The sequence below is a fragment of the Papio anubis genome, chromosome 4 (assembly GCF_008728515.1).
Source record: "Papio anubis isolate 15944 chromosome 4, Panubis1.0, whole genome shotgun sequence".
Classification (NCBI taxonomy): Eukaryota; Metazoa; Chordata; class Mammalia; order Primates; family Cercopithecidae; genus Papio; species Papio anubis.
Genome location: NC_044979.1, coordinates 247,529 through 391,707, shown reverse-complemented (window position 1 = coordinate 391,707; position 144,179 = coordinate 247,529). Strand labels below are relative to the sequence as shown.

The following is a 144,179-nucleotide window of genomic DNA, read 5'->3' as shown; positions in this document are numbered from 1 at the left end:
CTCTTCTGTGGCCTGTGCAAAGCGCTGGGTCACCCTCCTTTCTCTCAGCTTAACTGCTGCCTTCCTGACAGATGGTCACATATTAACCCTTCATCAAAGTGCAGTTAAATCTGTGTCCAGGGGCATTTCCCCCTCCCCCTCCCTCCCTCAGCCCCGGCAGCCGCTGCACTCGTTACTGTCTCCATGGTTTTGCCTTTTCCACAATGTCATAGAGTTGGAATCACACAACGTGTGGCCTTTTCAGATTGGCCCCTTCACCTACTAATATACAGTTAAGGTTCCTCCAGGTCTTTTCATGGCTTAATAGCTCAGTTTTTCTTCAGCAACAAAGAATATTCCCTGGTCTGGATGCACCACAGTCCACTCACCCATTCACCACTGAGGGGCATCTCAGTTACTTCCAAGTTCGGGCAACTGTGAATGAAGCTGCTGTAAACACGCACGTGCGGACTCTTGTGGGACGTAAGGTTTCAGCTCTTTGGGTAAATACAAAGGAGTGTGACTGCTGGATGATATGGTAATAGGAGGTTAAATTTCAGGAAAAGCCGCCAAGCCATCCTCCACAGTGGCTGTAGCATTTTGCATTCCCACCGGCAGTGAATGAAAATTTCAAATGGGAGCCGGGTGGCTCGTTTGCACTTAGCACTTGGGAGGTTTGGTGACGGAAAGTGGATCATTTAGGAAACAGAGATCGAGATTATCTCGAGCAACACGGTGAACCCCGCCTCTACTAAAATGTTAGGGGTTCAGGGTCGGTGGGAAAGAGCTGTCCGTTGTGCTACTGGAGGAGTTGCAGCAGACGCGTAGTCTGGGAGTGAGCTAGTGAGATCACATTGCATTTCCAGCCTAAGTGACAGGCTTGTGACTCCGCCCCTGCAAAAAAAAAAAAAAGAAAGTTCTGCTGCTCCACATTCTGCACAGTTGTCAGTGTTCCGTGACTTTGGCCATTCTATTTATTTATTTATTTAGAGATGAGTCTCGCTTCTGTGTCTAGGCCGGAGTGCAGTGGCACGATCTCTCGCTCACTGTAACCTCCGGCCTCCCCGGGTTTACTTTATTCTTCCTGCCTCAGCCTCCGGTGCAGCTGGGACTACAGGCCCACCACCTCAGCCTCCTGCTAGTTTTTTATGTTTTTAGTAGAGACTGGTTTCACCAGGTTAGCCAGGATGGTCTCGGATCTCCTGACCTCCTGACCCGCTCCCACCTCAGCCCTCCCAAAGTGCTGAATAGGCATGAGCCACCGCGGTTCGGCCTATTTTTATTTTTGAGACAAAGTCTCTATTCTGTCACCTTAGTTGGAGTGCAGGTGCCATCTCTGCTCACTGCAACCTCCTCGGCCTCGGCCCAAGCAACTCTCCTGGGTCTCCAGCCTCCCAAGCAGAAGCACAAAAACACCGCTAATTTTTGTATTTTAGTAGAGACAGAGCCACCCATATTGCTGTGGCTGGTCTCGAACTCCTGACTTCAGGTGATCCATGGTTACCAAAGTTCTGGGATTACAGGTGTGAGCCACCGCACCTGGCTGACTTTGGCCATTCTAATAGGTGTACAGGGGCATCTCGTTGTTTTAATTTGTGTTTCCTTGAACATGCAATTTGGCGCATCTTTTCATGTGCTTGTTTGCCATCTGTAGATCTTCAGTAAGCGTCTGTTAGGGTCTTTACATGATTTTTAATAGGGTTGTTGTTTTCTTATAGTTAGGTTTTAAGAGTTCTTTATGTATTTTGGATACCAGTCCTGTATCAGATGTGTGTTCTGCAAATACTTTCTCCCTGTCATCTCATTCTCTTGATGCATTCTGGGTTTTAGTAATGAAAACTTTGTTCCTTGTTTTCTTCTTTTCTATTCAACTCTGCTTCACTCTTTTCCACCACTGCCTCTCCACCTGTTCACAACCATGTGCATCTTTCCACACTGTATCCATGTTCAGAGAATTATATACAAACGTGTATCTATGTACATATCCATAGACATATATAAAATTAAATATATGTATGTGGGGGTATTTTGTCATTTTTGCTTTATAAAGATAGAATCGCATTATAAATGCATCCTTGCATCTTATCTTTCTTCTTCAATGATGCCTCATGGAAATCCCTGCAAGTTAACTGGTATAGACCGACCTCATTTTCCTAACGGCGGCTTGAAACTCCACCGTGTGAATGCACCATCATTCACTGAATCACTTCTAGATCATGAGGCGCTGGCTTTGTTTCTGGACATTTGCTACAAATGCTGCTGAAAGAAACACCTCAGACACCTGAGCTGGCACACTGGCCCTCCTGTATCCATGGCACATATTCCCAGGAGTGCAGCTGATATGTTGAAAATGTGTGTATTCTTTTATCTTGGCAGATGTTGCCATATCACTTCAAAAAAGAGTCTAACAGTGTGTCTTACCACATGGCTCTCCCTACTTGCCAAGACCAACAGCTCTTTCTAGCCACCCTGTCTGGCTCTCTTTGCTGATAAAAAGAACTCTAAACCCTTTATGAAGCCCTCCAAGGCCCTATAATTGACATCTACCTTTACCTGTCTCTTACTTCCCATTCTATTTTCTTTTCTTTTTTTTTTTTTTTTTTTTTTTAAAATGAAGTCTGGCTCTGTGGCCCAAGCTGGAGTGCAATGGTGCTATCTCGGCTCACTGCAACCTCCGCCTCCAGCGTTCAAGTGATTCTCCTGCCTCAGCCTCCCAAGTAGCTGGAACTACAGGCGTGCACAACCACACCTGGCTAATTTTTGTATTTTTAGTAGAGATGGGGTTTCATCATGTTGGCCAGGCTGGTCTCAAACTCCTTACCTCTGGTGATTCACCCACCTCGGCCTCCCAAAGTGCTGGGATTTCAGGCGTGAGCCACCACACCCAGCCTATTTCCCACTCTTCTTTGTGAACCCTGTTCCAGCCACCTGCCAACTCTGTTCCTCAATCAGTTTCTACATATTATCGTTTCTGAGCTCACACTGCTCGGTGGGAATGTCCTGGCCCACTCCCCATTTCATGAGTTCCGTGATCCTTCAGACCCAAAGTCTCATCATCACCACCAAGTCCTGACCCGTGCTGGGACACTCTGTGCTCCAGAGTCCATCGGCCTAATCTCTGCATCATACTTGGAGATGCAGGGAGGGTGAGTGGCTGCTCAGAGTCATGGATAGGAGGTGGTGGGAAGTGGCAGAGCCCACGTGACAGTGCCTTGGATTTGGAGACAGTGTGACTGTTCTCTGCTTAGTGTGATCTGACACCAAATTCTGAGGTGAGGAAGTTTTTCTGAGGGCCCAGTGCCTGCTTTCCCTTTCTTGATTCTAATTTGTTTCTCCAGGGAGAGTCATTCCTCTAAGAAGATCCCCACTGCCTGAGGTTCATGGCTCAGGTGTCTTCCTGAGTGATCTTCTATGACCCCAGTCACCCTATTTACATTCCCCATTACCTTCCCCAGCTGGCATCTTCTATATTTCACTTATTTATCTTGACTCTTACATAACTCTAAGCACTAGAGGCAAGGCCCATGACAGCAGGATTCCATCCTCTTGGGTTACTGCTGCCTCAATAAATGTGGGATGGTTGGATGCATGCATGCATGAACGATGCACAGATGAATGGATGGATGCATGAAAGGATTGACAGATGAAAGGATGCATGGATGATAGATGGGTAAATGCATGAATGGAAGGATTCATGAATGGATGAATGGATGGGTGGCTCCATGAATGGATGAACAAATGCATGCATTATTAATGGATAGCTGGACGGATGGATGCATGCATGCGTGAATGAATGGATGGATGGATGCACGGAGGGATACATGAATGCGTGGATGAGTAGATAAGTGCATGGATGGATGGATGGATGGATGGATGGATGGATGGATGGATGAATGGGTGCATGGATGGATGGATTGGACGGACGGACGGATTTTGACGGACGGATTTATTGACGATTTGGATTTACGCATTGACGCATTTTGACGGACACGAACGCATAGACGATGGACGAGCGGGATTTGGACGGACGGACGGACGGACGGATCGACGGATGGATTGAATTGGACGGATCCGATCCGATTTGGATTCTGGACTTGAACCTGGACGGATTTGACTTGACGGACGCATCCATTTATCGACGCACAGATGATTTGACGGATAATCCGAACAGGACGAACGAATCTAATAGATGGATTTGGACGATCTGACGCACGTACGGACGGATTTGGACGATTTGGACACGAACGCATCAGACGAGTGGATTTGAGCCACGGACGGACGGATGGATTACCTTGATTTGATGGATTTGATTTGATTTGGATTTGACGTACTTTATATTTGGATTTGACGCACGAATGAGAGTGAACAGATGCATAGACGGATCGATTGAATCGATGCATGGATGACGGATGACGCAACAGATGGATGGATGATAGATGATGCATGGATGGATGGATGCATGAATTGATGGATGATGCATGGATGCATGGATGAATGGATGGATGGATGCACAGATGGATGGATGGATGCATGAATAGATGGATGACGCATAGATGGATGGATGCATGAATTGATGGATGATGTATGCATGGATGGATGGATGAGTAGGTGGATGGATGCACAGATGGACGGATGGATGGATGCATGCATGCATGAATAGATGGATGATGCATAGATGGATGGATGCACAGATGAATGGATGCATACATGGATGAATGCATGAATGGATGGATGAATGGATGCATAGATAGATGGATGGTGCATAGATGGATGGATGAATGCATGCATGGGTGCATGAATTTATGGATGGTTGGATTGATGAATGGGTGCATGGATGAATAGATGGATGGATACATGGATGGATGCATGGATAGTGTATGGATGCATAGGTGCATGGATGGATGAATGTATTGATGGATAGATGGATGAATAGATGGGTATGTGCATGAATGAATGGAAACATTGATAATGGATGGATGCATGGATAATGGGTGAATGGATGAATGAATGGATAGATGTGTACATGGATGGATGGATGGGTGCATGGATGAATGCCTGGATAATGGATGGATGCATAGATGGATGGATGAATACATGGATTTATGGATGAATAGATGGACAGATGCAAGGATAATGGATGGACTCATGAGTGGACGCATGAGTGGATTCATAAATGCATGTATGGATGAATGCATGCATGGATTAATGGATGCATTAATGGACAGATTCATGGATAATGGATGAATGCATGGAATGATGGATGGATGAATGGATGAATGAACACATGGATGGATGGATGGATAGATGAATCATACATAGGTACATGGATGCATTGATGGATGCATGCATAAATTGACGGATGGATGGATGGATGGATGGATGGATGGATAGATGCATGAATGCATGGAAGGACAGAATGGTTCTCTTTTCCTCTCCTCTATGGAAATTGATGATGTACACTTCTAATCTGCCTTGTGTACTAAAGGCAATCTCTTTCCCCAACTACAATTCCCATAACCTATTAGAATATCACTAGCAGTCAAATAATTTTGAACTGTCACCAACTTAGTTTAAGCCTAGTTAATCCACTTAGCAAAGACCATTACTCAAGTATAATTACATTTCTTCTTCTGAAATGACGCCACTAAATTCAATAAATATTTGTTAAACAAATAGCAAGATGCCATTTCTGGAAACACTGGAGCAGTTGACCAGCATACAGGAAGATAAGAAGATGTTGAGTATGACCCTGAACTCTGAACTACCTGTTTTGTATCTCTTGGAGAAAATGTGAGTGCACACAGCACGCAATTCAGGCAGAGGCTCCCCAAAGCCTGCAGGAGCTTTTCTAATTGCATGTTCATTATGAACACATAATTAAACTGGTAACATTAATTTTCAATTAGAGGAGCACATTAAAGTTTTGGTGTCTGGGCATTCATGTGGACATAATCCCTGAGTAATTAAAACACAGCCTTCATTTCAGAGGACAAAGTGCAATCTGTGACCTGCCTTGATGAAAAAAAATGGGAAAGGAAAGTCCTGAGAGTGACACTGGCTTACAGGAGAACCAACACATTTTTGTGCCTGCAAGAGATGTGTTCTGGCTTGTAGACTTTGGGAGCAGTTCCCAGTGGGGTCACCACCCCTCACAGGCTCCTGAACAAACCCATCCTCTACTTGGTACTGACCACAGTAGCTTTTGAGGCCCAGGACAAATCACACCTTTTTTTTTTTTGCCAATATCATCCTTTCTATTACATCAAGTTAAAATTGCCCTCAAGAGTTACCTTGCAGAGGAAAATGTCAGTAAAGATCCCCAGTGGCAGTCTGGAGCAGGTGTGGACAGGGAACTGCTGTTGACCACCCTTGACCAATGAGCCCCGGGCTATCCCAGTGAGAAGAGCAAAGGTGTCCACCGTTGCTAAAGTGCCATGTGGGTTTCAGTGCCACCCAGTGGAGTTAGCACCTTCTTCCTGGGAAGATCTGACCCTGCAGCTGGCTGGCCCCCAAGCTAAGGGCTGGAATCACAATCTGCTCTGAAGAGGGCACGGACCATTCATACGGCCTGGGAGCAGCATAGGCACTTAGGGACAAGCACTGAGTAAGGAGCCCAGCTTTCCCTGGAGACTAAGACCCATGTGTCAGCTATGAGCTCACTCCCTGCACCTCCTCCATCCTCTCTTGACCTATTGTTGGAGAGCAGCAGACAAGGTTCAGGAATGAGGCTATGCAGCCAAGGTGGACGAGACAGAGGAAAAGAGGGAGACAAAAGGTACTCGGACCCACACCATGTCCACTCCCTTATTTTTTGACGCTTCACACTTTAGGTTCTGGAAAGATTCACCACCCAGAGTCTTTCTCCCCATGTTATCCGAAATAAAAACTTACTGAGCAGCTCTTATGTGCCAGGCTCTGCATCAGGCACTTAGGGTATATCTGTGAACAAGCAAAACACAAAAGGACCTTCATCCTGAAGGGCCCACGTTGACCTCCAAGTATGCCCACCCCACAGAGACTCATCGATACGGTTTGGCTGTATCCCCACCCCAACCTCATCTTGAATTGTAGCTCCCATAATTCCCATGTATTGTGGGAGGGACCTGGTGGGAGATAACAGAATCATGGGGGCAGTTTCCCCCATACTGTTCTTGTGGTAGTGACTAAGTCTCATGAGATCTGATGGGTTTATAAGGGGAAACCTCTTTTACTTGGTTCCCTCATTTTCTCTCTTGTCTGCTGCCACATAAGACCTGGCTTTCACCTCCCACCATGATTGTGAGGCCTCCTCAGTCATGTGGAACTGTGAGTCCATTAAACCTCTTTTTCTTTATAAGTTACCCAGTCTTGGGTATGGCTTTATCAGCAGCATGAAAACGGACTCATACAGTAAATTGGTACCAGTGCAAGTGGGGTGCTGCTGTAAAGATACCCAAAAATGTGGTAGCAACTTTGGAACTGGGTAACAGGCAGAGGTTGGAACAGTCTGGAGAGCTCAGAAGAAGAGAGGAAAATGTAGGACAGTTTGGAACTTCCTAAAGACTTGTTGAATGGCTTTGACCAACATGCTGATAATGACATGGACAATAAAATCCAGACTGAGGTGGTCTCAGATGGAAATGAGGAATTTGTTTTGGGAACTGGAGCAAAGGTCACTCTTGTTATGTTTTAGCAAAGAGACTGGCAGCATTTTGCCCCTGCCCTAGAAATTTGTGGAACTTTGAATTTGAGAGATTATTTAGGATATCTGGTGGAAGAAATTTCTAAGTGGCAAAGCATTCAAGAGGTAACTTAGGTGCTGTTAAAGGCATTCAGTTTTATAAGGGAAGCAGAGCAAAAAAGTTCAGAAAATTTGCAGCCTGACAATGCAATAGAAACAAAAGTCCCATTTTCTGAGGAGAAATTCAAGCTGGCTGAAGAAATTTGCATAAGTAACAAGGAGCTGAATGTTAATTGCCAAGGCAATGGGGAAAATGTCTCGGGGCATGTCAGAGGCCTTCATGGCAGCCCCTCCCATCACAGATCCAGAGGCCTGGGAGGAAAAAATGATTTCATGGGTGGGGCCTAGGGTCCCTCTGCTGTGTGCAGTCTAGGGACTTAGTGCCCTGTGTCCCAGCCACTCCAGCCATGACTAAAACGGGCCAAGGTACAGCTCAGGTCATGGCTTCAGAGGGTGCAAACCCCAAGCCTTAGCAGCTTCCACTTGGTGTTGAGCCTGCAGGGGAAGAGAAGTCAAGAATTGACGTTTGGAACCTCCGCCTAGATTTCAAAGGATGTATGGAAATGCCTGGATGTCCAGGCAGAAGTTTGCTGCAGGGTCAGGGCCCTCATGGGGAACCTCTGCTAGGGCAGTGTGGAAGGGAAATGTGGGGTAGGCACCCACACACGCAGAGTCCCCACTGAGGTTCTACCTAGTGGAGCTGTGAGAAGAAGGTCACCATCCTCCAGACCCCAGGATGGTAGTCACCAACTTGCTCTGTGCACCTGGAAAAGCTGCAGACACCCAACATCAGCCTGTGAAAGCCCAGGAGGGAGACTGCACCCTGCAAAGCCACAGGAGCAGAGCTGCCCAAGACCATGGGAACCACCTCTTGCATCAGTGTGACCTGCATGTGAGACACGGAGTCAAAGAAGATCACTTTGGAGCTTTAAGATTTGACTGCCCTGCTGGATTTCGGACTTTCATGGGGCCTGTTGCTCCTTTGTTTTGGCCAATTTCTCCCATTTGCAATGGATATATTTACCCAATGCCTGTACCCCCATTGTATCTAGAAAGTAGCTAACTTGCTTTTGATTTTACAGGCTCATAGGCAGAAGGGACTTGACTTGTCTCAGATGAGACTTTGGACTGTGGACTTTTGAGTTAATGCTGAATTAAGACTTTAGGGACTGTTGGGAAGGCATGATTGGCTTTAAAATGTGAAGAGATGATATTTGGGAGGAGCCAGGGTGGAATTATATGGTTCAGCTGTGTCTCCACCAAAATCTCAGCTTGAATTTTAGCTCCCATAATTCCCATGTGTTGTGGGAAGGACCCAGTGGGAGACAACAGAATCACAGGGGTGGTTTCCCCATATTGTTCTCGTGATAGTAAGTCTCAAAGATCTGATGGTTTTATAAAGGGAAACCCCTTTCACTTGGTTCCCTCATTTTTTCTCTTGTTTGCTGCCATGTAAGATGTGCCTTTCACCTTCCACCACGATTGTGAAGCCTCCCCAGCCACGTGGAACTGTGAGTCCATTAAACCTCTTTTTCTTTATAACAAGAAAAACACCAAAACACCCAGTCTCAAGTATGTCTTTATCAGCAGCATGAAAACAGACTAATACACTCATGCTGGAGTTCACCTCTTTCCTCAGTGTGGGACACATAACTCCTAATTTTTCACTACTGTAAGCAGGGCCGCTGTCAATATCCTGGCATGGAACTTTGCATTCAGAAGCTAGCCGACATTTCTGGCAGCTGGAGAGCCAGTGAGATGGCTTCAGGCTGGCCTGGCCCCAGAGGGGTGGGCATGGCTCGGAGTTCATCACAAATGTGGCTTCCGTGTCCTTGCTGGAAAAATCAGCACATGAGACCAAAGCTCAAAACTCGCTTCTAAAACAATATTCTGTGGTCAGGACTCTGCAACGCCATTTCAAATGTATTCACAAAATCTGAAGTAGATGGTTTTGGAAAGCGTTTTGGTGAATGGTCTGTATTCAGCCTCAGATCTGCCAAATATTTCAAAGACATTCCTTGCAGAAACCCATAAGGGAGCCACTCAAGCAGGAGCGTTTACTCCCAGGCTCACTCAAAGAGAAGACTTTCCCATACGAGCCCTGGAGCCGGTCCCTTGGTTGCCCTTTGGGTCTGGGGGAAGCGAGAGGTGGTCCTGTTCCTGGAAGAGGGGGTCTCTACCCCAAGAGAGGCTTCTTGGATCTCACACAAGAGGGAATTCAAGGCCAGTCACAGAGCACAGTGAAAGAGGCACGTTTATTAGAAACGACTCTGTCACGGGGCAGAAAGCAAGCAGAGGACACACCAACTTCGTTTTCCATTTTTCTTACACAGGAGTCTCGTCTGCAAAGCTAAGCGAAAGCTGTGCATACGTGCGGCTGAGCAGAGAGCATGACAAAGTGTATCATTCTATTGATTTAAAGAAAATCATCCTTGACATTTGAGCGTGTCAGTCATCATAGCATGACTCTTACTATCTTGAAAGCATAGACCTAATTATGGGTATTGGACGTCTGGACTTTCTGTTCTTGGAGTTTGTTTTTGCAGGCGTCATCAAGCTGCTTCCTTAGCTATAAACATCTTAGGACCATGTCTTGTGCATGGCAAGGAGTGTGCCTTGTTAGTTTAAGACGGCGCTGATTTTAAAATGGTGTCACTCTGGCTCCTCCGGACTCCTACCTTGCTAACAGTCCAGTGACTGTCCATGGGGCTATTAATCAAGTCCACAGCAGGAAGAGCCTCTTTCCTGAGCCTCCCAACCCCCCAGATGACTTCTCCCCTGGACCCTCAGGTCCAGGAATCCAAACACCAGAGACGCACAGAGGCCTAGAGCTCCATGCTGTGCTGTGGCCGGCCTGGTATGACTAGCCAGGCCCATAAATACTGACGCATAATCACGAGGGTGGGAGGGCAGTGGACAGGGGGACAGACGTCACTCAGTCTACAGATGTCCCGAAAGGAGCATCAGTGCCAAACCCAAAGTCCTTACCTGAACCCAGAGTCCCAGAGTCTCCTCCCCATGACGTCTCCTGAGACTCAGGGGTGGTCCCACCCCCTCCATCTCCAGCGAACGTTCTGAAAATTCGTATCTGCCCACAGCGCTGCCCTACGTGAGTGTGTCTGGGGGCTCCCTTCCTCCACAGGACCATCCAGACACCGTGGCCTTGCCCACAGCCTCTCCCCACCTGGCCCACCTCCCCCATATCCCTGCAGACCCTCCACTGTCAATGTCTAGCCCTCCCTTCCCATGACCTCTTTGCCTGGGAGTCTCCCACACTGCCCACCCCTCATCCTGGAGACCACCAGGGGGCCCCTAGGAAGCACGTCTTGGATCCTGAGGTGACGTCACCAGCTCTGCAGTACCCCCGCAGCCTGGATCATCTTCTCCGCCAGCTCCCAGCATTCTTGCTGCGTCTGCCTCTGTTCATCGCTTCCTGTGATTACAAGTCGGTGGTGAGAAGCGCCACTGTGTGTGTGGAGATATGGGTACAGAAAAATACCAAAACATCCAGGTAGGGTACAAGGAACAGGCTCAGGGGAGAAGCCTCACTCAGAGGTGAGAAGGGTGAGGCCCAGGGTCTCACCATCACAAAGGGGTCCAGGGTTGGGCTCCAGGGACGCAGCCTGGACACCACTTACACGTGCAGATGTTGGCACCTGAGGTACCACACAGGAATACAGGTGATGCCTGGGATAACCCCTGGCTGCCTTGTGGGAAACTGAGAGAGGCCACGTAACCTGTTGCCAGTCGGCCCAAGGAGAGCTTCCAGGCTGTCTGCAGGTAGCCCTGCTCGGTGCTCCCCACGTGTTGCCCAAGGTGCCTGGTGCCGGCATGTCACCTATTCGTCTTTGCTGAGTGGGCGATCCGTGCACGGTGCGGTCAGGTGCAGTGGGGCCTGCATCTGTCAGGCGGTGGACACCAGCGGCTTCAGGCAAAGCATGTTGCTCCGAGTGGGGCTGGCGGGGGCTGCTGTCATCTGCGGACTGGGGTACAGCCCAGGCCCAGGCCCAGTCCCGCTCAAGCTGAACAGGAGCTTTGGCGGCCGGCCCCAGCCTGACCTCCGCTCCACACACAGGAGGGTTTGGCCTTCCCTGCGGGCTTCCTCCTGAGCTCTGCTGTTTTTCTGCTTTGGAGTCTTCACACTCAAGTTTGTGCTTTCCCTTACAATCAGGAGGACTCTGGAGGCCTGGCCTCAGCAAAACTTGCCTGTGGGTTTTATGAGAATTTACATAATCCTCCCTGGTGTCATCCCAGGGCGATTGCACTGATGATACAGGCTCTCTCCATGGCTTGGCATCTAGCAGCACTTAAAGAGAGCCACGAAGTTTACAGCAGGGACTGAGCAGGCGAAGTTCTGGACTGAATCACTATTTCCACTCAGGAAGAGACTCGGGAGGGACTGGTCCGCAAGGCCTCAGCCTTGGCTTCTGTTTTTCTTTTGATGAAAGAAGGCAAGGCCGAGCCACAGAGACAGCGTGAATCTTGAACCATTCATGGTGGCCAAGAAAAGTCATCATAGAATCCTCCAGTGTATAAATGATCTTGTCAAAGCCTTTCCAAGGCAAGTAAGGCTGGATGGAGTTTCTGCACCACAGTCCAAGCCTCCTCTTCCTCTGCTGCCTGGCTCTGAGGGTGGCTGCAATAAGCTGTAAGGGCACTAACGGTTTGAAAGAGATTTAAAAGTAAAAATCAGATAAACTGAGTGATTAGTTCCCAGATGTAAGCTCCCGGATGGAGAGGGTGGGAGGTAAGAGCTCCAGGGAGGCAGGAGGACGCTGGTGGCAGCGCCCTGGGTCCCTCGCTGAGAATCTCAGGGAAACGTCGGCGCTGCCCCTTGCTGCACGGAAGGAGAAGCTGCGGCCCCCGGGGACATATTCCACTCATTCCTCGGAAGGTGGACACCCCGTCTGTGGTGGTTTAGGGCCACCGGTGCCTCGGAGCCTGATTTTCCCGTGGGTTTCAGCGCAGGGCGAGCTTCCCAGCTCCATCTGTAGCTCCAGCTTTCCTGGCCAGCCCCTGTCCCGAGAGCACGTCCAAGTGTCCATCCCGCCGCGAGTGCTGCCTAATTCTTGAGTAAACAGCTGCCATTTTGATGAACATCATTTGTCCTTATTGCTGTGGGGGTTTCCTGGCTTTTAGCAAATATTTACTCAATTTATCGACTGCACAATATAACATCGCCATTTATGACACTATTATTCTGCCCTCACCAGGGGTCTGGCCTTTGAAATGTAACCTCCGTGTATCCAGAGATTTCTCACTGAGCTTTAGCATTTTACCCCCGGATAGTACTTGGCCCTGGAAACATGAAAGGCAGAGATTTGACTGCCATAAGGAGGAAAATAAATCTTTTGTCACTTTAAAAGATGAATTCAAGTTAACGGACCTAGAAACGTTGGCTGAGCCGCCAAATGGAGACATGTGTACCCATAGCCCCAGGCCACAAATAATCGCGACATCTGGCTAGCGCGCACCCAGTGCTGTAAAGAATTATTGGACCATAAAAATAAGCCTTCAGTAATGTATAAAGAACCCCCACAACTCAACAACAAAAAAACAAACAGCTCGATTCAAAAATGGTCAAAGGACTTGAATAGACAATTTCTTCAAAGACGACATACAAATGGCCAATAAACCCATGAAAAGATGCTCAACATCACAGGTCATTAGGGAAATTCAAATCAAAACCACAATGAGGTGCCACCTCCCGGCCATCAGAGTAACAAGTATCAAAAATAGAAGACAGCAAGTGCTATGGATGTGGAGAAACTGGAGGATGTGGGGACACCGAGAGCCTTTACATTGCTGGAGGGGATGTAAAACAGGGCAGCCGCTGGGGAAGACAGTTTGGCGGCTCCTCAAAACCTTAAAAATAGAACTGCCAGATGACCCAGCAATTTCACTTCTGAGTATTTCTCAAAAAGAACTGAGAGCGGGGACTTGGGCAAGTGCCTGTGCATCCGTGTTTAGGGCAGCCTTATTCACACCCACTAAACATGGTCACAACCCAAGTGTCCGTTACGGATGAATGCATAAACAAACTGTGGTCTATCCATACAGTAAAGCATTATTCAGCCTTTAAAAAAGGAAGGGAATTCTGACACATGCCACAATGCGGATAAACCCTGAGGACATTATGCTAGGTGAAATAAGCCAGACACAAAAGGCCTACGATGGTATGACTGTGCTCAGGGACCGACAGTCGTCAGATTCACAGAGACAGAAGGTAGAAGTGGATGGGGGGTGGGCAGCACTCACTTAAGGGGACAGAATTTCAGTTTGGGAAAATGAAGGAGTTCTAGGGTGGACGATGGTGATGGCCACACATCATAGTGAATGCACTTAATGCCACAGACCTATGTACTTAAAAATAGTTAAAATGACTCATTTTATGTTAAAGAGCCTTCGGTGACAGTCTTGGGTGAGCTGGTGTCATGAGCGGGAGACAGTGAGGGTGTGGACGTGTGGTTCATGGTGCAGCAGAGCCAGCCTTGGGGACCCAGGAAGCAGCACTGAATGTTGTCTCAGAAAAACTGAAACAAAGTCAGGCCTCGCCCTCCCTTAATTCTCCCCTTTCTGTCCGGACTTCACCTCCATCCTGCCTGCCTTCCTAACTTTGAAAGCTGTGGTGGGTGTGGGGAGTGGAGGAACTGGGTGCATCCCGCCTACCACCTGCTAGCCTCAGCTGGGAGCAGAGGCCTGAGGACATGCCCCAAGGGGCTAGGCGTGACCTTCTGCCTGTCATTTTTTCTTCTCTTCCTTTTTTTTTTCTAAGCTTTTCTTAAAGATCTTATCTTTTTAGAGCAGCTTTAAGTTCTCATCAAATTATAAGAAAGGTACACAGAGAGCTCCCACATACATGACCCATCAGAGCCTCTGCATTTCCAACAACCCCCAGCAGAGGGTGAATTTGCTACAGTTGATGAACCCACAGTCACACGTCATTGTCACCCAGAGCCACAGTTTTCATTAGGGCTCCATCTCAGTGTTGTACGTGACATTCTCATGGGAAATAACATGTCATTGTCAACCAGAGCCATGGTTTCCATCAGGCCTCCGTCTCAGTATTGTAGGTGACGTTCTCATGGGATCTCCGGGATGCTGGTTTTTCTGGCTGGAAACCTCTGTGGCCATAGCGCCTTTGCCGGAGTTCTTGTCCTGCATCCAGGAAGAATGAGGTATGTAGTCAAGTGAAGGGTGAAGAAGAAAAGTTGTATTTCGTGTCAGAACAGCTCAGAGGAGTGGGTGGCTCCTCTCTGTAGGCAGTTAGTCCTTCGAGTGTTCAGCTCTCAGCAGAGAGGAGGCCCTGGCGAGGGTGGCTGCTCTCTGCAGGCAGGTCATTCAGACATCTCTGCAGGTCTCTGACACTCCTCTCTGTGGGCAAGTTGTCTTGCCTTCTGCTGCTGTCAGTGGAGAGGGGACTCCTCTCTGCAGCTGGTCCTCCCATCGAGTCATCTCTCTGCTCTGTGCCCTCTCCATCTTCTGATCCTTCCCTGCCCTGCTCTGGCTGAGCCCAGGGCTTTTATGGACCTCTGAGGGGAGGAAGTGCATGCCGATTGGTCCATAAGTGGTCATGGGTGGGCCCAGAAGAGGCACCAAGAGTCCCCACTCCTGTCTGCAGGACTGGCAGCCCAGCCCCTAGCCTTCAGTCCCTCCCTGGCCGGAAGGTGGGGCCTTCCTGGGGACCTGCCCCCTTCCACCCAGGAATCAATCTGCCTCCTGCTGCCACCCATGGCCCCTGGGCTTGGCACCAACCCCAGCTCTGAGATTGGAGCAGGTGCTGGGAGTGGAGAGAGGCCAGGCAGTAGAAGACACCCCCAAGCCTGCAGGGACATGGGGGGTCCTTCATGGGGCCCCTGAGGGTGTAGGCTGCAGAGACACCTGGGTCCTGTGCCTGGGAGGGCGGCCACAGCTGTACCTGGGAGCTCCCACCAACTCAGAAGGCACAGGGGTCCCACTCGTCTTCGGCTCCTGCCTGCATTTTGGAGCAGGAGGCCCAGGTTTGCAGCCATGGGTGCCACAGCTGCAGCTGTACCTGGGAAGGCAGATCTTGAATGTTCCCAGCTCCCTCAAGTGCACAGGGAGGCTCATATCCATGCAGCTCCATAGAGCAGGAGGCCTGGGTCTGCAGCTGTGGTTTGGGCAGCTGCAGCAGCATGGGGAGCACAGAGAGCAGAAGAGGTGGGGCTCCCACTGGCTCCATGGAGTGTGTGGCCCCAGCCGCACTTCCCTGCTACAGCCAGCATGATGGCAGCAGCCACTGCCGTCAATGTAGGTTTGGTTACATGTGTAATGACACAGACACACATCCTCTATTACGGTATCATAGAGCCATTCCACCGTCCCAAAAATATCCTGTGCTACACCCATGCACCACCCTTCCTTGTGCCTCCTGTCTTCCTTCACAGTTATGTAAACCCCTGACTTTAGCCGGGAAGTGGGGATGGTTTGAGTTTTGGCTCCCGTCTCTCCAGCTGACACCACCTGTGATATAACAAAGCCTTCTTCCCTGGCAGCTCTCTTTGTCTCAGAGATTGGGGGCTTTTTGTGCAGTGGGCAACATGACCCGGACAAAACCCCTGGTGTTCGGGAACAACTTGTTGGAACTGTTGTTGGTGTTGCATTAAATCTACAGATGAATTTGTGAGAAACGGACCTCTGACGATAGTGAGTCTTCTTGACAATGAATATGGAATCTCTCTCCTTTTATTTAGTCCTTCTTTGTCTTATTTCATCAGAGTTTTGTAGTTTTCCTCATATAGCTCTTGTACATACTTTGTTAGATTTATACCTCAGTATTTCATTTTCAGAAAATGGTATTATATTTTTATTTTCAAATTCCACTTGCTCATTTCTACTATATAGGAAAGCGACTTTTACATATTAGCCTTGTACCCTACAACCTTGCTATAATTGCTTATTAGTTCCAGATCTGCTTTTCTTTCAGAGTGTATGTCTATCATGGCTCTGAGGTGTATTCTCAGCCCAACTTTACAACAAGCATCCTCAATTTCTGCCTTGGTTCTTCTGACTATGGATGAGCTTCATAAGAAATGAAACATTCACGCTGGGCAGCCTCTTCTGTTTTAAAAATATCCAACAGAGCTAAGAAGTCTACTAAGTTAACATGATTCCAAACAAAAGGCCAAAGAGGTCCTCATCCCATCCCCCGGGGAACTTAAAAATAAATTCACGGGAGGCTGAGGGAGGAGAATGGCATGAACCCGGGAGGCAGAGCTTGCAGTGAGCCGAGATCGCGCCACTGCACTCTAGCCTGGCTGACAGAGCAAGACTCCATCTCAAAAAATAAATAAATAAATAAATAATGAACAAATAAATTCAAAGTTCATCTGAAAGAATACATACATGACTGAGAAACTGTTCCAGGTTGAAAGGGGCAAAAGAGATGGTAAACTAAACGCAAGGCATGTAGATAAATAAAGACATTGAATCAATGTTAATTTCCAGATTCTGATCATTGAAAGTCAATTGCGCACATCTCTTCCCAACTACGCAGTCGGCAGCAGAACGCTGGTGGTGGGAATGTTTACACCGTGGAAATCAGCAGGTGCTTCCAGCCAGAGTTCCCCAACTCCCTCCTCACTCCAGAGTGGCTGTGACTCCACACACCACAGCCTGGGGTTCTTTACATCTCTCTTGGGTCAGACTATGGATGGACCCTCCTGCGGGAGCCGAGAGCTCCCCGATGCTGAGTCTCCCAGGAGCTTGTCCCCCTTCAGCTAGGGCCCAGCGCCTGCCACCATCACTCCATGCCCTGCACTCCCAACTTCACCTTCTGGTTCATATGTTAAGTCCAGTCACTCTTTAGTCCTTAGGGAAACTCCATTTGTAGCTCCAGATAGCACCACAGGGTAAGACACAATCCCTTCCCTCTGGGGCTTTATTGTGAAATATGGAGAAAAGGCAGTCGTCCCTCAAGGAGGAGGGTCCTGTCTCAGCCGCAGGAGAGGGCCCAAGGCAGGGCCAGGCCATTATCCCCTCTCTAGGGGAGGGAGAGGCCTCTGCTTAATTAGCTCTGCAGCCTGAGAAGCCAAGCATGGACTTTTCTTTTAAAGAAGCAGGCATTTTCCCATCCTGGAGACCAGACATCCCTCCCCCATGGGATCCTCCCAATGTAATCACACACATTAACAAAAGGTTTGAGAGAGAAAAATTTAGAGAAAACGCCATTTCCAATTAATCCCTCCAAACACATGACCAACACGCTTCCGGACAGTCACCTAAACTGTCATGAAGGCCAAAGTGAGCGGCGCAGGTGCACTTGGTAACCCGCAGGTGCATCTCAGGGTGGTGGGCGACCTCCTCTGTCCTCCATGTGGGTTCCGCTTGGACCATCAGAGGCGCCACGGTCAGTCACCCTAAGTTGCCAATCAGGGAATAAAATGAGGAGGAGACGAGAGGAACAAAATGAGTGCACTGCCATGTCTCGCACAGACGCCAGCTTCCCTCCTATCCCTGCCCTGCCACCGGGCACGGCTCTTTTCCAATTTCTACACAGTGACTGTGTAAAATGACTAGTGAGCAGCATAGACCCTGTTGACAATTTCGTAGGAGAGCGGAGGTGGGGTGGCCTCACATGGACAGAAGTCGCTGGAACTATTTCAGAGAGACAGAGGCTGCAGGCACAAGAGGCACTGCTCTGGGAGGCCCCATGGCCTGCAGGGAGTGGGAAGGTGGCTCCATCCCTCCCCAGCCCCAGCTCACCTGTGCTGGGCCTCAGGCCTCTGAGTTCTCATGACACTTGGGGAGAGCGTCCTGGAGCCATCAGGGCACTGACAGCCCAAGGCCGGTGCGGAGAGCCGGCCTCTCACAGAGGCAAGGGAGCCAGCAGCCGCTGCGCTCTGGTGGTCGGCCAGGCCTGGCTAGAAGGAAGTTGAGCCATATTTCAAGGCTGGGGAGGCCTGGGGCACTTGGGTTAAGTAAGCATGATTTAAACCACAAATAATTCATTGCTGTGGCAATAATGTGTATAGCAGAAGACACCAGACGCCAGAAAAAAAAATAGTTTTATTCCCCAAACAAACTTGTTTCCTCTCAAAGAATAAAGCATGCAAGAGACTCCTAATCACCTAAATGAGCAACAAGAGGCTGTGCTGTCTGCGGGCACTGGAGGACCGGCCAAGCCCAGGAGTCTCCAGCTGCTTCTCTCTCACCTGCCCCAGAGAACGTACATCACATCACGGAAACCTCGTGAAACTCTGACTCTCACTAAATCTAAATCTCCATCCTCTAGGATTCTCTAGGGCTCTTTAGACTTGCACACAGCCAAGTTTTAAATTTACAACTAATCTAGAGTTTAAAGGATGCACACGTGAAAAGACATTTATAATACAAAGATCAGATGCCTCTGAAAAGGGGGTAGCTGGCACCAAGTGCCCGTGAAGAGTCAGTACCATCCGCTCTCAACAGAGCAGGGGCCAGGGCTTCAGCTCGTCCCAACTGTTGCATCAAGGCCATGGTCTCTTTCTGTAGATGACGGTCCCTGAAACGTAACCATGTTTTCGCTGCTTCCAGGATACACTGTGAAAACAGAGCACGTAACTACCTACTGGCCTGTAGTCTTCAATGTAATGGGTTTAACTGCACTGACTGCATGCCAGGAGATAGTTATTGAGAATGCCCTGTGTGCCAGGCTCTTCTAGGTACTGGGTCAACAACAAAAATCCATCAAGCTCCAAACTCTCGGAGCTTGGTCCATGCATGTAAGTGCCTGTGAGTCCATGTGTGTCTGGGGGTGTCTGTGTGTCCATGTGTGCATGTGTGTGCATGCTGAGGGGCCGTCAAGCAGAGGGAACAGGACATGTGGGAAGGCCCTGTACAGATGCCCAAGGAGTGGGAAAAGGGTCTGTGTGAGTAAGGAATGGGTTTTTTCCAAAGACAGCAGGAGGCTAGTCTGGGCAAGGGAGGAACAAAATTAAATCTGAAGTTTAAAACATCAGTTCATTAAGTTACTTGTCCCTTCGTGATGATTCAAGTTCTCAGATCAGCGTGGTCAGAGGTGGACCAAAGTAAGTGGGTTCACATAGAGAGGGAAGCGTTGGGAACCAGGATGCTCCCTGGGCAGGTGACCCCGTGAGCTCCGGGAGAGCCTGGCTGCCATGCAGCGGAAAGATCCCAGGTGGGCCAGAGCCCGCACTGGAGAAAAGGTGTCCCCTGTCTCTGTAAGCACAGCCCCGCCCCTGCCCTCGCTTTGCAGACGCTGGCTCACTGCCTGATCAAAGCAACACAGCCCACTTCTCAGTGGACTACTTTTCACCATGTGTGTGGTTGGGCACTGGGGCCCAGGTTGTGAGGCGGCTGTGTGAGGACCAGGCTGCCGGGCAGAGCTAAGCGGGAAGTCCTAGACTCAGTTTCCTCACTAGTGAATGGAGTGGCAACTGCACCTACCCCAGCCTATGGTGACTTGGGGGATGACAGATTTCTGTGCAGCACAGTTACCAGAAGCAAGTAAGGTAAACGTTTGTAAGTGGCCCCTACTGAGCCTGGAGCCCAGTGAAAAGCTGCCTGGAGCCCCCTTCCTCGGTACTCGCCAGGAAGGGCCAGGAATAGTTCTACATTAACTCCTTTAATCCTCGCCACGATCCGATGAATCAGGGATCCTCTCACCCTTAGTTTCTGAGACGAAGCACGGAGACGTTAAACGCTCGTCCTGGAAGGACAGGCAGGGGCTGGAGACAGGGTCGCAGGGGCCGCCCTTCTGCCTGCAGACCTGACCCTGAGGTCACCGTGGATTGAGGCGGCTGATAAGGAAGCCGGAGGCGGCGATGGGAAATGTCCAGTGGCCACCTGGCTCTGGCTCCCAGGGGTGCGGCACGGCCACCGACGGGGTCCCGGCATGTCTACAGCTGAGCAGGCCCCAAATCGAAGCGTTGGGGAACAGCAGCGGCCGCAGGTTCGCGGCCCAGGGGTCGCCCCTACCCTGGCCCCCTCCGACAGCGCGGGGAGTGCGTTCCGCTGCCTTGCACCCCGAGTTGTCTGGGAGACAGGACCCACGGCCGCCTCCACCGTGTCCCCGCTCTTCCCCGCCGTTCCCCGCAGCTGCTCACGCGTGGGCCGTGCCGTGCGCTACTGGGAGTCGCCGAGCTCGGAGGGACGCAGTGCAGGCGCAGTAAACTCGAGAGAAGCTGAAAGGGGCCAGGAGGACGGGACGCCCCCGCCACCTGTGCCCACGACCAAGTGGAGCATCTGGAGTCGCCTCCTCCACCCCGATGACCTGCGGAGTCTCGTCTCCAAAGGGGCCACCTACAGGGTCTGGGGCCAGGCAACGTCAGAATGGGGATGCCGGCCGGGCACCGGGGCTCACGCCTGGAATCCCAGCACTTTGGGAGGCTGATTGGAGGTGGATCCGCTCAGGTAAAGAGCTGGAGACCAGCCTGGCCAACATGGTGAAACCCTGTCTCTACTAAAAATACAAAAATTAGCCAGGCGTGGTGGCAGCGCCTGTAATCCCTGCTACTCGGGAGGCTGAGGCAGGAGAATCACTTGAACCCGGGAGATGGAGGTTGCAGTGAGCCAAGATTGTGCCATTGCACTCCAGCCTGGGCGACAGAGCAAGATTTCATTTAAAAAAAAAAGAAAAGAAAAGAAGAAAAGAAACCTGGGTGCTGCAGAGCCCGGAGGCCAGTGCCACCTTCCCTGCTTGGACCCCCCTGACTGCCCCGCGGGCTCCTCCCCACCCGCTTGGCCTCCCCCATCTCCGCGTTGGGGGCCTCCACGGCGGCCCCAAGGCGCGACCGTCCCCAAAGAGCAGCGCGTTTGTCTACCCGTCTCTCCACCACCTCCCATTTCTCCTACCTCGCCCCGCTCCAGCTGGGGCCGCCTTGCGGTCTTCGTTACTGCCGGGACGTCTCAGGCCGTTTCAGCTTCCATTTATGGATGTTACCTCGCTCTGGAATGTTCTCCCCAGGGAACGTTGCGTGGCAAGGCTGCGGCCGCAAGCCCTCTGGAACCTTCCAGAATCCTCCGGAAGAGGCAGCAGAGCCTACGGCTGCGCCGAGCGCGTGGCTGGAAGGAGGGCGGGGAGGCGTCCCCTCTCTATCCAAGAAGTAGCGGGTCTGGAGGGTGCGCAAGGGCAGGGCCGGGTCCCCAGACCGCACCCACGGGCCCTGCGCGCCTGGACATGCCCTCAACGCCGGGAACGCGGAGGGCAGGCGCCGGCATCGGCCCTGGGAGGACAGGCGCTCCCGGAGCTCCAGAAGCCAGGTCAGGCCGTCGCGGGCAGCGCCGGGAACGCGGGCGGGGGGCCTGGGCGAGGGACTGCGCCTGCCCGAGACCGAGCTGGACCTGAGCGAGGGTCCCGCCTGGCGCCTGCTCTCGGGCAACCTCGTGGCCCCCCAGCCACGGTGTCTGCACAGCAAATGGGGAGGGGAGCGAGGCCTGAGATGGAGAAACGCTAACCAGGTCCTCCCATTTTCGACATTACATGGCTGGAAGCCAGCTCTCGGCCTGAAAGGAAACACGCTGTGCAGGAGCCAGGGCCAGCCCAGAAGGGAACAGCCCCTGCAGAGCCAGGGCCGCTGGGCCTGAGTGAAGGGGAATTAGCTACTCTGGGCAGAGCCAGGGCCAGCCTGAGGAACAGCCTCTGCTGTGCAGAGCCAGGCCGCCTGAGGAAGGGAACAGCCAGCCCCTCTGCTGCTGCAGAGCCAGGGCCACCGCCCTGAGGAATGCCCAGCCCCTGCTGTGCAGGGCCGCGGCCTGAGGAGGGGAACAGCGCGCCCCCTGCTGTGCAGAGCCAGGGCCGCGGCCTGAGGAAGGGAACAGCGCGCCCCCTGCTGTGCAGAGCCAGGGCCGCGGCCTGAGGAGGGGAACAGCGCGCCCCCTGCTGTGCAGAGCCAGGGCCGCGGCCTGAGGAGGGGAACCCTGCCCGGGCGCTGAGCTCACAGCTTCTAGGCTCCTTCGGAGGCCGCTGAGGAGCGGGGCAGGAGCAGGGGTGGCGCGAGCTGGCGGTAACCGGGAAGCCCCGTCAGACGTCCACGGCGAAGGCGATGGGTGCGCGGTTACCCCACGTGCAGCCCCGCGGGGACACCTGAGCCAGGGACGCACTGCGCCCTCGGGGAGTCGGCCCGGAGGTCTCTTCCTCCTGCTTCTACCCCTAATGACCATGGATTACTTTAGAAATGGAAAAACGGTAAACTTTTTAAAATGTAAGTTGCACTTACGAAGAAAACATCCGCTAAAGAGGGCGTGTTATGTCATGAAATGGGGGGCTCTCATCATGGCGGGGGCCAGGGAAGGTCCACTAGGGCTTTAGCGGAAGAGATTAACCAGCTGACTACCAGGTGCCTTCCAATACTAATCTGAGATTTTAATATATTTTATATTACCATAAAGATCTTGAGTGCTTTAGAAATAATAGTAGGTAGTTGGGCACAGTGGCTCACCCCTGTTATCCCAGGGCTTTGGGAGGCCAATGTGGGAGGCCCAAGGCCAAGAGTTTGAGACCAGCCTGGACAACGTAACAGATCGCATCTCTACAAAAACCCACCTTTTGATTAAAACATTAGCCGGGCATGGTGGCAGTGCTTGTGGTCTGAGAGGCTGAGCTGGGAGGATCACTTGAGCCCAGGAGTTCGAGGCTGCAGTGAGCCATGGTCTCACCACTGCACTCCAGCCTGGGCAACAGAGCAAGACTCTTAAAAACAAACAAACAAACAAAAAAACTGCGTAAAGTAGAAATACAATTTCTGGGTCATAAAAAATTATTTCAGACATCGTTTTTCCAGATATGTAACTTTTTGCTAATGGGATATAAATGCCTCCAATTTGGAATTGCTCTTCCAGGAGTGAGTTTTACTTTTCTCTCACTGTGAAAATGTGTATTTGTCTTATGAAGAGAGTTTTCATTTATTACCAACTAACAGGAAAAGCTTCATCTCACAATTCTGACAAAGTAGAGCTAATGTAAGAGTTTTGGTGTCATTTTTAGTGTAGAGGCTTCAATTTTTGTTAGTCAAAGGGAACATATTTTAAAACATTAACAAAATCACTAACGTTTGATTTTCTCTTTTAGATTTGCACATTGTTGTCTTTGTTCTACGCAAGGCATTCCTGTTTCAAGTTTTCCTTTTTTATTCCTTTTCTATTTTCCTGCACTATGTTTTCAGAATATGTTCTCTGCCATTTTAGGCCGTCTAAGGCAAGAAACCAGTATAATGAATTACTTTGACTGGAGAGAAGGTATGTTTGATCCCAAACTCCTGAATTGGGCTCCTCTGAAATATCAGGAGGAACTACAAGCAAAAAATTGATGGGGCATGGTCCTGTGGTTTGAGGAATTTTTATTTACTTTAGTATACATGTCATATGTTCATATAAGTTATATATTATTTACTTATTACTGTATTACTTTACTTTCTTTTGGAGAATCACACTCCACGTTAACCTACTAAAGTCTCTGAAGAGTTCTGCAATATATGAAGTTCTTTATTTTTAGCACAGTATTTCCAAAACTGTATTTTATTGAGTTTAAGAAGCCATTGATTGAAAGACGTGTACTAAGAAAGAACAATAATCACTGCTAATAAAACTATGGCATGCCATGGAATTATAAAACACATCACGACTTTAAAAGCATTAAGATGTTCAAATGAGCATCTTAGAATCCATTGAAATTTGTTAATTTACCTTGCGTGTATTATCCATTGCTGCAAAACACATGATACTAAGAGGAAGGGGCATAAAACAGCCACTTTATTTGCTCCTAAGTCTGTGGGTCAGCAATTTGGGTTGGGTTCAGCCACGTGGTTCATATGCTTTCTAGCTGGGACATTCTCACAGCTGCAGATGTACCCAGCTGGGGATGGCTGGTCAGGGATGGTCTGGTGAGTAAGACTTGCAGGTGCTGGCAGGGGAGCCACAGCTCTCCAGGCCTCTGCAGCAGAGGAGATCATATCTGCTCACATCATGGTCTCAGGGCCCCACACACAACAAAAGGAAGACAGCCTCAATGTGCTGGCATTTTTCCAGCCTCTCCTTTGCTTGGGTTAAATTTGCTAACATCACATTAGCTAAGAGCAAATTGCAGGGACACATCAGACTCAAGGGGTGAAGAAATAAACTTGATGGGAAGAGTGGCAAAGTCGCACTGCCAAGGGGCAAGCTGACAGATGGGAGATTGTCGGTGTCATCTTTCCACACACAAACTTTTAAAAAAGTTTCCTAAGACATCTCAACATTTCATGCATTATAGTTTAGAAAAATCTCCTGGAGAACGACTGAATCTTCAGTACTGAGGAATAGATGAGACGGATATGTATTTAGCAATGCTGTTGGCACCTGAGACAATTGGACAAAGAGATGTCAGGGCCTTCCATTTTGCCTGCTCACAAGCTCACAGTCCACTTGTCACTGTTCCACAGAGACTGGCAGAAGACACAAGACTCCTGGATCAGAGACAAAGGACTTCATTATGACCCACAGCGCAACGGGCAGCATTAGCACTGTGTTGACCAGTTCCCTAGGCCCCAGCCCAAAGGCATGGCATGGAGGGCCCCCAGGGATGCCGTACACACACAGGTCAGCATTGTAGCTGAGGGGGAGTGGGCTTGGGGAATCTGCTGCCCTTACAGGGAGCAGTAAGTGGGCCTGTTCTTTGTCCAGAGGGAGATATTATCCTTTCGTCAGGGTTGTTCCCTACAAATGCTGCCCCCCAAAAAATGGCCCAAGTAAAGATCATCAGAGCCTTGAATCCTTGACACACCCACCAAAAACATGCAGACTCGGGATATGGCGGATCACCTCCCCAGGCAAGGGGATTGTGCGTGAAAGCCCTCCCCATGTTGCAGGGCTAGTTAGGTGGAAACCAGACCATCCAGCTCCCTGTCTTCTGGCACTCGGGGTTGTCATGTGACTTGGGCTGTCAATTGAATGCTTCTGTGGGGACAGTTAGGAAATTGCTCAAAGGTGGAAGAGGGGTGGCAAGTTTCCACTTATACCACTGGAGTCCAGAATCCAGGGGCATTGGTAGTGGTCAGTGTCCAGAAGTAGTAAGAGACGTCTGTAAATGGGAAGTGAGTTGCAATGCATTGGTCAAGTTTTCCTGCCTCCCAGCCCCCTTGGCTCCCGCCTGTTTGCACCACTCTTGCTCTGCAGCTCTCCCATGGATGTTGCAGGCTGCCCAGGTCCTCAGTACAAATTCATTTCTGTTTAAGTTTGGCTGGTGATGCTTAAAATCAAGAAAAAGTTGTCTTTAGTAGGAACTTGACATTCTGATACAGTATTTTTGATGCCAGAAACATACTAAAACCTAAAAAACAAGACATGAAGTTAAAAGAAGTTAAATCTAGTCTCTATGTCCCAAGCGCTATATACAATATAAAATTTGTAAATTCCTGAACAAATAGAAAAATGTGACTTATACATAAGAGAAAAATCAGTCAATAGAAGGAGACCCATCAATGACCAAGATGTTCTAATTAGTAGAAAAGAGCTTTGAAATAACAGTGATAAATGTGTTGAAGATTCTACAGGAAAAGATAGATACAATGCTAAGAAATTTTAGAAGATATTTAGAAACGTTTGTTTAAAAAGGATATTCTAGAAATGAAAAATACAGTATCTGAAATAAAAAATTTGTTGAATGAACTGGCCACAGTGTCTGCTTTTGTAAAAACCTCCAAAAAGTTATGTATCGAGTATATCCATTACAGATTCCTCTGCTGCCTACCTCTCACTGCAGATGAATGATCACTATGAATGGTGGTGACCAGGTGGGCAAGGAAGGGGCTTGTCTGAGTGCCTTAGCCCAGGCCTCTGGCCTGCCAAACTTGAAAACAGCAATATCGGCTGGGCGTGGTGGCTCACCCCTGTAATCCCAACACTTTGGGAGGCCAAGGCAGGCAGATCACTTGAAGCCAGGAGTTTGAGACCTGCCTGGCCAACATAGCAAAACTCTGTCTCTACTACAAATACAAAAATTAGCCTGGAGTGGTGGTGCACACCTGTAACCCCAGCTACTTGGGAGGCTGAGGCACAAGAATTGCTTGAACCTGGGAGGTAGAGGTAGCAGTGAGCCGAGATCGCACCACTGCACACCAGTCTGGGCGATAGAGCAAGAGGGTCTGAAGAAAATATATATATATCACTTCCTTCTTAGATCCAGTTACCAAGCCAGTCAGAAGGGATGAATGGGAAAGAAGTCACATCCTTAAAGTCCAGGGGGCACTGTTACTTCTTTATGTATTTATTTTTTTGAGACAGGGTTTTGCTCTGTCTGGAGCACTGCACCCTGGCTGGAGTGCAGTGGTGCAATTACAGCTCACTGCAGCCTCAACCTCCCGGGCTCAGGCAATCCTCCCACCTCAGCCCCGAGTAGCTGGGACCACAGATGTGCACCACCACACCTGGCTCATTTTAGATTTTTTTGTAGAGGGAGGTCTCACCATGTTGCCCAGGCTGGTCCTGAACTCCTGGGCTAAACGAGGAGCTGTTACTTCTAGACAGTTTACCTTGGACAGTTTGCCTGGCCCCAGTGGGTTTGTTTCTCCTCTGTCAGTGTGGCTAATTTTCATCTGCCTTTATCCCTCAGTTATTCAAGTATAACCTCAGCAGTAGCCGGTACTGCAGCCAGAACAGTGTTCTCAGCTGGTGCCCCTCTCTTCTTACGCACTTTCTGAACCTTTGAAGTTCAGGCACAACTGACCAGCATTCATATTAAAACAGAGATCCTAAGACTGACAGAACAGATGCTTTGTAGCAATTAGATACCAAATTCCCAACCAACTCAAGTATAGCATCACATGATAGATGGCAGGTCCTGAAGGAAATCAAAGTATTTTACCCCCAAAATATATTTCTTTGATACATTTTGCTTTTGTTGTGTTGTTTTTGTTTTTGTTTGTTTTTGAGACAGAGTCTCACAATCTCAGCTCACTGCATCCTCTACCTCCTGGGTCCAAATGATTCTCAAGCCTCAGCTTCCCAAGTAGCATGCCACCACATCCAGTTAATTTTTGTATTTTTGGAGAGACGGGGTTTCACCACGTTGGTCAGGCTGGTCTCCAACTCCTGACCTGAGGTGATCCACCAGCCTCTGCCTCCCAAAGTGCTGGGATTACAGGCATGAGCCACCATGCCCAGCCCCTTTGACATATTTTGAAATGGCCCTGCAAAGCTGTCTCTGGTGGGGAAAGTTTACATTCTGTACAGAATCCCTTTCCTTTTCAAGATCTTTTTCCAATCCTGAAATGAATGACTGAGAGTCTAGCACCTTTTAAGGTCTGAATAGGAGCCATTTGCCATCTATTGTCTCTTGGGTGGCCACCTACAAGACTACATCTACATAATAAGAACCTGAGTCCTCACAACCCTTTATCTTGACCCAGACACTCCTTTCTATTGAATCCAGGTCCTTAGATAATAATTCTTTTGACTAACTGTCAATCAGAAAATCTTTGAATCCATCTGTGATCTGGAAGTCCCTTCCCTTGGGGTTGTCCTGCCTTTCCAGTCCAAGCCAGCATATGCCTCACATATATTGATTGATGTCTCATGTCTCCCTAAAATGTATAAAACCGAGCTATACCCTGAACAGGTTGGGCACATGTTCTGAGGACCTCCTGAGGCTGTGTGATGGGTCATGACCTATAACCTTGGCAAAATAAGCTTCTAATTGAATTGAGACATGTCTCAGATTCTCTTTGGTTTACAGCATATTTAAGAAGCTCAGAAAATCCCAAGCAAGGACAAATCAACAAAAAATAAAACATCTTCATCATGGTCAAACCACTGAAAATAAAAATTTAAAAAAAACCAAAAGCTTACAATTAACCAGAAAAAAAGATGCGTTTCGTGGAGGGAAACAATAATAATGACAAACAGGAAACCTGCTAGAAATGCTTGCTCCCCAGTGCCACAAAGAAATAGCACTTGAACATAAATCTAATTCTCTGAGCAAGGCAATTTTTACTTTCTGCAGAAAGGGTACTCTCACCAGCAGTTTTGCCAAAGAGTACACCGAACAAAAGAAAGGCAGACATATGTATCCCTTACGCATTTGGGTCGTCCTTACTGCTGTATCCTGCATCCATTGGCTGGAGCCGGACCACACAGTCTAAACTGATGCCTGATTTGCTAACAACTTGAAACTTTCTTAAATGGGTAAACACAAGGAAGCACAAAGAAAAGAAGAAGTTGCTTATGAAAGATTTAAAGAAGCAATTAAATTTCTAAATAAGGAAAGGGCATAGGCTGTCAGCTGGAACGTGCCTGTGAGCAGGTCCAACAGCTACATAGGATAGGGCTTAACAAAGAGTTATTAGCACAAAGCAAGGAGGCCTGAAGGAAGTTAGTCTTTAAAAGAAACTATTACTTCTAACTTATGATTTATTCTTTAACAACAAGAGAAACTTTGAAGAGGAAACTTTTTACTTTCTACAAAACCTCTTATCAGAAACAATGGACACTGAAGACCACAGAAGGCACCTCTACAGAGCTGAAAGGAAAAACGCCAATCTAGAATTCAACGTCTAAAGAACATATCTCCCAAAAATGAAGGCAACATAAAGATAATTGTAGGTATATAGTTTCCACCCTACCCTGTCCCCATATTAAATATTTTAACGTCACTTACACATGCAAACCATTATACAAACCAGTAGAGTACATCCCCAGAAGAAGGGAAAGGCATCCACAGGAAGGAAAGGTGCGGAGTGAGCCCTAGTGCTCATGGGAGCTCCACCTCCTTCACACCCCCACAGCACAGGTGAGCCCAAGGCAGCCAGGGATGCCACGTGGCTGTCCTACCCTGCCAGGTCACAATGTTCATTCCAGATAATATTAGTGAAAAACACCTTTTGGCAATGACCTTTTTATCTTAAAACTGCAAACAAATGTATTGATACTTCAGTTTTGAAAAAACATCATCAGTCCACAGGAGATCTTACGAGACTGTCGGAAGCTCAGACTTTTACATTATATGGAAAATACATGGGGTGCGTCACCCCCGCCAGTGTCCACAGCTGACCATCTTCATCTTGGAGAACACTCTATTTTCAATAACAAATGCTCACAAAGTGTCTTGAGGAAATAAAAGCAGAAAATAAGATGGGGTGCGGGGAGAAAGAAATCCCATGAGTGTTTCTGCAGCATTCCTGGTTGTTCTCACATAGCACTCTTATGAGTCCTGTATGAAAGATCCCAGAGGAACGAACAGCACCACAACTCAGGTGCTGTGACCATTTTTATTCACAACGTAGGACGTTTATATGTTCACAAGCCCCAAGACCGGTTATCCACACCAGTCCCCTCAGGCACAGCTGCTGCTCTCAAGTAAGATGAGCCATGATTGGAGGCACTCGTATCACACTGTTTCCCTCACTCACTTCGTCAGCTGAAGCCGTCAGCCTGTGTACATGCCAAGCACACAGTCATTTTTAGTTGTATTGACAGCCACCAGTGTGGGATGCAGGCTTCTCTTGAGCCCTTGCACTACATTCCAGAGACTACACAAAAGTATCAAAAAGTGGTAAATCTCAATTTTTACAAAGTAGTTCCTTTAGAAATCCTACACAGAAACTATCTAAAATTCAACTTTTCCTCTGAGGAAAAATAGTTACTTTTACACCCAAAAGTAGGGTATGTTATTTTAATTTAGGAGAACATCTGGATTCCTTACAAACTATTAATTCTTACACTAAATAACTAAGATGTTTCCACAAGGCCAAGAGGTGATTAATTACAAACCTTTCCCTCTGGGGTCACCCTGGAAACACAGAACTTTCCTTCATTTCTGATTTTTCTTGAATAGCCCCTTGTTCTGACATCTGATGATGCTGTGTCTACAAGGTCTGTGCACACCAGCTGGCGCCTGTCAATGCCATGGCCAAGGCCACTGACCTCTGTTCATTGGTTTATTTACCAAGCATCCCCCATGGGCCAGACCCTGTTCCAGGCAGGAAAAGCAGCGGAAGGTGAACCATAAACAAACCAAAATCCACCAGCAAGTGAGTCTTCAGCATGCAGAAGGCGACAGTGCCATGGAGGGCAGGTACCGGCTGGGCAGAAGAGAGGCCAGGTGGCCGGGGCAGGCCGCTGGAAGGAGGCGTTGGCTCTGCCCATGCCTGGAGAAGATAACCAAAGATGCCTTAAAAGGACAATTTTATTTTAGACTTTTATCCTACTTCTGGGTCACTGTTTGTTGTTCTGTTGCTATGGAAACACCAAAACCCTGGATTCTTTTTTACTAATAAATGGATTTCATCAGCCAAAACATGCTAATGGATTTGGTCTTTGATTTTTTTCAAGTTAAACCACCATATTCATCCATAATTTAACCATGTACTTAACTGTTCTTCAGAACTGACACAGATGAAGGCATGCATTTATTTCATTCCTACCCCAAGCCAGGAATTGTGCCAAACATTTTGTGTGGATTGTTTCATTTACCCTGCATAGCCACTCTGTGAAGGAGGCATGTTGTCCCAGTTGCTGAAGGAGCCCCAGGCATGGGGCACAGAGACATTAACACCTCGCCCAGGTTACACGGCCAGACTAGGGTAGCTGAGACTTGAACCCCCTTGTCTAGCTCCAGACCCTACGCTCTTAACCAGCGTTCTGTCTAAATGCCCTTTAATGCCATCATTTTTAGAGCAATGGAGAGTTGGAGCAAAACAGGTATTCACAAATTCCTCAAGTGCCACTTTCCCTGTAGAATTCCAATAGAAATGAATGGATGTTATGTTTGCAGGAAGGGTAACAAGAAGAGAAGTTTATCTGTCCATAAACATCAGAAAGAAAGAAAAATGGTGGGGGTTGGGGTGGCTTGTCAAAGTCCTGGGGCTGTATGACATGCCCCTCCACCCTGCAAGAAGGAAAACTTGTCAGATGCATCATAATGAACTTAAAACTCTGGACATTTCCAACAGCCAGTCTTGAGTAAGACATGCAAACACAAACACATAAATGTCTGCATGTGCAAATCCACACAAAGGAAATGCTGTGAGAGTTCACACATGAGAAAGGTAGTTGAGTCCTGTCCTAGGAGGTCACCTCCCACCCACACCGTCTGGAAGGAAAATCTGCTAAAAGGGCCAGAATATGTAAGACAGTATCTTGTTCATAAAAACAGGAATTTAGTGGTCAGCAATTTTGACCCCATTAAGAGTCCAACTCTGCCCCTAAGAGGACAACAGGCTTCAGAAAAAACAGAGTCACATGTGTATGCACACACACACGGGCATACACACACATAATACACACACGCAAACATGCATACACGCATGCACATAGTATACATGCACACGTACACATACACACATGCATATATGCACGTGTATAATACACATGCATGCACACACACGCATACACACACAATACACATACATGCAGATGTACACATACACGTGCATACATGCATGCACATAATACATGCACCCACATGTGCACAAATGCACACACATAACACGTGTGCACATATATACATACACACAATACACATGCAAACACACATGCACGCACATAATATACATGCACACGTACACATACACGCATACATGCATGTATATAATACACATGCACACATACATGTGCACTTGTGCACGCACACTACACATACATGCACATGTACAATGCACACATGTGCATACATGCATGCACATAATACACATACATGCACACGTGCATAAACACAGGCACATAACACACATGCACATATGCACACACAATGTGCATGCATGCACACGTACACATATACACATGCACACATGAATGTACATAATACACATACATGCACACATACACATACATACACACATATACCGACTTCTCTCTTGATGCACAAGACATTTCTCAAAATAACCTTGGCCACTTAGCATCTGGGGACAGAATTATTGGCACCTTCTGGGCAGAACATTGGGAATGAGGCTCTAGACAGGCCACAGGTCCCTCATGTCACTGTGACACCTTCAAATGTGTGCCTCAGCAAAGTTTCTCAGAGGCCCCAGGAGTGAGCTGGTAGCACCACAGCACCACACACCGCTGACTGGTGCAGTGAGGGGGCCTAATTCTTCAGACATTCTGTGCATTTAGCGATGGCAAAGCAAGTTGCTTGGCTTTTCCCTTGGTCAGTTCACAGGGTGCTATTCTGGGCATTACTTGAGTCTTTTTTGGAACCCAAAGTGCTCATGACACGTGACAGCAATTGTGTTTGTCAGGGATCTTCAGAGAAACTGAACCGATGGGATGAATATAGAGATTTAGAGGGAGATTCTTCCCGGATATTGGCTCACACAATGATGGAGAAGTCCATGATCTGCCGTCGGCAGGCTGGAGACCCTGGAGAGCCAGTGGTGTCGTTCCAGTCCAAACCCAAAGGCCCAAGAACCTGGAACTCAGATGTTCAAGGGCAAGAGAAAATGATGTCCCAGCTCAAGAGGAGAGAGCAGTCTCCCTTTCTCCACCTCCATGTCCTGTTCCAGCCCTCAGCGGGTTGGATGGTACCCGTTCCCGTTCCGGAGTGTGAGAAGCTACTCAGTCCAATTCAGACGCCCATCTCATCCGTATGCCCTGAGACACACCCTGGAGACACGTTTGCCAGCTATCTGGGCACCTCTTAGCCCAGGCAAGCTGACACAAAATTAGCCATCACCGCATTTTGCCATGTAAGGACCTGAAAGGCCTCGTTTGGCTGGGCTCACTGCCAGGGCCTGGTTTAAGCTGGTGCTCAGCCTGTCTTGGCCTCATTCTCATCTGCATGAACTCCAGCCCATATCTCCCTGTCATAGGGGATCCTTTCCTGGAAGAGCTTCTTGGTTTGCAAGGACAACGCTGACTGGCCATTATCTCAAGGGCCATCAACTATGCAAGCACCTTATGTGGGGGGTAAGCAATTTGTTTGGTTTTGTTTTTTAGCTGAAACTGAAAAAAATAATAATGATGTGAACTGATGAGAATCACCCATACCATGTCATGAAACGCAATCTTTGGTCTGACTAGGGAGAGCATCTGAGTTGGATGCTGTTAAGGATATAATTTAGGCTTTGCCTGCGTGGTTTGGAACCGAAATCTTGACTTAGAACTTACAGAAAAACATTTCAACCTGAGAAAGCTGATTACAAAAAAAAAAGTTAAGAAAACATGACACATTAAAAAAAAATCTAAAAAGTGAAAACTTCAGTCATCCAATTATTCGGCATTAGGCTGACAAAATACAAGAACTTTTTAAGACACCACACAAAAAAGTGAGTCCAGCTTCTTGTTGAGAGTGAGCATGTTATTGACACAGACAGATCCAAAATCCTGAGAAGGATAACGAGGAAAATCGGTTTTTATAAATAATTATTAATAGACACAAGTGCTCTTAGAGATTCCTTCTCCCTCAGCACCTTTTGAGCAAGAATCTTTCCTCAGAGCTTTGGGAATTCCCCTTCCAGCCCTGTGGGAGCCCACAAATCATAGACCAGGGGCTCTGAAATTCTGCAGGGGAAAAATTCATTTTGTGGATAGTTTATTGCAAAACAGTTGAAAATGGGCGTTGGTTAACTAGAAAAGGTTATGTAGTAAATGGAGAAACCAACCATTTGACTCTATTGTGGCTACAAAACTGGTGGAAAATGACGCCTTTCAGTCCTCATTACCTACTTCGCACGCTTCAGTAGTGTTAAGCCTTAAGGACCATCATCATCAAGAGGCCTTAACAGAGAACCCACTGAAATGAAACCGCAATCAATTCAACGCTAGCTACTTGGCCTATAAATGGGAAGCAAAGTAAATACAAATGACTCTGCCTGCTGTGATGGGGAATGAGGTTTTTAAAAACAGCTACTTGTCAGATTTCGGCCCTTTATTTTTGTTTTCCTCCTCCTTTATCTGAGTTTTACTTTTCCCCTAGGGTGCTTTTCCAAGGCGTTTGTAAATTGCCCCCAAACGTCAGGTGTGTGGCTGGCGTCTCACCACTCAAGCCTGCACTTCACTGAGGTCTGCAGGGCTACGGAGGCTGAGCTGAAAGCACTTCCAAGTGATTCCCCTAGGAATGTCCTCACAGGAGCGTTCAGAGGGGCCCAGCCAGTGCTCCTGCTGCTGAAGGAGCATCCCAGGGAGGTGACGCGTCCAGGGCCCCTGACGCAGGGTGGCCCTGGAAGAAAGCACTGTGCTCCCAGCACTCGAACGGAACCCTTCTGCAAACAGCATTTGCATAAATTACACCGTCATTTTTGTACTGATTTACATCAGAGAGGCAGGCTGGGCTTTTTGAAAGAGCCACACTGGCTGATCTTGCTCAGTTATGTGGCTCCCGATCAGCTGTGTCCCTTCTTTGTAAAGCAGGGAAGGTAACAGCCACCTCTGAGGGCCAACGTCAAGACCTAGGCCTTCAAGGCTCCTAAGAGAACAAGGTGGCTGTGCCTTGGGAGGCTGAGGCCAGAGGATTGCCTGAAGCCAGAAGGTCTAGACTAGCCTGGGCAACATAGCGAGACCCTGTCTCTACAAAAAAAAAAAAAAATTTAAAAATTAGCAGACATGGTGGCTGGTATCTGTAGTCCCAGCTAGTCTGGAGGCTGGGGCAGGAGGATGGCTTGAGCCCAGGAGGCTGATGCTGCAGTGAACTTTGATCATGCCACTGAACTCCAGCCTGGGCAATAGAGCAAGACCTTGTCTCAAAACAAACAAAGCACAAGGCAGCCGCAGGGCTATTGCAGGAGCAGGAGGGGCTCTCCCAGCAAATTTCTGCTCTGGCTGAGGTTGGGCCCTGTGGGCACGGAGCTTTGGCCCTCCCCCCTGGAATGGGCTGTGCTGCAGCTCAAGGCACTGTCCCCTGCGGAGGAGCCCCGTGGGGTCGGCCACAGAGGAAAGGGCTTAATTCATCCTCACTGCGTCTCCCATGTACGCCAGCATTGCACTGGCTTCTCCTGGGTTGACCAGAAGTTTGTGTTGTGCCTGATGTGGGCAGTTGTAAGTTACAGGTGTTGAGTCAGAAGAAACCTTAAGCCCACCGGATGTTCTCGGCTCCCACTGTGCTCAGGCTCCGGCTCAGCAGCCTGTGCTCCCCGGCGTGTCCCCGCCTCACTTCCTCTGGGGGTTGCTCTCCTGGAGGGCACGGAGGCTGCAGTGTCACCTCCCCGCACGATTCGGCAGGCACGTGGGAGGACGTGCCCAGACGGCAGGATTGAATTTTCCTGCTGTGGCAAAATTAAATTCTGAGAAGTGTTACAGGAGGAGTTTTATCTGTAAAAGTTTATTCAAGAGGGAAAGGTAGCCTTTCTGGCTGAAAACTAGAAACTCATTCTATTGAACTAATGTGTAGTTTGCGGGGAGGTGGGATTCAGATGTATTTAAATCCCATCGCTGAACTATTGTGAGCTTTCTAGTGTGTGAAGCCAAGATACCGAACAAGTCAGCAAGAGACAAAAACGGGGAGACGCCAGGACGGGCATCAGTTCTGCTCCGCAGTGGCTCAGGGGCCCGTGTTCCCGCAGACACCAGCAGCTGATCCGCGCACGGAACAGGACCCTGGCCACGGTGAGGAGGAGAGAACGCGCCCCTTTCAGATCTCCGGTCGGTGCGGGCGCTGCAGAGCCTCCCACGCGCACAGACTTCTGCCTGCTTTTCAGCCACAGCTTTGCTGCTTTGACATTTCTGGCATCAACAAGCACCTCATAAGCAACACCAAGGAAAATCACGTGGGGGCGTGGCTGTGGCTGACGGGCAGGTGCAGACCACACCCACTCCACGACCTAGGGCGTGGCTGCGGCTGACGGGCAGGTGCAGACCACACCCACTCCGCGACCTAGGGCGTGGCTGCGGCTGACGGGCAGGTGCAGACCACACCCTCTCCGCGACCTAGGGCGTGGCTGTGGCTGATGGGCAGGTGCAGACCACACCCTCTCCGCAACCTAGGGCGTGGCTGCGGCTGACGGGCAGGTGACCACACCCACCCGGGCGCGACCTCAGGGCGGTGGCTGCGGCTGACGGTGGTGCAGACCACACCCTCTCCGCGAACACCCGCCCCCTTGTCTGGCTGCTGGAATTCTTGCATGTCCGGCACCGCACACAGTGGAACGTTAACCATCACCTCCATCCCCAGTTATGACTAAGTGGCTTCAGAACGTCTTCAGTCTGATGCATTAAAGTACGTTTTTGGGTGTGCAATTGACTGCCTGTCGTGTGCCAGACAATAAAAATAAAGAGGGTAAAAATTTCCACATCTCTGAAAACACGTCACAAAATTCTCAGAATGGAAGAAGCTGTGTGACAGGTTCACGGAAAGCAAAGACCACATTTCAACCGCGAGCAGCTGCTAGAGCTTGCTGCTGACTTTGACAAGAGCTGTTAACTCCCGGGCAATTCCCTGTAAGAAATACGCGGAACTGCAAGAGAACAGAAACGCAACGGTGCCTGGTGGTGGCCGGCGTTCCTCCCGTTACACCCCGTCCTGAGGGTGCCAAGGATGACAAGGTTTTCAGGAATGACTTTTGGAGAAGAGACTAAGGCAGGCTGGAGAGACTGGGGATGTGGAGGCGGCTTAGGAGCTTTGGTTGTGACTTGGAAGATCCCAGAGAAGAAGGGCTCAGGGTCCCTTCAGGGAGGGGCCAGCTCTGTCTGTTTATCTGTGAAGAGAAGGATACCGAGGCCCGCGCCGCGGAGGCCTGCTGGTGCAAGGCTCTCCAGTGGAGGGAGGCCTTTGCTTCTGAGAAGACGGGAGGGAAGTGGGGGCAGACGGCAGGAGGCCGGTGAGAGCCATGGGCCCCTCCCAAAGTGTCACTGGAATCACTAAATGCCGGACACTGTCGATTTGAGGGCTGTCTCATGGCTCACCAGATAGTGAGTAAATTGAGGCACTTGAGGTGCTCCCGGGAGCGGAAGGCCGAGGGGCCCTCAGGGTCCCACAGACACTGGCGGGCGGTGGCTGACACGCCAGGAAGGGCTGCCTGAGCGCGTGGCATTTAAAGCCCCCAGGCAGGGAGGGGTCCCCTGTGTCTGATACAGCACGTGGCTAAACAGCCCTTGTGTAAAAAGTGACATGCCCAGCACTGCTCTTTCCCTGGGAGCACTGTTACGGAGTCAGCGGTGGACCTCACCAGTGCCGAGTGCATTTGCCCCCAGGAGGCTCAAGGCTCAGGGACTCCAGGCCTCAGCGTCTGCAGCAGGTAATCACAGAGGCTCACCCCGTGACCTCCGGTGAGCTCCGTGCGGCTGCAGCCCAGCTGGAATAGCTGAGATTAGGGAGCAAGAGGGACTGATTCCGCATGGCCCATGGCACGTGGGAGGGATGCGTCCTCCGGCACGGACCCCGCGCTGGGGACCACAAACACGCTCCTCCAGCTGCTACCCACTTTCATATTCTGTTCAGGAGCTACGTGGTAGGTTTTTTGGTTAATTCTCAAAGAATATGAGTCTATATTTCTAATGTATAGGAACAAAACAAACTAAGAAGTAGTCTGTCCACAAGAGACTTCCCAGGGACCGGGCAGCAGTGGGTTCAGTCCTGTGAGAATCGGCCCCACAGCAGCCCCAGCAGCCGGGACCTGGAGCCTGAGGCCAGCGCTGCAGAGGACGGAATCCGGAAAGGAAGGCATCCTCCAAAATGACGTGTGGTGAGTCTGGATAACATGAGGAAGACAAGAAGCACATGCATTTTGGATGCCTATTTACAACAGCATTGATTTCTTAGATTCAGAGAAAATGGCAAAACCCTTCACTGAGTGTGATTAAAGTGGTGGACAGCAAGGTAGGACGCAGGCCGGCAGCAGTAGCAAAATACATAAGCAGACAACAGAGTGTTCAGGACCCAGTTCAGGGCTGGAGAGGACAGAGATCGACAAAGAACTTGGCCATCGCCAAGGAGCCCGATGCTGGGAGAGTGAGGACGGCAGCTCACGGGAGCCCTGCCCATGCCCGTCCTGGTCCAGCCACACTTGCTCAAGCCACAGAGGGGGACAGCTCAGCCCACAGCTGCACAGAGGAAGAGCCTGGGCAGCTGCCCACAGCCCTAGGGGTCAGGCCTAACATTTTCCTAAAACTTCACATCTGTGTTGCCTTTTCCACTCACACCGTCTCACCTACACCACAGGCTGGGAGGTAAGCAGGGCACATACAGTCCCCACCGGGCACTGGGATCTGAAGCAGTGACTTGCCTGGGGACAGGGCTGCTCCACAGATCTGGGCATCAAGCTGAGGTTCCGGCTCCAAGCCCTGTCACCTTCTCGCCTCTTCATTTGCTTCGTGGCATCACAGCCTAAGCAAAAAGGAAAAAGCAGTTTGCTAAGAATGGGAGCGCTCTCGTCCTGGCTTGCCGGAAGGTTCCCGACACAGGTCCCCTCCCACGACAGTGCAGGCCCCGGCGCTTACAGAGCCACTTCCAGCCTCCCTGGCAGCCTCAGCACCACGCTGTCTCCGCCTGCTGCTTTAACTGTGGACGTGGCGGCCAGCGGCCTTCCAGAGGTGGCCCCTCCAGGAACGGTGGTGGTGTAACCAGGAGACTTATAGAGAAACGCCACACTTTGAGACTAATTCAGGAGTCCTTTATCAGCCGGCGACCAAGAGACAGCTCGAAATTCTCTCGGCTCCGAAGAAGGGGCTAGATTTTCTTTTATACTTTGGTTTAAAGAGGGGAGGGGGGATTGAGCCGAAGCAATCTTACAGAAGTAAAACAGGAAAAAAAAAAAGTTGAAAAGACAAATGGTTACAGGAAAACAAACAGTTCCAGGTCCAGAGGCTTTAAATTCATCACAAGGTAATGGGTGTGGGGGCTCCGGACACAAACACGGGGCCTTTACAGTACTATCGCCCAAGCGATTAGCTTGCCCGGTGCCTCATCAGTTAATTGCACTCTGTGATGTGCTGAGCGTCAGCTTGCACGAGTTAAGTCCTTGAGGAAGGGGGTGGGTGAGGAACCCTTAATGTCTTGCAAATGAAGGAGCCGAATGGAGTCCGTCCAGGTTTTTCAGCTAAGAGAGAGTCAATCAAGTTCATACAAGTTAGGGTATCGCAGCATCAGCTCTGTGCACGGAGGACAGCTGCTCCCAGACGAAGGGAGGAGGCCTGGGTCCCCACACCACACGCTCCCGGCCAGTCCCTGATTCAGGGTCGTGCTGGACACGTGTTCTGCACGGGGCCAGATTATGAGGATTTAGCCTTGTGGATCCTACAGCCACAGCCACAGACAAGACGGAGACAAGGGCACGTGGCTGTGTCCCAGGAAAACTCTCTGCAGCTGCCGCCACTTCTGGCTGCCTCCAGGTCTAGACTCTCACATGAGAGAAAAACAGACTTAAAAAATGATTTAAGCCATTGCCTCAAGGCCATTTCACAAATCCAGTGACAGGCCAAACTGGGCAAGCACAGACGTGAGTAAGGCCTATTCCAACATTACAGAAAAATCTGCAAGACAGTTTAGAGGCTCCACCGCCTGCCACAGCGCCCAACCCCCAGGGCGACACCAGGCTGAGAACACACGTTTCTACTTCTCGCCTCTCTGCCTTTGACCTTCCCGCCCTTCCTCCTTCTCCAGCTCTGTGGCTCCCCACAGGGCTGTGTTTATTCTGTGATCACGGCACAGTTTGGAGGTCATAGGCTCTGGAGCTTACAGGAACTGGGCAGGACATTAAAAAGCGGTGTGTGGGGAGAGCTGTGGGGAACTCACAGGCCCTTTCCCATGGAAAATATGCAAGTTCGAACACTAGTAAAACATCACGAGGGTCAAACAAAATACGCCTGCAGGCAGGACCTCTGATTTATGTTAGGGCTGGGCTTCTCTGCCTACCCACAGGGCAGGGCCAGAACCACCGCCTAGCACTTAGCACAGACTCTGCTCCTAAGTGGATGCTTAGGAAGTGTTTGTTGAACTGAACAGAGGTGAATTACAGGCTGTTACCTCAAGACTGTGAAATAGTAGACATGTTCTGTGAGAACCCAGGGGACCTTTTCCAAATCTGGGGCCGATTAATTCAGCTGTTGGAGGCTCTGGCCCCCACCCAGACTGAAGCCTCGGTTCAGGGCCAGCAGACGGCAGAGGTGCGGCAGGGTCAGGGCTATGATCCGTGCAGATCCTTCAGCGCTCCTGGAGAAAGAGCCAAAGGGCAGGCATGGCCCAGAGCCCGTGGCAGCTCTCCTGCATGAGCGTGGGCAGAGACGGCATGAACACAGAGTAAGGTGGTACGTCCAGGCACGCTCCCCTGACATTATTTGACAGTCTCTTTCTTAAGAAAACAAAGGAAGCAACAACATTTCAACATGCCTCTTCAGGTATCCTCAGTGATTTGTATTAGAAACCAGAGCCTTTGGAAACATCTTAAAATCATACTCTCCATATTCACCCCAAAATACCCAACAGTGAAGGAGAACTTACTGTCCCGCTAGAATGGACACTTTCTCTGGAGGGAGGAGAAGGTTGTCTAAAGACACTAACAGTAGGTGGGGCTTGTCTAGGCCTGTGGGGGGCGGAGCACGGTGGGGGTGTGGGGAGGGACCACCTTCCACCAGGAGGGACGAAATGAGCTGAATGTTCATGTCGTAAACAGATTTACTATGCACGTCCTGATTTGTATAAACCTTTAAAAAGACTCTAGAAATGCTATCATATTCAGAGCATTCTCTCTGGATGGTGAGACTATAATTTTTTTCTTATTTTTAATATTTTCAGTTATCTTCAATATATAAATATTACTTTTAGAATTTAGGAAATAAGTGTAATTTTTTTAGAGAGAGAGTGTCACTCTGTCGCCCAGGCTGGAGGGCACTGGCACGAGCTCAGCTCACTGCAAACTCCACCTCCCAGGCTCAAGCGATTCTCCCACCTCAGCCTCCCAAGTAGCTAGGACTACAGGCACACACCACCACACCCATCTAATTTTTATATTTTTAGGAGAGATGGGGTTTCTCTATGTTTCCCGAAAGGCTGGTCTTGAACTCCTAGACTCGAGCAATCTGCCCATGTTGGCCTCCCAAAGTGCTGAGATTACAGGTATGAGCCACTACACCCGGACTAAATGTAATTTTTAAAAGAATATGTACAATGCCCTGGTCTTAATAAGTACCTGATGCATGATGGGTGTATTAGTCTGTTCTCACACTGCTAATAAAGACACACTGGAGAGGCGTAATTCATAAAGGAAAGAGGTTTAATGGACTCACAGTTCCATGTGGCTGCGGAGGCCTCACAATCACGGCCAAAGGCAAAGGAAAAGCACAAGCACATCTTCCACGGCACAGACAGGAGTGTGTGTGCAGGGGAACTGCCCTTAGTAAAACCACCAGATCACGTCAGACTTACTATCTCAAGAACAGCACAGGAAAAATCTGCCGCCGTGATTTAGTTACCTCCCACCAGGTGCCTCCGAAAACACATGGGGATTATAGAAGATATGCTGCAAGATGAGATTTGGGTGGGGACACAGCCAAACCATAGCAATAGGTTTTATACAAATATACATGTATGCTTGTGTGTATATGCCATTCATCACCTTCTCCAAGCCAATTTTTAGGCATATATATAACCTATCATGCATCAGGTACTTATTACACATATATATGTAACATATAGAGAGACATACACACATATGTAACATATATTTACACACACATATGTATGTGTGTGTGTGTTTCTTTTTTTAATTTTTGAGACGAGGTGTTGCTCTGTTGCCTATGCTGGAACGCAGTGGCACGATCATGGCTCACTGCAGCCTCGACCTCTTCAGCTCAAGCCATTCTCCTACCTCAGCCCTCTGAGTAGCTGGAACTAGAGGTGTGTGCCACCATCCACCCCCAGCTAAATGTTTTGGAGAGATGGGGTCTTGCCATGTTGCCCAGACTGGTCTCAAACTCTGGGCTCAAGCAACCCTCCATCTTGGCCTCCCAAAGTGCTGGGATTATGATAGGTTCTATTTGTATCCAAGTACAATGCGAGCAGGAACCTTGTACTATGATCTCACTTCATAGTTTTTAAGTAATACCATCATATTTAAGAGAATTACTTTATTCTAACCTGCATAAGTAAAATAAGCCAGGTGACTTTAGACATGGGGGTCAGCTCAGTGTCACTTGATTCAGGAGAGGAGGGCGAGGAGGGTAGGAGCAGCTGCAGGTGCTGAGAATTCCCACCAGGGCCTGTCTGGCCACAGGGTGCCCTGTCCCGCCAGCCCGTGGGTGAGGATGCCACCTGGATGCCCCTGGGAGGGAAGGACAGGGAAGCGTGATGCTGGCAGAGGCTGGGCAGGAGCCTGAGGTGGTGGCCCCTGGACTCGCCACCGTGCGCAGGAGGCGCTGAGGCTCACAGAGTTTCAAGGGGGCACAGCCTGGGAGGTGGAAGGTGCGGTGGGTCCTGCAGGGTGCTGAGGACAGCCCCCTCAGGCTGAGCCCACGCTGTGCAATATGAAGGTGTGGATTCTGTCTTACGATGCGGCTGGGGGTTCACCCTCCTTTTCTCCCTGTCCACAGTTCAAGGCTCCTTTTTATTCCCTTGGGATTTTAAGTATCTAGTTTATTTTTCTGCTTTTGCTGTCATAGGCTGTAAAGAGCCTACCAAAACCACCTCCTTAAGGAGTGAAAAATCCAACTGGCATTGGAGACCCCATCTCAGCCACAGAAGAGGCCTCCTCTAACCCAGACCTAGGAAGCTTCTTGCACCCCCTTAGCCATGGAGAAGAAAAACAAAAAATACCAATTCAGGTAGGTGGGATGTCCACTTTTTCTGGGGACCCTTTGGACGCACTGGGATGGGAGCTGCTCCTCCCACGCTCGCTGAGGAACTTCCTCAGAAACTGCTCTGGACGGCAGGCGGGGGGAACCTGCCCACCTGGAGGATTCCCATCCCCCACAATGTGTGACTAGCGCATCCCACAGGTGCCAGCATGCGTGTTTCCCGCGCCCTCCTCGCCAGCCCCTTGGGGCTCTTCTGCTGGGCCACATGGATTTCCACCGCGACCTTGCCATGTGCCATGGCTTTGGGCCCTGCGAGTTTCACACCCACCGTGGGCGTTGAACCCCTGTGAGGTTTGGTGGTGGTGAGAGCTTTGCAGCAGGAAAGGCAGGTCCGGAGGATGCCTCACCCCAGGGCAATTCTATTCCCAGGGGGTGTGAACACAGAGGCTCCAGAACACATCCCCCTAAAGCTCCCTGGAAACCCTCACGTGCCCCGAGGCACAGCACCCAGGGTGAAGGCCAGGCCCGGGACGAGGGAGGCAGGAGGAGCTTCCCACTGGAGAAGAACACGCTCCTTCAGCTCCTCAGAACCAGTGCCAGCTCGACCGCAGGCAGCCCCAATGCCAGGTGAGCCCCCAGGGGCAGTTAGGGAGGTGAGGACTCAGAGGAGCCTGGGAAGAACCACCAGTTCATTTCTCTGCTCCCTGCCCTCTCACCTGACACCTCTCAGTACCCAAGCGCTCCCCGAACTGTGCGCCTTCCACGCAGGTGCCAGGACAGAGGCCAGCATGCCCTGGGGCTCTGGCACCCTCCTGTGGCTGGTGGGAACACGCCCAGTCTCTCCTTGTGGCCCTGGGCCTCCGGCTCACACTCCCAGCACCTGCAGCTCCAGGCCTGGCTGGGCATCCTCTCTCCCTGTGCCTCTTGCAGACTCCCTGCCCATCTTTGCTTCACTCCCACTTGTCCTTTGAGACCTGGCTTGGTGCCATCACCCAGGGACATGCCAGGATCCCAGCTGTGCCTGATGATGGGGGCGGGGTCCCTGCCAAATAGAAGGAAAGCCACAGCCACTTCCAGGCCAAAAAATAAAAGACAATGATTTACCTCCCTCTCTACTGTCCATAAAACAGGTCCAGCATTCAACCAAAATGCTCAAGTAGCACAGAAAAAAGCAAGAATAAAACCACATTTTCAAGAGACAAAACAACCATCAGAAAAAGACACAGATATGACTCAGATGTTGGAACTATTTGGCAGGGGATTTTAAATAACTATGACTGACACATTAAAGGCTGTGATGGAAAACATGGACAACATGCAAGATCAGATGGGCTGGGCCGGGTGCAGTAGCTCATGACTGGAATCATATACAGCCGGGCATGGTGCTCACACCTGGAATCCTATAGAGGCCGGGCGCAGTGCTCACACCTGGAATCACAGAGAGGCCGGGCATGGTGGCTCACACCTGGAATCATATAGCGGCTGGGCCAGGTGCAGTGTATCACACCTGGAATCATAGAGAGGCGGGCACAGTGGCTCATACCTGGAATCCCAGCACTTTGGGAGGCCAAGGTGGGCAGATCACTTGAGGTCAGGAGTTCAAGAACCAGCCTGGCCAACATGGCAAAACCCTATCTCCACTAAAAATACAAAAATCAGCCGAGTGTGGTGGTGCATGCCTGTCATCCCAGCTACTTGGGAGGCTGGAGCACCAGAATCACTTGAACCCAGGAGGCAGAGGCTGCAGTGAGCCAAGATCACACCAGAGTGAGACTCTGTCTCAAAAATAAATAAATTTTTAAAAACGCTCAACTTACGCAAAAGGCAAAAAAAAAAAAAAAAGGAAAAATGAAAGGCATTTCCTTGGTTCTTAAGCGTCCTTACTTGTCTTGCTTTGCCCCGTTCTCCCGGCCTTTGATGCTGCTCCCGTGCCCTCCTCTAGCTTTCCGCTCCCTTCCCAGAAGCCGCGCCTCCCGCGCCTCCCGCGCCTCCCGCGCCTCCCGCGCCTCCCGCGCCGCCCGCGCCGCCTGTGCGGCTCTGGCCACGCCCCTCCTGCCTTTGCTTACTGGGCGCCGATTCGATTCGTTCTGCGGCACCGACTCTGCTGTCATGAGGTCATCTCCAGACTGGTTGCCAACAAGCAGGGCCGGGTGGACCCTCACTCTCGTCTGCACCCTGGAGCGAGTGGAGACTGTCTACAGTCCTGCACAGGCAGATGCTTTTCCAGGACAGATCAGCTCAGCTAAAACAGCCTCTTTTCTCCCGGGCTTCACGCTCTCTCAGATATTCTATATAAACTATTTTAAAAAGGCTACTTCCCCGGTCAGCACTGTGTGTGACTATGCTGATCTCTGTATCTTCAGAGATTATTTCTGGCGAAGTTACATTTTAGCATTTCACCTCCTGCGTGGTGTTCCTGGTGTTGGGTCGCCAAGAGGATGGGAGGCCAGAGGTGCTGATGGATGGGGGTGCTGTCGCCCAAGGCAGCACCCACTGCCTGGAGGAGCTGCTCTCTCGGGGGCAGACGTGGGCCTCAGGGCGCAGAGGCTGCCCGGTTCTGTGCCTTGTTCTCTGGTCCAGGACCAGCCATCTGTTCATTCGGAGTCACTCCGAGATGAGCGGAACCACCTTTAGTAGGAGGCCGTGTCTCCTCTTTGCATCTTCCTGAGCGTTTTAGTGAGATTTGGAAGAGCTGGTGCTGTTAACCATCTGCCATTTTATTGTGAGGCCCCAAAACTTAAATTTCCTAGTTGGGCTTTTACCATACCTGGGAATGGGAATATCACTGGGTAAGCCGCGACTAGACCCCCTCTTGACTCCAGTTTACATCAAATGGAATTTTGCAAATAATTGTGGAGGGCATGGGGTCATTGAGGGACCAGACTATAGCTTCCAGGAATAAACGTCTGCATATCCAGTCATGCTTGTACATTCCGATAGGACTCTGCCCCGCAGACACAACTGCCACTCAGCCGTCCCCCACGCCACCGTTCACTGACCACCTTCTGTGTCCGAGGCCCCCAGGGGCGACGACCGTGAGAAAACAGAAGTGCCTCCGTCCTCGAGAGCTCAGTCGAGCGCAGCAAGCAGGGCGTCGTCATTACACAAATACCACACATGAGAAAAGGAACGTTTTATTTTACTTCTACTGATGTGGCAAATGTTGAAAGAAAAATGTTTTCTAAATAACAAAAACATGACTGAAAAAGAGAAAATTACTGCTGTCTGCCTTGGAAGAAAGCACTAAGCCTACGTGCAGTCAGGCACCAGGGTGGGCTTGGAGACCCCCGTGCACAAGCGGCCTTGCTGTAAAGTCAGGCGGGAAGCACACAGTGGGAAGGAATCGCCTCCTGCACTGTTGACCCTCCTCCTGCCACATGTTTTCCTAATCTACTGTGAAACGTGTTTTTTAGAGGCTGCGATTACTCTATCCTGTTGCCTGTCTCACCTTCCTCTGGAAGATCCCGGAGGCATCACCAGCGCCAGGGCAGGCTGCACCCGGGAGGGGTACAAACACGGGGCCAGCTCCTCCTAGGAGATGAGGCTGAGGGGCAGATCACTGGCCTTTTTGGATTTTTCTTTCTTCATGAACTTCACATTTCTATATGGCTCGAAAAACACCCAATGGTTAGGAGCCTGGGAAGGACTCATTCAAGGACATTGTGGAGCGGAAGTTGCACAGGTCAACCAGCCACAGGGCAGAAGCCACCCAGTGGCCACAGGTGCTTCCGAGGCAGTGCGTCAGACATGGGCAGCCGGGGAGAGCTGGGCCTCCTCTCGCCCCTGGCCTCCGTGAAGCTGCACCTCCTGGGCCCTGGCAGAGGACGAACAAGGGCTTTAGCGGAGGGAGTGAGCCCCCAGCCAGGGAGGGGGCTCACGTCAGGAGGGTGTAACTGAGCCGCAGACAGTCCTCTTAGGAGCTCCTCCTAAAGCCGCAGCACTGTGACTGGGCACATAACTCAGGAACCGAACAGAGCTCCCTGGATTCCGTTGAGCTGATTTACTGAGCAGCTTCAGAGACGTGGGCCCAAGCAGACTGCCTCCCAGGTTACGAAGGAGTCAGGACAGAGTATGAACTGTGAACTACAGATGATATCCGAGAATTCGCGGACGCCAAAACCCAGAAGAGGCCCAAAGAAAAGGAGGGACAAATATTCATTCTAACTTTAAATAAGATAGAATCTGAGGCTAAGAACTTACCTCAATCTCAAAACTTCTAGACCATTTATCAAGCAGATTGCAAAACAGCAGCAAGGATGGTGAATGGGTGTGGACTCGAGAGGCCATGTGCCCACCCCACTTCCTTCCCCACGCAACTGTGACCCTGAGTTCCACGAAGATGCAGAGAGGCCGCGTGCCTGTCCACTTCCTTCCCCAGGTGACTGTGACCCTGAGTTCCATGATATGCAGACGAAAGATGAACAAATTCCAGCCATTTGTTTAACAAGGATTGGCTAAGCCTCTACTGACACAGCGGGCGCTGTAGCAGGCACCTGGGACTCAGCGGCCAACGAGACAAAGTCCTTGTGCCCATGGGACAGAGAGGGGGTATGTGTGGGCCAGCGGGGACGGCAGACCAACCCTGGCAGCGTCTCACTGCCATCCATCCACAGGGAGCCTAGGATCCCAGGATGGGTGTGCTTACATGTGAGCATTCCAGCACACAACGGAGCCTTCCTGGGATGGGACTGGACGGGAAGGGACGGTCACTGTCTATGTTACTCTGTCTCAGCTTTCTTCTTAACAAGCATGTAGGGTTCTGACGGATTTTGTTTTGTTTTGTTTTGTTTTGCTTTTGCGATGGAGTCTCGTTCTGTTGCCCAGGCTGGCGTGCAGGGCCACGAGCTCAGCTCACCGCAACCTCCACCTTCCAGAGTCAAGCAATTCTCTTGCCTCAGCCTCCTGAGTAGCTGGGATTACAGGTACCCACCACCTCGCCCAGCTCATTTTTGTATTTTTAGTAGAGAAGGGATTTCACCATGTTGGCCAGGCTGGTTTCAAACTCCTGAGCTCGTGATCCACCTGCCTAGACCTCCCAAAGTGCTGGGATTACAGCTGTGAGCCACCGCGCCCGGTCAACAATTTCAAATCAACAATGAAAAAGCAAAGAAAGGCTGGCGGTTGCTTGCTCAGGTGGCTGGAGAGAGGCCCATGTGAGACGTGCAGCCCTGCTGCTGGGGAGGGGGGGCTGTGTCTGTGGTGCCACAGCCGGACTGGTGGGTCCCTCCCAGACACCTTCCAGGTCTAAGATGCTCCAGTTCTGGCCAGGTGAGGGGAGGTGATCTTGTGACCCAGTGAGAAGACCTAACTGTGCCCATCTGTTCGCCTCACAGACCCATTGACGGCCAACGGTGCTGGGAACATTTTAGGAGGGTGATGGGGCAAAGGCACGGGTGTTTGTGACACATTCTGGGATTTTTCTGTCCTCACACCAGAACTCTCCTGTCTTTGTGCTATGGTTTGGATGTGTGTGTCCCTCCGACATTCAAAGCCTGGAACTTAAGCACAAGGGTGATCATGTTAAGGGGTGGGGCCTTTTGAGAGGCAGAGCCCTGGTGAATAGATCAGTGCTGTCACCAGAGAGGCTGAAGGCCCCGGAGCCTTTCTGCCCTCTGCTGCCATGCGAGGGCACAGCCATGAGGTGCTGTGGGAAGGCGAGGGCAGCTGACCAGACACGAAACCCGGGGCGCCTTGATGCTGAATTCCACCTGCAGGAAACAGGAGGTGCAGATTTCTGTTGCTGATAAATGACCCAGCCTACGGCATTTTGTTACAGCAACATGATTCCTGGTCTACCTGAGCTACAAAATTCAAGGGAGTTCATTTACTTGTATGATTTCCACACAAGGACAACTTTTAGTACTAATGGAAAACGTGTCTGACTTGCTCTGCAAATATGACATTCCAATAATCCCAAAAGAAGGTGCTCAAGAATTTTAAGAAAACACTGTTGGCAGAGGTCATTTCAGTGGAGTAATTCCTTTTAATTTAGACATGTGTGCATATATTTTATGCATAAGAAAATAGTTCATTAAGATACATTTTCATGGTAGACTCTTTAAAATCTAGTAGTAATGTAACAATATTTTAAACTGTTCTAAAAATAACTCGAAATACTCTCGGAATAGAGGACCCTGGATGTGGCTCTACGCTCCCCTGGAAGTTTCGTAAATGCTAGAATTTTCTTTGTTTCCATTCAAAAGTAGTCATTTATTTATTTGGAATACCAAAGGAATATTCTTGTAAAATAAATTATATACAGAATATACATAGTCTATATACATAAATAAACTTGCACAGAAATGTAAAATTATCCATCTTATGTCTTTTAAATTTGGGTCATTACCGAAACACCGTCCTCTCAGCAACACCCGTTACTTGTGTGGTTTTCCCTCTCGCCACAGGGCTTCCTGCAAAAGCAGACGCAGCCTGTTGCGCTCATCCCCCTCTGGGGCCGCCCACTGCCTCTTCAGGTGCTGGATGTCGATGGAGCCGGAGGCCCTGGCCAGCACCAGGGCCAGGAAGCTGCCACCAGCCTTCTCGGGCTCACCCACCGCAGCCATGGCCACCAGCCTACAGGGAGGGGCACAGAAGCAGAGGGTCAGTGCATACAAAGGGACATTCGGTTATGTCTGAGTCTTCAAAATATCAGTCTTCCATGGGAAGAGTGAAACGGATAAGAAATTCTAAAAATACCAATAGCCAAAACGAAAGCTAGACCAGAAATAAATGTGTGAAAACGCATTTCTGCATGTCAGAGGCCTGCCGGATGGACCTTCGCAGAGCTAAGTGATGAGGACGTGCTGCGCTCTCTCAGGGTGCCTGCTCTCTCCTCAGGCCAGGAGTCGGTAGCCCCCAGGCAGGTCCCTGGAGAAGGTGGGGGCGCCAGCAGCCCAGGCAGGCCCACCCATCAGAGCCTCATCCTCGGTCTCTGGCCTCCCCGGATCTCACCCACAGCTGAGTGTCAGGGCTCACAAGTCTGCGTCTCCAGCCCAGACTCACCCAGGAGCCCCGGACCCTCCACTCCTGGCCTCCACGGGACCAGCACCTCCATCGTCCACCCAGTGCCCGAGCACGAGACCTGGGGCCACCCTGCCTCCCCAGTCTCACTCCCAGGGGCCCCTTCCCCACAGTGAGGCCGTCCTCATCTCACTCTGATGACCACAAGCTCCCTGACCGGGCCCCAGCTCTAAGCCCCTCCCAAGGCTGACAGAGACTCAAAGACACACCTGCGCTGTCCACCTGGCCCCACTCAAACCCCTCCTGTGGCTGGTAGGAACACACCCAGTCTCTCCTCATGGTCCTGTGGCTGGTAGGAACACACTCCAGTCATCTGCAGCTCCATGGTCCTGTGGCTGGTAGGAACACACCCAGTCTCTCCTCGTGGCCCTGTGGCTGGTGGGACGCACTGCCCAGTCTTTGCTTCACTCCCAGTGGCCCTGTGAGATCTAGCTGGGATGCCATCGCCCAGGGTCTCTGCCTCGATGGCCGGCTGTGGCTAGATGATGATGGGGGTGGGGTCCCTGCCCTTGTCACTACAGGGGTGAAAACCACATCCAATCTGACAGCTACCTGAGTGCACCCCCTCCCTGCTCACTCCCCAGGACGTGGGGCAGCAGAGTGTGGGAATGAAGCCTCGTGACACCCCAAAAGGGGCAGACCATGAGGAACTACAAGCCACTCAGATTTTCACCAGCGGATACCTGAATACTGCTGTTCAATTGCGTGTGTAAAGCAGGGGTGATGTTTAGCTGCAAACTTGAAAACATCAGTAATGGACGGTGGACACCAAAGGCTTCCCTGACATTGGGCAAATAAAACACAGTCCCTTGGTAAACTATGTCTAGATGCTTTAAAACCACAGCTATGACAGATGTATAAACACAGTACTAGCACCCGTCAGTTCTTTCAAACGTCCTTCAGATTTGTTAAGGCAGACAGAATCCAAGCAAAGAGGACAGAGGACAAAAGCGAAAGTTGGGCCCAACGCTGAGCCATCATGAGGCTCCTGCCACCTCCTGTGCTGGCCCCAAGGGCCCTGCCTGTTCCCCACAGCCAACCTGCTTCTTAACCACATGCAACAGTGAGTCCTTGTCAGAGACTGTAACGTCACTCTAAAAGTGTTAAATCATTGCTTGTATCGAAACTCCTTCCTTTCAAACTATCCATTTCTTCTTGTTCTGTTTCTCTGTCTAACCAGAGAAAAGTAACTGGACACTTTCTGTGTCAGGTACCTCTGGCTGCCCAACAGGAGGAGAGAACGCCACCTCCTTCCAGAGCCTTTTCCTGTGTGGGAAGTAGAGGAACGTGGGCCCGGCTGCCACCTCCTTCCTGAGAGATGGACAGGGTTGACCCAGGCATCCGGCACCGCTGAGGGGTTAGGGGAGCTCCCCAGGGCAGCCAGTCACTGGGGTCTCAGCTGGAGACTGAAGCCAGGGTCCCTAGCATGTTCTCCTTCATGGAAAGCCGTGATGCCCTTAAGATGTGGCTCCAGAACGGAGGGGTCCCTAACCTGCCAATGACAACAAACACGCTCTCCACTGGGAGCCAGGCTTGGAGCCCGTCACACACAGAGCTGGGGCTCCTGCGCTCGGACCCTCCAGTCCCCTGCCACGGCAGCACGGCCCACCTTGGGGTGTGTCACCCGCCCCTGCCCAGGCCCTGCTGCCCACCCCCAGATCCCATCTCCTAAGTCTCTACCTGCCCCCTCAGCCCTGACCCTCGCTCGTGACCTCTTCCTCATCATCTGCCTCCACAGCACATTCCCCAGCACATTTCGGGAGCCCCTCGTTAACTCTGCTCGTCGTCTGCCTCCACCAGGGAGTGAGAGACCTCAGGGTGCGGAGCCCCAGGCACCAGGCACAGTCGGTGCCGGGTAAACGTGTTTATCCTGTAATGCAGGCACGAACACACTTTCTGGAATAATCAACTGCAGGTGTGTTGTGTGGTTATCTGCAAGTTACAGTCTGGATTTTCGTGTAATTTTTTAATAATCAGAGTAATGTAAGTAAACCCAGGAATCAAACTAAATAAATGCAATTCTTAATTTCATTCAGATCTCACTGGGATACCCCCAACATTCTATTAAACTCTTATCTTTCCTTTACAAAAGGGCTGTGGGATTTCTCTCCCCAGGTCAACATGAACCCTCACAGTAGGAGGATTTATTAAAAAGAAATGTAAAATCTCAAGAAAAAAACACAGGTGAGCAGACAAGCAGGGCCCAGGGAGAGCGCCTCATGATGAAAGTTTTCGTGAACACTTCTGCTGTGAAACAAACAAAGCAACAAAGAACTACCTAACAGTGGTGTCGACGGGAGCGCGTCTGTCTTAATTCCATCAGTGACATCACGTGAACTGACGTGCACGCCCCGGCTGCGCTGGTCTGGCTGTGAGCTGGGAGCCCCTTGAGGGGCCTGGGCCAGAATGGCTTTAGTGTGGAGTCACGTGGATCATTAATTCCACGCGCTATCCCCTTTTCCCCCTTTAGACACTAGGGGAACACCTAGTACCTCGTTCAGACATTACAAACTTATAGTCCATAAGACTGGCAAAGGAACATAACTAAGAAGCTCTCACAAACTATCATTTCTTACTCACAGAATACTAATGATGGGGAAATACTGCACAATTAATCTATTAATCCAATAGACTACCTTGTGCTAAATATAAAATAATCACACTTTAAAGTGGTTTTAAAAATATTATTTAAATGCACAATCCAAGAGTGAACCCTCAGGTAAACTGTGGACTCAGTGGTGGTGGTGTAGAGGCAGGTCCGTGGTTCCACCTCACGTACCTCCGGCCAGGATGTGGGATAGGGGCTAGAAATCTCTGCCTTCCACTCAACTTTCTGTGAACCCAACACCGCTCTCAAAAACAGTATTTTTTAATTTTTAACTAAACATATTATTTAAATTCACATATGGCCACATCTTAAAATGTAGCAGCCTCATGCAAAAATCAAAGAAGACAGACCACAAGTGGCACCTGTGGCCAAAGCACCCCCTGCAACCAACAGCTGGTCCAGAACTTCCCCACTTGCCTGTTGGGGAAGAGATGCTGTTTGGCAACAGGACCCAGATCGCTCTGGAGGAGGTCCCAGATGTAGATGTTGGATGTGTCATCCTGCACCAGGAACACGGCAGGCCTGGTCGGGGACCACTGCAGGCCGGTGACTGCATGGCTGTCCGTGCTGCTGTCCCACTGCAGGAGCGGAAACGCGGAGCTCAGCTGGTGCAGCCTGATGCTTCCGTCTGAACAGCCAGCCTGTGACCAGGAAGGATGAACACTGCTGAGCATGGTCTTTTCCTTTCTTTTTTTGAGATAGGTCTCGCTCTGTCACCCAGCCTGAAGTGCAGTGGCACAATCATAGCTCACGGCAGCCTCGACCTCCTGGGCTCAATCAATCCTCCTGCCTTGGCCTCCTGAGCAGCTGAGACTACATGCATGCACCACTACACCTGGCTTCTACATCGTTCGTAGAGATGAGGTTTCACTATGTTGCCCAAGTTGGTCTCGAACTCCTGGCCTCAAGTGATCCTCCTACATTGGCCTCCCAAAGTGCTGGGAGTACAGGTGTGAGCCATCATGCCAAGCCTCTTTTTTGCTTTTTTCTTAACTTGATCTCAGCAGCCAGAGAAATTTTTCAGAGGATTGGTTTTCTTTAGTTTGTACTGCAAAAACATTAATTTGTTGTTTTCCAAACATAAAATTATTATATTGAATCTCTCCTCAAAAATTACAAAGGTGAGCACTAACCTGACTCTGACACACTTTGTTTCTCTTCCAAAATGGCCAATAATCAACAGACTCAGTGAATATATAAACACGTATTTATTTTTAACAAAGTTGAGTATCAGTGATTCAAGCATGGGCCATTAACATTAGCTCCATGAAAATATGGCACCTTTTACAAAACTACACACATTTGTGTCAATAATATGATTATATACTTCCCTTGGATTGAAGTTTTCATAAAATTACACAACTGGTTTAATAAAAGACCAAATTTTTAGCTTTTAAAGAAAAGATTAATTTCTTTTTACTAAATATATTTTATCTTTCCCATTTTCAAAAAAAAAAAAAGAAAAAATCAAGAATGGGAGTAAAATTCTAAAATGAAATATAAACAAATTTAAAAACCTACATTCCAAATGAGTAACAACCACATAGAAAGGAGGGGCAGGAACCAGGCCACACAATTTCTGAACACCCCAGGAAATGGCGCGCTTTATACCCGAAGCCCAAGCAGAGCCCGGAACACGGGCTGCTCAGTGGCCTTCATCTCCCCAGGCACGAAGAGCTCTGTGTATTCCGAGAGTGAGCACGTGAACGGATAAAGTGCAGGAAGCACTTTATTGATTGACCAGATCAATCGTCCTAATAACACACTGTCTGAGAAGCAGGCACCGCCGTGGAGGAGGGAGGCTGGGGGGACCGTTTGTTAGCCTGGAGTTGGAGACGAGGGTGCAAACTCACAGTGTGTGATGCCTGTCTATGTGGTTTACAGATAAAAGCAGGTATTCCGTGTGCTCTGTCTCTGAGCAGGCCCACAAGTATGTCAAACACTTCTTACTGCCCGGATCTTGGCTTCTAGATATTTCCTCCACTCATAAGAGCCAGAACTCTGAGGAGAAGTGGCTGGTTCAGGGCTCACAGGATGACATCAAAAGGATAAAGAGGCAGCTCGAAGGACAGCCACCAACCTAACCCAGAAAATTTGAGCAGCAAAATAAATACTGCTAGTAAATGATTATGACCTACTGAATAAAGTAAAAAGCAACGTGTCCACAACATGTAATAAATAGACACATACATCCATATACAGAGAAAGGAAAAGTCTTCCCCAACAGTAGAAAGCCAAATAGTACATGTAAAATTAACGGTGGGCTGGAAAATCACTACTTGCCAATCATCCTAATAATCAACTCAGGCGAGATTCATCCATGGATGCCGGAACTGGTGGTGAAAATCTAAGGAGTTTTGAGACGTTTACAAAGTGTCAGGGTATCTCCCCGTGAGACACTTCATCAGTGGGACCACGGTAGTTCCACACGGTCAGAATTAGTGTTATGTGGGATGGTACAAACTGACGTCATGGGTCTCCCAAGGACACACATCACCCTGAGCTCCTCCAGCCAAGCACGAAAAAGCTGCGTCTGTGACGGACCGAAACCTCAGACAAGCTCAGGCTCAAGAACATTCCACAAAGTAACTGGCCTGTGCCCTTCAAAAATGTCAAGGTCATGAAAGACGGAGGAATTCAGTCTTTGACATCCAGATCAAGGGAGTTTAAAGAGACAAACCACTGAATGAGACACATGAACTGGGACATGGTTTTTCTTACAAAGGACATTATCAGACAATCCATGCCATCTCCTTCCATCTACAGATTCGATAGCAGCTTTGTACCAGTGTGAACTCCCTGGTGACCGTGACTACAACAGCTATGTGGGGATGTTCTTGCTTTTAGGAAACGCACGCTGAACTGTTTAGGGATGGAGTGTCATGTCTGCAACTTCCCCTCAGACAGTGAAAACACGCGAACACCCAGAGAGAAGGAAGCCCGCGTGGTGCTGCAGAGGGTGCGCAGGAAGCCTTTGAACTGCTCGTGTAACTTCTCTGTAAGCCTGAAATTGTGTCAGAATAAAAGCTTTTTAAAAAAAAGTCCATTCAGGCTGGGTGCAGTGGCTCACGCCTGTAATTCCAGCACTTTGGGAGGCCGAGGGGGGTGGACCACAATGTCAGGAGTTCAAGATTAGCCTGACCAAAGTGGTGAAACCCCGTCTCTACTGAAAATACAAAAACTAGCTGGGCATAATGGCTCACACCTGTAATCCCAGCTACTTGGGAGGCTGAAGCAGGAGAATCGCTTGAACCAGGGAGTCGGAGGTTGCAGTGAGCCGAGATTGCACCACTGCACTCCAGCCTGGGCAACAGAGCAAGACTCCATCTCAAAAAAAAAAAAAAATCTATCCAATAACCACATGAAATGATTTGTTCCACATGGGCAGATAAGACTTTCAGAAAGCAGAGGTTCTATTTTTTTCAGAAAGCTGAGATGCATGCAGGCGACCCAGTGCCTCCGGTGTGTGGGTGGAGGTCCTCTTGGGAGGGTATAGAAACAGGCCAGGGCAGAACCTTCCAGAGGCCGGCCCAGACACCTCTGGAGGCTCCTACGCCTCTGGACTCAGGAACACCAGGATACACGAGTCCTTTGGAAACATCGTTTTTTCATGCATCTTCACAAAACATAAGATTTACTGATAATGTGTACACTTTAGTCACAGAGGCAGGGTCTGGACCATATAGATTACTATCCAATAGAAATATAATGGGAACCACAAATAGGAACCACATATGTAATTTAAAATTCTCATTAGCCAGGTATGGTGGGGTGCACCTGTAATCCCAGCTACTCAGGAGGCTAAGGCAGGAGAATCACTTGAACCCGGGAGGCAGAGGTTGTAGTGAGCTGAGATTGTGCCACTGCTTGGGTGACAGAGGAAGACCCTGTCTCAAAAGTAAAAAAAAAAAAAAAAAAAAGAAAAAGAAAGAAAGAAAAATCCAGCAGCCACATTAAAAAGTAAAAAACAAACAAACAAACAAAAAACAAAAAAAATGCTGGGCATGGTGGCATGCACTTGTAGTCCCAGCTACTCAGAAGGCTAAGGCGGGAGGGTGGGAGGACTGCTTAAGCCTGGGAGATTGAGGCTGTAGTGAGCTATGATCATGTCACTGCACTTCCAACCTGGGCAACAGAGCAAGACCCTGTCTCTAAAAATTTAAAAAACAAAAAGGGTAAAATGTTACTTCAAAATGCAATCAACAACAAAATTATTGTTTTTTATTGTGATAAAAATATACATCAGTAATTTACCATCTTTATAATTTTAAGTGCACAGTTCTGGGTTAGTAATAAATACATTTATATACTTAGTTTTCTTTTCATCCACACTAGCTCCCCGCTTTCCTGACTTCTGGTAGCCACCATGCCACAGTCTGTCTTCATGAGATTCACTGTTTCGGCTGCTATATATGAGTGAGAACATGTGGTATGTGTCTTTTTGTGCCTTACTTAATTTCACATAATGGCTTCTAGCTCCATCCGCACTGCTGCAAATGACAGGGCTTCATTCTTTTTTACACCTGAGTAATATTCCATTGTGTATATACCACGTTTTCCTTATCCATTCATCCACTGATGGGCACTTAGGTTGACACCATATCTTGGCTATTGTGAATAGTGCCACACTAAATGTAAGAGTGCAGATATCTCTTTGATGCATTTCTTTTCAATCTTGTGGATATACCCAGTAGTGGAATTCCCGCATAATACGATGGTTCTATTTTTAGTTTTTTGAGGAACCTCCATACTGTTTTCGTAATGGCTGTACTAATTTACATTCCTAGCAGCAGTGTATGAGGGCTCCCTGTCTTTTTGATATGAGCCAGTTTAACTGCAGTGAGGTGATGTCATGTTGTGGTTTTGACTTGCACTCCTGTGATTAGTGGAGCATTTATTCATATTTCTGTTGACCATGTGTATGTCTTCTTTTGAGACATGTCTGTTCAGATCCTTTGCTCATTTTAAAATTGGATTATTTATTTTTTGCTATTGAGTTATTTGAGCTTCTTATATATTCTGGTTATGAATCCCATGTCAGATAAATAATTTGCAAATATTTTTGTTTCCTTTGCTCTTCAGAAGCCTTTTAGCAAGATGTAATCTCGACTGTCTACTTTTGCCTCCAGCTTTGTTCTTTTTGCTGAGGATTGCTTTGGCTATTCAGGATCTTTATTGATTCCATACACATATTAGAGCTTCTTTTTCTATTTTTGTGAAGAATTTCATTGGTATTTTGATAAGGATTGCATTGACTCTGTAAATTGCTTTGGGCAGCACTGTCACTTTAATAATATGAATTCTGCCAATCCATGAGCATGCAATGTCTTCCCATTTCTTGTGTCCTCTTCTATTTCTTTCATCAGAGTTCCAGTTTTCCTTGTATAGATCTTTCACATCTTTGGTTAGATTGATTCCTAGGTATTTTACAGTTTTGTTGCTACTGTAAAGGAGACTGCTTTCTTGATTTCTTTTTCAGATTGTTTGCTGTTGGCATATATACATGCTACTTATCTTTGTATATTGATTTTGTATCCTGCAACTTTACTGAATTTATGTATCAGTTCTAACAGTTTTTTTTGTTTGTTTGTTTGTTTTGGTGGAGTGTAGGTTTTTCTAGGAAAAGGTCATGCTGTCTGCAAACAAGGCTAATCTGACTTCTTCCAGTCTGGATGCTTTTTATTTCCTTCTCTTGCCTAACTGCTCTGGCCAGGACTTCCAGTACTTAATTGAATGAGTGGTAAAAGTGGGCACCGTTGTCTTGTTCCAGCCTTTAGAGGAAAGGCTTACAATTCTTTTCCACTCAGTAAGATGTTAGCCATAGGTTTGTCTTAAACAGCCTTTATTATTAATATTTTGTGGTATGTTCCTTCTATGTCTATTTTGATGAGGGCTTTTATCATAAAGGGATGCTGACTGTTATCAAATGCTTTTTCAGCATCTACTGAAATGATGATATCCTTTTTGGTTTTGATTTTGTTAATGTGATGTCTCATATTTATTCATTTGCATATTTGGGACCATCCTTGCATCCCTGAGATGAATCCCATTTGATCATGGTGAATGGATCTTTTTAACGTCTTGTGGCATTTGGTTTGCTAGTATTTTGTTGAGGATTTTTGCATCTATGCTCATCAGGGATATTGGCCTGTAGTTTTCATTTTCTGTTGTGTCCTTGTCTGGTTTTGGCATCAGGGTAATGCTGGCCTTATAGAATGTTTCCAATTTTTTTTGATAGTTTGAGAAGTATTGGTATTAGTTCTTTAATTGTTTGGTAGGATTCAGCAATGAGGCCATCAGGTCCTGGGCTTTTCTTGATGGAAGACTTTTTATTACAGCTTCAATCTAATTAATCAGTATTGATTTACTGAAGTTTTCTATTTCTTCATGGTTCAATGTTGGTAGGTTGCATGTGTCCAAGAATTTATCCATTTCTTCTAGGTTTTCGAATTTGTTGGCTTACAGATGTTCATAATAGTCTCTAATGATTATCTGTATTTCTGAGGGTTCAGTTGTTGTAACTCCTTTTCAGTTTCTGATTTTATTTGGGTTTTTCCTCTTTTTTCTTAGTTATTCTAGCTAAAATTTGTTGATTTTGCTTATCTTTCAAAACCCAACTTTTCACTTCATTGATTTTCTGTAATTTCTTTGTCTCAATTTATTTCTGCTCTGAACTTTACTATTTATTTCCCTCCACTAATTTTGAGTTTGGTTTGTTCTTGCTTTTCTCCTTCCTTGAGATGCATTGTTACATTGTTTATTTGAAGTCTTTCTACTTTTTTGGATGTAGGCATTTATTACTATAAACTTCTCTCTTAGTACTGCTTCTGCCATATCCCATAGATTTTGATATGTTGCATTCCCATTTTCATTTGTTTCAATACATTTTTAAATTTCCTTCTTAATTTCTTAATTGACCCACTGGACATTCAGGAAGATGTTTAATTTCCATGTGTTTGTGTATTTTCCAAGGTTCCTCCTGTTATTGATCTCTAGTTTTATTCCATGGTAATCATAAAAGATACTCAATATGATTTCTATTCTTCTGAATTTGTATGGACTTGTTTGGGGCCTAAGATATGGCGTATTCTGGATGATGTCTCATGTGCTAGTGTAAACAATGCGTATTCTGCAGCAGTTCAGAGGAATATTCTGTAAATGTTAGGCCTATTTGGTCTAGTGCAGGGGTCCCCAACCTCCAGGCCATGGACCAGTACCAGACCACGGCCTGTTACGAACCAAGTCGCACAGCAAGAGGTGAGGAGCAGGCGAGTGAGCATTACCACCTGAGCTCCACCTGCTGTCAGATCAGTGGCAGCACTAGATTCTCACAGGAGCATGAATCCTATTGTGAACTGTGTATGTTAGGGATCTAGGCTGCAGTCTCCTTATGAGAATCTAATGCCTGATGATCTGAGGTGGAATAGTTTCATCCTGAAACCGTCCCCCAAACCCCTGGTTCGGGGAAAAATTGTCTACCACAAAAACCAGTCCCTGGTGCCAAAAAGGTTGGGGACCACTGGTCTAGTGTGTAGTTTAACTCTGATGTTTCTTTGTTGATTTTCTGTCTGGGTAATCTGTCCATTACTGAGAGTGGGGTGCTGAAGTACCCTACTATTATTGCATTACAGTCTATTTCTGTTTTAGATCTATTAATCTTTGCTTTCTATATTTGGGAGCTCTGGTATTGGGTACATAGATACTTGTAACTGTTATATCCTCTTGCTGAATTGACCCCTATATCATTATATAGTAAACTGACCCATTATCATTATATCTAGACCCCTCTTTATCATTTTTTACAGTCTTTGATTTGTAGTCTAATTTATTTGATATGAGTACAGCCACTCTTGCTCTTCTTTGGTTTCTAGTTGTATGGAATATCTTTTTCCACCCTTTCACTTTTAGTATGTGTCTTTATAGGTGAAGTGAGTTTCTTGAAGGCAGCATATAGTTGGGTCTTGTTTCTTTATCCATTCAGCCATTCTATGCCTTTTAATTGGAGAATTGAGACCATTTACATTCAGTGATATCATGGCTAAGTGAGAACATTCTACGGCCATTTTGTTGCTTGATTTCTGCTTAAGACTCCTCTCTTCCTTTGTTCCTTTCTGCCTGTCTTCCTTCTTTCTGCTAGTATGTTCTAATTTGTTGCTTTTTGTTTTGAATGAAGCTATTACAGGTTTTTGTATTGTGCTTATTTACTTAATTATTGAGATGGGATCTCATTCTGTGACCTAGACTGAAGTGCAGTGGCAAGATCACAGCTCACTGCAGCTTTGACCTCCCAGGCTCAATCAACCTTCCCTCGTCGGCCTCCCAAGTAGCGAGCTGGGACTACAGGTGGGCACGGGCACCATTATACCCAGCTGATTGTTTTTTGTGTGTGTTTGTTTGGGTTTTTTGCAGAGATGAGGTCTCATTATGTTGCCCAAGCTGGTCTCAAACTCCCAGACTCAAGCAATCTTCCCACCTCAGTCTCCCAAAGTGCTGGGATTATAGGCATAAGCCCGCGCATCCAGCCCTAAAACAAGTTATTTTAAAGAGATAACAACTTATCTTAGAATACAAATAAAGAAATAAAAACAAAGGAAACACCAAGCAAAAAATTCTACACTTTAACTCTAACCCTTTCACATTTTGACTTTCAGCTGTCTCGATTTATATGTTTTTAAATTATTTATATCTTAAGAAGTTGCTATAGTTATTATTCTTTTTAATAGGTCTTTTGGGCTTCATACCAGAGCTATGAGCATATTGTACAAATACAGTATTACACTATTCTGGGTTTGTCCATGTATTTAATTATATGAATGGGTTTTATACCTTGATAAGTTTTTTGTTTTTTTGCATGTTAGTATTTTTTTTTTTTTCTTTCAGGTTGAAGAACTCCCTTTAGCATTTTTTTTTTTTTTTTGAGACAGAGTTTCACTTTATCGCCCAGACTGGAGTGCAGTGGCACAATCTCAGCTCACTACAACCTCTGCCTCCCATGTTCAAACAATTCTCCTGCCTTAGCTTCCTGAGTAGCTGGGATTACAGGAGCCTGCCATCACATCTGGCTAATTTTTGTATTTTAAATAGAGACATATTTCATCAAGTTGGCCAGGCTGGTCTCAAACTCCTGACCTCAAGTGATCCACCCACTTTGACCTTCAAAGTGCTGTGATTACAGGCATGAGCCACCATGCCCAGCCTCCCTTTAGCATTTCTTGCAAGATGGGTCTGAGGATTGTGAATTCTCTCAGCTTTTGTGTATCTGGGAAAGACTTTAACCCTCCCTCATATTTGAATGACAGTTTTGCTGGATACAGTATTCTTGGATAGCAGTGTTTTTCATTTAGCACTTTGAAAATGTCACTCTCCTCCCTCCTGGCCTGTATGGTTTCCACTGAGATGTCTGTTGCCAGATGAACTGGAACTCCTTTATATGTTATTTGCTTCTTATCTCTCACTGCTTTTAGGATCTTCTCTTTCTCCTTGACTTTTGTTTGATTATTAAATACCTTGTGGTAATCTTATTTGGGTTGAATCTGTTTGATGTTCGCTGACCTTCCTATACCTAGATATTGACCTCCCGATGAAGTTTTGGAAAGTTTTTTGTTATCATTTCTTGGAATACATTTTCTAACCCTTGTTAGCTCCCTATTGAATACCAATAATTCTTAGATTTGGTCTTTTGTGGTTATTTTCTCTGTCTTGTAGGTAGTCTTCATTCCTTTTTGTTCTTTTTTTCTCCTCTGACTGTATATTTCCTTTCTTTTTTCCTTTTAGAAACAGCATTCGCTCTGTCACCCAGGCTGGAGGGCAATGGCACAATGAGGGCTCACTGCAGCCTTGGCCTTCCAGGCTCAAGTGATCCTACTGCCTCAGCCTCCATTTGCCTCCACATGCCACCATTCTTGGCAAATTTTTAAATTTTCTTACAGAGATAGGGTCTCCCTATGTTGCTCAGGCTGGCTCAAGAGATCCTCCTTCCTTGGCCTCCCAAATGCTGGGATTACAGGCATGGGTCACTGCACCCAGCCTTGATTGTGTATTTTCAGATAGCCTGTTTTGAGCTCACCAATTCATTCCTCTACTTAATCTACTCTGCTGCTGAGAGCCTATAATGAATTTCTTCAGTTCAGCAAATATGTTTCTCAGTTCCAAGATTTGTTTGATTTTTAAATTATTTCAATCTCTTTGTTAAATTTCTCTGATAAATTTCTGATTTGCTTTTCTGTGTTGTCTTGGAGATCACAAGAGTTTCCTTAAAATTGCTCTTCTGAATTCTTAGAGAGCTCACAAACCACTGCCTCATTAGGTCAGTCACTGGATTTTTGCTTTGTCCTTTTGGGGAGGTCATGGTTCTCTGTTTGCTGCTGTTTCTTGTGGGTGTATGTCTGTGTCTTTGCACTGCAGGATTAGTTATTTATTCCAGTTTTCTCTGTCCAGCTTGTTTTGGTTTTTATTGAATATATTTACTTAGCAAATCTTCACTGCTAGGTTGCTGCCTCCTTTTCAGCTATAGGTGTCACCTTAAGATGAGGTTCACCTTAGCAGTATTTAGTGATTGAGGGAGGCCTGTCCCAAATGAGGGAAGCCTCAAATGGTTTGTCCTGACAGTGTCAGGGTTCGTGTTCAGAAGACCTGTGGAACAAACCTTCTGGAGCATGGTATTGTGAGTGGCCAGTCTGACTGAGTGCCTCCTGTGGCTGAGGTGCAGAGTTTCCAGGGCTGCGGACAGTAGTCCCGCCTCCCAGCTTTGTTTCTGGGTGGCCTCAGGGGTATTTCTCCCTTCGGGCACTCGGGATGCTCTCCATGGGCCAAGGCAGGGACAGGGCACCCAAGAAAGTAGAGAAACTGGTTGTCCACCTCACTTTTACTTTCTCCAGATAGAAACCATGAGTTAAGGGGAGATTTTCCACACACTTGGTGCCAGGCCAAATAAGGGGGAAGGGACATTGTGGATATGGAAGCCGAGTTCTCCTCCCATTTGCTTGGAGCTTTTCTACTCTCTGTGGCCCCAGGAACTGTGTTGTCTTCACACTTGAGCTCTAAGTTCTTACTGGTGAAGATCTTGGTGCTATGTATTTGGTTTTAGTTTTTTGTGGGAAGAGAAGTCATAAAAAGCTCAAGAGCTCTACACTGGAAGTCGCCAACAACAAAATTGTTAATGAGACTTTTTTGTTTTTGTTTTTAGATGGAGTTTCGCTTTTGTTGCCCAGGCTGGAGTGCAATGGCACTAGCTCGGCTCACCACAACCTCTGCCTCCTGGGTTAAAGTGATTCTTCTGCCTCAGCCTCCCGAGTAGCTAGGATTATAGGCATGTGCCACCATGCTGGGCTAATTTTGTATTTTTAGTAGAGACGGGGTTTTGCCATGTTGGCCAGGATGGTTTTGAACCCCTACCTCAGGTGATCCACCTGCCTGGGACGCCCAAAGTGCTGGGATTACAGGCGTGAGCCACCGTGCCCAGATAACTTTGTATTTTTAGTAGAGATGGGGCTTCTCCATGTTGGTCAGGCTGGTCTCGAACTCCCAACCTCAGGTGATCCGCCTGCCTCAGCCTCCCAAAGTGCTGGGATTGCAGGCGTGAGCCACCATGCCTGGCCTAATGAGACATTTTACATTCTTTTATTCACACTAATTCTTCAAAATTTGATGTGTATTTCACACCTCCAGCACATCCCAGCCTTGCCTGGCCACATTCTAGGCTCTCAACAGCCACAGGGGGATGTTACTCAGCAGCTAAATGCTGTCTTTGGAAATACAAAGATACATGAAATACCATCTCCACCCTCAACAACCTTACAGTTTATGTGACTGACATATAAACATAATTTATAATGTTTTAAGTACTATAAGAATAGTGTGAATAAGTAACAACCTTTCCCCTCAATCTGAAGTACAGGGAAATTTGTAAATACTAGTGAGAGAAGGAGATATCTGAGCTATAATTTAATGCCTTGACTATTGTATAACTCTTAACTATCACATTTAATCATGTATAAAGTTGTTTAATATTTTGCCTTCTGTCCTATCTTACCCCAACCAACCCATAAACTGACCTTGGAGTCTACAGGACAATTGTGACTAGGGTGAGCTGGGCAGACACCAGGCCCTGGAAGGAAAGAGAGTGAGCAGCTCACACCCGCACACACATTTCCTGCAGCATGAGTGCAGCGCGGGGATTGCTGCCCTCCTGATGGCCATCCCTGGACTTTCAGGTTAAAGACTCTGAACAATTATTTCTATTGTGTTAAACAGTAAAAGAACACAGGCAAAAATTCTCACAGTAAGAATTTCTTCACACTTTTGGCTGTAGCATAGGTTTTGGTATTTGATATTCTTCTGTTAAATTCTAACTAACTTGTAATTGAACCAAATATTACTTGAGAGTTTAATTTCTACATAGGTTTTGTTTTTAAACTGTGTTATTAATTTCATGTTTCTCCTTTCTAAACCACTGACACCCCATAAATGATCAATTAGTGGTCTAGTAAATGATCAACTTTTAAAATTTTCCAGTGGATCAACTGCAAGTGTTAACGCTGCCCAAATAGGCAGAGTATCATTAAAAAGAATTGGTAAGCCTAGGCGTCTCTACAAAAAAATATGTATTTTTTAATTAGCCAGGTGTAGTGGCATGCACCTGTGGTCCCAGCTACTTGGGAGGCTGAGGTGGGAGGGTCACTTGAGCCCAGGAGTTCAAGGCTGCAGTGAGCTACGATCATACCACTGCACTCCAGCATAGATGACAGAGCAAGACCCTGACTCAAAAAAAGAAAAAAAGAAGAATTGGTGCTTTTGAAACAAACTTGAGCGGGTCTTCGCTGTGCTCCCAGGCTGGAATGCAGTGGCGTGGTGATCTGGCTCACTGCAAACTCACTTTCTCCCAGGTTCAGCCATTCTCGCCTCAGCCTCCCGAGTAGCTGAGACTACGAAGCCGCCCACGCCCAGCTAGTTTAGCATTTTTAGTAGAGGCGGGGGTTTCCGCATGTTAGCCAGGATAGTCTCGATCTCCTGACCTCGAGATCCACCCGCCTCGGCCTCCCAAAGTGCTGGGATTACAGAAAAAACAAACTTTCTTACCAAAAATATTGGTTCTCCAAATGGTGAAAAATCAATGACATTAACTTTTACTGGCCTTATACCACGTTGCTGAGGTTTGAATAGTTTGGGAGCCACTCTCAAATCTTGTCTTGTGCCATGGCTTATGAGACCCTGTGAAAAAGAAACCCAAGAGTGACTAAGAAGTGCATTAGATACGAGATTGGATACAGTTACTGTTCCTCAAACAATTTAAACTTTATAAAAGCAAAGAGTAAGTTAATCCTAAATCAAGATATTTATCAGGTAACTCAGGAAAAGAAGGAAAATGAGTAATAGAATTAAATTTAAAATACTACTCACCATGTCTGTGCCAACAATGAAGTGATTAGGGTCTGAAGGCAGAAATTTAACATTCAGTGTTTGTGTAGTCCCCCAAAATTCATTATCTTTATGGGAAAGACTGAAAAAATAAAGTAACAAAGACGAACAGATGGATTGTTTTCAAACTTTAAAAATAAGATGGTATCAGCACTGATTTGCACTACAATACATCATTCGATGTATAACAGGCCATGTCACATTCCTCTGGTTTAGCCACTCTTTGTTTCCATTTTTTTCTGCTACTACACTCTTGATAGTTTTTTCAGATTTATCCTTCTGTTCACTAATTCTTTCTTCAGCTATATCTAATCGGCTATGTAACCATTCACTTGGTTGTAAATTTCAGAGATAACAGTTTCATTTCTAGAAATGTCTTTTAGATTGTACAACTGTCTCAAGTTCTTAAGTGTGTGACTCCTACTTTTTGCACCAAGGTACACTGTTTCTTCATGCTTGTAGTTGTGAACTCATCTGCAGCAGACTGCTTCTCATGAGAATCCTGTGAGCCCCCACTTGCAAACTATCTTTACCCACCAGGAGGTTTTGTGTCTACTTTAACTATGAACCCACTGAGGCCACTGGTCTAGAACTATGATGTTAACATCTCAGCTTGTAGGTTGCCATACATACACTCAGCTTAGGACTTCAAGCCCTTCCAAGCTCCTCTGTCTTCTCTTGGCTGTGGTGAGGCTTTCTGAATTTCCCTATCACTGCAGGAGCAGTGAGTTTGAAAGTCCTGTGCAGGGGTCTCAGTTCTACCTCCTTGCCTCAGGCAAACCCAATGCATCACCTGTTTCTGCATGGGCTCAAGCCCCAGAGACAGCTCAGAAGGTCTGAGATAGCCTGGGCTTCACATCCAGCCTCCAAGCAATCACACAGCAGCTCAAAAGCTTATGACACTAACTTTAAGCTCTCTCCTGTTTATGGCATTTAGAGATTTTCCTTTCCTTTTAAAAACTATACTTAGTTTTATTTTTTCCTTTATATGGCCTATGTATTTGTAACAGAGAGATGCCCACAATTGCTCCATCTGCCACACCCACATCATCGAAGTCAGCATGTGGCTGTGCTATCAGCCTCCTTTCCAATGTTCTCTTTCTGTCCACATTGAGGACTGCAAATGTCACCCCTTAGTTGATGACTCTCAAATCCTTACCTCCATCTGGGGTTTCTGCTATGGAGGCCCCTGGTTCCTGGGCATCTCCACGGGCACCACAAGCTCAGCCTGTCCTCACTGGACCACACTGGGCTGCTCCCATCCCTCCCCACTCTTATTCTCACGTAGCAAATGGTGCCCAGTCACCAACCAGACATGCTGGTGGAGCCAGAGGCCAACCTAGGCTCCTCCCTCCCACCACTCCTATAATCGATGAGCTGCTGGGTTTTTAAAGTTCTACCCCTTTAGCCTCTATACCTGTGATGCTGCCTTTGTTCAGATCCTGGTAGTTCACGTCAGTCACTCCAGAAGCCACCTAACGGCTCTCCCTGACTCCAGCCTCCCTTCCTCTGTTCCCAACTTACACTGCTACCACACTGACCCATCTACATCACAGACAAGATGCACTACTCCTCGGCTCAACATCCTGCAATGGCTCGTGACCACCTTTACACTAACGTCCACACCCTTTAGCACAGCAGACAGACTCGTTAGGGCCTGCCTCACCTGTCTCCCTCAACATCAGACCCACTGACAGCTCCGAATGTGCCTCTGGGCACCCCCAGCTGCTGCTCCCTCTGACCATCTAACTCCATCTCAGTCTTTGCCTCCTTAAGATGTCCCCATTGCACTCCATCCCCCAAGCTGCCTCCATCCTTTGAGCTCCCACAAGCCCTGTGCACATCCTGACACCACACTTCGCCCTCTGCACGATGACCCTGGTGGATGGGGCCCAGTTGCAGGGGTGGTGCAGGCAGAGCCACGGGACCTGCTTCCCCGCAGGCAATGACCTCCTGGGCACACTCATGCTCAGTGACGGACGGGATATGGGGTATAAAGGCCCAGCCACATGATTCTGGGAGGCCATTCCAGCTCAGAACTCCCGGGTCCTGGGGAGTCGGCTGTGGGGCCTGCCTCACAGCTCAGCTCCTCCTCTCAGCCCCATTCTGCCTCCTCCCCACCCTTTCCCAGGCAGTGAGCCCAAGGAACTCCCTGAGAAGTATCCTCACTCTGAACTCCACTGCTGAGCCTTCTTCCTGGGAAAGCAGGGAGCCCCCGCTGCAATCACATAACGTTTACTCGTCTGCCTCCTTCTCGGAGCACCTTGAGGGAAGATGCTCCCCACTAGTGCTACAAAGCCTGGCACATAGAATAAGCTCAATATGGTTGGTTGAGCAGAGTCTGAGGGAACATTTATTATGCGTGGATCTCAGGAAGACACTGCTAAGAGTTTTTGGGTATGAAAAAACCCAAACGTCGGACACATTACACACTTTCCTTCAAAGAGTGTGTGTGCAGTTAAGTACAGGAGAAGCTGATAATTAAAGATAAATACAACGCACAGTATAAAGCGGTAAGGACCCTAGCAGAGATAAAAAGTCGTAAAGAAACTCAACAGGGGAACTGCAGAGGCTGCAGGGGTCAGGGGCTCGCTCAGGAACCATGTACGTTTGGCTCTGCAATACAGTAAATGACTTTTTAAAATATAACTCTCTTTCATAATTAGTTGTAATTACTAATTACAACTGTAGTTGATTTAAAGTCTCCAAGCATGCATGAATTCATTAACACAACCCACAGGTTTTCTGATTAGGAAGAACCAGGCCCAAAAATTTTTCAAGGGTAATTCACATGTTGATAGTTGACCCCTGAGTGCAGTAAACGATAAGAAGAGATACTTTAAGAAATAAATTAACATAAAACATATAAATACCACAAACAATATTTTTACATTTGTGAAGAATTTTTATGTCATATTAAGTTATGTGAGTAAAAGCAGAAATCTAAATCTCTGAATAAAACTTTTTATCAATGTTTCCGGTTCCTGAAACTTTTAAGTTTGGGGCGGCATGAAAACTGAAGAATAGTTAAATAGGACCAATTTAAAAGACAGAAAATAACCTCTACTTAAAGACAAAATGTTAGCTCTACACCTGGAAGCTGCATCTATTACATTCACTCATTAATAATAGACTAACAAGGCCAGGTATGGTGGCTCACACCTGTAATTCCAGCACTTTGGGAGGCCGAGGCGCGTCGATCACCTGAGGTCAGGAGTTTGAGACCAGCCTGATCAGTATGATGAAACCCCGTCTCTACTAAAAATACAAAAATTAGCCAGGCATGGTGGCAGGCACCTGTAATCCCAGCTACTCAGGAGGCTGAGGCAGGAGAATCGCTTGAACCAGGGAGGCAGAGGTTGCAGTAAGCCGAGATTGCACCACTGCACTCCAGCCAGGGCAACAAGAGCAAAACTCCATCTCAAAAAAATAGAAAAATAAAAATAATAGACTAATAAAACAGTAAAAAAAACAATGTGAGAAAATGGACGTCTTCATCGCAAAAGCTCGCCATTTACCATATATGCAATTCCCCAGTGTTATTTTCCTTCTAGGTCTTTGTGAAATAGTGAAGTGTTTTCCCTCACATCTTACCTGTCACCCAACTGGATCAGAGCACTATGTACCAGCTTGACCCTCCCTCCAGGCATCAGGCCTAAAAAAAAGATGAACCAAAATCAATGCACCTTTCAATAGAAGCTAAATCAAAATCTAGTTATAGTTGCCTGGAATCATTTTTCATTGCTTAAATATCTGTGTTACGAAATAACATCAAATGCAAATCAATACACAGCATCCCTTCTGTCCTCTGGGTGAGGTTCATGTATACTCCCTTAGGAGAAGAATCCAGAATTCGCAGTTCAAAGTCTTATGGGAAGAAAGATTGTAGAACCATGATCTGAGAGCCTTTATATCTTTAGATCTGATAAAATAAGGGCGGTAAGCAATCCGTACATGTGTATGAATGTACATACACTAAACAAGCCTTAGATCACAGCAGCAAACGTTGCCCTGTGAATGTCTACCGAGGCTCCAACGCCTACAGGAAAGCTGCAGGACCTCTCCTTCCACCATCCCAGAGACTCAGAAATCTGCTGGTCTCCGGGCAGAACGTACAGGAGGCAGAGGCTCCTCAGCCAAGTGCTTCTGGCCTCACTCTTTGTTCCTGCAGCTTCTCCAGCTTCCTTCTCAAACAACACAGAGCCACGGCTCTGAGGCCTGACTGCTTTTCTTTTCCTTCCCTGAAAGCATTCATGGCTACAGCTCTGGCTCCTTGGCCATCCACTGGTTTTGCCTCCTATGTCTGCTCCCAATATCACTTTCCCTCTAAAACTACCTCAAGGAGAAAAACTAGAAATCTATGGATGTTAAAACCCAAATTCTGGGTAAGGCATTGCCTAGAACTCTGGGGGCAGGTGAATCAAAAGCAGATAGAAATAAACCCAATCTGCAGCTGGGCCGGGTCCCTGTAGCTGCTGCGTATCTCCTGCCAGTCACAACCACAGTGAAGAAGGGTCAACGCTGCCATTCACAAATGTGAAGCTTCCCAGCACACCCCCCACCTGGCATCTCGGCTCCCATACCACCGGCCATGGGCAGCTTTTCTGGCCGGGCCCTCTCACTGGCCCCTACATGCCACCACCCACGGGCAGCCTTTCTGGCCAGGCCCTTTCCAGCTGGGCCCTTACACACCATTGCCCACGGGCAGCCTTTCTGGCCAGGCCCTTTCCAGCTGGGCCCCTACACACCACCACCCACGGGCAGCCTTTCTGGCCAGGCCCTCCCACTGGCCCCTACACGCCACCACCCATGGGCAGCCTTTCTGGCCGGGCCCTATTGTTGGGCCTCCGCTCCAGGAAGTCCACCACCAGTCGCCCTCTCCCAGACTGGGGTCTTTGCCCAGGTCTCCTAGCACCTACGACTGGACCTCACTTATGCAGAGAACGCTTCATAAAAAGATGCTGGCTGCCTCTTTCTGAGACTTGAGCTCTCCAACAGCCACTCATCCAACACCTACACAAAGAGCTGGCAGCCACCGTGAACAACGGGCTGGTCTGAATGTCCTCCCTTCCTAAAGGCAAGGCTGGAACATGGTAGCAATTTTGGTAAGTGGTTCAGTGACGAAAGGGTGTTTCTATACAGCAATATTTTTAAATGAAATACTCACCCCCCAGGATATTCTTTATATGACTATCATGTACTACAAAACATTTGTATGCAAATACTTTTTATGCAAAATGATTTTGTCTCCATAGCCAAAGAACACATTGAGAAACATGGTGATTCCACCTCTAAAGCATCTACTAGTGAAATGAACGCCACGACTGTCTTATTTTTACTGAAGTCAGAATCAAGAGTCAATTCGTAAGGGCCACCACAGACGTGTGAATACAGAGCACACAGCATTTGCTCCAAGGGCCAAAGCGCCCTCTTCCCGAATCTCAAGAGGTTAGGAACAAAGCCGGTCTCATTCATATTATTTTTTGCCAGATCTACACGGGAAAACACCCCTGATACAAGCAAGGTGGAAGGGGGGCTCATCATTACAAACTGGGTGGTGGGAAGCCAATGAGGTGAGAAGGAAGTTGAGATCAAAACATGGGCTAATCTCAACCACAGAACACAACAGGACTGAATTACTCTGCCACTTCTGAGCCCTTTCTGGAACTGAAAATCGTACTCCATAGCATCAAGAGCAGCCAACTGTGAGAGGCGCTGTTAGCTTTGCTTCAAGTCGCTTCTGCTCTGCCCAGACCCGGGGACCTTTGCCATCCTGGGATCCAGTCTAGCGGCCCTCAGGGGCAGCATCCAGTGTTCCTGATACGCCCTGGGGTTGTGAGTCCAAAGCTGAAAGGAAGAAGCCCCAAAGTGAATGCGCGACTCGGACACCTGAGATATGCAGGAAACAGCTGCAGAACACGGCTGTCCTTGACTTGTCTGACAGAACTGAATGGTACTCAGTTGTAAACAGAACTCATTAAATCCTACTAAAATCAAAACATTCACTCAGAGGCTGGATGTGGTGGCTCACGCCTGTAATCCCAGCACTTTGGGAGGCCAAGGCAGGGGCATCACCTGAAGTCAGGAGTTTGAGACCAGCCTGACCAACATGGTGAAACCCTGTCTCTACTAAAAATACAAAAATTAGCCGGGCCTGGTGGTGCACACCTGTAGTCCCAGCTACTTGGGAGGTTGAGGCAGGAGAACTGCTTGAACCCAGGAGGCAGAGATTGCAGTGAGCCCAGACCACACCACTGTACCAGCCTGGGCGACAGAGCAAGACTCTGTCTCAAAAAAAAAAAAAAAAAAAATTTGATTATTCTAGTTAATTGAGACACCTGTTCAACAGTTGATAGGGTTATATGACATACAACTTTAATTTTCATTTTTCAGGTAGTAATTTATATTTTTCAAAGCAGTTATTGGTATTTTTTTTTTTTTAAACAGAGAAACAAGGTCTCATTCCATCACGCAGGCTGGAGTGCAGTGGCAAGATCATGGCTCACTGCAGCCTCAAACTCCTAGGCTCAAGCAATCCTCCCGCTTTAGCCTACCAAGCAGCTGGGACCACAGGTGTGCACCACCACGCCCAGCCAATTTTTGAATTTTTTGGTACAGACGGAGTCTTGCTATGTGGCCCAGGCTGGTCTCAAACTCCTGGGCTCAAGCGATCTTCCTGCCTCAGCCTCTCCCAGCAGGCGTGAGCCACTGCGCCTGGCCATACTTATCAGTGCCTTTAATCTCTATTCATTTTAGAAAACACTAAAATTCATTTTTTTACTTAATAGTTACCTAAATCACTTACTGAACCTGCGATGTCTGCCTTTGGTAATTCAACAACCACCTAAAAATAGAACATTGAAAATGAATATTGATACGTTTTATAATTCTGACACAACCTAAGCAAAGCATAGCTCTAATTAAGATGGAGTGCTATATTAGGCACTACAACATAACTGCTCCAGAAAAAGACACTGATCTTTAGCTTCAGAACTAATGCTCTACAAGCTGACTCCTTTGCTTTGATCTCCTCGTGTTCTCTTCACTTGGTGACTTAATCAACAGTCTTGGCGCATCCTCCAGGACAAGCCAATCCAGCGTGACCTTGGCCCTAACATTTTGTTCCCTTCCCACTTTCATTCCACGTTCCCAAAGCCCTGTGTGCAATTCCTATTTCGCTGTCATGAAAGGGCCCCAAACTTGCCATGTGTGACCTTCTGCATCCCTTCTGCTCAGGACCGGTAAGCCGTCTTGCTCTCCATTTCCCACTATAGCTAATTGGGCCTTGCCCCCTGCGCCATTCAGGTGCCACCTCCACCCAGACCACCTCACTAAGGCCCCGCATGTGCCTGGCCCGCACCACTACTCACCCACACATTGAGAACCCCACTCTCATCCAAGGAAGCGATGTGGAAGGACAAACCTGACATTTCTGATGAAAACAGAAACAAAAAGAAAGAAATGGCTTTACATAAGGAAACCATATTTCACAACTAGTGATTAAGAATTTTAAGAAAGTGAAGAATCACGTACCTTCCTGAGTCGAAAAGGGCGAAAGCACAAAGCTCTGCTTTTTGTGGACGGACGTTGAGATAGGTTCTACTGCTTGCAGAGGGCTTTGGTGGTTTACTGAGGTAAGGATTCCATCTGGAATTCAAAATCCCACAGCACCCACGTGTAAGTAATAAGTTGCAGAAATGTAGCTGGCATCACACATGGACAAACATGAGGTGCTTCTGGGTCTCACAAATCTGACTCTCTCCACACATCTTCCCAAAACACCCCAGGACCAACATGGACCACATACGACTGACACAGGACCACAACTTTCACATTCCTAGGACACAGGGGCCCCAGCCCCCGCTCTCCAGTAAGAAAGCGTCAGTTCCCACAGAGCTCGCTGGCCCTGTGGGTCTACGGGTCTGGAGGGCAGGAAGAAAGCTAAAGCCCACCACCCAAAGACAGCATGCCACACAGCCCGAAAGAAAACTCAGACAGAGAAAGTCTCTGCGAGGCCAGATCCTGGGGGTCACTCAAGCAACTGAGGGGAAGGAGCTGGGAGGCAGAGGAGGTCGGAGCAGCATGGCTGATGGGAAGGGGAATGTGACCAGGAAAGGGAGGTGACCTCCACACACACCCGACAACTGCCAGAAGAGGGAAATCCAGGCGTTTGCAAAACCAAAGGAACGGCAAACCCACCCCACCTACCACCTTAAGGCACAATGCCCACTAAAAAGATACCTGTCACGAATCAACAAAGCAAAGCTCACTGACTTAAAATATCCATCTATGGAATGCCTATGAGCAGAAAAAAGCCAAACTCCATAGAAAGCTACTATAAGAAGAAAACAGAAAAAAATGTAATCAAAGCATTTCAGCTGATGAAAATTCTCCCTCCTAAAAACAAGCACAAGGCAAAAGACACAAAACTCAATGTTTCAAATGGAATCACATCTCCTCAAAGGGCATCTAGAAACATATCAAAACAACAAACAAGAAAAAAACACCGGGAATCAGAAATCAAGAACAGAATTGGACCCAAGAAAGCAAGAAATGAAATGAGAATTGGGATTGAACTCGGGAAAAAAACTGAAGAAAAAGACAAAATCATCTCAGAAATTAAGAAGAAATTACAGGGTGTTTAAGGGAAAGGACCCAGATGAAGCGCTGATGGCTTGACTGAGGAAAGGGCTGGTCTCTCGGGCGAGAATTTGGTTCCTCTGACTCATGGTCTGAATCAGAAGTTCCACAGCTCCTCACTACTGAGAGTTTATTTAAAACTTTGTAGGTTTTATTGATAATATTTCAAAGACAAGGCCAGGCGTGGTGGTTTATGCCTGTAATCCCAGCACTTTGGGAGGCCGAGGCAGGCAGATCACCTGAAGTCAGGAGTTCAAGACCAGCCTGACCAACATGGAGAAACCCCGTCACTACTAAAAATAAAGAAATGAGCCAGGCATTGGTGGTGGGCACCTGTAATTCCAGATACTCAGGAGGCTGAGGCAGGAGAATCGCTTGATCCCAGGAGGCAGAAATTGCAGTGAGCTAAGATCGCACCACTGTATTCCAGCCTGGGCTACAGAGCCAGACCCATCTCAAAAAAAAAGAAGGATGCATTTTAATGGAATAATTTATTTGTATGTATAGTCTAGAGGTTTACTGGTTTTGAAAATGGTGCTGCATTCAAAAACTTTTTAGTAATAGCAGCAGCAGTTAGAAAAGGCGAAGATTATTTATTTAAAAGATATCTTTTGGCCGGGCGCGGTGGCTCAAGCCTGTAATCCCAGCACTTTGGGAGGCCGAGACGGGCGGATCACGAGGTCAGGAGATCGAGACCATCCTGGCTAACACGGTGAAACCCCGTCTCTACTAAAAAATACAAAAAACTAGCCGGGCGAGGTGGCGGCGCCTGTAGTCCCAGCTACTCGGGAGGCTGAGGCAGGAGAATGGCATAAACCCGGGAGGCGGAGCTTGCAGTGAGCTGAGATCCGGCCACTGTACTCCAGCCTGGGCGACAGAGCGAGACTCCGTCCCAAAAAACAAAAAAAAAAAAAAAAAGATATCTTTTAAAATAGCATCGCAACCCATAAGTTACCTGTAAATTCAAACAGTCTTAACAGTGTAATATTGCCCCACACAGAGGGGCACAATTCATGGTTGGGGAATTTAAAAAGTGCCGCTCTTATGTACAATGTACAGATACACATGTCAAACACAGACAGACACGCAACATATCTACGATAAGAAAGCCACACAGAGGGGTGAGTGATGAGCTCGGCCTGCACCTTCAGTCCACAGCACCCCAGCCCCTACGGGAAGAGGTGTGCCAGGCGTGGCATGGGGTCCGAGGGCAGGCCCCGCCATGTGGTCAGCGTGACCCCAGACGAATGCTGCATCTTCCCGTGGGACTCAGGGCTATCAGGGGAATTAAATGAGACGATGTACGCTACGCACCGGGGCGAGTCCCAGAACATAGGAAACACTTACGCCGGGTGCCTGCTGTGGTGTCTGGGCACGGCGTGGTATGAACGTCCACCCGAGTCAAGCCGAGGCTCAGGGAGGCCCAACTGTGCTGGTTCCAGGCAGCACTCAGGGTGACTGGCTTTGCTCGCGTGAGTGTGAGTTACTTTTGTCCTGGAGGACACACGTGCCAAGATGCCTCAAGCTACTTTAAAACTAAAGGTAATATCATTGAGGATTTTTTGGAATCCATAAATTTAATAAGAAAGGAAATTCGAGTCATTCTTGGCTACTGCATAATCATGATTAGAATTGATTTTTGTTTTTTATATTTGTCAAATGCCTCTTTTGCCCATGAGTCAGACCCCATCCTCTGAGACAATGTGAATAAGTAAATGCAAATCCATGTAAAGCTTTGTTCCTCAAATCTGTGTGGCTTTTTTAGAAGACACACAATTGGCAGGTGGATGACACTGACCGGTGGAAAACGTGGCCGTCCGGAATGTCCAGAAACCATCGCTCAGCTTCAGAGAGTGATGCAACCTTGAGTCTTCTCTCAAATCCCAGACAACGACTGAGCCGTGCGCTGTTCCGGCAAACAGTAAAAATGCTTTGAATGGGCTCAAGCAGCAACACGTGACCTAAAAGACAAATGCACAGAAAGCCAATGACTGAAGAATATGAGAAGCATGCTCACAGAAGCTGCATTTACTGAGTGAGGTGTCTGACCATGTTTCACTTTGCACGGGAGCCACGTGCAGGACACGGTGAGCAGAACGTGAACTCCCACACAGAAATGAAAGGTGAAACAACCCCGTAGGCTTGTTATGATCACAAAGGCAAGGTGCTGACACTCATCTGGTCACACAAAGCCTGCCAGGAGCCCATCCACTCAACTCAATCAGCTGAACCTCAAAAAAGTAGCAGTTCCATCCTGCATCGTTTTATTTACATCTTGTATTACAAAAGTTACAATTTCAACAGTTTTTCTACAATTTTTGTGGAAATCAATGGTTTTGAGGCCAGGGAATACATAACTAGGAAAATACAAATGCACATTTTCCCAAACATAGAGAGGCAGCCCCGACCCCTCACTGCACAGTCCTCAAGCCTCAGCGCCAGCCTCCTAGGCGGTGAATGGGAAGCCTCCGGAAGGACTCTGAGCGACAGCACACTTCAACACAGTCTAGGAAACCTCAACGCAGTCTGAGAAACCTCTAAAACACTCAGGACCGAAACAGTGCAAGACAGAAAAACAGGCATCGAGGGCCCCAGAGCTATGCCGAGCGTGGCCAGTATTTTCATTCAGCCTATAACTACCTCCATTTCCTAATTCTCAGCTGACCTAAAGGGGTGCTCTTTGAAAATTCTCGTTTGCTCATTTTGAACTACGAATTTCCAGAGTCAAAACAAGCACACCCACGCGTCTCACTGAACCCACAGCACAGCTGAAGCCAGCTGTGAGAGGCAGAGAATGGCCCGTAAGTTCCTACCCACCTCCTGTCCCTGCGCCTCTCCCCATGCCTGCACCTTCACACTCTGTCCACCGCCCATCCTCCCATCAAATGCGCGACTCTCCTCCTGAGCTGTACCTGGGACTCACATATCAGAACCTTCTGTGGCCCTGAAGGCTGCCAAATATCCCACACACAGAGGACGTATTTGCTGTCCAGCAGGGGCACAAAGGCCTTCTCGGGTAAGTCGTGAACGGACACCACCATCTGCCTCTGAACTCGGGAGGCGTGCAAGGAGGATACTTTTCGATCTAGGGAGAAGAAAAATATGTTCACATTTTAGTGAGCTAAATTAACACACTTCCGAATACTCAAAAAAAAAAAAAAATTCAGCTTCATGAAGAAACAAACATGGTCCTTTCAAAACCAACATACATGAAACATAGGTTTTGATGAATGGCCACAGCCTATGCCCGAACACTCTGTCCAAGCTGACCTCACAGTCTGGCTAAAACGTGGTAGCATGCAGCCCAGGACACCTGTGGCTCCACTAACGACTCACACAGAAACCAGCTGCCCACCACATGCCAGGAGTCAGGATCTCAGAGCTGGGAGGCATGGAGTGAGCCTGGCCACCCCTCTGCTTCAGAACATGGCTAATACACCAGCTGCAGGGGTTTCAGCATTGGAACACCACGTGGCACACTGCTCTCCTCAAAGGCTGCGCGGGGCTGAGCGCCGTTCCAGACGCTGCTCCACCTGGCGAGGGACTGCACTCCAAAGCATTACTGTTGCCACTGCTGGCCGTGCCAGCGGCTCCCACACATCGGCAGAAGATGGAGATGGAGTTCATGAAATAGAAGGATGGGAAGTCCACGACTGGCGATAACTTCAGTCAAAGAACCGGACCGCGCCACTGGCAGGCGCCAAGTCAATGTGGAAAGCAGTACCCGGTCAACCCCGGCCACACGCACACGCCACAAACCTCTCAGCCCCACAGTTCACATCCTGCTACCCACAGCATCCACACCTGGGTCACGACGTCCCCTCCGATTCCAGGGAACCCTCTTTCTACCTCATCACAATCGCTCATAGCTGCAGCCTTCTGGGGCCACTTCCACCAGCAAGCGTCAGGTCTTCTTCCAGGTGCCGTATTTAATAGATGTTTTTAGTGGGATGAGGTTCTCGAGTGCTGTGACCTGACCCCGTTTTCTCCTAAGCCCTCTGGTTTTTATTGGCAATCTTCCACAAGGTAGAGACTTTTAGGAACATGTACCTCCTGTTACAGCGGAACTATGATGGCAACCAAGGCCTGACCCATCGCTGCCCCGACCTCACCTCCCGCTGGCCACCGTGGTCTCCTCGCTTCTCCCCAAGGCACAGGTGTGCCCACCCCTGAGGCCTGTGTGCATGTGGCCCCTCCTCCAGAAGCTCCCATCTCCTTGTGGCCCCTCTCTCATCTCTGTCTGGTTTTCACTCACAGTGAGGCCTCCTCTATCAGAACTGTATTTTTCTCCTTAGAACTTAACCCTCTCGGATAGACTGTATGTTGACCTGTGTAACCAGTGCAGAGTCTACTTGACCCGCCGAAACACAAGTTCAGGAGGGCAGAGTTGCTGTCGTCCTACTCACTGCTGAACTGCAGCTCCCTGACAGTGCCCAGGGCATGGCACCCCCTATGGAACATTCGTCAGATGAACGACCCGCCGGCTGCGTCATTCTGCCGTGTGTTTTAACAGTGGTGAGGACGACCCGCCGGCTGCGTCATTCTGCCGTGTGTTTTAACAGTGATGGGGACGACCCGCCGGCTGCGTCATTCTGCCGCGCGTTTTAACAGTGGTGAGGACGACCCGCTGGCTGCGTCATTCTGCCGCGTGTTTTAACAGTGATGGGGACGACTCGCCGGCTGCATCATTCTGCCGCGTGTTTTAATAGTGATGAGGGTACTGGGTGGACCCTAGGAAGGCTGAAGGATCTCTACATCTGATCACAGATCAGAATCTAATGTGAGTCAAATCCTGGATTTGCAGGGTGAGACAACCCACACATTCCATCTCATGCTTCTCTTGGAGTCTCATGTTCCTTCTGCTATCTCAATATTCATTTTACCAAAACACAAAAATAAGCAAACAAGACCTTCTGCTCCTTGAACATGTGGGAAGTGCAGTACACACACACACACTTCACGTGTTCCCGACGGAGGCCTGGTGCTGCGGTACGCACGCACACTTCACATGTTCCCTGACGGAAGCCCGGCTCTACGGTACGCACACACACTTCACGTGTTCCCGATGGAGGCCACGCGCTGCAGCACACATACACACTTCACGTGTTCCTGATGGAGGCCACGCTGCGGTACACACACACACACACACTTCACGTGTTCCCCGACAGAGGCTGCGCACTGTGGTATGCACACACACTTCACGTGTTCTCCAACAAAGGCCGCATGCTGTGGTACACACATGCACATCATGTGTTCTCCGACGGAGGCCGCAGCACTGTAGTACACACACACACTTCATGTGTTCTCCAATGGAGGCCGTGGCGCCATTGCCGCTCTCATGCACCTGCTGTCACTGCTCAGCGTCAGCTCTCTGGGGGCCGCATACACTCGGTTCCCTTCTTGGTGTGTGCTGGGTGTGGGAGTGTGGATGCCGATGTGTTGAATTACACAGGTACAGAGATTTATTATTTTTCTAACAGGAAAAGAAAACTCTCTCAAAGAATGTGAAGACTTGTTAAATTAACAATGCCATTTTTGTTAAACTGAAATCTCTGCATAGCAGGCAGGATGGAAGAAATGCCTAGAACAGTGGCACCAACTGCTCTGGCCTCACACATGCCCTGAAGCACGTTTGCCCTGCAGCACCCCTGCACCTGCTGCCAAGCGGACGGCCACACACACCGCCCCTGCTGGTTCTCCACAAAAACCGGGACCATGGCTGCCCTCTGGTACCTGACAGTCACTTTTTCAGAGACAAAGAGGTTACTAGCTCAAGAAATTTAAATTTGGTCTTGCAAATGCAGTTTGTCTGAAGTGATTAAACAGTTACATGCAACTGCACTTTCTGTTTGAGATCCTGGGCTTTGCTTCCCGTTTTATGTTCCATAACCACGGATCAACCTAAAAATCTAATTCTATCTACACTAAATGTTAAGCATCTTACTCGTATCTATGTCTAAACTATTAACACAATTTTGACCTGAACACTCTCTCATGCTCGTCCAACTATTTCTTCTACTCTATCTCATGAAAAGAAACTGAATAAATAGAAGAGAAAAGAAAATAGGATTTCAAACACATAGAAAATCTCAGTTCCCATTCATTTAAACAGTCTCACTTGTTTACATTACTGTGGATCCCTCTTCTATTCATCTTATTAAAATCCTTAATCACAAATTTAGCACACACACTTAAGGGGGAAAAACTAACCACTCACTTTGGAATTCTGCAGAAACTCAGTCTTTCTCAATCTTATGTACAGTAAACCCCATCACATTAAAATAAAATGTAATACTACAAATTATTATTTCAACACGAATGTTTAGTCACTGGATTTAAAACCGTGTTGAGAACAGCCTCTTACTTTGAAGGAATGGCAGGCTGGTGTTCAGCTGAGATGAGCTGTCACTAAAAGACAGGGCCCTGTCTTGAGCCCTAAGATGCCAGCTGGGTTCAGCTGCCGAGCGATCCTCTTCCAGCAAAACAGCCATCACCTGTCAGACAGAAGTGAGGAGTCTTTAATAAAAACTTTACGAAGGACTGTCTTTTCCCAAAAAAAATTACCTTTTCATCTTATCCAGATCTGCAAATAACTGCCTAGATCCACGACACTATCATAACTACAAGAAAAACGATATGGTCCTTTATGCACAATACTGAAAACTAATACAGTAAGATTAACTAAAACAAACTCCACAAGAGAACCATCATTTGCCCTGAATGTTGTTTTTCATGCCACATACACTGCTAAAAATCACCGTGGGAGGAAGGGCTGGATATCCAGCATTTATAAATGAACAAAGCAGTGTAAAGAACAGTCGTGAACCCACTGAGTCTCTCTCGCCGGGTTTCGGTAAAAAGCCAGAGTGAGTGGTAAAACACTGTCATCGTTCCAGGAGCATCCTTAGGATTTGACAGTGCAGAGAGAGATTGGGAGACACAACAGGACTGATGGAAAAAGAACTAGAAATGTTCCTGAGAACTAACAGAAGGAAAGTGAGGAAGGCAGAGGGTGTTCAGTGAGAAGCGACAGGATTTGTGTGAGGAAGAGGGGGCTGCGTAGTAAAAACTGGGGCCAGGAAGTGTTCAGTGGGAACTGACATGACCTGAACACTCAGGGTCAGGACAGCCGGGAATATTGAGTGAGAACTGACAGAATATGGGAGAGTGGGAGATAGGAAATGCTGAGTGAGAGCTGACTGTGTGAGAGTGACGAAGGCAGAAACAGTGAAAGCCGAACGTACGGGAGTGAGGAAGGCAGAGAAGGTTTCATGTGAACGGACAGAACAGGAGGGCGGGAGGCAGGAAACACTGAGTGAGAATTGACAGGATTCGTGCCAGAAAGGGAACCTGTAGTGAGGACTGACACGATGGGTGGGAAGAAGGAAGAAAATGTTAATGAGAACTGACGGGAAGAGAGTATGGAAGGCAGGAGATTTGAAGTGAGAGATCACAGGATGGGAACGGGCAAGAAAAGGAGTGTTTAGTGAGAGGTGGAGGGTGGAGTGTGGAGGGCAGGGAGTGTTTGGTGAGAGGTAGAGGATGGAGTGCGGAGGGCAGGGAGTGTTTGGTGAGAGATAAAGGATGGAGTGCGGAGGGCAGGGAGTGTTTACTGAGGACCTGCAGGAGTGTGTCCAGGCCACAGACCAGACAGGAGAGCTGTGAGTTCAGGGATGGCCCCAGGCTGGTCACCCTCTGTCCTCCCTCCTTCCCTATCCACCTCACCTTGCACCCAAGCGCTCTCTCATCTTAGAGATGAGAACTTACACTAGAACTTAGAACTAGAACACTTAGAACTTACACTAAAACAAAATGTGATACAAATCATAAATCGTGTAAAATCATAATCACATTTCGTAAACCATAGATTCCTACATAATTGCAACAGAGTGACTACATGACCACCACGTGCTCAGATTAGTGTCTGAGAATCATCCATAATGTCAATCAGCATGTCGATGTTTCACGATCATCCTTAATCTCAACCAGCGTGTCAAGGTTTCACAAACATCCTTAATCTCAACAGTGTGTTGAGGTTTCACGATCATCCTTAATGTCAACCGGCATGTCGAGGTTTCACAATCATCCTTAATGTCAACCAGCGTGTTGAGGTTTCACGATCATCCTTAAATGTCAACCAGCGTGTCGAGGTTTCATAATCCTTAATCTCAACCAGCATGTTGAGGTTTTCACAATCATCCTTAATGTCAAGTGTGTCAAGGTTTCACGATCATCTTTAATCTCAATCAGCGTGTCAAAGTTTCACAATGTTCCACTTCAGTGCTGCAGTAGACTCAAGTGCTAAGCTTCCATACAAGAAAGTGATGAGACAGCTGGGGAAATGTGAATGCCGACTTCACAGCTGACTGCATTTTAAGTTATTACTAATTACTCTTTTAGACATTCTCTGCTTTTTGAGATTCATACTGAACTCTATTTGGAGGCAAAGTTAGATGATTGGGATTTGTTTCAAAGTAACCGATGGGGTGGGTGGTGGAGTGGGCAGGGGGGTCAGACGAGACCCATGGCCATGAGGTGATAATCACTAAAGTACCTGCAGCTTCACAGGACTGTTTCATGTCTCTTTGTATGGATTTAAAAGTTTTTTCCGTTTATAAATCAGCCTATAAAATCAGAAGTTTATTATTTTCAAATACCCTAGATTTATGCTTGCCTTGCCAACTTCACGTCTGCTCGTTAGTCTCTAGTTGTTTTAAAATGTAAGAAATTAATAGGCCGAGCACGGTGGCTCAAGCCTGTAATCCCAGCACTTTGGGAGGCCGAGACAGGCGGATCACGAGGTCGGGAGATCGAAATCATCCTGGCTAACATGGTGAAACCCCGTCTCTACTAAAAAATACGAAAAACTAGCCAGGCGAGGTGGCAGGTGCCTGTAGTCCCAGCTACTCGGGAGGCTGAGACAGGAGAATGGCATAAACCCGGGAGGCGGAGCTTGCAGTGAGCCGAAATGCGCCCACTGACCTCCAGGCGGGGTGACAAAGGAAGACTCTGTCTAAAAAAAAAAAAAAAAAAGAAATTAATAATAAAATTCACAATCCAAATACATACATAGTACTTTAGTGATATACATTTACCCAGTGTCATTCTGCCCACAAGGGCTTTATGAATGTACCACTGATAATTTTTAAGAAAATAATACCTGAAAATGAATAACTGATTCTGATTTATCCAAGCTACAAAGACTTTTAAGATCTTAAAAGCTCCTACGTTTCTATAGAGAATGAAACTTAAAGCACTTACACAGAGAACACAACATGTTATAGGTTGAGCATACCTGACAAGCCGCCCGCAGAAAGCTACATAACCTTGGAGTATCAATCTTTGGCATAACTACAGCATCAGAGGTATCTCTTTGTTCACTGCCTAAAAAAAACAGGTTATAAAAAATCAACGAAGTTGACTCTAAAACAGTCATGCATTACACATCTTAGAGTTCAAACAGGCGTAACAAATCAACATTAAGAGTCCTAGAAGGAAAAGGTAGAAAACTTCACGCTATACTCTCTAGATTTACTACTATTAACTCCCCAAAACAATTGCATATTGTTTTATAGAAGTCTGTAATGTATTTAGAAAAACATTCAGGCCAGGCATGGTGGCTCATGCCTATAATCCCAGCACTTTGGGTGGCCGAGGCAGGTGGATCATCTGAGCTCAGGAGTTCAAGACCAGCCTGGCTAACATGGTGAAACCCCATCTCTACTAAAAAATACAAAAATTAGCCAGGTGTGATAGCAGGTGCCTGTGGTCCCAGCTACTTGGGAGGCTGAGGCAGAAGAATCAGTTGAACCCAAGAGGCGGAGGTTGCAGGGAGCTCAGATTGTGCCACTGCACTCCAGCCTGGGTGACAGAGCAAGACTTCATCTCAAACAAAACAAAACAAAACAAAACAACATTCAAAGGAATCAACTGAATTATCATGTAAGTTTAGGTATATTACTTTCTTAAGGTGAGGCTTACCTGAGAAAAGCGGATAATACACATCCCTGACATACAGAGGCAATTCCTTGAGAAAAACCAGTAAAGCATTCAACATGTACATCGCTCCAGAGTACTTAGCAGAAACTATACATTCTAGGGACCTTCAATCTAAATTGATGGAACATTTTTGCAAACGGCACTTAAAATATAAAAATTCTATATTCATGAGAATAGGCTTCCCCCAAGTTAAAAGCACAGTATGCTCCAAAGATCCAGGGACACACTGGTTGTTTGGAATGTGGAATCTCTCCCTCTACATAGGAATAAAATCTGTCATAAATCCTGGCAATGGCGCAGACTGGGCCTCAAGAGCAGGTTTCCTTCCCCTTGTAGCTCAGCAGCTCTGTGGCTGGTAGTTAGTGTTTCTTTAAAAGAAAATTGGGTACTGATATTGTCACATGCTAACAACCATACAGAAGAGAAAGACAAAATGAGAGTGAACCAGAAAGGGAATAAGTAAAAATAAAACAAAAAAGAATGTAAAGAGAGTCAATGGTCAACACTCAAGAGCAAGATGTTACCTCCAGATACAACGGTACTTTCTCCTGGGTGCTGGGTCCACACTTCCCTGGTCTCTATTTCCTCCGTTTGAATGTCTCTTTCAACATTATCTTCGTTACACTGAACATATGCCTTAAAAACAAAAATACGCCAAAATTAACATTGGTTTCAATTTCAGAGCAATTTGTCATTACTAAGTTCATAATGAGAGTCGTGTATCAAAAGTAAATATCAAAGCATAAAGAACAATCATGCAAAGACAACTGTGCTTAAACATTCGATACAGATACATACAGGTCTGATTTTCAAAAGTGTATTCAAAAAGTCTCACCAAATGATTTCCCTTTAGTCTGAAAATACTGCCACCTCACCTGCCCACATCCTATTTTCTTAGAACATGCTGGTTTTTCAAAACCACATATCTATTTCAAAAGGTACATGCTTCAGTGAAGTCAGTTTTGTTACTAACAGCTTTGGGATGAGGAAAATCACCAAAGATAAATAATCTACTTAAGGTCAGAGTGAATCAGCTGCAAAACTGGATTAATATTGTCAGTGTCCCAGGAGTTCAAGGCTGCAGTGAGCTATGATCTTGCTACTGTACTCCATCCAGCCTGGGTGGTAGAGCAAGACCCTGTTTCTTAAAAAAAAAATTTAAATTTAAAAATTTAAAAGCCATCAGCTTCTTCAGCTTCATCCCGTGACCTTCCTCCTTTCAAAAGGATTTTATTGAGTGCACCAACTAGACAATGTTAAGATTGGTGGTACCATTATCAGGAATGTAAGAAAAATGTAAGATAGGACGTCTGACTTCAAAAGCTTTAGAACCTTGTTGTGAAGTGAGACCATTACATAATGAATTAATGATTGGAAATACTACAGGGAAGTACAAAATTGCATGAAATAGTAAATTGTAGGAACTCTGGAACAGGAGAAAGAATTCAATATAAGTCACTAGGAAGGGTTCACCCAGAAAACGGGCCTTGGAAACTGAGGAACAGACAGGCAGATAAGGCAGACAGGGAGCAGGAACGCCATACACCAGAGCACCTTGAGAGACCCATGAGAGAAGAGAGTCCCAGAATCAAACAGGTATAATCTGAATTAGAGAGAGTCCAAAGCTAGGCATGGTGGCACAGGCCTGCAGTCCCAGCTATGGGGGAAGCTGAGCCTGCAGTGTCCTGTGATCACACCTGTGAACATTCACTATACTCCAGCCTAGGGGTGTCTCTAATAAATAGATTAGTACCTTGTCTCTAATAAATAAATTTAATTTAAAAAAATTTTAAGTGAGTCCACATGATAAAAACCTTCAGAAGTATCGTATACATTGAAATTCTTCAATTATAAGAATTTTAAACAGACAAGTAGGACTGCTATACACTCACCTGGAACACAAGAAACAAATCCAAACCGGACACTTAGCTAGACTTTAAATAAAACATTTGCCTTCGCCACCATGCAACAGATCCATGTAACAAAACTGCACTTGTATGACCTCAATTTATACAAATAAAAAAAATTAAAAATATAAATAAATAAATAGATTGGGCACAGAGGCTCACACCTGTAATTCCAGAACTTTGGGAGGCCAAGGCAGGTGGATCACTTGAGGCCAGGGTTCAAGACCAGCCCGGCCAACATGGTGAAACTCCGTCTCTACTAAAAATATAAAAATTACCTGGGCATGATGGTTCACACTTGTAATCCCAATCACTTGGGAGGCTGAGGCACAGGAATCACTTGAACCTGGGAGGTAGAGTTTGCAGTGAGTCAAGATCACTCCACTGCACTCCAGCCTGGGCAACAGAGTGAGACTGTCTCTAAATAAATAAATAAAACATTTGCACAGCAAAAAGCTTCACTCTAAGGTCAGGACAGCAGCCATTCTCTCCCTGTTCCGAGCAGATCACCCACTGGAGCTCCTTCAGGCACTCCTGAAGGCTCTGGGGTACTTCCGGCTTTGCCTGTGCCTGGCCTCTTGGGTGAATGGGCCCCATGTGAAGATGGGTCCCCATTTTCCTTAAGCTTGTATCCTTCACAGACCATCCCCAAGTTCTAATATTGCAGAACAATATTCAGGAAGACACAAAGTTATCCTATTAGACTTTACTTGCATTTTATCACTTAGTTAACGTATCTCATATTTACCTGCTTGGTATTTTTTTTCCCAAAGTTTCTGATATACATGTCATATTCATTTACTGGTGGTAGATCCAAGAGCCAGAAAGTAAATGAAAAATCTAAGTCAATGAGCCGAAGCAGTTTTGTACTTCGCATCCTTTGAAATAATTGGAAACAAGACAAAAATTAACTTGAATAATATACGTGGGGAAGTATAGGGAGAACAGAAGTAAACTTAGAGAGTTAAATGCATGTCATTGTCAGAAATCTAGCTTCAGTCTGGGGTGACTCTGAGATATTTAACAGTTAAAAATAACTGAGTAGTAGAAAGTCGTGGGAACCCGGCGTGTGACCCTGGCGTCTGGTGATCCTGCTCCCCGACTGCTTCGTGTGTGTGTCAAGAACCCGATGTGTGACCATTCTAATGCGTACGCCTGAGCTAACACAAAGTCAAGTCACACAACATGTATGCCTGGGATGTTCATAAGCACCAATTCGACTTCAGGAGTTGACATTCTGACTGTCCCATCACCTGCGCCATGGTCAGACCATGAGGCCAGTAAGGGTTTTGGGCCACGCTCTTCTCCAGGCCACAGCCAACCTCCGTGCTTCCCCCAGGACTTGACCTGCAGGCAGCACCTAACACAGTCAATGGCGCTCCAATCGCCGTCCGTCCACAGGCCTGTCACAGCCAATCCCGCTCTGCCACAGGCCTGACACAGCCAATCACGCCCTGCCCACAGGCCTGACACAGCCAATCGTCCTCCGCCCACAGGCCTGACACAGCCAATCGCTCCCTCCCGGGCCCACAGGCCTGACAGCCAATCGCCCTCCCCGCCCACAGCCTGACACAGTCAATCGTACTCGGCCCACAGGCCTGACAGTCAATCACCGCGTCAGCCCACAGGCCTGGACATGCCACCGCCCTCCCACCGCAGGCCTCACACAGCCAATCGCCCTCGGTCTACAGGCCTAACACAGCCAATTGAGCTCCCACAGGCCTGACACAGCCAATGGCCCTCCGCCCACAGGTGTGACACAGCCAATCGCCCTCCACCCACAGGTGTGACACAGCCAATGGCCCTCCGCCCGCAGGCCGAACACAGCCAATTGCACTTGGCCCACAGGCCTGACATAGCCAATCACCCTCGGCCTACGGGCCTGACACAGCCAATTGCCTTCAGCCCACAGGCCTGACACAGCCCATCGTCCTCCAGTCGCCTTTGGCCCACAGGCCTGACACAGCCAATCGCCCTCGGCCCACAGGCTTGACACAGCCAATCGCCCTCGGCCCACAGGCCCCGAAATGCCGCACCCACGTGGCTTCCTCTTGCTTCACAAACGGTTACTTTTCAATCGCCTGTGCTGGTTTCTCCTTTCCTTTCTAAAGTTTCACCCTAACATTAGTGTGCCCGGGGTCAAATCCTTAAGATATTTATTGTTTATTACTCCTCACTGGGATATAAACTTGCAAGGGCAGAGATTTTTGTTTCTTTACTGTGATCTCCACACAGCCGGTGCTCAATGAATGCACAGTGAATAAGCGAGTGAACGACCCGCCCAACATCGAGGTGCCTCGGCCACCGGGTCTGCTCTCTGCTCCTCCTCCTCCCCCCTTCCTTCTCCTCACACTCCACCAGGTCTGCCCTGCTTCCTAGAGCACAGGCCTGCAGGAGGCTCGACCAAAGCCTGGGATGTTTTATCAGAAATTCTCCCACTGGAAGGTCCTCAACTTCCATTTTCGTCCCCTCGACCCTGTGCGAACGTCACATGCTCCAGGCCTTCTCTTTCTGCTTCACTCTATTGTCTTGAGAAATCAAGATGCAAACCTGAGTGGAAACAGCGATCGCCTGCGTGTGTCCCTTCTCTCCAGGACCTCGGCTCTTCAGGGCCCAGCGGCCTTGGTTGCTCCCGGTATATTTAATCAGCTGGGGTGTTTTTGTTGTTTTAAATCCAACTTTTATAGTTGTTTTAGCTGAAGGATTTCTCTGATACAAGTTATTCCATCAAGAAAGTAGGGCTCCTTCCATATTCTTTTTTAAGATGCTTTTCTCGTATCACTGGAGCATTTTTCATGACATTATATCCTCAAGAGTATCCATCATTTTGATAGCTATATTTCATACCTGATAGAAAGCTGCCTATGCAGAGGTTATACCAATTTGTTTCAAGCAAGCTTTTTCTCTACATTCTCATCAGTACTGAAGTATTATCTTTTTTTTTTTTTTTTTTTTTTTTTGAGAGGGAGTCTTGCTCTGTCGCCCAGGCTGTAGTGCAGTGGCGCAATCTCAGCTTGCTGCAACCTCTACCTCCCAGGTTCAAGCAATTCTCCTGCCTGAGCCTCCCGAGTGGCAGGGATTACAGGCATGTGCCACCATACGCGGCTAATTTTTGTATTTTTGGTAGAGACGGGGTGTCACCATGTTGGCCAGGCTGATCTCGAACTCCTTACCTCAGGTGATCTGCCCACCTCCACCTTCCAAAAGTGCTGGGATTACAGGCGTGAGCCACTATGCCTGGCCTAAGTATTATCATTTTTTAATACCTTGCCTATTCCATAAAAGAAAAATTCATCCCATTGTTTCAATATACTTTTCTCTGACAGGATATATTTTCACACATTTACTGACAGCCTAATTTTTCTCTGATGTGAATTCTCTCTGTGCCCTTTACCAACCTGGGACCATGTGGTGAGAGACTGGGGAAATAATGTAAGAGAAAATAAGCAAACACATTACTTTTCTCCCTACCTCTCTACCTTGAGCCACTGACAGGTTTTTCCTGTGGCCCCAGCAGGCCAGCCATGGCTCCGGCTCCCGACTGCCCAGCCTCTCCGGCTCAGGGGAAGTGGTGGCTCCTGCTGCGCCAAATCTCTGAGCTGCTCCTGGGCCCTGCTGAAGCTCAGCTCTTCCAACACCTACGGAATTCACTCCCTGTGTCACATCCTTCTGTTTAATGCCCAAATTAGTTTTTGTTTTCGTAACTGGATCTCAAGTCTTATATGATCTATGCCCATTTTTAACTAGGGCTATTTAACTTTGCTTATTAAATTATAAAAACATTTTATGCATTAGGGATAATAAGTCTCTATCATATATTTTACAAATATATTTTCCCAATTGGTTAATTACCTTTACATTTTGTCAAATTTATGGACAATTGTACCTTACAGAAATTTAATTTTTGAGGTACATTCCAGTAATTTTTTTTTCATTTTTATTCTTTTTATTCTTAGAAAGTCCTTTCTTATCACTGAAATAAGCACTTACACTATCTATGCTCTTTTTTTTTTTCATTTTTTTTTAAATCCATTTGGAATATATCTTGGGTATAGTGTGAAGCAGGTATCTGTTTTCCCTCAGATTTCAAGTGGATTTACTAAATGTAGATCTAGTAGTAAAAGTTCCTCTATACTATTTTTCTTCTCTGTATTTCCTTACAACACACAAATGCCAGAACTCATCCACACTCCTATAAAGTGTGGACTCCTACGTTTTTCTCAAAAACTTTTTTACTTTTATTTATCATCAATCCCTTTATGTTTCAGCCTTTCATTTCTTAAATTTTTCTTTTGAAATATTTAATATAATTTATGATTCAATATAATCTACTTGCACACTATATATCAATCTAGTTAACAGGTCCTAGGACCTACCTAACTAGAAAACTACCAATTACTAGATTACCAGCCAGGCACGGTGGCTCACACCTGTAATCCCAGTACTTTGGGAGGCTGAGGTGGGTGGACTGCTTGAGCCCAGGAGTTCAAGACCAGCCTGGGCAACATGGCAAGACTCCATCTCTACATAAAAAAATATAAAAATTAGCTGGGTGTGGTGGTGCACACCTGTAATCCCAGCGACTCGGGAGGCTGAGGTGGAGGGTCACCTGAGCCCAGAAGGTCAAGGCTGCAGTGAACCAAGATCATGACATGGCATTCCAGCCTGGGTGCCAGAGCGAGATCCTGTCTCAAAAGCAGAAGACGTAAAATAAAGAAAAGGGAAGGGAAAGGGAAAGGAAGGGAAGGCAACCAATGACCTGCATCTACTTAGTGGCTCCTCCCTGACACATTCCCAGATGCCCCACTGCCCACAACAATCACTAGACTGAATTTTGTGGTTATCATTTTCTTGTTTTTCAAAATATAATTTTATCTCATATTTATATGAGTCTAAACAACATGCTGTCTAGCTTTATTTCTAGGTTTATAAAAATTGCATTAAACCATATGTACTTTTCTGAGAACCTGAATCAGGTTTAAAAAAAAAAAAAAAAAGCCATGGGGCCAGAAACTAGTTTTGCTACCTCCACAGGAGACCCAAAATATAAGGGTAGCAAAACTGCTGTGAAAACTGTTACCTTTATTACTATTATTATTATTTTTTCTATTTTGAGACAGGGTCTCGCTCTGCCACCCAGGCTGGAGGGCAATGGTGCAGTCACGGCTCAGTGCAGCCTCGACCTGTCAGACTCAAACCATCTCCCACCTCAGCACCCCCCCAGGAGCTGGGACCATAGGTGCGTCTCACTATGTTGCTCAGACCCAGTCTTGAACTCCTGTGCTCAAAGTGCTGGGATTATAGGCATATACCACCATGCCCAGCCACTTTTATTATTAACGATTGATTTTTTCATTTAGTAAATATTTATTGAGTACTTATTAAGGCCATGAACTAAGCCAGGTGATAAGAGATTTTAAACCCACTTTTAAAACTCTTTATTTTTTAGCCAGGCACGGTGGCTCTCGCCTGTAATCCCAGCACTTTGGGAGGCCGAGGCAGGCGGATCACCTGAGGTCGGGAGTTCGAGACCAGCCTGACCAACATGGAGAAACCCTGTCTCTACTAAAAACACAAAATTAGCCAGGCGTGGTGGCAGGCGCCTGTAATCCCAGCTACTCAGGAGGCTGAGGCAGGAGAATCACTTGAACCTGGGAGGCAGAGGTTGCAGTGTGCTGAGATTGCACCACTGCACTTCAGCCTGGGCAACAAGAGTGAAACTCTGTCTCAAAAAAAAAAAAAAAAAAATCTTTATTTTTTTCATTTACTCCTCAGTCATATGTGGGCTTAGTACGATAGACCCTTGACTTGAAAATATATCTTTTATAGATTTCTAAATTTTACAAATTTCTCAATTTACTCCCAGGGTAGCTCCAACTGTCCACCACAAATGTAAGGACAAACATCCAACATCAGCACATGGTACGTAGCAGCTCACACACCTGCTCTACTAACATAAGATATCAACACAAAGAAAAGTGTAGTACAAATTAAGTCATATAGCCCAAAAGACAGTAGTAAAAATGCAACTTAAAACTCGAGTTTTTAAAAGTATGTGAAAGAAAAGTATGCTAAAGCCCTGAACACCTTTGGCTGCTTTCCCAATACACCTACTTTTGCTTAAGGGCCTGAGTCCGACTCTTTTGACGGTGTGAAGCTGAGGCAAAATCCACAAAAATTCCACAAACGGAGGCTCTGGAAGGGGAACTGTTTGTATCTGTATGAGGGAGAAAAACACTATTTTTGCAACACTGCAATATGTCTTCCAAGCAAAAAAATATCCGGAGTAAACAATTATAGGCGTATATAACAATTATAGTCAACAAACGCTTCAACTAACAACAAACATCTTCCATAAGCATTTAAGAGATCTCTCTTGCTTATTTCATCTAAAACTTTCAGGCAACAAAGCAAAATTTACTGATAATCTATTGTATGTATCACTCACACTATTAAAGAGTTTTAGAAATACTTAAAAATGCACAAAAGATGCAGTTCTAGGCCCATTCTGCAAAAAAACCCAAAGATTATCTTTTAGTAAGGGAAGTGGAACAAGGGCATACAAAATTGCTAAAAAACAGAAACAAGTGCAAATTTATATTGAATCAATTACTTAATATGTCAAAGGGCACAAAACAAAAGAGAATGCAGGCATGAGCTTCCTCAGAAGAATTTCTAAAATTTCTAAAGATGTGACTAGATTATCAAATTGTCAGGCTGATGGGAAAGGTTCATATTATGTAAGAATGAACAACTTGGCCAGGTGTGATGGCTCATGCCTGTAATCCCAGCCCTTTGGGAGGCTGAGGCAGGCAGATCACTTGAGGGCTGGAGTTCCAGACCAGCCTGGCCAATGTGGCAAAACCCCATCTCTACTAAAAATACAAAAATTAGCCAGGTGTGGTGGCGGGTGCCTGTAGTCCCAGCTGCTTGGGAGGCTGAAGCAGAAGAATCGCTTGAATCCAGGAAATGGAGGTTGCAGTGAGCAGAGACTGCCACTCCTTTAAGCAACTTCCATGTTTAGCTTGTTTAATCTTCACAATAACCCTAAAGAAAGTCTGAGGCTCATTTCACAGTTAAGGAAAATGAGGCACAGAGAGGTTAAGTAACTGCCCAAGATCACACAGCTAGTCAGTTATCTGAAACCCTGGGGTCAGCACGGCTCCGTGATTCCTGCTTCAGCACAGACCACGACATCAGTGCTGTGCTAGCCTTTACGACCGTCCACCGGTGCCAGCTCAGCATGAAACAGGGCCAAGAAAGCAGCTCCAGCTTTGTCTATGGCAGTGAATAACTCCTTCAAATAAGAAATACGCCAAAAATAATCTCTTATATTGAGAGCTGTAAATTCTAATCTTGTAAATGAGGCTAATGAAGAAATAACACTAAGCATAAATGTAGAAAATGAGTAACAAAAGAAGGTTATTCATAGATCTGCTAAGAAAACCAGTAATGTTAAGAATAAAATCCTGTTCACTTCTCAGCAACTCCAGAGCAGACAAGCTTTAATGCTGTCAGGAAATCCTGTGTGTTGGTGGCACACAGACCCTCCCTGTGTGCAGCGCTACTCCACGGGCAACTGAGGGAAACAGTCCCTGAGCCTCAGCCAGGCAATAGGGCTGAAGAAGGGGCAGATCCTTACCTCTACCAGGACAGGTGCCCTTTTGCTATAAGTTTAAAGAATGCTCTATCAGCACTGCCCAGCTGAGTTCTGCCCTCTCTGTAGCAGGCACAAAATGTGAGACAAAGAATCATTCTGCAAAACCTTCATTTGTATTAGTGCATCATATTAATTACTAACTATAATTAGCTGCATTACTGAATATTTTACTAATAAAGTAGTATGTCATCAAATAATATTTTAACATTATCCTATTTTACCCTCAGTGCCCATGTTTTATCAGAAAGTCATAGTTGTCCTTTAAAGCGATTTGAAACGTTAATTCCTACTCTTACAAGTAACATTATATCCTGATGCTAAGAATTTGGAGAAAAAATACATTTCTAAATTTAATTTAAAAAGGTCCTTGTAGGAAAAAAGAATGAATCAAGAGCATGCTTCGTGTCAGGCTCAGTTTGACTGTGTCCCAAGACTTGACAGGCACCTCAAACCCTCAGTCACCACGTGCCTCATGAAGGCACTCACTGGCGGACACTGCCACACCCCCAGGGAAAACCATGATGATTCCTCTGTGGAAACTCAATGAGCACATCATCAGGAAAAATAAGAGCATGTGCTCACAGATGGATAAAACGCTGGTTGCAAAGAAAAAGCAAGCCAGGCTGCCCACTGAGGAGGGCCACAGTATCCTCAGCTCCCTCTGGAGAACAGGAGCATCAGTGCTCACTGAGTGGGGCCACAGCGCCCTCAGCTAACCTAAGGCCTGGGCGCTGAGCAGAATAGTGATGTGCAACTTCTCTGTGTAAGAGAATTCTTGATGTGCTCGTGCTCAAGTCTTCAGGGGGCCTCCTATGTGGTAGCTGCAAGGGCACAGCACCACCAGCATGCGGAAGATGTTACTTCTCTGCCCACCTTATTCGAGCAGGCCTGTGTGTGATGGCATCTGTGAGGGCTCAGTACACACAGCCCTAAGAGCATGGACACCATCAGTAGCATTGATTTGTTTACCTGTCCTGGGCTCCTTTTCAAATTCTGTTCTACCTTGCTTCTGAAACAGTTTCAAAGATAACTCGCCAATCCTTTCATTTTCTGCATTAATAGCTCTTTGAATTTCTTGTATTTCCTTTTTTTGAGCTAGAGGAAGTTCTTCCATTTTTTCTCTTGACTCAGGTTCATTACTGCTTTCATCATCATCACTATCACAAACCTCAAAGTCATCTTCGTAGTCCTGCAAACAATAACAATCTTTTGGAACGCTTTAAGACAAATTGACTTTACGTTATCACTCATACTGAACAAAACATGACAGCTTATAACTTAAGACAGACAATGTCCTTATTATAGCTAAGATATTTATAGTTCCCTGACTTTAATGTTTTTGAAGATACATCTATACAAACTGCTACCTTTATTTCTCTAAAAATAAATCACACAATACAGAACCATACACAGAAGACCTATCAATTACCACCACGTGCAAACACGTGCACTGAGAACGTGAAAGTGTACGTATTCTTACAGATACCTACATACACACTTTTTATGCAGTGCACTTAAATATGAGTTAAATTATAAAATCATTTAATTACATCACATTGGTAAGTATTGGTAGAAGTATAGCAAGCATTTTATAGGTAATAGCTTGACCTAAATCAAACCTAGATAGATACTGAGTATTAGGATTAATAAAAAGAATAAAAAGGGCATCAAATTTACTATATATAAGCTGATGTTTAAGAATAAATGATTTTTAAGCTAAGGAAAGTTTTAACTTTTATACATACTTCAAAATCATCTTCACAACTGGCTGTATATGCATCAGCTCTAGCATGTTCTAAATCAGTTTCTTCCTTTTCAATTTCCTAGAGGTAAAAATCAAACATGAAACCAAAAAATTCAATCATAAACTTGAATATTGCAAATAGGCTGGGAAAACATATGTTTTCTGAGATTCATTTGATGTTGCTAATTTGAAACTCTAAGTATTTTTAAAACTAACATAATGTTAAATTCCTTTAAGAAATACCCTTGCTAACTTATAGGTAGGACCAAAAACAGAATACAGTAAACATTCTTTTCAGGAAACCTCTGTAATTCTGGTGGCTGTAGTTCTGTAATTCTGTAATTCTGGTGGCTAAAATTTGTTTAAGTGTTTTACAAATAAACTTCAAACGTGCAGCAATCCATTTCTTCTCCTTGAACATATTCCCCGCTGAATAGTGCTCAGCTGATCTACACCATTAAAGACAGAGAAATAGGCCAGGCACTGTGGCTCACACCTTTAATCCCAGCACTTTGGGAGGTCAAGGCAGGCAGATTACTTGCACTCAAGAGTTGGAGACCAGCGTGGGCAACATGGCGAAACCTCATCTCTACCAAAAGTACAAACAATTAGCTGGGCATGGTGGTGTGCACCTATGGTCCCAGCTACTCCGGAGGCGGAGGTGAGAGGACTGCTTGAGCCGGGGGGGCAGAGGCTGTAGTGAGCCAAGATCGCGCCACTGCACAATCCAGAAGAAATTACAAGGCATACTAGAAAGCAGAAAATACAGTTTGAAGAGACAGAGCAAGCACCAGTTCCGGACATGGCAGGGATGTTGGAACTGTCGGAACAGGAGCTTAAAACAACCATGAGTAACTTCCTAAGAGCTCTAAGAGATAAAGTTCATAGCATGCAAGCAGAGAGATGGAAAGCCTAAGAACAACCAGAACGGAAAGTTCAAGGTCAAAAACAACAGAAACAGAAGTGAAGAACGACTCTGATGGGCTCACTAGTAAACTGGACACAGCTGAAGAAAAAAGGCTCTGTGCTTAATGATACCTCAACAGAAACCCCCAAAACTCAATAGCAAAGAGAACAAAAAGCGGGAAGGAAAAAAAAAACAAAAAAAACCAGAACAAAATATCCAAGAACTGTGGGACAACTGCAAAAGGTATTCACGTGTGTAATGGGGATGGCAAAAGAAGAGAGAAAGGAACAGAATATTTGATAGAATAATGACTGAGAATTTCTCCAAATTGATGTTAGACACCAAACCACACATCCAGGAAGCTCATAGAACACCAACATCAATGTCAAAAAATCTACACTTAGGCATATTCTATCAAAACTACAGAAAATCACAGATAAGGACAAAATCCTAAAAGAAGCCAGATGGGGGGAAAAACAACTTTACTGAGGAACATAGATAAAAATTACAGGCCGGGCATGGCGGCTCACACCTATAATCCCTGCACTTTGGGAGGCTGAGGCAGGAAGATCTTCTGAGGTCAGGAGTTTGAGACTAGCCTAACCAACATGGTGAAACCCCATCTCTACAAAAACACAAAAATCAGCTGGGCACGGTAGTGCTCGCCTATAATCCCAGCTACTCAGAAGGCTGAAGCAGGAGAATCACTTGAACCTGGGAGGCAGAGGTTGCAGTGAGCTGAAATCACACCACTGCACTACAGCCTAGGCAACAAGAGTGAAACTCCATCTCAAAAAAAAAAAGGATTACATTCAACTTCTCAGATATCATGAAGCAAGAAGACAGCATAGAGAAATGTTTAAAGTACTGAGAGAAAAATATTCACCAGCCCAAAATTACACATATACTCTACAAAATTATCCTTCCAAAGTGAAGGAGAAATAAAGACTTTCAAACAAAATTGAGGGAATTTGTTGCCAGTAGACCTGTCTTGCAAGCAACATAAAAAGAAGTTCTTCAGAAAGAAGGTGTATTAGTCCGTTTTCACGCTGCTGATAAAGACACACCCGAGACTGGGAAGAAAAAGAGGTTTAATTGGACTTCCAGTTCCACATGGCTGGGGAGGCCCCAGAATCATGGCAGGAGGCAAAAGGCACTTCTTACATGGCGGCAGCAAGAGAAAATGAGGAAGAGGCAAAAGTGGAAACCCCTGATAAACCCATCATATCTCATGAAACTTATTCACTATCACAAGAATAGCACGGGAAAGACCAGGCCCCATGATTCAATTACCTCCCCTGGGTCCCTCCCACAACATGTGGGAATTCTGGGAGATACAATTCAAGCTGAGATTTCGGTGGGGACACAGTCAAACCACATCAGAAAGAAAATAATATAGGTCAGAAACGTGGGTCAACATAAAAAAAAGAAAAGTATGGAAGAAAAAATAAATAATGGGAAACAACTTTTCCTTTTCTATTTCTTAATTGATCTAAACAGTTTGTTCAGAATAATAGTAACAAAAATGCATTCAATTACATATGCTTAGGTATTTATTCGTGTGTGTGTGTGTGTGTTTGTGTATGCATACGTATAGTTAGCCCTCCTTATCTGTGGGTTCTACATCCACGGATTCAACCAACCACAAACCAAAAATATTTGGAAAAATAAAAATAAAAAATAATACAAATTTTAAAATACAGTATAACAACTATTTACATAGCATTTACATAGTATTAGGTTTTATAAGCAATCTAGAGATGACTTAAAGTACATGGAAGAACATGCATAGGTTATATGCAAATCCTATGCCATTTTATTTAAGGAACTTGAGCGTTTACAGATTTTAGTATCCACAGGGGGTCCAAGAACCAACCCTGTGCCAATACCAGGGGATAACATGCTTATGTCGGCTTATACACAAGTAAAATGAATGACAGCAAGGATACAAGGAATGGGAGTGGTACAGTCTTATTTAAAAGTGGACTTGGATTGATTGTAAATGTATTAAAACCACTTTAAAAAGTTAAAAAAAAAACCTTTAACTGATATGCTAAGACAGTAGAGAAAACAGAATCATAAAATGTTCCATTAAAACCACAAAAGGCAAAAAAGAATGAAAGACAAAACCAGGAACAAATAACAAGGGCAACAAATAAAAAATAGTGACAAATATGGTAGACGCTAATCCAATATTTCAATAATCACTTTGAACATCAATGATCTACATGTACCAATCAGAAGACAGAGATTGTCAGAGAGGATCAAAAAACAAGATCCATCTACTTATTGTCTTCAAGAAACCCAAATGAAGAAAAATATACCATGCTCACGCTAATCAAAAGAAAGCAAAAGTTATTATATTAATTTCTGACACAGCAGACTTCAAAGTAAAGAGAGTCAACATGAATAAAGAAGGGCATTACGCAATGATAAAGATGCCAATTTTATGTCTTTAATGAAATACATAACAATCCTTAATATGTATGTGCCTAACAACAGAGTGTCAAACTATTTATGTCAAAAACTAATAGAACTGCAAGAAGAAATAGATGAATCCACTATTATAGCTGGAGACTTCAACATCTCCCTATCAGAAATGGACAGATCCAACAGGCAGAAAATGAGTAAGAATATAGCTGAACTCCACGGCACCATCAGTGAACTGGGTATACGGGGCAGCTTTAGACTGCTTCACCCAACAGCAGCAGAATACACATTCTTATCAAGCTCGCATATAACACTCACCATGATAGCCCACATTCTGGGCCATAAAACACATCTTAACAAATATAAAAGAACAGAAATTATACATCTGCTCTCAGAGCACAATGGAATCACATTAGAAACCAGTAACAGGAAAATAACTGGAAAATTCCACAATATGTGAAGATTAAACAACATATTTCTAAATAACACAGAGGCTCCAAAACACATCTCAGAAATGTAAAAGCATTTTGAACTAAATAAAAATGAAAACAAACTTATCGGAATTTATGGAATGCAAACAAAAGCAGTGCTTAGAGGGCAATTTATAGTGTTGAATGCATATATTAGAAAACAAGAGGCCGGGCGCGGTGGCTCAAGCCTGTAATCCCAGCACTTTGGGAGGCCGAGGCGGGTGGATCACGAGGTCAGGAGATCGAGACCATCCTGGCTGACACGGTGAAACCCCGTCTCTACTAAAAAATACAAAAAACTAGCCGGGCGAGGTGGCAGGCGCCTGTAGTCCCAGCTACTCGGGAGGCTGAGGCAGGAGAATGGCGGGAACCCGGGAGGCGGAGCTTGCAGTGAGCTGAGATCTGGCCACTGCACTCCAGCCTGGGCGACAGAGCGAGACTCTGTCTCAAAAAAAAAAAAAGAAAAGAAGAAAGATCTAAAATCAATCATCTAAGTTTCGAGCTTGGATTAACTAGAAAAATAAGAGCAAATTAAATCTGAAGTAAGCAGAAAAAAGAAATATTAGAGCAGAAATCAATAAAATTAAAAATAGGAAATCAACAGAGAAAAATCAATGAAATCAAAAGTTGGCTTTTTTGAAAATATTGATAAATCAGTACACTTTCAGGCCAAGCTAACTAAGGGAAAAAGAGGGCAGACCCAAATTATTAGCATCAGAAAAGTAAGAGGGGACATCACTGCAGATCCCATGACGTTAAAAGGATAATCCAGTAATACCACGAACAACTCTATGCCCATAAATCTGATGACCTAGTAAAATGGGCCAGTTTCATGAAAGACACAGTTGCTAAAACTCACACTAGAAGAAACAGAGAATTTAATAGGCCTATACCTCTTAAAGAAATCGAGTCAATAATAACCTTCTAAAAAAGAAAACACAAGGCCCAGCCAGTGCTAGAAAGCACTAGCACTGGTGAATTCTACCAAACATTTAATAAAGAAATTATACAATTCTTACCTGGGCACAGTGGTTCACACCTGTAATCCCAGCACTTTGGGAGGCCAAGGCAGTCAGATCTGAGATGGGTGAATCACCTGAGGTCAGGAGTTTGAGACTAGCCTGGCCAACATGCTGAAACCCCGTCTCTACTAAAAATACAAAAATTACCTGGGTGTGGTGGCAGGCACCTGCAGTCCCAGCTACTCAGGAGGCTGAGTCAGGAGGATCGCTTGCACCCGGGAGACAGAGGTTGCAGCGAGCCAAGATCACAGCACTGCACTTTAGCCTGGGAGACAGAGCAAGACTCTGTCTCAAAAAAAAAAAAAAAAAACAGAAATTACACAATTCTTTACACTCTCTTTCAGGGGACAGAGGCAGAAAGAATACTTCCTTAATCATTGTATGAGGCCAGTATGATCCAGATAAAGATATTACAAGAAAAAAAAAAACAAACTACAGAACAATATCATTCATGAATACAGATGCAAAAATCTGCAACAAAATTGTACCAAATCGAAGCTAACAATATATACAAAGAATCACACAGGGCCAGGCACAGTGGCTCACACCTGTAATCCCAGCACTTTGGGAGGCCAAGGCAGTAAGATCACTTGAGCCCAGGAGTTCAAGACCAGCCTGGGTGAGATCTTAAGACCCTGCCTCTACAAAAAATTTAAAAACTAGCTGGGCATGGCGGCTCATGCCTGTAGTTCCAGCTACTCAGGAGGCTGAGGTGGTAAGATTGCTTGAGCATGAGAGGTTGAGGCTACAATGAGCCGTGATCACCCTACTGCACTTGAGTCTGAGCGACAGAGTAACACCCTGCCTCAAAAAAATAAAAGATAAAAAATAAAAAGAATCACACGCCACAATCAGCTGGCATTTATCCCAAGTATGCAAGCCTGCTTCGACATTCAAGGATCAATTAATGTAACCCATCAAATCAACAGGCTAAAAGAGAAAAATCATGAGATCATATCCATAAATGGAGAAAAAACATTTGACAAAATCCAACAACCATTAATGATAAAACTCTTAGTAAACTAGGAATAGAGAGAAATTTCCTCAACTTGATAAAGAACATCTACAAAAAAAATACAGCTAATATCATACCTAAGTGAGAAACTCAAAGTTTTCCCACTACGATTGAAAACAAAAGAATATATCATCTCATCACTCCTTGTCAGCATCATGCTGGAAGTTCTAACTAATGAAATAAGAAAAGGAAATAAAAAGTATACTGATTGGGAAGGAAGAAATTAAAATTTCTTCACAGATAATATGATAGTCTGTGCAGAAAATCTGAAAGAACTGAACAACAATAACAAAAAAACCAACTGGAAATAATAAGCAAGGTCACAGAACACAGGGTGAGTACACAAAAGTCAATTTCTTTCCTATATACCAGCAAGGAACAAGTAGAATCTGAAATTAAAAACACATTATTACTTATATTAGCACCCTCAAAACTCAAATAGATATCAATCTAACAAAACAAGTACAAGATCTCTATGAGGAAAACTATATAGCTCTGCTAAGCAAAACAAAGAACTAAATAAAGGGAGAGATATTCCATGTTCACAAATAAGGCTCAAATCTGTCAAGATGTCAGTTTTTCCCACCTTGACCTATAGCATGCAATCTCAATCGAAGTTTCAGAATTGTATGAATATTGACAAAAAAGCTCTAAAGTTACATGTCGAGGCGGAAGATCCAGAATAACCAACACGACATTGAAGGAGAACAAAGCTGGAGAACTGACATGACCTGATGTCAAGACCCACTACAAAGCTACAGCAATCAAGACAGTGTGTACTGGCGAAAAGACTGGACAAATAGATGAACGCAACAGAACAAAAGCCCAGAAGTAGACCCACATAAATATGTCAACTGATGTTTGAAAAGGGAGCAACAGCAATACAGTACAATGAATGAAAGACAGTCTCTACAAAAAATGGTTCTGGAACAAATAAACAGTCACACGATAACTAGACAAAGACCTTACACCCTTCAAGAAAACACACTCAAAACAGATCACAGGCCGGGCGCGGTGGCTCAAGCCTGTAATCCCAGCACTTTGGGAGGCCGAGACGGGCGGATCACGAGGTCAGGAGATCAAGACCATCCGGGCTAACACGGTGAAACCCCGTCTCTACTAAAAATACAAAAAATTAGCCGGGCGTGGTGGCGGGCGCCTGTAGTCCCAGCTACTCCGGAGGCTGAGGCAGGAGAATGGCGTAAACCCAGGAGGCGGAGCTTGCAGTGAGCTGAGATCCGGCCACAGCACTCCAGCCTGGGTGACAGAGCGAGACTCCGTCTCAAAAAAAAAAAACAGATCACAGACTTAAGTGTAAAATGCGAAACTATAAACTCTTAGGAAATAGCACAGGACAAATCTAGATGACTTTTGGTATGGAGATGACTTTTTAGATACAACATCAAAAGCATAATCTATGAAAGAAAAAATTGATAAGCTGGACTTCATTAAAATTAAAAACTTCTGTAAGAGACAATGTCAACATGAAGAGAAGACAAGTCACAGACTGACAGAAAATATTTGCAAAAGACAACTGATAAAGGAGTGTTATCCAAAATACATACAGAACTCCTAAAACTCAACAATTTAAAAAATGGGTTGAAGACCTTAACAGACATCCCACTAAACAAGATATACAGATGGCAAACAAATATACGAAAAGATGCTCCACATCATACGTCACCAGGAAAATGTAAATTAAAAGGACGGTGAGATACCACTACCCACCTAACCAGAACACCCACAACACCAGACGCAGGGGAGGATGTGGAGCTACAGGAACTCTCACTCATTGCTGGAGAAAGTAAAATCCTACGGCCACTGTGGAGGACAGCTTGGCAATTTACTAACAAAACTAAACATACTCTTATCATATGATCCAGCAATCACACTCCTTGGTAGTTACCCAATAGAGTTGGAAACATGTTCACACAAAAACCTGCACACAGATGTTTACAGCAGATTTATTCATACTTGCCAAAACCTGGAAGCAACCAAGATGTCCTCCAGTTAGTGAGTGGGTAGCCTGCAGTATATCCCTACAATGGATATTATTCAGCACTAGGAGAAATGAGTTATTAAGCCTTGAAGAGACACAGACGGACCTTAAAATGCATATCGCTAAGTGAAAGAAGTCAATCTGGAAAAGGTCACAAACAGTATGATTCCAATCACAGACAATCTGCAACTTACAATGATTCAACGTATGATTTTTTTTTTACTTTACAATGGTGCGAAAGTAAAACGCACTGAGTGGAAACTGTACTTTGAATTTTGTTTTTTTCCTGGACTAGCGACATGCAGTATGATATGCAGAAGGATATGTGGTAGGATACGCACCATGATATACGGTGTGACATGCAGTACAATATGCGGTACAATACGTGTTAGGCTATGCACTATGATATATGGTATGATATACGGTGTGACATGCGGTACAATATGCGGTACAATACGTGTTAGGCTATGCACTATGATATATGGTATGATATACGGTGTGACATGCAGTACAATATGCGGTACGATATGTACTATGATATACGGTATATACGGTATGATATATGGTGTGACATGCGGTACAATATGCGGTACAATATGCGGAAGGATATGCACTATGATATATGGTATGATATACGGTGTGACACGCAGTACGATATGCAGTAGTATATGCACTGTGATATACGGTACGATGTGTGGTGTGACATGCAGTACAATATGTGGTACGATATGTGGTAGGATATGCACTATGATATACGGTATGCTATACGGTGTGACATGCGGTACAATATGCGGTACAATACGTGGTAGGATATGCACTATGATATATGGTATGATATACAGTGTGACATGTGGTACAATATGCGGTACGATATGTGGTAGGATATGCACTATGATATACGGTATGCTATGTGGTAGGATACGCACTATGATATACGGTATGATATATGGTGTGACATGTGGTACAATATGCGGAAGGATATGCACTATGATATACGGTATGATATACAGCATGACACAGTAGTACAATATGCAGTAGGATATGCACTGTGATATACGGTACGATATGCGGTGTGACATGTAGTACAATATGCGGTATCATATGCAGTAGGATATGCACTATGATATACGGTATGATATACGGTGTGACATGCAGTACAATATATGGTACAATATGCAGTAGGCTATGCACTGTGATATACAGTACGATATGTGGTGTGACATGCAGTACAATATGCGGTACAATATACGGTAGGATAGGCACCATGATATACGGTGTGACATACGGTACAATATGCGGTATGATTATGCAGTAGGATATGCACTGTGATATACGGTACGATATGTGGTGTGACATGCAGTACAATATGCGGTATGACATGTGGTACGATACTGTTATGATGCTGGCAGCAGCAGCAGCCACACCTCCCAGGCAGCCACGTGACCAAGAGGCTGAACAACCAACACTCTACAGTGTGCTGCAGTCAATACATTATATGAGATATTAAACACCTTATTACAAAATAGGTTTTGTGTCAAATGATTTTGCCAACTGTAAGATAAGTGTTTGGAGCACATTTAAGGTAGGCTGGGCTAAGCTTCGGTAGTTTAGGCATATTAAATGCATTTTCAAATCACGATACTTTCAACTTACTATGGGTTTACTGGGATGCAACCCTGTCATACGTTGAGGAGTGGCTGTATAAGACACTCCGGAAAGGGCAAAGCTATACAGACACAGACAAGATCAGTGATTACCACGAATAAGGGGGGAGGGAGGGATGAACAGTCAGAGCACAGGGGTTTTTAGGGCAGTGCAACCACTCTGCATGATGCCCTGTGGCGGATCCACATCACGGTCCATTTGCCCAAACCCACAGAATGTTTAAGGCCAAGAGCGAACCCTAACATAAATCTTGGACTTCGATGATAATGACACATCGATGTAGGCTTCATTCTGCCAGGGTATGTTGATAATGGGGGAGGTTATTCATGTGTGGGGGCGAGGGAGTATATGGGAAATCTTTGTATCTTCCTGTCAATATTTTTTTTTTTGAGATGGAGTTTTGCTCTTGTTGCCCAGGCCTGAGTACAACAGCTCAATCTCAGCTCACTGCAACCTCCACCTCCTGGGTTCAAGCAATTCTCCTGCCTCAGCCTCCCGAGTAGCTGGGATTACAGGTGCCCGCCACCACGCCCCGCTAATTTTGTATTTTTAGTAGAGATGGGGTTTCGCCATGTTGGCCAGGTTGGTCTCGAACTTCTGACCTCAGGTGATCTGCCCACCTCGGCCTCCCAAAGTACTGGGATTACAGGGGTGAGCCTACGCCTAGCCCCTTCCTCTCAATTTTGATGGAAACATAAAACTGCTCTAAAAAAAAATAAAGTCTTAGCCAGGAGTAGTGTCTTATGCCTATGGTCCCAACTACTCGAAAGGCTGAGTCAGGAGAATCACTTGAGCCCAAGAGTCTGAGGCTGCATTTAGCTATGATCATGCCCAGCCTGGGCAACAGAGCGACCCCCTGTCTCACAATAAATATAAAATAAAAAATAATAAAGTCTTATAAAAAATAAATAAGGTCCTCTTGGCACATTATCATATAAAGTCATTGTACATTATATTAAATAATATATACATTTATTGTATCAATAAATACAACACTTGCTGACAAAAAGAACAAAAACAGGAACTTTAAATGAAAACTAATAGCATCACATTTCTTATTCTTGCTCAACTCAGCAGACCCAGTGGCTCTTAGTCATGTCCTATGTCTGGCCAGGATTTTGAAACTACAGTTCATCCACTCTGCAAACACTCACAACACACTTAGTGTGGGCCAGGTACTCAGCCAGGTGAGGAGACAGTGGGGAATGGAGCAGACACCGTCACTTCTGTGCAGAGCTAGAACCACACTGGGGGACACACCCCTGAGAAGGAACAAGAAACCCCCATTACCAGGAGTTCACCCGCCCCAGGAAAGCCCCACGTGCTCTCCATCAAGCTCTGCACTACGTCCTTCAGAGGCCCCGTCCGCAATTCTTCCCTCATATGAGGATACTTACAATTCCTTGATCTCTCCGGTTTTGCATATATATTCTGAAAATTATTTATAACCTTGTATAATTCTCAGCAACCATGGCCTGGATCATGTCTTTTGTGATTTCTCTATTAGGTGTCTTCAAATCTCCTCACTTTCTTCAATTTACACAGAACAATAATGAGAAGGCTGTCTGTTCATTCACCCTAAACCTCTTCCCTCCAATTTCTTTGCAAAATCCTCTCCTCTTCCAGAAAGAAAGAGGCTCGAGTACCTGACGGTGTGCACACAACCCAGTTACATTCCTTGACCCCCACAACCCAGATGGCTTTCAACAAGACCAAGGACTTCAAACAACTCCAAGTGTGAATTTCATATGAAAATCTCATCTGTCCCTTCATGCTCATGTTCTGCTATCTGAAAGGGACAATAATTACACTAGTAAAATGCTGACAGGAAAGCAAGGAAATGTGAGTGGAAGTCTGTGCTGGGACAGGATTGCAAAACTATAAGACGAAGTACTCTCCTTACCACAGTTTCCTCGCCTCCTGGCCTCTGGTCCAGCTTCCACCACACGGAAGAACCTTCCTCATGGCCATGCTAATGGAGAGAGAACAGCCCCATCAGCCAGGACACAGGTGAGATTCCAGGAGCCACGCAGCTCCCCGCAGAGCCCACCGGCCCTCAGCAGACAGGACACAGGTGAGATTCCAGGAGCCAAGACGCCACACAGCTCCCCACAGAGCCCACCGGCCCTCAGCAGCAGGACACAGGTGAGATTCCAGGAGACAAGACGCCACACAGCTCCCCACAGAGCCCACCGGCCCTCAGCAGCAGGACACAGGTGAGATTCCACAGGTGCACAGACTGCGAAACTCACGCTCTGGGATGCGGGTCCCAGTCTGGGGCTGACAAACTGTGTGACTTAGAGCTTAGAGCAAGTATCTTCAACCCTCTGTGCCTCAGCTTTCTCTTCTGAAAAATCAGAATTACAGCATCTGCTTCACAGCAGCAGTGAGAGGACCGGATAAAAGGACACACAAGAAGCCCGGATCCCTGTGTGTGATGAAGAAAACACCTTGCAAATGTCACCTTTGTCAACGATGCTAGGAAGATCTATGCACTTAGAAGTCACTACTCAGGGCCGGGCGCGGTGGCTCACGCCTGTAATCCCAGCACTTTGGGAGGCCGAGGCGGGCGGATCACAAGGTCAGGAGATCGAGACCACGGTGAAACCCCGTCTCTACTAAAAATACAAAAAATTAGCCGGGCGCGGTAGTGGGCGCCTGTAGTCCCAGCTACTCAGGAGGCTGAGGCAGGAGAATGGCGTGAACCCGGGAGGCGGAGTTTGCAGTGAGCCGAGGTCGCGCCACTGCACTCCAGCCTGGGGGACACAGCGAGACTCCGTCTCCAAAAAAAAAAGAAGTCACTACTCAGGCCAGGCGTGGTGGCTCACGCCTATAGTCCCAGCACTCTGGGAGGCTGAGGAGGGTAGATCACCTGAGGTCAGGAGTTTGAGACCAGCCCGGCCAACATGGTGAAATCCCGTCTCTACTAAAAATAAAAAAAATCAGCCAGGCAGGGTGGCAGGTACCTGCAATCCCAGCTACTTGGGAGGCTGAGGCAGGAGAATCTCTTGAACCCAGGAGGCAGAGGTTGTGGTGAGCTGAGATCACACCACTGCACTCCAGCCTGGGTGACAAGAGCGAAACTCAGTCTCAAAAAAAAAAAAACAAGTGACTACCCAAAACTAGGCAGTGCCTAAAACTGGTGACAATATAATGTATTATTCATGAAGAAAACAGAAAAAGAACTTTCCATATGTCCAGAAAACTATTCTGGCACATAGCAGGCACTCCATAAATGCTAAAGAATTGAATCAAGATAAATTCAGTGTTGCTGCTGTAAAATGTGGATCTAATCAGAGCCAAAACAAGCTGTTAAATACGTTCACAATGAACTGAAATTTTTCTAGAAAAAAACACATCATATATTTTACTCCTCTGGAAAAGAAAAAAAAAAGAATGTAAAATATCCCATTGGTTACCTCATTGATAATTTTTATACTGATTATAGGTTGCACAGATACTATTTTAGATTTATTGGATTATATAAGATGTTATGAAATTAATTTCATGTTTCTTTTGTATGTTTATAAGAAAACGTAAAATTATAGGCCAGGTGTGGTGGCTCGCACCTGTAATCCCAGTACTTTAGGAGGCTGAGGCAGGAGGATCACCTGAGCCCAGAAGTGCGAGACCAGTCTGGGCAACACAGCAAGACCCCACCTCTATTTTTTTTTTTTTTTTTTTTTTGAGACAGAGTCTCGCTCCATGGCCCAGGCTGGAGTGCAGTGATGCGATCTCGGCTCACTGCAATTTCCACCTCCCGGGTTCAAGCAATTCTCCTGCCTCAGCCTCCCAAGTAGCTGGGATTACAGGAGTCCACCACCACGCCTGGCTAATTTTTGTATTTTTAGTAGAGATGGAGTTTCACCATGTTGGTCAGGCTGGTCTCAAACTCCTGACCTCAGGTGATGCCCCTGCCTTGGCCTCCCAAAGGGCTGGGGTTACAGGCCCGAGCCACCACACCTGGCCTTTTTAAAATCTTTTGTTGTTGTTGTTTTTATACAGATGAGGAATTCCTATGCTGCCCAGGCTGGTCTCGAACATCTGGTATATTTTTTTAAATAAAAATAAAAAATAAAATTTAAAATTATAAATGTGGCTCACGTTATAATTCTAGTTAACAACGCCAACCTGGAGCTTAGAGAAAAAATTGGGAAACATGAAAAAAAAAGGAAAATAAATCTATATGTTTTCATCCAATAATTCCACAATTCCACTTCAAGAAATGTATCCACAAAAATAACACAGTAGATCTATAACATCCAAACTGGAGGGATTTCCACAATGAACTAGGAAGAACAGGAGGGCTGTGTGTGTGTGTGCGCATAAATGTTTAAAACTGGCTTCCAAATTCCCAAATATACATACCAAGATATGATTATAAAAGATTATATGAGAAATATTTGTAGGTCTTTTTTTTTCTGTGGTAAATGTGTGGCTATAGCCAGATAATAAGCAATCCCACCACCACCACCACCAAAATTAAATAAATAAAACATCTGCGTCAAAACAACAGGTGCCGTATGACCTAATTTATGTAAAATCATGTTTGTGTACGGATATAGAATAAAGCAATTCATAAAAATATGGCACGAAGGCTGAGCGCGGTGGCTCCTGCCTGTAATCCCAGCACTCTGGGAGGCCGAAGCAGGTGGATCACCTGAGGTCAGGAGTTCAAGATCAGCCTGGCCAACATGGTGAAACCCTGTCTCTACTAAAAACACAAAAATTAGCTGGGTGCGGTGGCGCATGCCTGCGATCCCAGCTACTCGGAAGGCTGAGGCACGAATCACTTGAACCCAGGAGGCAGAGGTTGAGGTGAGCTGAGATCGCGCCACTGCACTCCAGCCTGGGAGACAGAGCAAGACTCCAACTCAGTGCATATATATATATATATATATATGGCAGAAAATTGTTAAATATGATTATCTCAAGGTCATGGGTTTCAGATAACTACCAAAAAAGAAAAAATTATTCTCCAGAAATAATTCATAAAATTCAAAATATGCTTGCCACATTATCTGTAATAACAAAACAAAAAGAGGAAAATGGTTTAATAATAACCCTAACTCCACAGTGTGCTATTTTAGTTACTAAGTAATCGTTATGAAGACTCCTCTTATGATACTATTGGAGATGGTGGAGATAATGAAGACTGTGGAGAAACGCTGATGTGCTAAGTGACAAGCTCAGCACAGGGTACAATTCTCCTGGTGCATAAATACATGTCACAAGGTAGCTTAACACGTGGAAACAATTATGCAAGGAGAGGGATTACGCATGTGTGTTAGTCACAAGTGACTATTAATAACATGTGCTTGGTAGAATTTGCCAGAGAAGCCATCAGAGCCTGAGCTACTTTGTGGGGAGATTCTTAACATAAACGTAATTTCTTGACTTACTATAGGTCAGTTCAGCCTATTGCTTCTAGCAGGTTTAGTAACTGATAGTCTCTAGGAATTTGTCCGTTCATCTAAATTACCTAATTTGTTACCATAAAATATTGTCCTATCTGTGATTCAAAGTGGGGTGCTAAAGTTCCTATTATTGTGAATTGCCTGTTTCTCCCTTCAACTCTGTCAGGTTTTGCTGCTTGTGTTTTGGGGCCCTCTTGTTAGGTAAATATTCATTTACAATTGTTACATCTCCTTGCTGAACTAATTATTTGGTCATTCTGAATTGTCTATCTCTAGTAACACTTTCTGTCTCAAAATCTGTTTTATCTGATATTAGTATAGCCAGTCCAGCCCTCTCATAGCTGCTGTTTGACAGATTCTCTTTGTCCAGCTTTTTACTTTCAACCTATTTGCGTCTTCTAGCCTAAAGTAAGTCTCTAGTGTGCCTTCTGGAATCACCACTCAAATAAACCATCTGCAAATGAGCCCTGTCTCAGCCTCTGCTTTCAAGGGGAAGCCCAAACTAAGAGGATGGCTAATCTGAATGTACCATAAAATCGATGTATCCTCAGTGGAGACTGCCTTACCTTCCGTCTTGAATCTTTATCTTTTCCGTGATTCCTTACTAAATTCTCAGCATACCTGGAAAGCAAACATAATCAAAATCAAAATTTACTTTTAAATGAGCGCTTTTAAAATATAAAACATTTTCCGTATCAGTGAAAGTTCTTAACAATATTTTGATACGATTAAGAACTACTATAACCAGCGGCAACGACTTGTACTTGTAATCCCAGCTATTTGGGAGCCTGGGGCAGGAGGATCGCTTAAGGCCAGGAGTTCGGGACCAGCCTGGGCAACAGAGTAGACCCCATCTCTACAAAAATAAAAAATTAGCCTGGCATGGTGGCACATGCCTTAGTCTCAGCTACTTGGGAGGCTGAGGCAGGAGGATTGCTTGAGCCCAGGAGTTTGAAGCTGCAGTGAGCCATGATTGTGCCACTGCACTCCAGCCTGGGTGACAGAGCAAGACCCTTTCTCAAAAAATAATTAAAAAAAAAAAAACTGTTGCAGGTTAGCAAAGCATGTTTTATTAGAGCAATAAATGTTAAAGTCTTCCTAGCATTCTTACACTTTTAGCGATAATTCAAGACAGAAAATATCTTCCAGAGAAGAAATTACATGTTTTAACAAACTTGTGTGTGAGTGCAAATCTACATTCTTTAGGAGTTCTTGGCCGGGTGCGGGGCTCACGTCTGTAATCCCAGCACTTTGGGAGGCCGAGGTGGGCAGACTGCCTGAGGTCAAGAGCTCGGGACCAGTCTGGCAAACACAGTGAAACTCCATCTCTACTAAAAATACAAAAAAATTAGCCAGTCATGGTGGCATGTGCCTGTAATCCCAGCTACTTGGGAGGCTGAGGCAGGGGAATTGCTTGAACCAGGGAGGTGGAGGTTACAGTTAGCCAAGATCATGCCGCTGCACTCCAGCCTAGGCAACAGAGCAAGACTCCGTCTCAAAAAACAGAGTTCTAGAAATTTTCTATAATTTTATTGGTCTGTCTGAAATACTATTTTATATTAAATATAAAATAAAATATATAATATGTAATACAAACATAAAATAAAAGATATTTCTAAAAGAAAGATTTATCTTGAAATATGTTTTACTTTTAAATCACATTTCATGTTAGTTAGGACCTAAAATAAAGATGTGCAAAATATCAAACTGATTCTCAATTTTTAAACTTTCATTCATACCAATATACCATGTGGTTTAACAAAAGTGCTGAATTGAGCAAAAGAGTCTTCTTGTGCCTTCTAGTGGACATGCAGAGTATAAAACCCAGGAACGGACACCCGAGGTTTAAGTGTTAGCTTTGCCCAAACTTGTAAAATTTTGGGTAAGACATTTAACCTGGGTTTTCTAATCTTTGAAAAAGGATTACAAAATCTGATTGTCAGAAAGAACAAATTAAAGTATAGGGCTTATATATGAGAGTTTAGGCCAGGCGCAGTGGCTCACGCCTGTCATCCCAGACTTTGGGAGGCCAAGGTGGGTGGCTCACTTGAGGCCAGGAGTTCGATACCAGCCTAGCCAACATGGCAAAACCCCATCTCTACCAAAAATACAAAAATTAGCTGGGCGTGGTGGTGTGTGCCTGTAGTTCCAGTTACTCGGGAGGCTGAGGCAGAACAGCTTGAACCTGGGAGGCGGAGGTTGCAGTGAGCCAAGATCGCACCACTGCACTCCAGCCTTGGTGACAAAGTGAGACTCTGTCTCAAAAAAAAAAAAAGAGTTTATACAGAAACTCCAATTAATCTATAATCTTCGCAAAACCCACACGACACAGGAATTATCATCATTGCTTTAGCGAAAGGCCACCCAACACTGCAACTAAAAGGTAGATAGGAAATTCCGACCAAGGCTGACCCCCACCCCCAGCTCTGGGGGTCTCTGCCAAGGCATCAGGGTGGAATGTTCCCTCCTGGGTGTTCACAAGCAACAAACAATGGGCAGAGGGGGACTTGCCGGCATGCACTGTTTTTAGTGGCTGTGAACCAGAATGGTTTGCTCAGGTCTGTAAAGGGGCGAAACCGCCCACCTGTGGATCTTTAACTTCAGGCAGGGAGGACGCCCTCTTGCACATGAAGAGGCTCCCAAGTGAATTATTCTCCCCAAAGTCAGTACCAATTTTCTAATTTTGCATGAGCAAATGTTAAAAAGGACAAAAACAGATCCTGAGGCAATAAATAGAAACAATAATATTAAAATGGAAAAAATATAAATAAATATAATTAATTTAAAAGGCAAAATAAAAAACTAATAATTTCATAATAAGTTTCCAAGCTCCTCTAGTATTCCTAAAACATACCAACCCATTTGGAGGGGCTAAGGGGTAAAATCTAGAGAAAATGAAGTATAACTGATTCCCACAGACTGGCCACCACTGGAGCCAGTAAGAAAATTCCCTGAAGCATTCCACGAGAGCGGCACACGTCAAGGTCGACCACAGGGCGCGCGATCCTTACTGGCTGCTGGTCGCATCTCTCTTTGAGCTTGCACCTCGATTTCTGTGTTCACCGTTCTAGCAAACAAAAGAATAATCCCATAACCATTTATTAACATATGGGAATGAAGTAAGCATAATTAGTAAACCCCATAAAACAAGAATGGATTGAAAATTTAACAATAGCATCTACACCACAAGTATCTTTTAAATAACTATTTTTGCCAGCTATTTTTAGTAAATTAGATAATTAAATGTAAAGAAAATGGATAAAAGTATATATAAAAGGGTGATTATGCCAGGCGCGGTGGCTCATGCCTGTGATCCCAGCGCTTTGGGAGGCCAAGGTGCGTGGATCACCTGAGGTTGGGAGTTAGAGACCAGCGTAACCAACACGGAGAAATCCCATCTCTACTAAAAATACAAAATTAGCTGGGCGTGGTGGTACACTCCTGTAGTCCCAGCTACTCAGGAGGCTGAGGCAGGATAATTACTTGAACCCAGGAGGTGGAGGTTGCAGTAAGCCGAGATCACGCCACTGCACTCCAGCCTGGGCAACAGAGCGAGACATCATCTCAAAAACAAAAACAAAAACTTTACAAAATTAATCAGAAAAAAGTGTTATGTTTAACAGAACAATGTGTTGTGGTCCATAAAATGAATTGGAATGGGAAAAAAATAAAATCACTAGTGCTGGGTAGGAAAAATTATGATTTACTGACTAGATATAAAAAGGGAAGAGAAAAAAAAGTCATCAAGTTAACGGTAAGAGTCAGACCTGGGTGTGGGCAAGCAGCGCATAGCACTGGGGGGCCCTGGCTGTGGTGATGGCAGCCAGTCAGGCTGCACGTGGGGCCAGGAGAAGCGTGCTGTGATTATCTCAGCACCTACCACACAGGGAGGCAGGTAACGCTGCTCACCCAGATGGCCTGCAAATGGCAGAGCTGAGAAAAAGCTCAGCACGTTGTCGTCAAAATCCTGTGGCCTCATCACACAGTCCCTCAGGACTAACACTCTGGACAGGAGAGTCCTGGGCTGAAAAAGGTATTTACAAGCGATCACTTGAATCCACTACTTTCAGGAGCAGAAAGGAGATGATCCAATCTTGAAAAGGATAAAAGTATGGCAGGCATAGTGGTTCACATCCTAATCCCATCCATTTGGCAGACTGAAGTAGCTTGAGGCCAGGAGTTCAAGATCAGCCTAGGCAACACAGCTAGAACCCATCTCTAAAAAAATTGCTTTTGCTGGGCATGGTGGCTCACGCCTGTAATCCCAGAACTTTGGGAGGCCAAGGTGGGAGGATCACGAGGTCAGGAGATGGAGACCATCCTGGCTAACACAGTGAAACCCCGTCTCTACTAAAAATACAAAAGTAGTGGTGGGCGCCTGTAGTCCCAGCTACTCAGGAGGCTGAGGCAGGAGACTGGCGTGAACCCCGGAGGTGGAGCTTGCAGTGAGCGGAGATCACACCACTGCACTCCAGCCTGGACAACAGAGCGAGACTCCGTCTCAAAAAAAAAAAATTGCTTTTTAAAACGATAAAGGTGAGGGGATCTGCGCCAAGATGGCCAAATAGGAACAGCTCCAGCCTCCAGCTCCCAGCGTGAGCAACATGGAAGACGGGTGATTTCTGCACTTCCAACTGAGGTACGGGGTTCATCTCACTGGGGCGTGTTGGACAGTGGGTGCAGCCCAACAAGTGAGAGCTGAAGCAGGGCAAGGCATCACCTCACCCGGGAAGCGCAAGGGGGAAGGGAATTCCCTTTCCTAGTCAAGGGAAACTGAGACACACGACACCTGGAAAATTGGGTCACTCCCACCCTAACACTGCGCTTTACCAAGGGTCTTAGCAAAGGGCACAATAGGAGATTATATCCCGGGCCTGGCTCGGAGGGTCCCACGCCCATGGAGCCTCCCTCATTGCTAGCACAGCAGTCTGAGATCTAACTGCAAGGCAGCAGCGAGGCTAGGGGAGGGGCACCCACCATTGCTGAGGCTTAAGTAAGTAAACAAGGCTGCCAGAAGGCTGGAACTGGGTGGAGCCCACCACAGCTCAAGACGGCCTGCCTGCCTCTGTAGACTCCACCTCTGGGGACAGGGCATAGCCAAACAAAAGGCAGCAGAAACCTCTGCAGATGTAAATGTCCCTGTCTGACAGCTTTGAAGAGTAGTGGTTTTCCCAGCACGGAGTTTGAGATCTGAGAACGGACAGACTGTTTGCTAAAGTGGGTCCCTGACCCGAGTAGCCTAACTGGGAGACATCCCCCACTAGGGGCAGACTGACACCTCACACCTCACACGGCCAGATACACCTCTGAGACGAAGCTTCCAGAGGAACGATCAGACAGCAAAGCAATATTCACTCTTCTGCAGCCTCCGCTGCTGATACCCAGGCAAACAGGGTCTGGAGTGGACCTCCAGCAAACTCCAACAGACCTGCAGCTGAGGGTCCTGACTGTTAGAAGGAAAAATAACAAACAGAAAGGACATCCACATCAAAACTCTATCTGTATGTCACTATCATCAAAGCCCAAATGTAGATAAAAACCACAAAGACGGGGAAAAAGCAGTACAGAAAAGCTGGAAATACTAAAAATCACAGCGCCTCTCCCCCTCCAAAGGAACGCATCTCCTCGACAGCAACAGAACAAAGCTGGAAAGAGAATGACTTTGATGAGTTGAGAGAAGAAGACTTCAGACAACCAAACTTCTCCAAGCTAAAGGAGGAAGTTCAAACCCATCGCAAAGAAACTAAAAACCCTGAAAAAAGATTTGACGAATGGCTACTAGAATAACCAATGCAGACAAGTCCTTAAACGATCTGATAGAGATGAAAACCATGACATGAGGACTACGTGATAAATGCACAAGCTTCCGTAACCGACTTGATCAACTGGAAGAAAGGGTATCAGTGATTGAAGATCAAATGAATGAAACGAAGCGAGAAGAGAAGTTTAGAGAAAAAAGAGTAAAAAGAAATGAATAAGCCCTCCAAGAAATATGGGACTATGTGAAAAGACCAAATCTACGTCTGACCGGTGCACCTGAAAGTGACAGGGAGAATAGAAACAAGTTGGAAAACACTCTGCAGGATATTATCCAGGAGAACTTCCCCAACCTAGCAAGGCAGGCCAACATTCAAATTCAGGAAATACAGAGAACACCACAAAGATACTCCTCGAGAAGAGCAACTCCAAGACACATAATTGTCAGATTCACCAAAGTTGAAATGAAGGAAAAAATGTTAAGGGCAGCCAGAGAGAAAGGTCGGGTTACACACAAAGGGACGCCCATCAGACTAACAGTAGATCTTTTGGCAGAAACTCTCCAAGCCAGGAGTGGGGGCCAATATTCAACATTCTTAAAGAAAAGAATTTTCAACCCAGAATTTCATATCCAGCCAAACTAAGTTTCATAAGTGAAGCAGAAATAAAATCCTTTACAGACAAGTAAATGCTGAGAGATTCTGTCACCACCAGGTCTGCCCTACAAGAGCTCCTGAAGGAAGCACTAAACATGGAAAGGAACACTAAACATGGGAAGGGAACAACCAGTACCAGCCACTGCAAAAACATGCCAAAATGTAAAGACCATCGAGGCTAGGAAGAAACTGCATCAACTAACGAGCAAAATAACGAGCTAACATCATAATGACAGGATCAAGTTCACACATAACAATATTAACCTTAAATATAAATGGGCTAAATGCTCCAATTAAAAGACACAGACTGGCAAATTGGATAAATAGTAAAGACTCATCAGTGTGCTGTATTCAGGAGACCCATCTCACATGCAGAGACACACATAGGCTCAAAAAAAGGGATGGAGGAAGATGTACCAAGCAAATGGAAAACAAAAAAAAGCAGGGGTTGCAATCCTAGTCTCTGATAAAATAGACTTTAAACCAACAAAAATCAAAAGAGACAAAGAAGGCCATTACATAATGGTAAAGGGATCAATTCAACAAGAAGAGCTTACTATTCTAAATATATATGCAACCAATACAGGAGCACCCAGATTCATAAAGCAAGTCCTTAGAGACTTACAAAGAGACTTAGACTCCCACAAAATAATAATGGGAGACTTTAACACCCCACTGTCAACATTAGACAGATCAACAAGACAGTAAGTTAACAAGGATATCCAGGAATTGAACTCAACTCTGCACCAAGCAGACCTAATAAACATCTACAGAACCCTCCACCCCAAAACAACAGAATATACATTCTTCTTAGCACCACATCGCACTTACTCCAAAATTGACCACATAGTTGGAAGTAAAGCGCTCCTCGGCAAATGTAAAAGAACAGAAAATATAACAAATTGTCTCTCAGACCACAGTGCAATCAAACTAGAACTCAGGATTAAGAAACTCACTCAAAACCACTCAACTACATGGAAACTGAACAACCTGCTCCTGAATGACTACTGGGTACACAACAAAATGAAGGCAGAAATAAAGATGTTCTTTGAAACCAATGAGAACAAAGATACAACATACCAGAATCTCTGGGACACATTTAAAGCAAGGTGTAGAGAGAAATTTATAGCACTGAATGCCCACAAGAGAAAGCAGGAAAGATCTAAAATTGACACCCTAACATTACAATTAAAAGAACTAGAGAAGCAAGAGGAAACACATTCAAAAGCTAGCAGAAGGCAAGAAATAACTAAGATCAGAGCAGAACTAAAGGAGATAGAGACACAAAAAACTCTTCAAAATATCAGTGAATCCAGGAGCTGGTTTTTTGAAAAGATCAACAAAATGGATAGACCGCTAGCAAGACTAATAAAGAAGAAAGAGAGAAGAACCAAATAGATGCAATAAAAAATGATAAAGGGGATATCACCACCGACCCCACAGAAATGCAAACTATCATCAGAGAATACTATAAACGCCTCTACGCAAATAAACTAGAAAACCTAGAAGAAATGGATAAATTCCTGGACACTTACACTCTCCCAAGACTAAACCAGGAAGACCTGAGTAGACCAATAACAGGCTCTGAAATTGAGGCAATAATTAATAGCCTACCAACCAAAGAAAGTCCAGGACCAGACGGATTCACAGACGAATTCTACCAGAGGTACAAGGAGGAGCTGGTACCATTCCTTCTGAAATTATTCCAACCAATAGAAAAAGAAAGAATCCTCCCTAACTCATTTTATGAGGCCAACATCATTCTGATACCAAAGCCTGGCAGAGACACAACAAAAAAAGAGAATTTTAGACCAATATCGCTGATGAACATCAATGCAAAAATCCTCAATAAAATACTGACAAACCGAATCCAGCAGCACATCAAAAAGCTTATCCACCATGATCAAGTGGGCTTCATCCCTGGGATACAACGCTGGTTCAACATATGCAAATCAACAAACTTAATCCAGCATATAAATAGAACCAAAGACAAAAATCACATGATTATCTCAACAGATGCAGAAAAGGCCTTTGACAAAATTCAACAGCCCTTCATGCTAAAAACTCTCAATAAATTCGGTAATGACGGAACATATCTCAAAATAATAAGAGCTATTTATGACAAACCCACAGCCAATATCATACTGAATGGGCAAAAACTGGAAGCATTCCCCTTGAAAACTGGCACAAGACAGGGATGCCCTCTCTCACTACTCCTATTCAATATAGTGTTGGAAGTTCTGGCCAGAGCAATCAGGCAAGAGAAAAAAAATAAAGGGTATTCAATTAGGTAAAGAGGTAGTCAAATTGTCCCTGTTTGCAGATGACATGATTGTATATTTAGAAAACCCCATCGTCTCAGCCCAAAATCTCCTTAAGCTGATTAGCAACTTCAGCAAAGTCTCAGGATACAAAATCAATGTGCAAAAATCACTAGCATTCTTATACACCAATTACAGACAAACAGAGAGCCAAATCATGAGTGAAATCCCATTCCCAATTGCTTCAAAGAGAATAAAACACCTAGGAATCCAACTTACAAGGGATGTGAAGGACCTCTTCAAGGAACACTACAAACCACTGCTCAATGAAATAAAAGAGGACACAAACAAATGGAAGAACATTCCATGCTCATGGATAGGAAGAATCAATATCGTGAAAATGGCCATACTGACCAAGGTAATTTATAGATTCAATGCCATCCCCATTAAGCTACCAATGACTTTCTTCACAGAATTGGAAAAAACTACTTTAAAGTTCATATGGAACCAAAAAAGAGCCCGCATTGCCAAGACAGTCCTAAGCCAAAAGAACAAAGTTGGAGGCATCATGCTACCTGACTTCAAACTACACTACAAAGCTACAGTAACCTAAACAGCATGGTACTAGTACCAAAACAGAGACATAGACCAATGGAACAGAACAGAGGCCTCAGAAATAATACCACACATTCATAACCATCTGATCTTTGACAAACCTGACAAAACAAGAAATGGGGAAAGGATTCCCTATTTAATAAATGGTGCTGGGAAAACTGGCCAGCCATAAGTAGAAAGCTGAAACTGGATCCCTTCCTTACACATTATACAAAAATTAATTCAAGATGGATTAGAGACTTAAATGTTAGACCTAAAACCATAAAAACCCAGAAGAAAACTGAGGCAATACTATTCAGGACACAGGCATGGGCAAGGACTTCATGTCTAAAACACCAAAAGCAATGGCAACAAAAGCCAAAATTGACAAATGGGATCTAATTAAACTAAAGAGCTTCTGCACAGAAAAAGAAACTACCATCAGATTGAACAGGCAACCTACAGAATGGGAGAAAATTTCTGCAATCTACCCATCTGACAAAGGGCTAATATCCAGAATCTACAAAGAACTCAAACAAATTTACAAGAAAAAAACAAACAACCCCATCAAAAACTGGGCAAATGATATGAACAGACACTTCTCAAAAGAAGACATTTATGCAGCCAACAGACACATGAAAAAATGCTCATCATCACTAGCCATCAGAGAAATGCAAATCAAAACCACAATGAGGTACCACTGCACACCAGCTAGAATGGCAATCATTAAAAAGTCAGGAAACAACAGGTGCTGGAGAGGCTATGGAGAAATAGAAACACTTTTACACTGTTGGTGGGACTGTAAACTAGTTCAACCATTGTGCAAGACAGTGTGGCGATTCCTCAAGGATCAAGAACTAGAAATACCATTTGACCCAGCCATCCCATTACTGGGTTTATACCCAAAGGATTATAAATCATGCTGCTATAAAGACACATGCACACGTATGTTTACTGCAGCACTATTCACAATAGCAAAGACTTGGAACCAAACCACATGTCCATCAATGACAGACTGGATTAAGAAAATGTAGCACATATACACCATGGAATACTATGCAGCCGTAAAAAAAGGATGAGTTCGTGTCCTTTGTAGGGACATGGATGCAGCTGGAAACCATTCTCAGCAAACTATCACAAGAACAGAAAATCAAACACCACATGTTCTCACTCATAGGTGGGAATTGAACAATGAGAACACTTGGACACAGGAAGGGGAACATCACACACTGGGGCCTGTTGTGGGGTGGGGGGCTGGGGGAGGGAGAGCATTAGGAGATATACCTAATGTAAATGATGAGTTAATGGGTGCAGCACACCAACATGGCACATGGATACATATGTAACAAACCTGCACGTTGTGCACATGTATCCTAGAACTTTAAAGTATAATAAAAAAGAAAAAAATTTTTAAAATAAAAATAAATAAAAGGATAAAGGTGTGGCAGATAGGATAATGAGGCCACTGTATTCTTCTATTAAAGAAGTCACTGGTCAGGAAGCTTAGAAGAACATTTTGTATATTTATTGTACTTACTCATACCCTTTGTATCTCTAATTGATAACTGGAGAAAGCTTACAATAAAAGTTACATAATTCTAATTAAAATCATGGATCAAAAATCATATAGAGGCTGGGCACCGTGGCTCACGCCTGTAATCCCAGCACTTTGGTAGGCCAAGGAAGGCGGATCACCTGAGGTCAGGAGTTTGAGGCCAGCCTAGCCAACATGGCGAAATTCTACTAAAAATACAAAAAAAAAAAAAAAAAAAAGCCAGGCGCACGCCTGTAATCCCAGCTACTAGGGAGGCTAAGGCAGGAGAATCACTTGAACCCAGGAGGTGGAGGCTGCAGTGAGCCAAGATCACACCACTGCACTCCAGCCTGGGCAATACAGTGAGACTCAGTCTCAAAACAAAAAAAAAAAAAGAAAGAAAGAAAGAAAGAAAAAATATCATATAGAGAAAGTGAGAGACAATCACAGAGAACATCTATCCCTAGGAACAGTCCCAGTTACAATTACTAACAGTGCCCCTTGCACTTTATGGTAACCACAGGATAATTACATCAAGCAGCAGGTTCACAGAGTACTCAGCTGAAGAACATCTGAGTTGATACTAATTTTGAGTATCAAAAGCCGCAAAAGTTTTGAATTTCTAAAAGTCAACGCAAAGGAAAATTTTAATTATACAATGCTCGATCACCGTTCCTGAAGTTATATCATGTATCTGTTCATTTTTTCCTCTTTTTTTTTTTTTTTTTTTTTTTTTTTTTGAGATGAAGGCTCACTCTGTCTCTCAGTCTGGGGTGCAGTGGCACGATCTCAGCAAACTGTAACCTCTTCCTCCCAGGTTCAAGCAATTTTCCTGCCTCAGCTTCCCGAGTAGCTGAGATTATAGGCACACGCCACAACACCTGGCTAATTTTTGCAGTTTTTTTTTTTTTTTTTTTTTTTTTTTTTTTTTTTTTTTTTTTTTTACTAGAGACGGGGTTTTGCTATGTTGGCCAGGCTGGTCTCGAACTCCTGACCTCAAGTGATCCGCCTGTCTTTGTCTCCCAAAGTGCTGGGATTACAGGTGTGAGCCACCATGCCTGGCCTCTTTTTTCTTTTAAGACAAGGTCTTACTCTACCACCCAGGTTGGACTGCAGTGATACGATCACAGCTCACTGCAGCCTTGACCTCCTCCACTCAAGTGATCCTCTCACCTCAGCCTCTGTAGTAGCTGGGACTACAGGCGTGTGCCACCATGCCTGGCTGATTTTTTATTTTTATTTTGGTAGAGATGGGGGGGTCTCACTCTATTTCTCAGGGTGGTCTTGAACTCCTGGGCTCAAGAGATCCTCCCACCTGCTGAGTAGTAGGACTCCAGGTGTAAGCCACCACACCTGTCTGAGATTTGATTTCTTTTTTTTTTTTTGGTAACTCTTTATCCTATGGCTTCTCCAACACAACATAAGCACCATAAGAACAGTAATTTTTGTTTTGTTCACAGCTGTATCCTCAGCACCTAGAACCGTGCCCAGCACACAAGCCACTCAGATAGGAACAGCTTGTCTTAAAAAGAAAACGTCAGTCATCTGAATAATCTTTCTTCTGGGACTAATTTGAAGGCAGTGGTTTTACAAAGGTACAGGATAATGTTCTTCATAGACCATTTTTCTCATCCACCTTTAATAAAAGCCAAATCTATGTCCAGAAAGGCATTTCTGGGTGGAACTAAGCACATGTAACCTAAGTCACTTCCAGTAATTAAACATGATTTAGGGAATGGAGAATAGCCAAATTCAATAAAAGGTGAGTGGTGAAGTCTAAGTTGTGGGTACGTGAGTGTTCACTGGAAAATTATGTCGACTTTGCTGTATGTTTAAAAATGTTCATAATACAACATTGAGAGAAAATGATGAAGTTTTGATCTAAGGAAAGAGACTTAAAAACAAAAAAAATGGTCGGGCGCGGTGGCTCACACCTGTAATCCCAGCACTTTGGGAGGCCGAGGCGGGCGGATCACGAGGTCAGGAGATCGAGACCATCCCGGCTAACACAGTGAAACTCTGTCTCTACTAAAAATACAAAAAATTAGCTGGACATGGTGGCAGGCGCCTGTAGTCCCAGCTACTCAGGAGGCTGAGGCAGGAGAATGGCGTGAACCCAGAAGGCAGAACTTGCCATGAGCCGAGATCGCACCACTGCACTCCAGCCTGGGCGACAGAGCGAGACTCCATCTCAAAATAAATAAATAAATAAATATAAATAAATAAATAAATAAAAACCAAAAAAAATTAATATCTGTCCTCAAGGAGCTGCTTCTCATCTAACCTTCAGTGTGGCTGACTGAGGGAGTCCACGGGCTTTCCACATCGCAGATGTGGGTAGCAGAACCGGCACTGCTTCAAACCTGCTAAGAAACATGGCCAACGCCCTGATACACACAGAGGGCGTGGGCTGTGGAAGACAGTGGGGTCTCAGTGAGGAAAGGCCCTCAGGGCAAAGGCAAGGGAGGTTAAAGGACTCAGACCCCACACAGGACAGCGCAAGAGTGGCTGAGATGGCCGGGAGCCAGATGGCTTCTGCTCATAACACGACTGCTTCTTGTCCTAAGGGCTCCCAGTTCTAACCCACCGGCTTTTGCGTTTTACAGCAAACACTGCAGTGGTCACCAGCTCTACATGCATTTCCTCAGCTGTGTCAATTCAGGTTGGGAGATCCAGGTCCTGCGCTTCTGCTGAGGCCTCCAGTCTCATCCCTGAAGGCGTGACTCTCCCCTAGCCTCAGGTACCATCTGACCCTTGCAAAGATTTCGCTTCCATCTTAAAGGAAGCATCACCAAGAAACAGGTAAATAAAATCATATTAGCTTCAGATTCTGTAAAAACAGAGCAGCAAAAAGCACGCTGAGAACAAAAGGTGCTAAAACACCTCTAGGGAAATCCTAAGTACAGGGATGAAACCACAGACCTGGGAGGGAAATTAGATCCTCTGCAATCAATGCTTTTACATTTTTGTTCTGCCTTGTTTCGCTTTTTTTGCAAACTTATACCAATTCTGGTTGAAACGTTTGCTAATTATTTACTTAATTTCCACTTTAAAACCTACCAGCTTCCTTTTCAATGTTAAATTTCAAATTTTTTTTGTTTTTTTTTTGAGAGACAGAGTCTCACTCCATCACCCAGGCTGCAGTGCAGTGGTGCGATCTCAGCTCACTGCAACCTATGTCTCCTGGGTTCCAGCGATTCTCCTTCCTGAGTTCCAGTGATTCTTCTGCCTCAGCCTCCAGAGTAGCTCACATTACAGGCACCTGCCACCACGCCCTGCTAATTTTTTTATTTTTAGTAGAGACGGGGTTTCACCGTGTTGGTCAGGCTGGTCTCGAACTCCTGACCTCAGGTGATCCGCACCTTTGCCTCCCAAAGTGCTGGGATTACAGGCATTAGCCACCGCACCCAGCCAGATTTCAAAATTTTATGATAGATTTCCAAATATCTGTTAAAAGTACATTCACAATATAATCAAAATATGTGACATCACATTTCTTAGGAGATCAGCAATCCGTCTGTACTAACCGCATAATCAAGACCTGAGTCGCATTTCTCCTAAATTACTACTACCAGGCCACAAATCTCAACTTTGTCTGGCGACACGACCCGGTAAACCTCCTCTGAGAGCGCTGACCTCGTGGCAGCTGTGAAGGCAACGAAGCATCGGAAGGGGTACCTTGGATTCCCTTTTCTTGTGCTCGTCTTTTGCTGATCTCTCTTTTCTATCCACACTGGTTCGGTGCCTCTCATCATCAAAATGAAGGACTTCTTTGTGTCGCTTTTCTTTATGTCTTTCTTCCCCTTCTTTTTCAGAGAATGAATTACTTTTCTCTTTGGAATATTTTTCTCTTTTTTCCCTTGTGCTGCTTTTTTCTCGGTGTTTCTTGTCTCGATCTGGGTCTCTGGGCTTCCTGTGTCTCCTGTCACCTTCTTCTTTATAAAGCCAGTACTTGAGAGGGTTGTCCTTGCTGTCCCTGTACTGCAGCTGTAAAACACAACAAGCTGAGAAACACAGGAGCACGTCAAACAGGAGCGCAGCCGGCCTCCCTCTCCGTGGGTTCCACAACAACAGATCCAACCAACCACAGATCAAACACATTCGAAGAAAATCATGTCTATACTAAACATATACAGACTTTTTCCTTGTCATTACACCCTAAACAATAACAACTATTTACATCTCCTTTATATTGCACTAGGGATTTTAAGTAATCTAGAGATGATTTAAAGCATCCAGGAGGATGTGTGTAGGTTATATGCAGACACTACACCATTTTATACGGGGGACTTGAGTATTCATGGATTTTGGTATCTGAAGGGGTCTTGGAGCCCTTCCCCCATGGATACCAAAGGACAACTGTGCTGTCTTTATAAATGTTATAACAAAAGGAGGAAAACTTATAGAACTACCACTGCCCCCTTCACTCCTCAATTCCACTGTCAGATACATTCCTGAAAACTTAATCTGTTACCCTTCTGTAAGGAAAAACCCTATTCATGTCATGGTCCACGGTCATACACTGCTGCCACCCCAACGTCACACAGTAAACTCTCTGCACCCCAGCCACCTCGCTCCCACAGAGAAAGCAATGCCTCTCCCCATGGCGCCCGGCACTCACAGCCGGCCCTCCCGGCCTCTCCCCATGGCGCCCTCCCGGCTTCTCCCCATGGCGCCCTCCCGGTCTCTCCCCATGGCACCCTCCCGGCCTCTCCCCATGGCGCCCTCCCGGCCTCTCCACATGGCGCTCGGCACTCACAGTCGGCCCTCCTGGCCTCCACAGCCTCATCCCTCATGCTTGTGGCCCTCAGCCTAAACTCCGCCAGCCCTGGGGTCCCTCCTGCGCAAGCTCTGACTTCTCTGAGAGATGCCCTCTCCGGTGAGTACGACAGCACGAGGCTGCCACATCTCTCACATGGACACATCATATCACTCTTTCTCTCCTAATTAGTCCCACGCAGACAGAGCCTTGAAAATGGGACCAGCGTTCAGTCATCTCTGCAATGAAAACACTGCAGATGCTCAGGGCACCAGCGGTCATCTCCATCCCAAGCTGCAGAGCAGGTCACCACGACGGAATACTGCTGGCTTGGACTCTTAGTTCTGGGAGCCCTGACATCGCGTTCCACAGACCCCAGATTGTGCCCGTCCCTGTCCCTTCCCATGGAGTTTCCTCTGCTCATCCCCCACCAGGGACCACTGGACTCCAGGTCTGTGGCACCCTCCGCATCTCTCAGTTCCCTGGGGGGTCTCCTGTGGACCCAACAGTCTCCTCACTCAGCTCCTTCCTCAATTCTCCCCAACTCCCATGCACCCGACTCATCTTTGCCAGGGCGACCTTCCTACGGAAAACTTGCTAATGCCCTCCCTGACCAAACACCTCAAAGTTAGAGAACCATTCACACCATTCATCAAAATAAACTCTGTGTATTTAAAGATTTAAGTCATCTTTTTTTTATTTTTTGAGATGGAGTTTCACTCTTGTTGCCCAGGCTGGAGTGCAATGGCGCAATCTCAGCTTGCCACTACCTCTGCCTCCCGGGTTCAAGCGATTCTCCTGCCTCAGCCTCCCAAGTAACTGGGACTACAGGCACACACCACCACACCCTGCTAATTGTTTGTATTTTTAGTAGAGATGGGGTTTTACTGTGTTAGCCAGGATGGTCTCAATCTCCTGACCTCGTGATCCACCTGCCTCAGCCTCCCAAAGTGCTGGGATTACAGGCTTGAGCCACCATGCCTGGCCAAATTTAAATCCTTTTTTTTAAAAAAAGTTAAAGACCCAGAAAAAAACACAGGTGACAACTCATGTAACTTTGCTGTGGAGAGCGCGTTCCATCAACAACAGACCTGCTAACAGCACAGACCTGGTAACAGCACAGACCTGGCTACTTCATGATTTTAAACTTACTTACAAAAATAAAAATCCCCCAGGTCCAATTCAACACCAGCCAAAAACAGCAACATAAATGACTGGCAGAGAGTTAACCCTTAAAGTTCTCTTACAAACCAGTCAGATGCACCAGCGAAAAATCAGCCAACAGCAGGTGCAGTGGCGCACGCCTGTGATCCCAGCACTCTGGGAGGCCGAGGTGGGAGGATCACTTGAGACCAGGAGTTCCAGGAGTTCAAGACCAGCCTGGACAACACAGTGAGACCCAGTCTCTACAAAAAATTTAAAAATGGGCTTGGTGGTACACACCTGTAGTCCCAGCTACTCGGGAGGCTAAGGTGGGAAGACTGCTTGAACCCAGGAATTCCTGGCTGCAGTGAGCTATGATCACACCACTGCACTCCAACCTGGGTGACAGAGCAAGACCCTATCTCTAAAAAATAAAAATAAAATAAAAAAGAGAAAAAGAATAAGCAAAAGTACACAAGTGGTAAATAACAAAAGACAGTAAACCTGCTTTTAAAAATGCCCAGAAATGCCATTTTCTTCTGAATCAAAACAGCAAAACTTTTAAATGAAGATAATGCCCAGCTCCTGCTTAGGACAGGAGGAATTATGCTCTGATGATATAAATAATTACAACTTTTATGTAAAGCAAATGGGGTAAGTTTACATTTACTTCTAGCAAGTTCATTTCCAGAAATTAATCATAAGGAAATAATTATGAACAAACCAAAAAGCATACCATCTGGATGTCTTCATAATTTAAAGAGAAAACACAAACACACAGAAACAACCTAAGTGTCCAAAACCGCAGGTGCCTCGAGAGCACCAACACATCCACACCGCGAAATACCAAGCCACGCACGCACTGAAACACGGAGAGAGACAGGATCACTCAGGAAAAGGCTCAGAATGTGTTCTGTTTAAACAATTTATGAAACAGTAAAAATCTAACTAAAGAAAACAGTGTTATACATACACAAATATACAGACCTGGAAAAATACATACCTAAATGCTATCAATACTTACCTGTGGGGTAGGATTAGACAGTTTTTATTTTCTTATTACTTATTTGTATCTTCTAAATTTTTTTTTTTTTGAGATGGAGTCTCGCTCTGTCACCCAGGCTGGAGTGCAGTGGCGCAATCTTGGCTCATTACAAGCTCCGCCTCCCGGGTTCACGCCATTCTCCTGCCTCAGCCTCCCAAGTAGCTGGGACTACAGGTGCCCGCCACCACGCCTGGCTAATTTTTTTGTATTTTTAGTAGAGATGGGGTTTCACTGTGTTAGCCAGAATGATCTCAATCTCTTGACCTTGTGATCTGCCTGCCTCGGCCTCCCAAAGTGCTGGGATTACAGGCGTGAGCCACTGCACCTGGCCTATATCTTCTAAATTTTCTAAAATAATCACAAATTACCTTTGGAATCAGAAAAACACATTCGACCATGGGGAGAAAGAAACTGACTACACACAGTGCTGAAGGCCTTTTCCAGGCCTGAAATCCTGGCTTAGGACATTTTCTAAAAATGCTTCTAACAATAACGTTTAAAATATCCTTTACTCGGCAACATTTGGAAAACCTTTCCCCAGGCCTTGCTTCGTATACCTTTCTTTCTCGGTATCTTCTTTCTCTATCTTCATCTCCTCTTTCAGAGTCTTCATCTTTCTCTTCACTTCTTACTTTACTTACTACAAGAAGTAAAACATATTTTTAATACTCCCAAATGTTAGCACATCAAAAAGTTCTTTTAACATCTTGCTATGGACGGTATTGCACATTTTATGCTTATTAATATGTATTTAAAAATATTCTTCAACTAAAACACATGTCTCCAATTCAAGAATGAAGAGTTCTAGTATCAAATTTAAAATGAAGAAGAAGATGAACATGGCAATCTAAGTTTGGATCTGCGCCCCCACCCAAATCTCATGCTGAAATGCAGTCCCCAGTGCTGAAGGTGAGACCTGGTGGGAGGTGACTGGATCATGGGGGTGAATTTCCCCCGGTGTTGTTCTTGTGATACTGAGTGAGTTCTCACAAGATCTGGTTGTTTAAAAGTACGTGGCACCTCCCCACTCTCTCCCTTCCTCCTGCTCTGGCCCTGTAAGACATGACCGCTTCCCTTCACCTTCCCCTAGGATTGTAAGTCTCCTGTGGCCTCCACAGCCACGCTTCCTGTACGCCCGCACAACTGTGAGCCAGTTAAACCTCTTTTCTCTATAAATTCCCCAGCCTCGGGTGTTTCTTTATGGCAGTGTGAGGACAGTGTGAGGACAGTGTGAGGACAGTATGAGGACAGTGTGAGGACAGACTCGTCACTAAGGAACAGAGAGACTTCTTGCCTCGCTCAGCTTGCTGCTGAAGCAACCAGGCAAATGTCCGAGTAACCCTTGGAAATTCAAGAGGGCACCAGACCAAACTCATACAGCCTTCAGGGTTTCTGCGCGTCACGCAGAAGCAGAGCTTAGTCTGAACAGGAGAACGAGCCCAGTCAGCCAAACACTTTAGCCAAATGTGAGCTCCAGGGAAACGCCTGCCCTCCTGGATGCACTGAGGACCCAGAGCAGCCCCCGTACCTCCTGGCACCCCCACTGCTGAGGGGACCAAGGAAGTCAGAAGCCCCTGAATAAACAAGGAAGCCAGGTGCAGCAGACCCCCCAGGGCACCAGGCTACAGCATCCATCCTGGGCTGGGGAGGCTGAAGCACCAAGGCCCAGCATGACCTGCAAGAGAGATGGGGGGCAAACAGAGCCAGGCAGGTACCGATGACACCAAAGCATCATCCAACAAGGAAAGCTGGACTTTCACTTCTGAATCTGCACACAAAAAAGGCATCAGATGTAAAATTCAGAGAGTGGACACTTTAAAAGATCAGGGCAAAGTTAAACTTTCAAAGACCACTGAGACAAAGTGCATTCACTCAAAAAGCATTTACCAGGCTGGGCGCTGTGGCTCATGCCTGTAATCCAAGCACTCTGGGAGGCCGAGGCAGGTGGATCACGAGGTCAGGAGTTCAAGAACAGCCTGGCCAACATGATGAAACCCCGTCTCTACTGAAAATACAAAAATCAGCCAGGCGTGGTGGTGTGCGCCTGTAATCCCAGCTACTCGGGGGGGTGAGGAATACAACTGCTTGAACCCAGGAGACAGAGGATGCAGTGAGCCGAGACTGCAACACTGTACTCCAGCCTGGGCGACAGAGCGAGACTCCTTCTCAGGAAAAAAAAAAAAAAAGGCATTTACCAAGCACTGAGCACTCCTCTAGGAGTCTGGGCTACAGAGGGAGAGCCCCATTCCAGGTAGATTTTCAAGGCGGAAACCCCAGGACTCTCCGAGAGACTGGAAGAGAAAGCGGGGCATCAGGATACGTCCCAGGCCTTGACCTCAGGACACGAGGATGCAGGTGCTATCGACTGGGATGGGCAAGCCCGCAGCACAGCCGGTGTGGAGGGGCTACCGGAAGCTCCGTGTGGGGTACACTGCGTTTGTGTTATCTATTAGACATCAAAACACAGGGGATACACAAGCCTGGAATTCAGGGACAATGCCCAGCTAGGGGTAAAAACTTGGAAATGAGGACAGAGACAAACAGTATTTAAAACCATGAGACTAGATCCAGCCAGCAAGGGCAAGGGGTTGCTGGAGAAGAGGGCTGGGGACCCAGTCCTGGATAAAGGCCACACTGCACAGATGGGCGGTGCAGAAAGAAAGGAGATGAGAAGAGACGTACAGAGGAAAGAACTTGAGAGAGTCTAGTCTACAATCAGTTTTCAAAGTCTTTCCAGTACAATTCCTTTCAACACCACATTGAAAAAACGAGCAGGTAGCCAAAAAAAGGGTGATGTGAGAACAAAAGATGTTATCACAAATAAATATCAAAAATGTCAAAAACAATCATTTTGAAAAGAACATTAAATAGTAGGACAGCTACTGTTAAAATTAATTAGGCTCTGTCTGAAGTGCAGTGGCACAATCTTGGCTCACTGTAATCTCCACCTCCCTGGTTCAAGCAATTCCCCTGCCTCAGCCTCCTGAGTAGCTGGGATTACAGGCGCATGCTACCACACCTGGCTAAATTTTTTGTATTTTTAGTAGAGACGGGATTTCACCATGTTGGCCAGACTGGTTTTGAACTCCTGACCTCAGGTGATCCACCCACCTTGGCCTCCCAAAGTGTGGGATTACAGGTGTGAGCCACTACGTCTGGCTAGCTAAATGGTTTTTTGAGTTTTCGTTTTTTCTTTTGAGACAGGGTCTCACTCTGTTGCCCGGGCTGCAGTGCAGTGACACAATCATAGCTTACTGCAGCCTCAACCTCCTGGGATCAAGGAATCCTCCCACCTCAGCCTACCAAATAGCTAGAACTACAGGCAAGCACCACCATACACAGCTAATTTTTTTATTTTTTGTAGTGATGGAGTCTCCTTATGTTGCCCAAGCTGGTCTCAAAATCCTGGGCTGGAGCAATCCTCCCACCGCAGCCTCCCAAAGTGCTGCGATTACAGGTATGACCCACCACACCTGGCCTGAATGAGTTCTTAAAATACCAAAAGGCAACAATGATAAAAAGTACACACACATACCCCCCACAAGAGAGAGAATATCTAACTTCAAAGATAAAACATTTGTGAAAACTATGAGAGAAAACAAAAACAATGAATGAACATTTCAAAAGAGGAAAATGTCCCAAACAGCAAGAACTTTTAAAAGAAATAAAAAATAAATAAATAAATAAATAAATAAATAAATAAATAAATAAAAGAAATAGAGCCAGCTGGACACAGTGGCTGTTGTCTGTAATGCCAATGCTTTGGGAGGCTGTGGTGGGAGGATCACTTGAGCCCAGGAAGCTGAGGCTGCCGTGAGCTGTGATGGCACCACTGCACTTCTAGCCTGGGCAGAGCATCGAACTCAACCGTTTGTCGGAAAATGATGCACGATATTATGATGATGTGATGATGATGATAAAGGCGAAATAAAGTGATGATGATGATGGCAGAATGATGATGATGATGACGCTGGCGTGATGATGTGATGTGATGATGGACGATGATGATGATGATCCGGATGATGTGATGATGACCGATGCAACGGATGTAACGATGATGATGATGATGATGATGACATGATGCGCGATGCAACATGATGTGATGATGTATTTATGATGATGACATGATGATACGATGATGATGATGATGCATGAATCTGATGATGGCGTGATGATCCGCCATGATGGGCACGATCCATGATGGTGATGATGATGATGATATTTTATTTGATGCATGGATGACCCGCGGCGATGATGATGGATAACGGCGGATGGCACGATCCGAGGATGATGATGTGATGATGGGGCGATAAGCGATGATGATGATGATGATGATGATGATGATAACTACAGGATGTGATGATGATGATGAAATGCGAGGATGAAAATGATGATGATCCGCACAAGGCGATGCGATGATGATGATGATGACACGATGATGCATGATGACATGATGATGATGATTTACGATGATGATGACATAACATGCATGATGAGATGACCCGATGCCGATGATGTGATGATGCTGATGATGACATCGCGACATGCATATACGACGAAGATGTGGCGGATGAGGATATGTGATGATAATGGACCAACTGGTCAACCCAGCCGTTCAAACGAAACCCACATGAATAATGATCTACCTTGAAGTTTTCTCCGCTTCCAGGTTCTCCTGGTCTGCTGGCGGGTCATCGCCCGCCAGTTCGTCCTTCGTTTTCCCTGTCCTTCATGACTTTTCGCCTTCGATGTTTCTCCTCTTTCCAGCTTTCTCCTTCGTCTTTATGCCTCTCCTCTCCCTCTGTTCATCTCTTGTCCCTCCCCATCGGGACTTCCTCCGGCGGTGGACTTCAGCCACCCTGTTCTTGCTCCGCATCCTGGTCGGACCCCTGTACCTCGGTTCTTGTTCAGAATTGTCCATTTCGACCTCTCGTGACAGAGCTTCTTTCTAGAAAGCCTTTGAACCTTTGACCAGCGGCCTGAAAACAAGAGAACAAAGGGTCCTCCTGACCAGGAAGGCAGATTTCCATTAGATCTCTTTAATACCTGAATGAGAAGCACACATATTGAAGTGACCCAAACATATTTGCATTCGGCTAAGCTTCCACCTGTTTCAGTCCTAGACGGGTCAGGGCTCGTGGAGGTTCTTAGAACACTAAAGGACATGGTCAGCCTAGATTTCTAGAAGCCGCCCACCCACACCCCTGATATCATGTGGACATTCACATTTATCGGCAAATCAAATTCCAAAATACTCACGCAGTAATGTAGAGGGTGAAATACCTATCGGTATAATGTTCACTATCGGGTGACAGGTACAATTGGGTGTACAATTCAGGTGTCAGGGCGCACTAATGGCCCAGACTTCACCACCTACACGCATGTAAGAAACCTGCACCTATAACCCCCTAAATGAAAAGAAAGTAAAAATTCAAAAAATAAGTAGGGCCAGGTGCATGGTAATTCTCACATCTCCACTATCCCAGCACTTTTGGGAGGCTGAGGCAGAAGGATTGCCTGAGGCCAGGAGTTCAAGGCTAGCCCAAGCAACAGCAAGATCCTGACAGCACCCAAAAAATTAAAAATTAAAAAAAAAGTAGTGTACTGGTGGTTCATGTCTGTAGTCCCAGCTACCGAGAGACTGAGGCGGAGGACAGCCAGCCCTGCATAGTCAAGGTTGCGGTGAGCTATGATTTCACCACTGCCCCTCCGCCTGGGGTAAAAGGGTGAGACCCCATCTCTAAAACATAAAGTAAAATTTATTAAAAATAAATAAATAAAATACTATGTGGTGGGAAAAGAGAGATACCAGGTCAAAGCGCGGCTCAAGCCTGTAAATCCCAGCACTTGGGAGGCCGAGATGGGCGACCACAGGTCAGAGATCGGTGAATCATCCTGGCTAACACGGGGTGAAACCCCGCCTCTACTAGAAGCAAAAAATCCGTAGCCTGGCAAGGTGGCGGGCACCTGTAGTCCTAGCTACCAGGAGGCTGAGGGGCCGGAGAGGAACCCGGGAGGCGAGCGCAGGAAGAGCTGAGATCCCGCCACATCGCACTCCAGCCTGGGCGACAGCGCCGACTCCGCCTCCCCAAAAAAAAAAAAAAAAAAAAAAAGAAAAAGAGATAATCGGGGTTGGTGTTTTAAAGTCGCTAAGACACCAACCACCTGGGTCCCATAAATGAGGGACTCTCTCAACCCCAGCCCCTCCCTCCGACCCCACCGGGTCCCAAAGCCCCTCCCCCACCCCACCGCTGCAGGCCCCTGAAGCCAGGACTCCCACCCTAGAGCAGTGCGGAGGCCCCTGAGCCTTGGCAGGGCCCCACGAGCGGTGGGAGGGTCCAGCTGGCTTAACAAACGTTCCAGAGGGACTGTGAGCTGCACGCCTTCACCTCTGAGTTGAAAGTACTTCTGCAATGAGGCACACGTAACCAAAGTCACACAGTGTTGTGTACCAGGTAAACTGGGTCCAAGAAAACCACACGAGTCCCTCACAGACCCCAATCCAAATCTTTACAGTCATTACCCAGAGATGTTTTCTGAGGTCATCTGCTTTCCAGGTATCATCTTTGGTTCTTCTCTAAATAGAAAAGTATAGAGTTAGAAGGTTTAAAGTTTAAAATAATTAATTGTCTGTGCTCCAGTGAGCAGCTTTTCAATTAGGCCATTTAAATCAATGGCAGTTAATTCTTGACATGCCAGAAAATACTTCTCTACTTCCTGGAATAAAAGGTAACAGAAATACAGATTTTTAAAAATTATTCACTAGTCTTAAAAATGACACATTATTATAAAATGTATCCCTTTGGCTACTTCAGAAACTATTAAATATTACAAAATAAAAGTGAAAACAAGTTACAACAGCAGTTGAACAACAGAGGAAGGACAAACATTCCGTGGGTTTAAAATATCTTGTGTCAGACCGTATTTTCCAAAAACAGCCACAACAGACTCACGTCCCAACTGCTGCGCGCAGGAGTCTGTGCTCCTTCCGCAGCCGCTGGGCTCAACCCAGGACATAAGGCATCGTGGGCCTCCCAGGACAATGGGTTTCCACCTGGTCCTCCTGGGCTGCAGATCCAGATACTCCCCTGTGAGGAAGAGAAGCAGCCCTGGGGAGAGGCCCTTGCGGATGCCACAGCCCAGAGGGTCCCTCACAGCCAGCACCAGGGCAGGCGCGTGAGAGGCACAGCTCCCGCGGCCCCCCATGAGTCACCACCTCCCGAACCTCGAGTCTCCCCAGCCGAGGCCCCAGGTATCAGTGACAGAACTAAGCCTGCTGCTGTGAGCTCTCCTGATCCACAGAGTATGTGAGAAAATTAGACGGCTGCTGTCGTCTCACACCACAGCCCTTTACACAGCAACAGCAGCTGGGATGTATGACAGACAGACAGAAACGAGTTTAGCATCTGGTGCGTACCACGTGCTATCCTGAGTCAAGCACAATATTTCCATCTCATAACCCTACTAAGAAGGCTATCGGCTCCATTTTTCTAATGAGCACAGTGAGGCATCGTGAGGCTCAGCAGCTTTCAGCTCTGGAGTCCTGCCAAGTGCCAACACACGTCAGGAACGGAACCGACTCCTGTGGAGTGAATGCTCAATAGTCGCCAGGGAAAGCCTGCTTGTCCCTGAGGACACCCAGTCACACCCATCCGCTGCACTGGGCAACCGGTGGGCCCACAAGCTCACCTGTCTCTCTGGCCCTCACAGGCCCTGTACTTGTATTCAGGAAATAAACGCCAAGCTCCTCACACACATCGAGCACTGCCGCAGAGCTGGGGCTGCGCAGATAAAACCCAAAAAAGGCCCCAGGCCCAAAAATGCCGTCCAACTCCTCTGATGTGTGCTGTTCTCCACCACGAAAGTGTGTGCTCCTCGCTGGATAATCCACCTTTCAAGAGAGATGACATCCCTCCAGCTAAGCCCTCACCTTCCGGAAAGGAAGGCCTGTCTTAGTCCTCTGTCACTGAAAGGAGCTGGGCACATTCCTCAGCCCCGGGCTCAAAACTCCCTGAGCCTAGTACAAACACATCCCATCCTCCCATCCCACCACCATATATCTCTCAAACTCCCTGAGCCCAGTACAAACACCACCTGGAAAGTCTCCGATAAGGGGACAGCCGTTCAAGGTTACTGAAAGCGCGGGAGCCAAAAGAATGTCTTTGTTCCCCCGCAACTTTCGGGCTATAAAAAGCAAACGCTCGCATTGTTCGGGGCCCTCTTATATACTGTAGAATGGAGGGACCAAGTTCGAACTTGTAGTAAAGATCCTTGCCGCTTGGCTTTGACACTGGACTCTGGTGGTCTTCTTTGGGGATCAAACGGTCTGGGCATAACATCACCAGCACTGCTGAGCATGTCGCAGTGCCTCACCACCAGCCGTGAGAGAATCCACACTGTGTGCCGGGAAAGGAGGCACCCCCGCAGCCGGCTCACCAGGTATCCAACTGTTCTAAGAATCTGAGGGGGATATTAAAACAACAAGGTGCTGTGGTCTTAAAACATTTCCACTGACTCTTCAACAACCCTTCCTTTACAAGTCAAGCCGATTCCCCTTCTGGCGAACGTGGGCCAGATTCTATGTCACACTCTTCTTCGTCGTCATCTTTTTGTTTTTCTGACAGGGTCTGGTTCCGTCACGCAGGCTGGAGTGCAGTGGCACAACCTCGGCTCAAGTCATCCTCCCACCTCAGCCTCCCCAGTAGCTGGGATGACACCTGGCTAATATTTGTATTTTGTAGAGACAGAGTTCCGCCACGTTGCCCAAACTGCTGAGCTCAAGCCGCCCGCCCAGCCACACTTCTGATGAGGAGGGCGGGGTGGAGGCCTAGCTGTGTGCCTTCCCGCTCAGGGTCCCTTCCAGAGCTTCTACCTGGCTGTGGCGACCACTTGCTCTCACCGCACACCCTGGGAGACGCAGATGCCATAGCACAAGGATGCCCAAGCACTCCTAGGGAGGCCCAGGCAGAGGCCAGCACCAGCCCACACCTCAGAAGGGCCCCTAAGCCCAACCCAACCTTCAGGGAGCGTGAGGACTGCACCCTAATGTCCCCCCATGCCACTCCCAAACCCCGACCCACAGGAACCGGAGGACAGGAAAGGCTGACTGTGCTCTAAGGCAAGGCTGGGACTCCCCTTCTGCACCCTCGCCCCCAGCTGGGGCGCCTCCTGTCACACTGCACCACCGCCTCCTGGCAACCCTCGAGATGGTGATTCCGACAAGATCCACGCTGGTCTCCCCAAGGGGAGCATGAGCTTTGCCAGTGCAGCCACAGCTCCTTCTTCTGTGCTGCTCCCGCTCCACAGCTGCACTGAGGCCTGAGCAGAACCTCAGTGCAGAACACACAGGTGCTTATCACCGCGCCACAGTCACACACTCCAACAACATAGGGTACAACCCTACAACCCCAGTAAAACCTACCCACTTATCACCATGCCACAGTAACACTCCAACAACACAGGCTACAACCCTATGACCCCGGTAAAACCTACCCATTTATCACCACATCACAGTAACACTCCAACAATACAGGCTACAACCCTACAACCCCAGTACAACAGAGCTTCATGCCAAACCTAACTGCATATCACCATGTCACAGTAACACTCCAACAACACAGGGTACAACCCTACAATCCCAGTACACCAGAGCTTGATGATAAACCTAACTTCAGCTAAGCAAAATCAATCGAGGATGATTTCCTGCAGAGAATATACCATAATTATCCAATTTTTCCCTTTGAGAAACACTTCCTTAAAGGTATAAATAAAGGAAGCATTTGGGAGTTTGTTTCAAAAAAAAAAAACAAAAACAGATTTAGTCCAAACGAAAAATGGAAACTTTTCATGGACAAGCCACTAAAACTCTTCCTGGACATGTGAAAATTAGGGCAAACAAAAAAAGCTGTAATACCTCATAAATATATTAAATAATTTTTTTTTTGACACACTCTAACCCAGGTTGGAGTGCAGTGGCACGATCTCAGCTCACTGCAACCTCCATTTCCTAGGTTCAAGCAATTCTCATGCCTCAGCCTCCCGAGTAGCTGGGATTACAGGCGCCCGCCACCACGCACGGCTAAGTTTCATAATTTTAGTAGAGACGGCGTTTCTCTATGTTGGTCAGGCTGGTTTCAAACTCCCGACCTCAGGTGATCCGCCCACCTCAGCCTCCCAAAGTGCTGGGATTGCAGGTGTGAGCCACTGTGCCTGGCCAACTCTTTTTATTTAAAGTTAACTTCTACAGAAAGGTTTAATATAGGACCTGCTATAAACAAAAAGGCTGAATGGAACCCAGGACATGAGTGACCGGAGAGGGGACGCCCAGGATACTCGGGGACAGTCCAACAAGGAGACCCAGGAGACGTGGGCACCACAGAGAGGGGACGCCCAGGACACGAAGGGGCAGTCCAACCAGGGGATGTGGGCGCCACAGAGAAAGGACACCCGGGACACTCAGGGACAGTCCAACCAGGAGACGTGGGCGCCACAGAGAGGGGACACCTAGAACCTTAGGGGACAGTTCAACCACGAGACACGGGTGCCACACACAGGGGATGCTGAGGACATTCAGGGGACACTGGGAAGGCACAAGGCCACCAGCTCAGAATGTGAAAAGTAAGTATGTCACAAAACGCATCCAGTGGGGTTTCTTAATGGTTGTTAACATTACTGATGCTGATAAAGTTAAAAACCCTCAAGACAAGAGGTCTCTCACAGAGATCACAGGATTTTTCTTTGGTCTCTCTAGTTTTCAGGAAGAAAAAAAACAGCCATTTTCTTAAATGCACAGAATGCTGACTACTTGGAGCACTTAAAACTCAGCTAATATGGACTGTTTACCCTCAAGTTTTCTATCCATGCTGTCTCCCTCTATGGAGTTTCAAATTGTTCAACAACGATTTACGGCTTCCCTGCCCCGGTGCTGTCGGTCCCCACTTGCCACATGTAAACCACATGCTTCTGTCAAGGCCTTTTACAGACTAACTTGACCAGCCCTCAGACTCTGCCCTACGGAGCAGCCCAGCAATCCATGCTTAAAATCAACTCTTCGAGTATGGAACCGATGGGCAAAGTTCCCCAGTACTCCCATCAGAACAAATCCCAACCTGGGGACAGGGGCGAGACATCAGGAGAGCTAGGCAGCAAAACCATCAGCATGATTCAGCCCACATAGTGGATGAGAACTGGAGCCTGCGGTCTTCAGCATCTGCACGCACGTGTCCTGGGCCGGCATCCTTCGTGCACATGGTGAGCAAACAGGAGATGAGGGGCTGCCTGGCACCAACTCCCCAGGGCCTCTGTCCCTCGATTTACGCTTGATTCACATCAACTAAATCATCTAGAACCTTTTCATAACAAAACTCTTTGGAGAACTGTACAGTAAGAACCCTGAACAATGTTTAAATCCCTTTGAATTGCCTCCCAAACAAAACAGATCAAACTAATTTAACTCCCCTTCCCCTCAATGCAGGGCTTTAAGGGAATTCTTTTCCTCACTCTCATCTCATCCTGAAATCCAAGGAGAAATAAACCTGGGCTGAAATCACCTCCAAGGTGCACCATCGGAGGTGGTGGAGCCAAAACGTCACTTGCAGAGAGGACACTCATGGCCCAGATGGAAAGCAAACCCCACCGCTGTGCCATCTTGTCCGACCCACACTCCAAGTGGGTGTTCGGGCTTCCCGCTCTGTAAGCCAAACAGCAGAAACCCTGGACCTGACGCTCACTGCTCCTGCCACATAACCTCCAACAGCGGGGCGGACTCCAGCGAGAAAGTGCCACTGGCATCTGCAGCCACCTGTGGACAGTGGGCTTCTCCCCTTGCTTTCCAACCCAGCCTCGTCTTTTAGAAAACACTCATCAGAGGTTAAAGTTAAATATTGATTTGAATTAATTAATTACACATTAAGAAATGTTTAAAGGAAGTTATTTTGGGCCAGGTTTCATGGTGGCTCACACCTGTAATCCTAGTACTTTACTAGGCTGAGGCAGGAAGATTACTTGAGCCCAGGAGTTCAAGACCAGCCAGGGCAACACAGCAAGACCCCATCTCTATTAAAAAAAGAAAATTCAGCCAAGCACGGTGGTTTAACCGTAGTCCCAGCTACTCAGGAGGCTAAGATGGGAGGATCACTGGAGCCCAGGAGGTCAAGGCTGCAGTGAGCTGTGATAACACCACTGCACTCCAGCCCAGGTGACACAGCAAGACTCCATCTCTATTAAAAAATAAACAGATGAAAGCGTCACCAGATGCTACTATTTCTGTTTCTAACATGTTTCTAAATCCATTCTTCCTTCCAGTGCCACCGCCATAAATCCATTCTGGACCTTCAAGTTGACCACTAGCTCTGTGCAAAGCAGCAAAGGCACCATCCAGCCTGAGTCCCCACACGACAAAGACACAGCGGCCCAACCCTGTGACATTCACCTACATGGACCCAGTGTTATAGCACTGACGTCCACATCGTCATCCTGTTTCCTGCATGACACTGAGAAAGAAAAGAAACTAATCTGAGGAATGTGAGCTCCTTTAAACGTTTCGATCCAGAGTCACTGAAATGTGACAGTGGTCATGTCCCACTCCCCTCAACACCTGAGCTAAGGACGCCCCCGGGCCTCCCCAACACTCCGAGCTAAGGACGCCCCGCCTCACTCCCCACACCCGGAGCTAAGGATGTCCCGCTTCCCCACCCCACACCGAGTTAAGGATGTCCCGCCTACCCTTCTACACCTGGAAAGTTAAGGACGCCCCGCCCCCACTCATACCTGAGCTAAGGACGCCCCGCCTCCCCCACCCCACACCCGAGTTGGGGACGCCCCTATCCCCCACACACACCGAGTTAAGGATGTCCCGCCCCCACCCGAGCTAAATAAGCCGCCTGCTTTATGACCTCTTGACTCAGCATCACCACCAACAGCCATATTATTATTATTCTTATTAGAGAAAGGGTCTCATTCTGCCACCCAGGCTGGAGTGCAGTGGTGCTATCATAGCTCACTACAGCCTCGACCTCCTGTGCTCAAGCAATCCTCCCACCTCAGCCTCCTGAGCAGCTGGGGCCACAGAATAGCACCACAATGCCCAGGCTTTTTTTTTTCTTCAGAGATAGGGTCTTGCTATGTTGCCCAAGCTGGCCTCGAACTCTTATCCTCAAACAGTCCTCCCACTTCAGCCTCCCAAAGTACCAGGATTACAGACATAAGCCGCCACACCTGGCCAATAGCCATAAATTAACCTACCAATGTCATACACTGGACACCAGAATTCATAACCTACAGTTCAGTGACGTATAACCAATCAATAATCAATAATCAATGTCACTTCTGTAAAACAATGGGAATTCTGGACAAAGTGTTTTGTAATCCTCCCCTCTGCTGATTTGCCCTTTTCTCTTTAAACACTCGAGCCTCTCCTCTGTTCTCTGGATCACCTGCCAGTGTTTCCCAGGCCATGGCCCTGATAGTCTCTATAATTAATTTTGCCTGAATTTTCTTTACGTTAACGACACCAACGTGAATTCTCAGAATTACAGACTGGAATGAGCGGGCCACTAATGGCCAGAGCAGTGTGCTTCACTAACCCTGTATGGCAACACACCAAACTAGGCACACGCTAAAAGACCCAGAGTGCAAGGCTGGCTCCACCTTTAGGACTGAGACGTAATTTACCTTTTGCTGTCCTCGTTTTTTCCAAAATTCTTTACACTATAATTTTTAAGTTATCAAATTACTTAGGGCCAAATTATGAAATGCAGCCTATCCAGGCCTTCATTCTATTACCTGACTGTGTAACTGACGCTCCCTGGTAGGAAAAGTGCTCCCAAGAAAACGGAAACTAAGAAAACTAGGATGATCAGTTTCCATCGCTGAATTCAAGGTTATTCCCTACAGTCACCGTAATTCACGCACCTAGGCCCTGGCTGGTGACCACACCGGCTGTTTCTAACACTCCATACTCCGTGTGACAAATGTGGCTGCAGGGAGCACCTGTGTTTTCGGTATACGTGTATTTGCAGATTCAAGTCCCATCTGCGAGCTGCTACATCAAAGCGGCAGATGCCTAAAACGCGGACTGCGCTGAGTCTACTTTGTAGACAGAGCTGACCTCAGGCTGATTCCCTTCTAGACTTGGCTGACAGATGAGAAGTGTGGGTAGGGGATGCCAGACGTTGGAGTGGTGGAACAGATTTCATTCTGTAACTGCAGGCAGGACAGGAAACAGCTGAGCTCCATTTCTGTTTGCACTGAGGTGAGGGAGTGTTTTAGGGGAGAACCTGGACTAGGGGAGCTCAAGTGAAAAATTACAAAGGCTGGTCAGTGTAACTGAGATTAGGCTCGCTGTGTCTGCTAGCTGATACAATTACAGTAGTTAGGATTCCACCGTCCCAGAGGGACCGGAACAGAGGCCCTCCTGTCCTTTCTGCTCTTTTCAAAGACACTCCCGAATTGCAGATTTAGAGACATCTCAAAGGGACAGAGAAGGATTCATAATTTAAGCCCTTTTAAACTCTCTTTAAAAAGGATGTCAGGGGCTTATCCGCGGGTGTTGGCTAAAACAGTAAATTATTCTGACAGCCCTGAGCTCTTCCAGACAACCCTGAGCTGGGCTGTCCCAGAGTTGGCCTTAGGCTGCTAGGAGCCTTGTTAAACTTTCGTCAAGAATCAGCACAGGCCTTTGAATGGAGAGTTCACGCCAGTTTCTGCGGTTCTCAGGAGGAACCCCACAAGCGGATCAGTGAGGACCAGCCTGGAAATCCCACCTTATCTACTCTAAAACATTCAGCCTTTCTAAATGAAACGGCATTGCGCTGTACTAAACAGGTCACATCACTAGCACATATCTCACATCAAAATTAAAAGGGCAGAAACTTATTTTAAACTAAGAATAACCTAAAACACAAACATACATGTTTACATTTTTCAAGCTATGATTAATAAATTTCATAACAATAAACTCACACATTACCTATCAATTGTTTGGTATGTAACAAAAAAACTTAGAAATTTCTAAAATTTTCATTGACCATAAAAATTAATAGTCATATACATTGTAAGCAAGATAAATTAAAGAATTTTTAAAGAGCTAATATTAAAGAAAATTGTCACCATGCAGGCAGGTATAAAGCCTGCAAAGACACCATTAAGTTTTTTTCAATAGCTACGACATACTGAAACTTGGTATGATCTCAGTACAAATAAAGAACATAAAACTATTTATATT

The 144,179-nt window shown here is 46.4% G+C and overlaps 1 protein-coding gene and 1 long non-coding RNA gene across 8 annotated transcripts in view; both read right to left on the bottom strand.

The window, feature by feature from the left end:
- Positions 1-49,251: 49,251 nt before the first annotated feature.
- On the bottom strand, positions 49,252-129,925 carry WDR60 (WD repeat domain 60). Of its 7 annotated transcripts, XM_031664967.1 has the most exons (22): positions 129,514-129,590; positions 125,688-125,996; positions 114,219-114,274; positions 111,774-111,828; positions 107,694-107,762; positions 96,284-96,361; positions 95,508-95,727; positions 92,993-93,095; positions 87,627-87,756; positions 85,496-85,607; positions 84,268-84,356; positions 81,337-81,466; positions 77,885-78,057; positions 76,771-76,933; positions 73,866-73,979; positions 73,703-73,764; positions 73,125-73,176; positions 69,927-69,987; positions 66,315-66,414; positions 65,994-66,125; positions 64,970-65,022; positions 53,486-53,557 (listed from the first exon to the last, which is right to left on the bottom strand). In XM_031664967.1, exons 7-21 carry the CDS (start codon positions 95,650-95,652, stop codon positions 64,978-64,980), a joined length of 1,611 nt encoding a protein of 536 aa, XP_031520827.1. In that variant the 5' UTR covers positions 95,653-95,727; positions 96,284-96,361; positions 107,694-107,762; positions 111,774-111,828; positions 114,219-114,274; positions 125,688-125,996; positions 129,514-129,590; the 3' UTR covers positions 53,486-53,557; positions 64,970-64,977. The 7 variants fall into 7 exon arrangements, with proteins under 7 accessions (XP_021792188.2, XP_031520825.1, XP_021792187.2 ...); XM_021936496.2 differs by lacking the exons at positions 64,970-65,022; positions 114,219-114,274 and adding an exon at positions 49,252-49,861 and having other exon boundaries at positions 53,334-53,557; positions 129,514-129,925; XM_031664965.1 differs by lacking the exons at positions 64,970-65,022; positions 125,688-125,996 and adding an exon at positions 49,252-49,861 and having other exon boundaries at positions 53,334-53,557; positions 129,514-129,533.
- Positions 129,926-135,493: 5,568 nt separating this feature from the next.
- The window catches only part of LOC116274442, a 13,140-nt gene continuing 4,454 nt past the window's right edge, over positions 135,494-144,179 (bottom strand). The window contains exon 2 of the long non-coding RNA XR_004183057.1: positions 135,494-135,533. This is a non-coding gene — a long non-coding RNA (uncharacterized LOC116274442). The remainder of the gene's footprint in view (positions 135,534-144,179) is intronic.

Bases quoted from the DNA above. Each gene is read 5' to 3' on its own strand.
- WDR60 (XM_021936496.2), bottom strand. From the start codon at position 129,569: ATGAAGACTCTGAAAGAGGAGATGAAGATAGAGAAAGAAGATACCGAG. The intron at 93,096-95,507 runs GTAAACAAATCA...TCCCTCATACAG, and splicing joins TGAAAAGGAGCCCAGGACAG to ATACAAACAGTTCCCCTTCC. The intron at 73,765-73,865 runs GTACGTGATTCT...TGTTTTCATCAG, and splicing joins GCCCTTTTCGACTCAGGAAG to AAATGTCAGGTTTGTCCTTC.